Source organism: Ambystoma mexicanum, chromosome 1q (genome assembly GCF_040938575.1).
Source record: "Ambystoma mexicanum isolate Mex_15411 chromosome 1q, UKY_AmexF1_1, whole genome shotgun sequence".
NCBI lineage: Eukaryota > Metazoa > Chordata > Amphibia > Caudata > Ambystomatidae > Ambystoma > Ambystoma mexicanum.
The window spans coordinates 786,486,362-786,630,540 of record NC_090922.1 but is presented as its reverse complement, the minus strand read 5'-3'; positions in this window follow the sequence as shown (position 1 = coordinate 786,630,540).

Sequence of the window (144,179 nt, the reverse complement as noted above, 5' to 3'; positions counted from 1 at the left end):
GCCATTCCAGGGAACTTCTCTTCAGTTTTCTTTAAATGCTTAGGTGGGTTAATCTGAAAGTGAATAAAGCTGTGGTTGGACTATGGACATGGCGAGATACTCCCACTACAGTGGTGGTACATCAATCAATTATTCATTAACTTTTCCTACATTTCGTGAATATTTAGCATTGTTGATTGTTGAGAGATCAACTGAAAATTGACAATGACATTCAAGCGTGTTGTCACTGAGTCTGAGACACAGACTATGTACTCAATATCAGTCTTGTGCAGGACTCTCTAAGACAATGGTCTTCAAACTGTGGAGTTCATAACCCTGGCTCACCCCGTGGTGCCTAGCATCACCGCTGTCAAGGGAGCTGGTGCAGATCCCACAACTTCAAATACAGTTCACAGCCACTCAGCTAGAATTGCAGCAAAGAAACCCCTTTACTCTGAGCCATAGCACACCCATGCATACATTGTAAGCAAGCAGGTCGGGGCACTGCTTAATCAAATGCAATGTAGCCTATTAGTAAATCCACTTCTTTGTTTTTACTTGAGTCAAGTCCGTAACAGACTCTCCTATTAGAGAGGTGAGTATCTGTGTCTTTTCCTCCCTACGGCTAAGCGAGAAAAGGTGAATGTGCTTGGCACGCCTGTGAGAAAGAGATGGGACTAATGTAGGGGGAATAGAGAACAATCAGGACGTAAGGAGTCGAAGCAGAATGTGAGGTAAAGAGAGAAGAGGGCAATTCCTGGAGGAATAAGAAAAGAAGGAAAGGGTGAGAAAAGGAGAAGAGGGAGAGAAAAAAGGCAAAGGAGAGAAGAAGCAGCAACGGGAAGGGAAGAGACAGTAAAGGAAAGAGATTAAAATAAGACACAGAAGTAGGGGACATGAGAAAAGAGAAAGGCAATAGCAAGAGCAAGAAAGAGAGAGAGAAAGAGAGAGAGACACACAAAGATAAGAAACTGAATGGAATGGTATCAGGGGTACAGGAACGAAATGGACAGTTGGAATAATATAGAGGAGAGTGGAGAGGCAGAATGAGGGAGAAAGAAAGGAGACCAAAGAGACGTTGTGAGTGAGAGTAAGAGAGGAGAGACAGAACAGAAGAGAGAGAAGAGAGAATGAATTTTGATGAGAAGAGCATGAGGCACAGTTGAGAATTTGAGAATAGGAGAGGGAGAGAGAGACGGGGAATGGGAATAAGAGAAAAGTGAGAACTACAGAAGAGGTCAAAAAGAGAGAATGGTAATAGGAGAGGAGAGAGACAGAACCGAAGTCAGGAAGAGCATGAGAAAGTTGAAAATAAAGATACAAAACTTAATGAGGAGAGGAAATATAGAGTTCCAGAAGGAAATGCGTGGGATTAGGAGAGAGAACACGAGTGTGTGATTTAATAGGATTAATCAGAGGAAACAGGACTTGTGAGGATGGAAGAGAGAATACGGGGACAGACCATGAGCAGGAGAGTGCTTACAGGTTGTGTGATAGAAATATGTTTGTTTTCTTAAAGTAATCACAATCTATATTTTGCGTGGATTCCCATTTTATAGCTGCCAAGAATTGTATGAGAGAAACATTCAAGGTTACATCAGACCGTGCATTAGGCAGCCAGCAAATAAATGTGTAACTGAAGCTTATTATTAGAAAAGCTATTTAATGTGTGTAAGCTCTTTAATGAAATGCATGTTATCCATGTTTAAATATAGGTCTCTGTAAAGGAATACACAGTGCTTTAAGTGGGGTAAGAAAGTGAGGGGGGGCCCTCGTTTGGGGGCGTGGCTTTCATTGTGGGCGTGGCCTAAAAGTGCACAAATCATAGTAAGGTGCGCAAACAAATATATAAATGTATGTGAGCATTTATATGTTTGTATGCGTACTACTATGGTGTGTGTACTTTTCAAGCCATATTTTATAAACATAGCAATGTTACATATTTCTATGTTTATAAAAGGTGGCTTGAAAAGTGCACAAACCATAGTAAGTTACGCACACTTGTGTGCTTACCTTACTATGGTTTGTGTACTTTTCAAGCCACCTTTTATAAACATAGATATTTGTAACATGTTTCTATGTTTCTAAAAGATGGCTTGACACGTAAACAATTCAAGGCATCTTTTATGAAGCGTTGATGACGGATAAAACAAACCGCAAGGTGGCTTTGTCCGTCGACAAAGCTTTATAAAAGATGCCTTGAATTGTGCACGTTTCAAGCCGTCTTTTATAAACATAGAAATATTTCTACCTTTATAAAAGATGGCTTGAAACGTACACAGTTCAAGGCATCTTTTATAAAGCTTTGCCGACGGAGAAAGCACCTCGGGCTCTGTGATCTATCTGCTCAGATAACATAGATCACTGAGCCCGAGGCGTCTTTCACCCTCTGCAAACCCGCTGGCTCCGTGATTTAATCTGCATATTAGATCACGGAGCCCGCAGGGGTCAGTGACCTGGGGAGGGAAAACAAAGGGACAGTAACTTCCTCTGATGACCCCTCATCAGGGTCATCAGAGGGAGTTACACTAACTGACAGAAGTGCCGCCAGCCTCAGAGTCGCTCTGGCTGGCTGGCACTTCTGTCAGCTTGGCCGACATAATGACGGGCGCATCTCCCGTCGCGGCTGCGGCCGCGGCGGGATAATGCATCCCGCCAATGTTGTGTGGGACGGGGGCCCCGGCTGGGCCCCGGCTCAGCCCCACTTTCTGGAGACTGCCGGGGCCCAGCCCCGGCAGGCCCCGGCCCACTTAAAGCACTGGGAATACAACAGTATACAATTGTTTGGTCACTTTCTGAATTTTAATATTTTATAAAGCCATGAAAGAGAAAAATGCAGTTTGATCACTTTCTGAATTTTAACATTTTAAAAAAGCCATAAAAGAGAAAACATGAATTGGACTAGCATTTTATTATGTGTCCAAATTATTGTTAACACATATACTGAGGTCCAACAGGTAGAAAGCCTATTTTACTGCCGGCGGGAATTCACATTTCACCACATGTGGCAAATCATAAGGTAAATTACTCATGGGAGTTGAGCCTTTCAGAGGTGCTAGGTGTGTGTGTGTAGTTGCAATGAATTGCTTTACTCAGAGAGAGGCTGACTGAATGTGTTGTATTTCAATTACATGCTTTACATTTGTTGGAACACAGCCAAACGGACATCATTGTGATGTTGTAAATAAATCATCACAGTAGAGCATGAGCCATTTATTCAGTGTATTAAGTGCAGTATTTGTTTGTTGTTAGTGACCCTAGTGAAATATTATTAGGCATTATTCTGAAATTAGTATCACCACTATAAAATTATCACCATAGCAAAATACCACAAATACCACCATAGCAAAATACCACAATAGAATACCACAGAGTACTAGGTATAAGCCCAATATATATCTTATAGCAGGGCCCTGACAAACAAAAGAATGTGGGAGCAGTACTGATGGCCTCAAATGGACTTTGAGACTGAGAGTCACTGACCAATTGCACAGTATGCAGAGAAGTTGACAAAAGGTTGAAGAGCAAACCAGCGCCACTAGCAAATGTGGAGTGACAAGCGGAAGTGTGGACTCAAGTCGGAGTTGACTGCATAGGGTCACTGCAACACATGCCAGATGATCAAAGATATGCCACACTAATGATAGACTACATGTCAAAATGGACAAGGGTGCAAGTCATGCAAACGATTTCAAGTCTACATAAAAATGGTTAGAAGACGTAGTAAGAAGGGAAGGCTGTCCTGGGTATTTAGTTACAGACACTAGGGTTAACTTTACCACAGAAGAAATTAGGAGATTCCTTAGAATAAACAAAACCAAGCGCAAGAAATTCACACTGTATTCTCTCCAGGGCAATGGACAAGTTAAAAGAATGAGCAGATATAGAATGATTGCATGGTGGAGGGTCTCCTGGGAGACCCTGTGCGATGAGCAGCTCCCTCTCAATGTTGATCTCACCCAGCTCCAGTACTTGGTCTGCCAAGGGGACGAGTGATATCTGAGTGGCAGTGGGTGTGATAGCAGGAGATTTGAAGGGGTGATAGCGGGCATGAGAATAAGGAAAACAAGTTCTCCTTGTCCTTTAGAGGGTTATCATTAGGACCTTGTAGGGTTTGATCCTGATCTTGCACATGACCTTGTGGTTCAGTGGAATAGCAGTGAAGGTGTAGATGAATAGTTGTGTCCAGGGAGTACTCAGGATTTCTAGGACCCTAGCTTTTACCGGTTCAGAACCTTGAGATGAAGAGGGGTGGCTGAGTGTTCTCTCAGAAGGCAAATAGGTCTATCTCTAGCATCACAAAATTTGTGATCTTTGTTAAGTTGTTTGGAGTAGAGTTAGGCTCTGGAAAAATGGAAGGTTCCAGTACAGAGAGTTCACAAAGGAGTTGTCCCCTCAGCGTCCCCTTATTATGCTGTCACAAATGGCTTAAAGAGCCGAAAGTGTAAATACAAAATCTAAAGAAAAAATGTCTCCTGATGTGTACTGTTGAGATGGACACCCAGGGCTCAATGCAAAGTTGATTCTCTCTGGCGGTGAGGATCTGGTCCTAACCTGTTAGTTGATGTAGGCCAGGGAGGTTGTATCATCTGCTCATACAAGCACTGGATTGGGGAGAGACGAATGTAAGGGCCCTGCAAATGACCTCTAGTTCATTGCAATTCAAAGTTATAGTTCTTTCTTGGGCTGACCACAAACCATGCAAGGTTGATTCCCCCATGAAGGCACCAAACCTTCAGTATCTGATATCTGTTGTCAGAATCATCAGAGGCAAAGTCTTTAGGGGAAACCACTTTAGAAGGGACAGCCACCACTGTAGATGCTGTCTGAGCACTGGTCCTATGGTGCTGAAGATTTGTAGTTCAGAGATGACAATGACCATTGCTAGAATAGGTAAACTAAGAGTGGGTGGAGATTAAGCAGGGTCCAGTGGCTCCTGAACACAAAGGCTGCCATTAGACCTTTGACACTGGGCAGTTGTCTGGCAGATTCTCATCACAATTGCAAGGTGTTTACACTTTCTGTTTTATTGACGTGCTCTTGTCCAAGGGAAGGCAGCCTCGTCCTATTGAGCCAAGAAGAGTGAGCCTTTGAACTGTAATTCCTGGGCAGGAGTCTAATGAGATTTGTCCATTTGTGTTCCAGAAGCTCCCAGCAAGAAGTATAATGCACAAAAATAATGTCATGTTACACTTTTTCCTGCCAGCTATAGGGCTTCTGAGGACAGGTAAGTGTGGTGGGTGACGGGAAGCGGTTGAAAGTGTGGGGCCGTAGAGTGGGTTGAGTGGCAGAGCAAGGTCATGCATTGGAACAGGGGTGACCCCCCAAGAAAGATAGGGGAAAAGGGGAGATCAACCTTGCAGAATGGCATTTAGCATTGGCCAGATTACAGGAGGAATCCATGCCCTGTTAATATTTTGCAAGTTTTCAACAAAAGCAGATTCTGCATTCTCTCTGGAGGGCTGTGGACGAGTGAGTCATAAATATGAGAACATAGGAATGCCTTCCTGGTATAAGGGCCACACCAGGGAGACCAAGTACTTGGTCCATATCTACAGGGCAGAGTGCAATCCAAACTGGAGGGAAATACACTGGAAATGAAGGTCCTGGATTTCAAACTGCAGGAACCTGTGGCACTCTGGGCAAATGGGTATGTAGAGGTAAGCGTCCAAAGAGGTTCACTAAAGCTAGCCAGCCTCCTCCGAGGTTAGGGGAATGATTCTCTGAAAGATTCGATTTTGAACTTCGGATTTGGAATGAATAGATTGACATTCTTGATGTCCAAAACCATCCCAAAAACCCCTCATGACTTGGGGATCAAGAGGTCAGTGGAATATCATTCCTTTTCCTTCTGTACCAGAGGTGCCCGGGAAATAACTGCCTTCCTGAGCAGGCCCCAGATCTCTTTCAAAAGGGCTGACCACTTCTTCACATTCCTCGGACAGAGTGTCTTGATGTTTCCTGGGCTTCGAAGGCAAGAACACGAACTTGATGGCACTCTTGTCCGATGAATTCTATCACCCAGAGGTCTATTTCTGATTCAGGCTATTTGTTGCTGAAGAAGCACATGCACATCTATAGATATATTTATGAAAGTGTGTTTGTATGTCCAGCCCCATAACAGTTGGCAGGCTGAAATGCTGGTCCACGGTCGGCATACCAGTCTGGGCTGTACTGGTGATAGTGAAATTTCACCAACCCCACCCATTCAACATGCACAGGTCAGGGTCCCGGCCCTGTGCTATCAGTATAGGCGATTTTGGGTGATTGCCGATTTGGCAATTGTTGGCTCCAGCCCCACAACAGTTGATGAGCTGAAATTTTGGCCCGAGGTTGGCAGACCAGTCTGGGGTGTACTAGTGATATTAAAGTAAAGAGTGGCAATATTATCATCTCCGAAGGCATACCATCTTTGAATCCTCCTTATCTTTTTTTTTTATTCTCTTTTCTTTTTTTTAGTACACCGGTACAATTTCCATTTACAGATTTCATTTTTTTATTGTGCTGTGTTTTTACATGAAAACCTTTCACAAGTATGAACATCTTCCTTAAAATCAATACAGTACAAAGAATTGTTCTTGGACTGTGACTTTATTCACTTGTGAAAACGGTATATTGAAATAAAAAAAGCAAAAAGTTGAATGAACGAAAGAAACACAAAAATCATGATTTCGTCAACAACTCTCAGGAGGATCATTTTGTTTGTTAAACTCTTAGGCCCATTTTATCTCTCTTGTCTGAAAGAGCTTTTATAAATTTCGCAGCGACTATTGGTTCCAGCAAACACCCTCTTCCACAAAACATCAGGGTTGAAACATGTGACGTTAATAACAAATGATCTGAGGTAAAGTCTACATAATTCCCTTACTCCTTTACATTCCACAAAAATGTGTTTCCAAGTTTCTTTTGTTCAAGACTTGTCGTAATTACAGGCATCTTCTGAGTTCTTTAACCCTTTCTTGATATTGATGATCTCACCAATCGCGTATTCAGTCTAAATCCCAGGATTGTATCTCTAAGCCCCGCACTAGGAATCTGCACCAAATATCTTGGGCACATGATACAACTTAGTTTGATTGACGCTAGCTCCCGGTAATTAAAGTTGTATGTCTCAGTTGTTGTTTATACCCAGTCCCATTCACAAAGGTTGTACTTGGACCTGGATGGGTGTGTTGCAAAGTCCCCTTTTAACATTCCACTTTGAGTCTGGGTGTTATTACATTCTAGGATGAAGTTGTGAAATTCCTTGTAAGCACCGTTCCTTGTTTGTGTATTTTAGGCCACGAAGATTGTGTTATTAGGCAGGGAAATCATATTATGATATAACGAGAATGCATTCCATTTCACAGTTGTGTTAAGGGAAGTAAGTCCCAACTCATACTTGATAGCAGTGATTGAAAGCTTGTTTGGATGAGATAATGCTTGTCTGCATAATAAGCTTTCCAAAATGTTAAGTTTACGCCAATATCCTAAATTCCAGATTTCCAAACCATAGATCAAGCCAGGTATTACCTTCCCCTTGTAAAATGTTAACAGATGAATTAAGGAGAATTGGCAATATTTTTGCTTTATTCGCTTCATTTGTGCAGCATAATATGCAAATTTGGAATTCAAAATGGCAAATAAAGTGGCCAAGTTAGGTCTGTTGAAGAGTTAAAATCCCAAATATAAGAGTTGATGGACTACTTTCAGTTTCTCTTCCCCTATGAACCCGCTGTACTTTGGCTTCTGAGAAGATCCGGTGAGCTGAATTATTTTGGTTTTATTTGCATTTATTTCCAGTTCATTATCTAATTTATCCGTGACAAGGCCTTTCAAAGGTGCTGAGGTCCCACTGTGACTCGATCCATGAAAAAACCTTTTCCGCTTATGCCAGCCATCTTAAGTCTAAACTACCACGTGTGGGAGGAAAATAGTGGACGGTTGCCAAGTCTGAGGCCAGATCTGATATATATATATATATATATATATATATATATATATATATATATATATATAAATTAAATCGGCAGGGTGCAAGTACGCAACCCTATCTCAGTCCTCGGTTGATCTTGATTTTCTCAGACAAGGTGCCATCAACGTTTAAACAAACTATTATGTAGGTCTCTGAGTGTAGATATATTAGTATGCTCAGTAGGCCTGAAGGTAATCCCACCATATTGAGCTTCCCCCACAAGTTGGACCGATTAATGAAATTGAACTTGGCTGGGAGATCTCTGCTGGCTATGTAAATGGCATTGTATTTTTCCTTCATGATTTTGTTTCGGAGGGCTACTAGAACAAGACGATTTAACTGTGTGCCTACATGTCATCTGAAGCCTATCTGGTATTTTGTGATTCTATTATTCTGTTGAGCCGAAACCTCTAATTGTCCAAGTACAACTGAAGAAAATACATAGCTTACTCCTGGTATCAAGAAGGGTAATAGGTATATAATTTCCAGAATTTAGTCAGTTGCCCTTCTTGAATATCTGAACCACATGGCTGATGGACCAACAGGATGGCATTGTCCTACTCTTAATAATTTCGCTGAATACTACTGACAATGCGAGAGCCCATGGGCCTCATTACAAGTCCGTCGGTAACCTGCTGTTGCTACTGGTGGGTAGCCGCTGGACTCGTAACACAGTTTCTGCTGCCTGAGATCCCAGTGCCACCAGGACATTACAAGTCCCGGCTGCCCGGGATATTAGGCGGCAAAAAGTGTAAGTCCCCATTTCCAGGACTCAATGGGAATGGGGCCATTGAAGCACTGGCACTGTTGCTAGCGGTGCCGGTGCGTCTGTGAAAACTCTGCGGGCAGGTGCCATTACCGCTGGCAGGTCAGACCTGTCGGGCGCAACATCCCCCGCCCACAGAGTTGTGGTGTCGCTGTCCGGATAGGGTGCCGGTACAGTGTGACCGGCACCCTTATTTCTCTGGAGAGTGTTTCAAAATGCAGAGGAAGAGAGTGAAGGTGGGAAGTGATGTCTGTTCCACCTTGTAGATGTTTTGGTTATGTAGGAAAGTTCAACTGTTTTGGGATGGAGTTTTCTAAAGCATGGACTTATTATTGGGTTTCTCTCTACCCCGGGTTCCGCTGGTTGTCGTGCTGGGTTTATTTCCTTTATTTCTGTCGGTAAGCTCTTCTGGGCTTACAGAGCTCTCTTGCTTGTTCCATCTTCCATGCATTTTTCTACAAGACGGAGTGACTAAAATCACAGTCAGTTTGAATTGAATTGAATTGAATTGATGTTTTATTATATTGCGCTCGTACACAAGTGTTTCACAGCGCAACAAGGCAATGGAGGGGAACATGGGAGAACAAAAACATCGATCTTACTAGACCCAGTGACATTGAGAATGCGCAAGTGCATGGGATAGGGAAATAGGGGGAAAGTGCATGGAAGGGGGGAGAAATGGAAAGTGCAGAGGAGAAAAACAGATAAGTAAGAATAAATAAAATAAATAAATAAATATAGACAATCAACAGTAGTAGTGCAGCCAGCAAGTGGCAGGTGCTGGGTTAAGCAGACGTGTCTGATAAGTGCAGGAGAAGGCGGGGGCTGTAGTGGGGACTGTATGGGTATGCAGAGGGACTTCAACTTGATCCTTGCTGCCAGAGAGATGCTTCCCCTGTGTTTGAGGCCAAGAATAAGTCTTGCGGTTCTGTTCTGGATAAGGTGAAGAGGCCGGAGAGAAGAAGGAGTAATAAACAACACCTGCAGCAAGGCCTCTAGTATGAACACCAAGTCCCGTTAACTCAGGAAGCGAGAATAGAATTTCAGTGGTGGATGCAGCACATGGAGGCCTGGAACGGGAAGGGCATTTTTTGTTGCCTCCAATACCAGATTATAGAATTGGATGCCAGCCGCAGGGGCTGGGGAACCCGCTGTGAGGCGATCTCAAGCAGGGGGGGGTTGGCCACCCTTGGAGACCAAGCTGCACATCAATTGTTTGGAGCTGTTGGCAGACTCATTTGCAATTGGGAGCCTGAGGCAGGACTTGGTACAATGTTGTATTTTATTGAAGATGGAAAAGGTCTCAGCCGTGCGGTACATCAACTGGCTGGGCTGCACGAAGTGCAAGATGCTAGCAGTGATAGAGTTCTGGCACATCTGCCTAGTCAGGAAAATCAGTGCGATGACAGAATACATGCCCGCTTTAGCAAACCAGGTTGCAGACAGGAACTCCCGGTACCACATGGACTCCAGCCATTGGCAGCTGGATAAGACAGTTTTTTGCAATCTGATTCATATAAAAGTACCCTGTAAGATGGATCCTTTCGCTTCTAAGCTCAATCACCAATTGATTCATTTTTTCAGTTGAAGGCCAGTCCCGTAGGCAGTCGCCATGGTTGCATTCCTTCAAGAATGGGGGCTGAGTCTACTCTATGCCTTTCTGCCTATTGCAATCATAGCAAGGACCCTAGCAGGTGCGAGGAAGCAGAAGTCGAGGCTGGTCCTCATCATGCCAACTTGGAAGAGTCAAACGTGGCTCCCCGACCTTCTGGATCTGTCATGCGATGATCCAGTATTGTTACCCAGTTGACCTGGGATTCCTGGGATCTGACGGGCTCCCACACCCGTTAGTACTCGTGGGAACCCTCCGATTGGTAGCCTGGGTGATTTCAGTGGTACCTGGAGAAAGCTAGGCCTCTCGGGAGAGGCTAACCAGCTAATTGGAGAATCCTGGGAATCCGAGATAGCCAAGTGTTACAGAGCAGCCTGGGTGAAATAGCTTGATTGGTGTCTGGTTAGGAAGGGTGTAAAGGCCTCCCATGTTTGTGGGACATGGATGCCATATTGAAGTTTTTACAGAGATTGCCAGATAAACAAGAGCTGACCAGGAAAGAGCTCTCTGCCAAGTTGGCCATGCGTCTTTGTCCAGTAGCATGCAGGAGAGTATTGGACCTAGGAGCATTAAAAGTGGATAACAAGTCTTTTTCTCTGGATGGAGTGACGTATCACATGAGGAAAAGGACAAACACTGCAATCACCTCTGTATCATTCCCAAGCTTCCCAGGTCATTCTAAGTTGTGACCCGTCAGAAGCCTCAAGGAGTATGAAACAAGAACAAACTCACTCAGACCTCCCGGAAAGAGCAGCTTGTTTAGCGCCCTGCATAAGCCTTTTAAAGCAGTGTCTGTAGCCACCTTGACCCGCTGGGTCAAGTGGATCATGCTCCAAACAGGGATAGACATAGAAAGCTTTCGTGAGTGGAGCCCGGCTGCAAGACTTAATGAATGCCACTGATTGGTCAAATGAATCGACCTTCAAGACCTTTTATTTTAAGCCCGTGTGTCAGTCTAGAAAAATGGATACCTCTCATGATTGACGACAAACGTATTTTGGTGGCCGAAGGCCAACCGTCTCATGTACGAAACGATAGAAATACAGGTTTCCGAGTTTTACCAATGAACAGCCATTTTGATGTAACAAGGATCGCCATTTTGTTTTCTTACAAATTGCTCATTGCTTTCTGTTCACATTGCTTCGCAGCACATTTTCTGCTTACACTGCTCGACTGTTAATATTGTTGTCTGAACGTGAAAGGACAAGGCCGCAGGGGCGCGAGGCTAATAAAAGTTCGTTGAAACACAACATAGGCAGCTCCGGGAAGGAATGCCCGGCTCCCTCCCGAATGTAGCTTTGAAGCAGAGCCACAGGGCATTTAATCATTTCACAGCTGCCAGCCAGACTCGTTATATGGTAGAATATATTAGAATAAAGCCGCTAAAGGCTTGAATTATGCTCTTCTTACGGCCCCCCTTTTCCGAGCCCTGAAGAGCGTGTCGGCTCCCAGGACACGAATGGGACCTCATAGATAGCAAGGTCTGGAATGTGACTCTTCCCCCGTATGTAGCTCGCTTACAAGAACAGAAGCACTGTGTTCTGTTCAACAAAGTAAAGATGTCTCCGCACTTGCAAGGTTGCATATTGTTACTAGAATAGATATTTGAAGGTGTCATATTCGTCGAAAGTGTCCATCATCAAACCAAGTTCAAAGAAACCCAATAAAGGGGGGTGTTAAACATGTCACAGCTGATTGTATGATATGCATTTTGTATATGTGTAACTGATGTACCTAATTTCCGCTCTTGCGTCCCTCGAGGTCTAGAGATACACGTTGCGGGGCGTGAGACCGAGTTGGCCAACTGAGACTATTTGCTTTGCAATAAACCCTAGCTTTGGGAATACAACCTTGTGGCTGGCGTATCTATCGTGTGTGGTGACTTGCCTCGTTTCCATAACGCGAGGGACCCCTAGGGGCCCCTTTCAAGATGGCGCCCGAATAGGGACCCTCCCCCACTTGTTCCATCGTGTATGTTGTAATTGAGTAAAGGCGGAGAACGACGAGGACGGGACGATCGAGCCGGGATCAAGAGGTTTTGGGGCGCCCTGTAGAAGTGATGAGAGATTCCTTTGCAGATCTGCACACATCTGATCCCTGATCGACGTATCTGGCTAGAGAACAAGGAGGCGAGGGTCCCGAAATGAGGCAGACACCAAGAAACGCAGACACGACATCATTGGTTGCGTCAGTATCCAGACGAATTGTGTCCTGGAGGACAAATTGATTTATCAGGTGAGTCATACCCCGATTCAAAGTAATCCTGATATTGGTTGAGAGTTGACTTTGCAAAATCAAATGCCCAGGTAAGGTTGATTAACCAGGGGGAAGGTTGAAACATGCCTGGGGTATTGTCCACTCTAGCGGGGTTTTTCCGCTGTGGTAGACAATCTTTGGAAGATGGCCAAATTGCACCACCTGGCAGAACACCGGCGTATGAGATGTATGTGAAGTATGGTGTGGGAGCGATAATATTCTGTGAGACTTGGCATAGGCAAACAAGAAAGCAACAAGACCATCAGTGGCCGATAAATGGTAGTTTTGAGATAGCGAGAATAGATCATTTGGAAAGAGTATTGATAAGAAAGAAAGCGCGTCCCGCAGCATTTGATATTGTTAAGGACTGGAGAAGGGAAGCAATGCTCCGATTTAGAAGTAGAGCGAAGCATGCACGCAGGCATAAATCAAAAGGGAAAGTAGCGGAAGAAAAGGAGGAGGAGGAGTGGACTGAGAGTCTAAGAAGGTCAGGTAGACATGACCAGTTAAATATAGAAACAATATACCCACAACGAGAATTGAACATAGCAGATGAAGTGATGGAAAACATATTGATCCATACAAAAAAAGACCCAAGATCAGAAGCGAGGCCAAGCACGTCAGTAACTATTGCTCAAGCCCCTTCCGTAGCTCAAACTCTCCCTTCCGCAGCTCAAGCCCTCCCACAGCCACAGACAGCGCACGTAACAATTCCTATTAGCCAACCAGGCCCACAGCAGACACTCCTCGTTCCCATTGACCCATCCGCACCTCCCGCCTTAGATACAGACTCGGTCCCGTCCGTTCCTCCAGGGGTTGAAGTTGAAACCGCAGGGTTGAGAGGCGGGACTGAACAAAGTAGATGCACGAGGGTAACTCGCAGTGCGATCAGCAAAGAAAGGAAGGTGGAATTGCAGCAACAGGCAGAAATGTATATAGACGGGAATGATGGGACGGCAGCATTGGATTAGATGTATGACTTCCAAAGAAGCAACGGAAGACAGGTAGTGTTGGAATGCATGGGTGAATATTTGGTGGAGAGATGGAAACAGTTAATTGGGAAATTACCACTGCAGCGATTGTTAGACTTAAATGCATTAGCACGCTGTAGACAAAGAGATGAAGAAGTGAGGGAACATGTGTATGGACTTTTTGAGCTTAAAAATGAATTGGATAATGAATATGCTGAAATGTTTACTGCACCTGGGTACAGGGGTAAGGATATCGGGAGAAATAGAAAGGAAGCGGTAGAGCCATATTTACAGCAACGACATTCGATGTCGTCAGTACAGAGGGGCGATAAATTGAAAGTATGTATACGAGAAGCGTTCAGATGGATGTCGGATCCCAGTATTCCCAAAATGGAGATACATGAGATATTTGATGAATATTCCATGCCCATGAAAAGAAAAGCACTGCAGTCGATGGCTGAACATTTACTAGACAAAGATATAAAAAACGACAAGGCCAGCCCACCCAAAATAATGGCAGTATATAAGAGAGCACTAGAGCGAGGGACAGGAGAGACAGCCCTATTGCTTGATCTGGGAATATTATTACACATGAGAAAAGGGGGAGGGACAGTAAGTGGGGCATTCCCTATGAGGGAGGTCCCACCTACCTTTGTGCCTAAAACAGAGGTTCCTGCAACGGGCACCCTAGCGGCGCAGGTAACGTCAGCCCATTATACTGCCCAGTACGTGCATGTCCCCTTTCCCAGACAGGAGGTGAACAACATAAAGCAGACAATTCCGGAAGAAAGACAATTAAGAAAGAATCCTGCAGGATTTTACAAGGAAATAGAGTCCTGCCTGCAATCATCCGTGCTTACCATGGGTGACATAGACCTAATATTCCCAGTGATCCTGCCAACATACATATGGAATCAAATATGAAAGGTGGATGACGTAACGGCCTATGGCGCCACGTGGGCGGACTTGGTAATAGAAGAAAGGAATAAAGTGGTTGGAGGGACACCGGGAGCGAACATGGTAGCATTACCAGCACGCATAATACAGAAATTAAAAGAAATTGTCCCAGAGAAGAGAATTCAATGGGACAAGTTGACTGCATGTGTGCAAGGCAAGGATGAGTTAGCAACAGATTATTTTAATAGATTCGAAGAAGTATTCGCAGACTTCAATGGGCAGGATATGAACTCGGAAGCGGGGAAGAGGCTATTTGTTGACAAATATGTGAGGAGGTTGAGACTTCCAATTCAGAACCTAATAATGACATCAGAAAGTGCATGGCAAGCAAAAACGCTGGGTGAAGTATTGCACATGGCCCAATATTATAAGACGAGAGTGAATGCGGGAAAGGACCAGGAGGAAAGAGATAGAGTAAATTTGAAAACAAGGGTGTTACTGTAGCAAGTAACAGGACATAATAGAGGAAGAGGGAACTCACAAGGGAGGAGTAATTTGAATATGCATGGGGGGCCATTGGGACCAAATCAGTGTGCACACTGTAAGGAGGAAGGACGCTGGCGAGCGCAATGTCCACATTTACAGAATAGAAATGGACCCGGTCAGAGAAGACAGCACAGAGGGCACCAAGGAGCGAATGGACCAAATAGGAATAGTATGCAGCAGTACCACAATAATGAAGGTAATCAAAACCAAGCCCAAAACCAAAGTGCTCCTAACCAGAATCAGGGTCAGCAAAACCAACAGTATGGGAATCAGAGTGGGGGAAATTGAGAAAAGAATGGGAACATTTTCAATACGCAGCCAAATACGTATTACAGTAATAGTAGTGACTACACATCGGAGGATGTGTTATTTCCCCAATAGAACAGCCCAGGGCAGGGGTCGGAGCCAGTGTCTATTCCCGTGAATCAGAGAGGACCCTACGTAGAAATGGGAGTCGGGAATAAGGACCACTGCTTCCTTGTAGATACAGGGGCGCAAAAGTGTTCAATAGACCATCACTTGGTTCCGGATATACCACTGTCAGGGCAAAAGAATGTTTCCGTAGGGTTCGCAGGTACAACAGTCATAAACCCAGTGTCCCAACCAGTCCCAGTTACTATAGGACCATTCACTGAACATTGTCCCTTTCTCCTAGCAGAAAATTGTGGGGAGAACTTGTTGGGATTGAATTTGTTGAAAAAGCTAGGTGCGACTATACATTGTACGTCAGACGGGGTGTTTCTAACGATTTGGCCACAAGATGCCCCTGTGTCAGAATTCATGTCAGAAACCTTGCCAGGAGAGTTAAGAGAAGTGCCAACCTGTATATGGGCGATGCATGACAACGATGTAGGATGATTGAAGATAGAGCCAGTGAGGATCATTTTGAAAGAAGGAGTTACACTGCCAAGAATTCCCCAGTATAAAATTTCGGCTAACGGAGAGAAAGGATTGAAAAGTATTCTTTCAGATTTGGTGAAATTAGGGGTAATTGAAGAAATTACAGGCATTATATGTAACAGACCGATTCTTCCAGTGTTTAAGAAAGGAGGCAATGAAGTACCATATCGTTTCATAATTGATTTGCGTGCGCTAAACAAAGTAGTAGATCCACAATTTCCTTTGGGCCCAGACGTCACTACAATGTTGACAATGATACCTGCCTCAGCAGAATACTTTAGCGTAATTGATCTAAAAAACGCTTTCTTTAGTATTCCGGTGGACAAGGACAGTAGATATTTGTTCGCGTTCACATTAGGTTACATGGAAAGTCCGAGTATTTACAGCAGAGCGTTAAAAGAGCAGCTAGACATGCTAGAATTACCAGTGGGGTGTGTAATATTGCAATATATAGATGATCTGTTGATCACTGCTGATACAGAGGAGATTTGTAAAAAGAGCACCATATTACTACTGACACACCTAGCAGCACATGGGCATAAAGATAGTTTGAAGAAGTTTCATTATAATCGAAAGGAGGTAGCTTATTTGGGCTACCTACTTTCGAAAGAAGGGAGAAGGCTAATGCCAGAACGCGTTGAAAGTATTTCTTGTATGCCTATTCCAAAGACACAGAAAGGAGTCAGACCCATAATAGGCATGGCTTCTTATTGCCGGCTGTGGATCGGTAATTTTGCGTTAATTGTGAAGCCAATGGTGCCATTAACTAAGAAGGATGCGGTAATGCCTTTGCAGTGGAATGAAGAATGTCAGAGAGCGTTTGATCAATTAAAAACTGCATTATGTTCTGCTCCAGTTTTGGACACGCTGAATTATGAAAAAGTTTTTAGATTATTTGTATGCGAGAATGAACGATGTGCATTAGCTGTTTTGACACAGGAACAAGGTGGAAGAAATAGGCCATGCGGCTATTTTTCTTCTGCGCTGGACCCTGTAGCGCGCGCACTACCACGATGTTTGCGATCTGTAACGGCGGCTGCTGCATCGGTGAAACAAACGGAGGGGATGGTATTGGGGCATACTTTAATTCTGATGGTGCCACATGCCATAGATGTCCTATTAAATAGGACACAGACGCAACACCTCACCTCCACTAGACTGACAAGATATGAGATTATCTTGTTCGTGCCCCATATCCAAATTATGAGGTGTAGCGCTTTGAATCCTGCAGAATTAATGCCACTGCCCATAAAATAAATTGGTGACAACGAATCACCACCCCATGATTGCTTAATGGTCACTGAGGAAGAAACGAAGGGGAGAGTTGATTTAAGTGACATCCCACAAAAGGAGCCAGATGGAGAGTTATTTTGTGACGGCTCTTGTTTTAAACTACCTGATGGCACGACAACTGCCACTTATGCTATCACTACCCTAGGGAGCGTTGTAGAAAGCAAAAGAATTCCCTACAACTCGGCACAAGCCGCAGAAATAATAGCATTGACCAGAGCCTGTGAGATTTCTGAAAATGTGAACGTGAATATCTATACTGATAGTCAGTATGCTTTTGGGGTGGTTCATAACTTTGGTCGACTCTGGATTGAGAGGGGTTTCTTGACATCACATGGGGCCAGAATTCAACATGGCCCTTTGATTGTATGATTGCTCACGTTTGCACTCACGTTTCCAAAGCACCTAGCAATAGTGAAATGCGAAGCACATAAAAAGGTAACATGCAAAGTGGGAGAGGGAAACGCATTTGCAGACAGAATTGCGAAACAAACTGCCACTGATTTGAATAATAAAATTATGACAGTCCAGACTGAGGAAGTACTCTGTATGATAGAAGATGGAATTGCCACTGTGAAAGAGATGCAGGCCGAAGCCACGGCCGATGAGATACAAGGGTGGGCAGAGGGCTCTAATGAGTTAGATTTAGAGGGTTGTTGGGTGGACAAGGGAACTAAAAACTGGATGTTGCCAAATTCTTATGTGACTGCAGTGGTCACAATGGCTCACAGCCCTACTCACATCTGTGTGAAATAAATAATACATAAAAATAATAAACATAAAGAAGAATGCAGAGAGGTTGGTAAAGAACTGTATCACGTGTTTACAACACAAAGTAGGAAAGGGAACAGTGACTCCAATAGGCAGTTTTGGCCCACCCTCTAGGCCTTTTGAGGTAATCCATTTTGATTTCATAGAGATGGAGAGGTGCCAAAACTTGAAATATGTCTTAGTGGTGATCTGTGCATTCAGCAAGTGGGTGGAGGCATATCCCTTAAAAGACTGCACAGCAATGAGTACGGCAAAAGTAATGCTTAAAGAATACTTTTCCCGTTTTGGCTTGCCCCTTGTCATATGGTCAGATAATGGTCCACATTTTGTGGGCGCAGTGGTGTCACAGATATGTGCAGGTCTTCAGATTGATAAGAGATTTCATAGTTCGAGGCATCCGAGTTCGGCCGGTCTTGTTGAGAGGCACAACGGAATCTTCAAGTAAAAAATTAGCAAGATATGTGCAGGGAGCAAGTTGAGTTGGGTGGATGCATTATCGAAAGCGCTATTGTGCATGCGTACGTCTGTACAGGCTAGAACTGGACTCTCCCCGTATGAGATTGTGATGGGGAGGCCGGCGAATGTTTGGTGCGCACCTCAGATAAAGCGACTGAGTGAAGTGGAACATCATGTACTTAGCACTTATTGTGGCCTTTTAATGCAGAAATTGCGTTTGATTCATCAGCAGGTGCAGGAGGCTCTACCCAAAAGATATACTGGTCCGGGACACGGGCTGGAGCCAGGCGACTGGGTGCTGCTTAAGAACTTTGAGAGAAAATCGTCCTTAGCACCCAGGTGGCGCGGCCCCTCTCAAGTGCTTCTGGCAACGCAGATGGCAATACGGGTGGATAGGAGGAAGTCGTGGATCCATGCCACCCATGCCAAAAGGTCCCATCTTCACTGAAAGACTTGCCCAATCCGGACGACCAGAAAGAGACAGCGGTCCCAGAAACAAAAGAAACTGCTGCCAGTCCACTGCCGCTAAATCTGTCCGAGCAGGAAGTGAAACTCGAAATAAAGCCTGAAAAGATTGCCAAAAAGGGGGAAGGGCAAAGAGTGCCCCAACGCTGCCCAGAAGAACCTACATCACTGTTGGCCGACACGAAATCTGCATTGCAAACAATGTCAGATACTAAACGTGTACCCCTTTGGCGCCCACCAGCACTTGCCATTGCGCCAGAGCCAAAGACCGAATCCGCATCACTGTCACGGCGCACACCAGCATCTGCCATTGCGCCGCAGGCTGATCTAAGCCTGGATCTGGAAGTGCACTGGCACTGTTCACGGATCGCACAATAGCAGGAGTGAGGCGATATGATTTGTGGCCTCGAAAGACAAAGTGATCCACAGTTCTTTGGTGATTATGCTAACCTCTGGTTCCGCTCATGGACGGAGAAGGAACTAGAGGTGTAGAGGAGAGAAGCGTGAGAATTGTGCAAATCGGACAATTCAAGACTTGCGGCTCCTCGGTGCGATCATATAAAGTACATATGTCCTGAACCAGAGCGGACAAGCTGGGCGCACATGGTACAAAGGCAATAGAGAACTGTTCAGAAGTCCTCTGAGCAGTACGAGAGAGGATAAGTGATCTTGCCTAGAACGAATAAGCAAATCAGGCTGCAAAGGGCTGGTAGACTAAACTGTTGACAATTCCTTTGAACTTATTGACATCCGGACAAGTGCAACGAAGAGAGATATCCACGACGAACTTTGTCAGGAAGAAGAAGGACGGTGAGAAAAATGTCGGGACCGGTTTCAGCCTCCTCCTGCACCACTGCTGAGAATGAGTTAGTTATAAAGACTGTAAACTTAGGGAAAACGCATGGTAAAAGAAATTGTATGCTGGCTTTGACAATAATCACATGCTTCATGAGTGTGGTAGCACCAATAACGACAGCCTTGGTGTTATGGTATGTGGAGTCTATACACCCATTGGGAATGTTTTTACCAATAGTTAATATATCCACTACTGAAAGCCCGATTCAGGTGATTACTTATACCTTGTCCCCAATGGAAGAGAGACACAGAGAAGGGTATGGGAACAATGCGCTATTACTCATCATGAATATGACGCCTGCAATTCTAAAGAAAAATAATTGTTGGGTATGAGCCCATTTACCACAGCATGCGGGGAAAGTAATAGGGTGGTATGTACAACCATTACCATTAAGTTCTGCATGCAGTGCATCTTTAAGTGCAATGTTTTAGGGGAAGTGGAACAAGAGTATTACGGGTCAATTAGACAAAACAAACATGAATGAAGTTGAGGAAATAATTATGAGGCCTGTGGGTTGTTCCATATTCCACAAAGCACGAGTGATGATCCCAGAACCTACGCCAAAAGGTATGTGAAAAATAACACGACAAAATAGACAAGATAGATTGTCCCCACCAGTTAAAACATCTGTGATGACATTTCGTGTAAGAACCGATGGGAATAAAGATGCAATTCCCCCTTACACAGTGAATTATAACCCAAGAACTGTCCCTTTTTGTCTAAAAAAGAAAAGCTCCTATTTAGTAGGAACATTTACTGGATGCATGAATACAGCGGTACTAAAATAGGAAATAGAACCAGTATATGTGGGAGATCCAGTCTATTTTATATGTGGAGAGAAAGCATATCCTTGGTTGCCCAGAAACTGGGGAGGTACATGTTACCTAGGTCTACTGTTCCCGGGAGTGTTCCTCTTAGAAACAGCAGACATGGCCAGGTTATCCAGATCTAGAACCAAAAGGAGTAGCGAAGGTGTTTTGATAGCAACGGACGTAGCAAAATCCTTCATTCCATTCTTGTCCCAGATAGTGAACACCTACAACATAAGGCAGCTGGCCAGAATAGTAAAAGATACCATAAGCACAAATACAGATATACTATTTAACATGACGTTGGAAGAAAACGGAATTAGGTTAATGACCTTGCAAAATAGAATGGCTCTCGATGTAATCCTGGTTGATCGTGGGGGAATTTGCAAGATTGTGGGATCAGCGTGCAGCGTATTCGTAGATGACTATTCCCCTACGATTTTTGAAGCAATAAAGAAAATGCATGTCCTAAGCTCCGAACTCCCTACTGGAGGGAGGGGCTGGGGAATAGAGTCCTGGTTTTGGGGGATACTGCGTTCTTGGGGATGGAAGTTGATTGCGATATTAGTAGTGGTGTTTGGAATATTCATAGCGTGCTGTTGTTGCATACACTGCCTGCCGTTAGTTTGCACTGTGGTAACTGAGGGATGTACTAAGGGATGTATGCATATGATAACAAAAAGAGAACAAACTTATGGCCGGGATGACAGAGACACAAATTAAATGAAAACAGTGAAAGCATTAATGGCTATAGATATTAATGAAGACGATGATGCTTATAGCAGCATGCAAAATTCTGACATAAGTGCTTCAGACTTATCGTCATCAGAGGAGGATACAATAAATTATTGAGACGTTTGGCATACGGCCAAAGGAGGGTTTGTCAGTCTAGAAAAGTGGATACCTCTCATGATTGACAACAAATGTATTTTGGTGGCCGAAGGCCAACCATCTCATGTACGAAACGATAGAAATACAGGTTTCCAAGTTTTACCAATGAACAGCCATTTTGATGTAACAAGGATGGCCATTTTGTTTTCTAACAAATTGCTCATTGCTTTCTGTTCACATTGCTTCACAGCACATTTTCTGCTTACACTGCTCGACTGTTAACATTGTTGTCTGAATGTAAAAGGACAAGGCCGCAGGGACGCGAGGCTAATAAGAGTTCGTTGAAACACAACGTAGGCAGCTCCGGGAAGGAATGCCCGGCTCCCTCCCAAATGTAGCCTTGAAGCAGAGCCGCAGGGCATTGAATCATTTCACAGCTGCGAGCCAGTCTCGTTATATGGTAGAATATGTTAGAATAAAGCAGCTAAAGGCTTGAATTATGCTCTTCTTACGGCCCCCCTTTTCCGAGCCCTGAAGAACGTGTCGTCTCCCAGGACACGAATGGCACCTCATAGATAGCAAGGTCTGGAATGTGACCCTTCCCCGTATGTAGCTCGCTTACAAGAACAGAAGCACTGTGTTCTGTTCAACAAAGAAAAGATGTCTCTGCACTTGCAAGGTTGCATATTGTTACTAGAATAGATATTTGAAGGTGTCATATTCGTCGAAAGTGTGCATCATCAAACCGAGGTCAAAGAAACCCAATAAAGGGGGGTGTTAAAAATGTCACAGCTGATTGTATGATATGCATTTTGTATATATGTAACTGATGTACGTAATTCGCGCTCTTGCGTCCCTCGAGGTCTAGAGATACACGTTGCGGGGCGTGAGACCGAGTTGGCCAACTGAGACTATTTGCTTTGCAATAAACCCTAGCTTTGGGAATACAACCTTGTGTCTGGCGTATCTATCGTGTGTGGTGACTTGCCTTGTTTCCATAACGCAAGGGACCCCTAGGGGCCCCTTTCAAGATGGCACCCGAATAGGGACCCTCCCCCACTTGTTCCATCGTGTATGTTGTAATTGAGTAAAGGCGGAGAACGATGAGGATGGGACGATCGAGCCGGGATCAAGAGGTGTTTGGGGCGCCCTGTAGAAGTGATGAGAGATTCCTTTGCAGATCTGCACACATCTGATCCCTGATCGACGTATCTGGCTAGAGAACAAGGAGGCAAGGCTCCCGAAATGAGGCAGACACCAAGAAACGCAGACACGACATCATTGGTTGCGTCAGTATCCAGATGAATTGTGTCCTGGAGGACAAATTGATTTATCAGGTGAGTCATACCCCGATTCAAAGTAATCCTGATATTGGTTCAGAGTTGACTTTGCAAAATCAAATGCCCAGGTAAGGTTGATTAACCAGGGGGAAGGTTGAAACATGCCTGGGGTATTGTCCACTCTAGCGGGGTTTTTCCGCTGTGGTAGACAATCTTTGGAAGATGGCCAAATTGCACCACCTGGCAGAACGCCGGCATATGAGATGAAGGGGGGTGTTAAAAATGTCACAGCTGATTGTATGATATGCATTTTGTATATATGTAACTGATGTACGTAATTCGCGCTCTTGCGTCCCTCGAGGTCTAGAGATACACGTTGCGGGGCGTGAGACTGAGTTGGCCAACTGAGACTATTTGCTTTGCAATAAACCCTAGCTTTGGGAATACAACCTCGTGTCTGGCGTATCTATCGTGTGTGGTGACTTGCCTTGTTTCCATAACGCGAGGGACCCCTAGGGGCCCCTTTCACGTGGATTGGGTGGCCTCGGTGGTGGTAAGTAAGCTTTGAACAAGCATAATATGTACCTCTGTGTCTTGATGTAGAACTCAGATTTTCTAAAATTCTATGAAAGACATGGAAGCATAGTATAATCCCACACTTGCAATCACTGAGCGGCTAGAGTGCACAATAGGCGCATGCCGAGCGATGCGTAAGAGGAGCGCAAGCAACAAGGCCAATGAATGGGGATGGGAAGTAGCGTAAGGGCATGCGATTGCCCATTCCCCATGACAGACATCAGTGTCTATAACATGTTTACTCTTCTAGGGACGGAGGTTAAGCCAACAGGCTCTTGAAGAGGCGAGCAGGATCCAGCTCAGAGCGTAAACCAGTTGAGGGAGTTGCCCCGTATTGGGCACCATCGGTTCATCTTGTTTGGACCTGGCAAGCTTCAGTTACAGAGCTCAATGCAGTGGCAGAAAGAGGAAGAAAATGCAGTGTCACAGGCATTTACGTGGGAAGACATGCCCAGATTGATGGGCGAAATCACATGGAAGGCGTTGGAGCATTTGAGTTTGAATGTTTGAAGACTGTCGTTTTTTAGAAGGAAGTGCTTACTGTTAATGTTTACATTTGTTGGGTTTGCTGCTCGAGTGGGAATTTAATAAAGCAAGCTTCTGCGTCTTTAATAGAATTATGACATTCCTGCATGCAAGTCTGGAAAATCTGAATTCTGCTGGAATGTGTTGCTCAGGACTTTCCCGCGCAGCAAATGCACTGGCTGTCCAACACCTGCCCCACCCAACCTAGAGGCAATGAGAGGCAATGTAAATCAGGGGACCACCCCTCGGCGGGGACATGATATGATATTTTATATGATATGGCATTTATAACGCGCCTACACAAGTGTTTCAAGGCGCGACCAGGCAAGGGAGGAGACCAAGGGGGCCATACAGCGATCATACAAGGCCAGGTGTCATTCAGATTGCGCAAGTGCATGGGAAGGGAGGAATGAAAGTGCAGTACATGGCAATAGATAATAACAATAAGTGAAAAAGCGGCCAGCATGTGGCAAGTGCATAGGTAAGTGCGGACATCATCTATCGTGGTCTGGTGGGGGACTGTAGGAATACAGAACAGTCCCCAAGTGCGGAGGTTGCCAGACGGGCAGTGCACATGTGTGACGCTGGCGGGAGAGGGTCCTGGGCCTGGGATCAGAGGGTGTCCAGGAAGCTAGAGCAGTGCTGGTATAAGGCAGGAGGTCAGAAGAGAGAGGAGGAGAGAAAGCAGAAGCAAAGAGAAAGGTTTTGAGGTATTTCCGGAACCGGAGATGGTTGAGATGACTGAGGGTCCTGGATATCCACTACCATAGACATGTAGGTTCTGAAGGGAGACCAATAGTCCAATGGTCTTTTCGTGATGGTAAGTTTGCTGCATACTGTCTTTCCCTCCTTTCACACATATTCATATAGGCCAGCCATTCTAGAAATGTTGGTGCTTTGCTTTTCTCCCATGATTTGGCGATTATAGTCCTGGCGACAGCTGATGCCATTCCAGCTAGTTTTCTTTCAGTTCTAGAGCCAGAATCCATTGCCACCAACATCCAAAATTCTGTATGATATTGCCAGGTGTTACCCAGCATAGTAGTCAAGACGGTTTCAATCACTGCCCAAAATGGCCATACCTTAGGGCATGACCACGCTATATGTAAAAAATCAGCCATACCTTGGGTGCATTTGTTACAGTTAGACGACATGTAGGGATAAAATCTATGAAGATTTGCAGGGGACTAGTCCAGCTGGTATGGGAATTTGTCATGAATTAACCGTAAACAGTAGTTCAAGGAGAGAGACTTTGTTGGCAGGCCCCTTTCACTGGGCGTCTGTCAGTTTGCAGCCTAGAGCGGATTCCCACTTAATTCGAGATGAGTTTATATGAGGAACTCTGTGCTTTCATGCCCCTGTATATAGTAGAGACCAATGATATAGGGGATGTGGTAACAAATTGTAACAACGGGGAGGTCGCTGGGGCCAGCAGGAATTCAGGACATATAGACTTGAGAACTTCCCGCAGACGGAAAAACAAAAACATTGTCACTGTGTTCCATTCCCCTCTAGATTTCAGAACATCCCAAGTGATCAATCTACAATCTAACACCAAGTCTCCCAATGACTGTATCCATAAGTTAGCAAAGTGTACCTGGAGTTTCTTTTCATGTGTGAGTGGTACACCCCTGACCCTAAATATTGCAAACGTCGGGGAATATAGAACATTTTCACTGAGAATGTCAGCTAGTTTCCTCCATGCTTGAGATGGGACCTCAATGGGTTGTACCACCACCCAATTACCTGCCCTGGATCCCAACCATAACAACCGTTTAAAATCTTCAGGCAGCGTGACCGCCTTTTCTAGAGAAACATGTGGGAGGTCTGCTGAGGGGGACCACCACCAGATGGAGTACTTGAGTTGTGACGCTATAAAGTAGAGATATAACTGGATATTCCAGGTCACCTTGTTCATAGAGTATCGTTAGTACGTTGTATGCTATCCTGGGTTGTTTACCTGCCCAAAGGAAAAGTCGTCTTAAGTTGTTCTACCAGGTCGGGCATATATGGAAGTAGGTGATCCGCTAGGATTTTACCCAATATTTTATTGTCCATAATGACTACGGAAAGAGGCATGTATGATGAGTACTTAAAGGGATGGGCTACTAAAAATGTTTATTTAAAAAATAGATAGGCCACATAAGGCCGTGGGGAGCCTGAGAGCCCCAAATGGAAAAGCAGATTCAGGCAGACACAACGCGGTTGTGTTGGAAAACGCTGCAGTTTTTCTTTCCGAGTTTCTCAGGCTCCTCCGAGCCGGAGGAGCCTGAGAAACTTGGAAAGAAAAAACGCAGCGTTTTCCAACACAATAACGTTGTATTTATGTTTGCGGTCGCTTCAAAAGCGACCGCAAACATAAATACAACGTTTTTAAAGCTGCGGTTTTATTTCTAAGTTTTCCGGGCTCCTCCAGCCCGGAAAACTTAGAAAAAAAACCGCAGCTAGTGCTTATTTTTTGTAAAAAAAATAAATAGCACTTACCGAGATTCAGCTGCAGCTTTCCTGCTCTGGTCTCCGGTCCGCGTCCTCCGAGTCCCGGCACTAATGAAGGGAAAGCCACCCAGCGGTAGACTTTGTTTATTACAGCTGGCTGGCTTTTCCTTCATTAGTGCCGCAAAAGCAAAAGCCAGCACAGGAGGGCCTCCATTTCACAAAATGGCTGCGCCCTTGTGCTTGCTTTTTCGAATTTTGAGCTTGAATAGCTCAAAATTTTACATAGGAAGTTTTAAAACGGAGGATGCTAGTATTTTTTTTTATGTGGCCTATCTATTTTTTAAATAACATTTTTTACTAGACTATCCCTTTAAAAGGATATTTATCTGGTTTTAGCAGTATCATTACTATGGCCGTTCGAGTCGACTTAGGTAGAATCGCTGAGGCAAAGGCCTCCACATACATACAGCAGAGATGCGGGACTATCAGGTCTGCATATTCCTTATATAACTCTGTCGTAATGCTGTCTAGACTACGCAATTTACCGCAGGTGGCTGGGGACAGGAATGTTTTACTCCTACTTCAGATGGAGGTACGTTCAAGCTTTCCCCTTGTGTCGTGTGAAGCCATCCCAGGACCACCTGATCCAAGTATGATGTGACAGAGTCATGCCCCACCTGTAATTATGAAGTATACAGCTGTTCCTAATGCTCTCTGACTATTTCATTGATCACCAGGGGTCCCTGCTGGTGGTCCCATCTGGTTGTTCAATCTCAACGATATTGTGTGGCCGACACTTAAGCTTAATGGCCAACGACAGTTTACGACTGGGACGGGGCCCCAGCCCATATGTTGGAGCTCTGATGGGGTCACCAGGAATCTCTCTTCCCTTTCTATAAGGAGGCGCAATTCCTCCCGATGTGTCCTCAGGACCTCACGCATCAGAGAGGTATCATGGGACCCCTGTTTTGTCTCGCGGTCCTTCATTTCCTGTTCTTTGCTAGAAATCGACCTATGGATTGCCTTTAGCACCCCACCATCCCTAGACATGCAACAGCCCCTAAAGAACACTTTGAAGGATCCACACACTATTCTGTTATCTGGGACAGACTCCACATTTATTTCAAAAAAGGTTTGTATATCTTGCCTAATATTCTCCCAAAAGAGGGTGTCCTCCAGAGCACGGGCTCTGAAGCACAGCGCAAATGCCGTGGCAGTTGTGGGGGGCATGACAAAAGAATCTTCACTGGGGAATTATCTGAAAGGGAGCGTGGCAGAACTGAGCATCCGTGATGACATGGAGCAGGTTTGATGTAACCATGACGTAGTCGATCCTAAACGAACTACCATGAACCCCTGAATACATGGTGTATTTCCTGGAGGTAGGATGCAGAACTCTCCAAGCATCACATAGCTGGTGATATTCAGCAAGATCATGCCATTTCATCGCCGCCTTGGGTAGTATGGATTGCTGTGTCATAGATCTGTCTAAATTCAGTAACAAGGCTACGTTGAAATCGCCAGCCGGCACTGGCGTAACAGGGGCCCCCGCAGGCCCTGTGGTGCGGGGGCCCCGCCAGCATGTGTGGGGGCCCCTCCCAGGACTTGTAGAAAAAAAAATTTTTTTTTTTGCAAAAAATATCTTTGTTTTTTCTTTTTGAATTCACTCCGCATTTATAAACAAATTATTTCTGTAACAGAAATAATTTCTTTATGAAGTCAGAGTGACTTCAAAAAGAAACGATAGGCTTCATTGCGGGTTTGGCGGCAACCGTGACATTGCTACCTGCAGGTTGCTGCCGGACCCGTAATGATTTACCGGCGCCCAACTTCCTGGTAACACCGAGGGATTACAACCCCGGCGGTCTTGGGAAGTCAGGCTCCGGCAAATGGTAAGTCCCCATTTCCATAAAGTCCTATCAGACTCTATGGGAATGGGGACCACAGAAGCACCGGCCCCGTTAATAACAGTGCCAGTGCTTCATGAAAACTATGCGGGTGGGTGCCGTTCTGCCCGGCAGGTCTGACCTGCAGGGCAGGACGGCAACCGCCCGGAGAGCTGTAATATGGCGGCCCGGAAACAACAGTGCCGGTAAGCTTACCAGCACCGTTGTTTACAGTCCGGCATAGTTGTAATGAGGCCCAATTTCTTTTTTAAGTGTTAGGGCTCCCCTCAACCCCCTGATGTGTGCATGTGTGAGTGTATGTTGAAAGGGCGCACACTTTAATATATGGGTGGCTGCCTGCGTGTGCCTGTATGGTGAAAGGGTGCACACGTAAATGTATGGGTGGCTGCCCAGGTGTGAGTGTATGGTGAAAAGGTGCACACTTAAATGTATGGATGGCTACCTGGATGTGCCAGTATGGTGAAAGAATTCACACTTAAATGTATGGATGGCTGGGTGTGCGTGTCTGTATATGGTGAATGGTGTGTGTGCTTGCGTTCAGGGGCGCAACAAAACCTACATTTCGGGGGCTAACCCTTCAAATGTTGGGAGGGGTGCCAACTTCATGGGCGGTGGAGGAGGGGCAAATTTATTTGTTTGGGGCATCTAATTTCTTTATGCATTTTTTATGAGACTATTCTAGTGCAGCTACAATGTTACAAGCAGTTAACTCTCGCCTTTAAGGTTTTAAGCACCCACTTATGGACTTCCGTGAGAATGAGTGGTCTCCTGTTCCCTCTCTACGATTTCAATTGCCTAAAAAAAAAATGGAATTTAAATGCAGGCACTAACAGTGAATTGCTTTATGTTAGTAATTTGTGCGTTCTTGTTAACAGAGAAACCCATGTGCTGTTTAACATATTGTCCTTTTCTGTCTGGCAACTGCTCTGAAGGTCAGCCAGTTCTAGTCAGCATAGCCCAACATTTCAGGGGACTGGGGGGAGTGCTGATTCCCAGTCAACACAATGGTGTTGCACCAATACTTGTGTTTAATGCCTGGATTACTTATTGGTAATCTTCATTACTCCTAGCCATATTCTTCCTTGTCCCAGTGTGTATGAGACAGTACTTGTGTATAAGGCACTCTGCCTCATACACAAGTACTGGGATGAGGTAGAGGTACATGGAGGTAATGCTTGATTTAGCTACCTGTAATCTTCATTGCTCCTAGTCCCACTCTTCCTCATCCCAATACTTACCTATGAGGCAAGGAGCCTCAACCGTACGCTCTGGGGCAAGGAAGAGGGACATGGAGGTAATTATGGGCCAAGGAGCTGATTTTGGAGGTTGGGGTGGGAGGGAGAGGGGATGTGTGGGGGGCAGGATTGTACGAAAAATTATAATGGCTGTCCATGTCCAGGCTAAGCAGGCATGATATGTGGTATTAGTGGCTAGAGAGGCATTTTGGTGCAGCCAGGCTAGTCATTCCTCAGTTTGGAATGATGTTTTTAATGGGGCATTCATGATAAAGCAGTCCTGCTAAGTGAATTACCTGGCTAGACTGCCATTTGGGTGCTGCCAGTCTAGCCGTTTCTTACTGCGGCATTGTATATTTTTCTGGGCATCTGTGATCAAATGATATGATATAAGTCATTTATAACGCACCTGCACACAAGTGTTTCTAGGCGTGACAAGACAAGGGATGGGAGATAGAGGGAGGACAAGACAAACAATCTTACTAGGCCTTGTGTTATTGTTATTGTTATTTTGCACTTATATAGCGCCTTATATACCATTGGTATGGTCTGAAGGCGCTGGTAGGTTGAACGCCCTTGGGAACCAAAGTTCATATCAGTAGAGAGAGTAGAGAGAGTCAAAAAGGTGCGTGTGAGCACCGGGTATGTGTACAGCTCGTGCGGTATCGGTGTAATAGCTGCTTTCTAGCGGTAGGTGTGGTGGTTGAGAGGTCAGGAGTATGTGTTCGTTCTGGCAGGATTCATCCAGATCGGATGTGGCTGCGTTAGGCCTGAGGAGAACGCCTCGCTGGGGGGTGCGTAACCAGCAGTGATTACTTAGAGTGATGTGGGGTGAGCAGCAAATGTTGATATGAGAACAGCTATACCGAATGGTGTCATAGTATCTCTGTGTTCTATTTGAGTGGTGATGTAAGGAGAGAGTAAGCGTGTTTGGTGAGATATGATGGGTTACATGCCCTTTCAGAGACTTCTAAATTCACAGAGAGGTTATTGGGTACACTTCTATATTCAACTTTCCACGGGAGGCTATTGGGCGTACTTCTAAATTCACAGAGAGGCTACAGGGCACACTTCTAAATTCAGGGGGGCTGTTGGGCACATTTCTAGAATCACAGAGAGGCTATTGGACATGCTAACTTTCACAATTCCATCTAAGGGTGGACATGCTAACTTTCACAATTCCATCTAAGAGTGGACATGCTAACTTTCACAGTTCTAACTAAGTGGGGACATGATAATATTCACAATTCCATCTAAGAGTGGACATGCTAACTTTCACAGTTCTAACTAAGTGTGGGCATGATAATATTCACAGTCCATCTAAGTGTGGGCATGATAACATTCACAATTCCATCTAAGAGTGGACATGCTAACTTTCACAGTTCTAACTAAGTGGGGACATGATAATATTCACAATTCCATCTAAGAGTGGACATGCTAACTTTCACAATTCCATCTAAGAGTGGACATGCTAACTTTCACAGTTCTAACTAAGTGGGGACATGATAATATTCACAATTCCATCTAAGAGTGGACATGCTAACTTTCACAATTCCATCTAAGAGTGGACATGCTAACTTTCACAGTTCTAACTAAGTGGGGACATGATAATATTCACAATTCCATCTAAGTGTGGGCATGATAACATTCACAATTCCATCTAAGAGTGGACATGCTAACTTTCACAGTTCTAACTAAGTGTGGACATGCTAACTTTCACAATTCCATCTAAGAGTGGACATGCTAACTTTCACAGTTCTAACTAAGTGGGGACATGATAATATTCACAATTCCATCTAAGAGTGGACATGCTAACTTTCACAATTCCATCTAAGAGTGGACATGCTAACTTTCACAGTTCTAACTAAGTGGGGACATGATAATATTCACAATTCCATCTAAGAGTGGACATGCTAACTTTCACAATTCCATCTAAGAGTGGACATGCTAACTTTCACAGTTCTAACTAAGTGGGGACATGATAATATTCACAATTCCATCTAAGAGTGGACATGCTAACTTTCACAGTTCTAACTAAGTGTGGGCATGCTAACATTATGGCAGTATATCTTATTAGGATGTAAGATAGAGTGGCAATGGCTTTCAGGAGGGGAGTGATTGCTCTACTCCTCACCCACACCACACTCACGGTTTTTTGGTGGTGTCTGTTAGTTGCTGGCTTTATTGGCTTCCCCTGCGGACACCTGCAGACACATCTTGGAGCCGTCTCTGTTGGAGCTGCCCTTGGCCTTGGGGCCCTTAGCCGCTGGGGGCTGCCGGGCAGAGGGCTGCCCTGGGAGGACCAGTGATAAAGATCAAGGGGCCTATCAGAGGAGGGGTGGGCGGGAGGGATGGGATCAGGAAGAGGTTTAAGAGGAGGGGAAGTGGGGGCTGACTCACTTGCTCCTAGGATGGGAAGTAGGTGCAGGAAGCGGGTCGGAGCACCGACGCTGCCTCGCCGCAACAACCATTCAGGGGCGGGGGGCGGGATGGGAGGCGGGAGGAAGGGGAGAGACCAGGAAATGGTGGCTGGGCCACGAGAGGCACACGGGGAATCTAAACACTTTTACAGTGTTTTCTTTAGAAAAAAAGGGATCGCGCGCTGCTGCTCCACTCACCTTCCTTCTAGATAAGGAAATGAAGTGGGCTGCAGCGCTCGAAACGCTAGGCCCAGGAGCTGCTAGCTGTGCAGCCAATCACTTGCTAGTGGGCGGGATGGGAGGCGGGAGGAAGGGGAGAGACCAGGAAATGGTGGCTGGGCCACGAGAGGCACACGGGGAATCTAAACACTTTTACAGTGTTTTCTTTAGAAAAAAAGGGATCGCGCGCTGCTGCTCCACTCACCTTCCTTCTAGATAAGGAAATGAAGTGGGCTGCAGCGCTCGAAACGCTAGGCCCAGGAGCTGCTAGCTGTGCAGCCAATCACTTGCTAGTGGGTGGGATGGGAGGCGGAAGGAAGGGGAGAGACCAGGAAATGGTGGCTGGGCCACGAGAGGCACACGGGGAATCTAAACACTTTTACAGTGTTTTCTTTAGAAAAAAAAGGGATCGCGCGCTGCTGCTCCACTCACCTTCCTTCTAGATAAGGAAAAAAAATGTGTCATTCAGATCGTGGAAGTGCGATAACGAGAAGCGCAAGGGGAATGGGAAAGGGGAAGTGCAAGGGAGACGGGAGGGGAAAAACAGGGCAGCAAGGCTGAGTAAGTGCTGTCAGGGCAGCACAGCTCTGGGTAGTGCAAGGAGAACAAGCGACTGTAGGGTTACAGTTACAGCCCCTAAGTGCATGGTAGGAGCAGAGGCAGTGCAAGGGTGACTGATCAAAAAAGAGTCTCGACTCAGTGAGACTCTTAGAGAGTTGTAGGTAGCTGAGCGAAGGGCTCGAGAAGGAAGATATTTTGGAAGAGAAAGCCTTGTGGACAATTCAAAGGGTCTTGAACTTGATACTTGCAGCAACTGGGAGCCAGTGGAAATATTTCAGGGCTGGAGAGATACGATCCCAGTGCTTGAGGGCAAGGATAAGTCTTGCAGTCCTGTTTTGGATTAGTTGCAGGGGCTGGATAGTAGAGGAAGGCAGACAGTGAGCTTCTGGGGGAAAGTGAGAAAGGGAAGAGTCCCTTTGAGGAGGAGCAGCTGGTAGTGGGACTTCTTGGCGATGTCCGAGATGTGAGGAGAGAAAGAGAGAGTGGGGTCAAAGATGACACCAGTGTTGTTTGCCTCACAAGAAGGCGAAGGAAGAGGGCCCAATGCGGGCAGCCAGAGTTAGAGAGGGAATGCAGGGGCAGGAGTCCAAATGAGAATGATCTCCATCTTACTGACATTAAGGCAGAGATTGTTGGAGGCACACCAATCCTGAATCGCGGATAGACAGTCGCGAATGAGCGAAGGATGAGAGGAGTATGAGGGGAGCCTGAAGGAAAGCGGAGTGTCATTCGCATAACACTGAAAGTTAGAGGAGAATGTAGAGATCAGGTAGGTCAAAGAGGCCACATAGAGGTTGAAAATCCAGAGTGAGAGGATGGAGCGGAGAGAAAGGGACCAAGTTGGACCTGGGAGAGGCAGTCCAAGAGGAAGAAGGTCAGCCACTCAAGGGCCTGATCCGTGATGCCCAGGTTCTCATGGAGTCGATTGATCAGGATTGATCAGGGTGGCATGGTTGACCGTGTCGAAAGCACAGGAAAGATCAAGGAGGATGAGGACAGAAGGAATGCTGGACTCAAGGTTAGAGATGCTGGAATCAATGCTGGAATCACAGGTGTTCAGGAGAGCAGTTTACATGACTCTGGCAGCTCTGAAGCCAGACTGATGGTCATGGAGACAACCAACAGATTCCGTGTGGAGAGTAAGCTGGGAGATTGCCAGCTTTTCCAACAGTTTGCCCAGGAAAGGGGTGATGGAGATTGGGCGATAGTTTGCCGGGCAGGCAGGATCAGCAGAAAGCTTCTTGAGGAGTGGGTGCATAAGGGAGTGCTTAACGGGAGAGGGGAAAGAGTGATTACAGAAATCGGTCAAGGCTGGAGCGAGGGTGTCAATATGGTTCTTGATGGTTCTGGGGGAGCAGGAGAGCACCTGTTTGGATGACAATTTCATAGATCGGACTTGTCTAGAAACCTCGTCAGGTGTTGTCAGAGAGAAAGAGGAGAAAGGAGGAAGAGAGGTAGAGATGGCCAAAGGGGGTGGCCGAGAGAGGAAGAGGGATAGGAAGAGGAGATCGAGGACAGGATGTTCTGAGTTTTAGCGTAGAAGTGAGATGACAGAGCCATACAGAGGGCCTGGGAGGGAACATGAGATGTAAAGACTGCAACAGGATTGACCAGTTCTTTTCAGATTTTAAAGAGTTTGGCCGTGTTGTTAGAGTCTTGAATGTGTGTTCTATTCTTGATGAGTGTTATTGCTTCGATTGCCATTTTGGTGCAACCAGTCTAGATATGTCTAAATGTGGCCTGGCAAGCTTTACTATATTGTTATTACATGTCTACACTGGTCTTCATTGTGCAGCCAGTTGGACATGTTTTCATTGTGGCATGGAATTTTTAATAGCAAAGAATTAATGTTCCTGTGCACTGTTGGTGACTTGCATCTATTGGATTGGTGTTACCCTACAAAACAAATGCAAACACTCTGGCTTTTTAGCCAATTTTTCTCAGACAGTGTGCTGAATGTTATATTAAAATACATATTTATATCTTTCTCCTAGTGCAGTGTGCGGCATATCCGTTCAGCAGCACGTTTGTACGTATTGTGCAAGTGTGATAATCTAGGCCGGCCCAGAGTGTGGCGCGACCCTTGATTCGTTGCTTAGTTGGGGGGCCCCTCAGCATGGCTCGCAGGGGGGCCCCCACATCTTGTGTTACGCCACTGCCAGCTGGTATCGTTTCATATTCAGAGAATCTGTGCAGGAGGTTGGCACAGTTCTGGAAAAACTCTGGAGAATCAGTATTCGGGGCGTAAATATGTATTATGAGAATGCGAAACCCAGCGCCTCCCCTGCTAAAAGTAAGAAACAACCCTCTCCATCACTGATCTGTTCATGCAGTTTGAATGCTAAGGAACCATATATATATATGTAGCAACCCCTCTTGAATGTGCTGTAAATGAGGAGCCATATCTGTGTACGCCCCACCCCGGCATATTGGAGAGCCCACTATTCAGTGCCAAGCGTGTTTCCTGTAAGCACGTTATATTTATCCAATGATTCTTGGTGTAATTGGCAATTAATGGAGTTTTTGTATGGTTTGTGATCCTCGTACATTCCATAACAGTAATGAGATATGGGGCCTCATTACGAGTCTGCCGGTAACCCTGCCGGTGCTAGTTGCTGCCGGACCCGTAATATTTTACTGGCGCCTGACTTACCGGTGCTACCGGCTTTTATTTTATATTTTAAATTATAAGTCCCCATTCCCATAGTGGGAACTGGGGACACTGAAGCACCGGCACCGTTAGAAATGGTGCCGATGCTTCCGTGGACAGTTTGCCTACCGTGGCCGCAGCGCCCAGCAGGGCCAGTCAGACCTGTCGGGCACAGCGGCGACGGCAGGCAGACTCAAATTTTGCCGATCTGGAAACAAGGGTGCAGGTGAGCCTACCGGAACCCTTGTTTCTGGACCGGCAAACTCGTAATGAAGCCTCTCATGTTCACCGCTTGTGCAGACATTGCCCCCTATCAGCTAACCAACTAGTCCATCCATTGCACCACCAGAGGACTTGATCACTCATTAAACATTTAACAGGTATTTGCAGTTTCAAGATTGTGATAACGCAATCTGTTGCATCAAAATAACCATTCCCAACCCATACCCACCCCTTGAACTTCCCCACCTTTACCACCCACGCCAGAAACCAAAACATACTGGCAGTATCCCCCAAAACCATTTCAACTCTATAACAACAATAACACACAACACCCGCAGTGCCTGCAGGGAACGGGACGACAAGGGCGGCAACACACTGCATAAGGCAACAGGCCCACACCACAAAATGTTTACCCTTCTTGTGGGGAGACACAACCCTTGATGTAAAGAACACATGGCCCCCGTCAGGGGCATAGGGAATCAGGTGGAGTTTCTCACACTACAGGGTACATTTTTTCACGCAGCAAGCTGGTACTACAGAGTCCGGAAGTCCATTGCAAAAATGTTCTGCAACTTCAGCAGCAGTGAAGAAAATTGCTTTACCCTTGTGAGTCACTCGAAGTTTTGCAGGGTACAGCATTGCATACTTGATGCCCTTTCCTCTCATAGCACTCTTAACTGATTGAAAGGATTCCCTTTGTTCTTGGACTTGGGGGCTGAAGTCCAGAAATAGACAAATTGTTGCTGAGCCCCAACGTAGCTTGCCCTTCTCTCTGGCCATTCTGAGTAGCACATCTCTGTCACGGTAGTTAAAAATATGTGCTGTTATAGGATGTTCAGGTACACCGGGTGGAGGTTTAGGAGCAAGGGAGCGGTGTGCTCCGTTCGACCAGCAACATCTTTGATAATGGGGGGTCCCCAAGGATCTCCAGTAGCAATTTGTCAATGAACTGTTCCATGTGATTGCTGGAGGTGGACTCAGGTACCCCGATGATGCGTACGCTATTGCACCTACATCCCCCTTTGAGGTCATCCTTTTTAGACGAGATTTTAATTGAGGGTTGCCACAACGAGCTGGGAGGAGGCTGGCTCTGCAGGTGGAGACGGCGTCGCGGCATCTGTTCTTGAGTACTGGTCCATCTTGGTGTGTTTCTTGGGATTCCCCATGTTAAACCCCAGCAGGGGGAATCAGCGCTTCGATGTGCAGTAACCCGCCGGGGGTTCAGTCTGTGTCCAGTACACAAGGGAAACATCTTTGAAGAGTTGATGCTGCACTGCGCAAGCCACGAGGGCTATGCAATTTGAGAGAGTCTCTTCACCCCTTCACCACACTAGTCAGTATGGACTCTGTGCAGGATCTATATTGTCTACACACAAGGTGATTGCCCCTCCTGTAGCAACCCCCGCCCGCTTATATTAACAACATTACAGCTTCCGCATCCTCGCGGCGGCTTTGAAGTTCTAGGCAACGCTAAGCAGGTAAGCTTGAAGATGATAGCCCCAGATGCAAGTCTTGCTAACTCGTATTGGGAAACAATTTTGAATGAGGGAATGACACAGAATTATTTGCATTTATATTTAGCACAGCGACTACACATGTTTCCAGGGAACACGGATTAGGTAAGCGTTACGCATTTAGCGGTTTAATGGATTATGGTTAGATTACACTTGCAAACTATTTAGTATCACCAAACTCATTTGTTTTTATATTTAGCACATAGATGACATACACATGTCATTGTAAGGAACGTCAGTCAATGGAATATAGCACTTTTTTTAGCTAAGGCAATTTTAACAGCTATTCACTAGATATGAAAGCACAGCTATTCCTTGGTTCAATACTAGCTATAATATCTACAAACTCCCACTTATAGGTAGAATTTACTTACAGCAGAATTCATGACAAGGTTAGTCTGAAGAACAATTTAACTGGAACATGTTTCTTTTTCTTCTTTTTTCGAGTACCCAGTCAGACCATATAGCTAAGAATTATGTTTTATTTCTCTCTTCTCTCTTCCTACCAATAACATACCACACAACACAACGTACATATGAACTACCAAACAATTCTACAAAATCTGATGCAAATATTATAATTGCTATATGTATAAACTTGCTATGCTCTCTGATTGCAACTTATACTGACCATACTGTACATGTGTTTAATGATGCTTGAGTGGATTACACAAATTCATTTTGACCGTGTACTGTTAATGAATTTGGATGTTTAGATCTAACTAAAGGATCATACTGGCCCTGACGAAGGACAAATACAGTCTGAAATGCATCAGCCCTGATATGCATTTGCCAATTACAATTGAATACTGAATTTCATCCTAAAACAATACAATAATTGTGAAACCAAACATATTTTTGAACACATTGAATGAAGTTCTTCTCAGAGAATTGTTAATAAGATTATTAACCACAACGTAGTATATGGGAGTGCAGCCCACACTGCTGGCTTTGTAGCCAAGGTCTTTTCTTTTTTAACCTTCTCCATATTGCCACTCTCAACTCTCGCTCAGCTGTCAAACACTCCTCTGACATCTGTCGCCTCCTGGAAGAACTTGGTCTCAATGTCCTCGGTCTCACCGAGACATGGTTCACGGCCGGCTTTGTCACGAGCTTTGACACTCTCCTCCCTGATGGCTACAATATCCTCTCCGCACCAAGATCCAACCAGTCCGGAGGGGGTGTAGCCTTGATCTTCCCAGAGTGGATTTGTGCCTCTGTCATTCAAATGCAGGCCTACTCCTCTTTCTGCAGGCTCTCTCTCTCTCCTGGCCACTCTCTTACCTTGGCTACTATCTATCGGCCACCTGGTCAGATCACCTCCTTCCTCTCAGAGTAGGAGGACCTCTCCTCCTCCCTCCTGGCTCGACCACTCAACTCCTCCTTCTTGGAGACTTTAAAATCCAACTGGATGCTTCCTGTCCCTCCTCTGGACTCTTTTGCGACCTCTGCAACTCTCTCTTTTTCTATTCTCCCCTCTGGCCCGACTCACTCTGCAGGTCACATTCTGTATGTTCTGATCTCCTCAGACCTCCCCCTCTCTAGCCCCTCACCACTCCTCTCTCCTGGAGTGATCACGTTCTCCTTTCCTCCCATCTCTCCCTCTCTACCCCTCAGGCCAAGCCAACTCCAGCACTGCCACCTACCTTCTCGGTCATCCGACCCATAAAACGTGTGTCAGTTGAGGCTTTTGCCGCCACTTTCTCTCCCCCTCCTCCTGCTCTGGCTGACTCACATCCTGACACAGCCCCTTCCATGCTCCACTCTTCTATCACTGATACTCTTGATGTCCTTGCCCCTGTCATGAGGATCTGCTTGAAACCCAAAGCCAAGTGCAACTCCTGTTATGACTCTGACCTCATCACGCTTAAACGCAAGTACAGGGTGACTGAGAGGAAATGGCCACCTTCCTGCGCATCCTCTGACAAACTCCCCTGCCGCCTGCTCCAAAGGCAATACCGGCTCTATGTCCACACTAAGAAGAGAGCCCACATCCAAGCCTGCGTCTCTGCGGCATCTAACAACTCGGCCAAACTCTTTAAAATCTTCAAGGAGCTGGCAAATCTTGCTGCAGTCTATACCTCTCCTGTCCCCTCCCAGGCCCTCTGCACAGCCCTGGCTTCTCATTTCATCTCTAAAACCCAGGACATCCTGTCCACCCTCTCATCCTCTCCTCCTCCTCCCTCTACTCTCTCCTCTCCCTCCGGCCCCCCTGTGGCCACCTCTCTTCCCACTTTCTCTTCCTTTCCTCTGTTCTACCCTGACAAGGTTTCTAGACAAGTCTGATCTATGAAACTCTCATTAAAACAGGTTCTTCCCTGTTCTTCCAAAACCATCAAGGACCGCATAGACACCCTTGTTCCTGCCATGGCTGACTTCTGCAACCACTTCTTCACCACTGGAGCCTTCGCTTGCCCCCCGAAGCACTCTATTGTGCACCCTCTTCTCAAGAAACCCTCAGCCGACCCCTCCTGCCTGGCTAACTATTGCCCGATCGCCATCACTCCTTTCCTGGGCAATCTCCTGGAAAAGCTGGCCATCTCCCAGCTTAATCTTCACACTGAATCTGTTGGTTGTCTCCATGACCATAAGTCTTGCTTTAGCACAGCCAGAAGCCTGGAAACTGATCTCCTGAACATCCGTGAAAACCTCCTCTCTAACCTTGATTCTAATCTCCCCTTTGCCCTCATCTTACTCAATCTCTCTTCTGCTTTTGACACGGTCAACCATGCCATCCTGCTCAATCGTCTAAATGATGACCTGGGTATCACTGATCAAGCCATGGCCTGGCTGACCTGGTTCCTGTCTGATCTACCTCCCCAGGTCCAACTTGGGTCCTCCCTTTCCTCTTCTCATTCTATAGCTGTGGTGTTCCCCAGGGGTCTACCCTCTCTCCCTGGCTGTTTAACTAATACCTGGCACCTCTCGCCCATCACATTGCTGCTCTCTGCTCCAACTTTCAGTCCTATATGGATGACACTCAGCTCATTTTCAGGCTCCATTCTGCCACCTCTTCTCCTTCTCTCATCTTTAACTCTCTGTTTGATATCCAGGAGTGGTGTGCTGCCAACTACTTCTGCCTTAATGTCAGTAAGACAGAGATTCTCCCCATCGGTACACCTGCACCCACCTTTCCTGTCACTCTCTGGCCTGGCCTCCCTTGGCCTTCTTCCTGCTTCCACCTATGAGGCTAAGAACTTCGGGGTCATCTTCGACTCCACACTCTCCTTGTCTCCTCAATTCTGTGATGTCTCTAAGAAGTCAAACTACCAACTGCACCTACTCAGAGGTACTCTTCCTTTCCTCTCCTTCCCCCAGAAGCCTACTGTCTCTAGAGCTCTGGTTCTTTCTAGGCTGGACTACTGCAACAGCCTTTTTCTAAATCTGCCTGCTTCTTCTCTTTGCCCTCTGAAGCTCATCCAGAACATGACTGCCAGATTTGTCCTTGGCCTCAAGCCCAGGGATCGTATCTCTCCAGCACTGAAATCTCTGAATTGGCTCCCAGTGGCTGCAAGGATTAGGTTCAAGACCCTCTGCATTAGTCCTTCTGGGGCCTGGGTCCTCAATACCTCCAACTCTCTCTTCATAACTACCTTCCTACTCGAGCTCTTCGCTCCTCCATCTCCAACTCCCTCAGTGTCAGTCGCTTCTCCAAACAACGAGTTGGTGGTAGATCTCTTTCTTCGGCTGGGGCTTCCCTCTGGAACAGCCTCCCTGCCTCTCTGAAACTCGAGGAGGACCGTCTGCTTCTGCCTTCTCTCTTCCTCTCAACTGCTGATTTCCTGTGTGATACTGCACCGGTCACCTGGCTACCCTTTGATTTCAGGCCCAGGTCCCTACCCACCCAGTTGCGCCACCGCACTGCCTCCCGGTAGCCCCTGCACTTGAGTCTGTATCTGTAACCCTACAGTCCCCCTACCTGCACTTTTGGACACCTGCTGTCTGCACTTACCCTTGAACCTGCCACCTGCTGGCCGCACTTCTTGTTATTGTTTTGATCCAATGTACAGCACTGCCCCCTCCCCTTTCTCCTGGCACTTTACCCCTACCCCTCCCCTGCACTTGTGCAATGTCAATGTCACTTGGCCTACTAAGATCGTTGTCTCTGTCCTCCCTCTGTGCCCCTTTCCTTGCCGCGCCTTGAAACACTTGTGGATAGGCGCGTTGCAAATGCCATATCATATCATATAAAGTCTCCCGCCGCCATCCCTGCTTCCAACTCTTCCTCGGCACCCCTCTCCAGCAAACACACTTCCCACCTCTCCCCGCCTGCCTCCCAACATGCAGTCAGATGTCTAAACTTAGCAGCACTGCTTTTGCATCACGATAAAGACTCACTACACAATACAAAGGCATTGTGGTAAAGACACGTGTCGCAAAGCAGCATGGGTAAGACACGTCACGGTAAATAGAATAGAAAAGGTATTATCATCTTTAACAAAAATCGGTACTTACAAGAATGCTCTTGTAATTATGGGTTGTCCCTTTAATAAAACATCCAGTCTTCCGAATAAGTTAAGGATGCATTTACCTTAAACGTGCATGCCAAGAAACAGTATACTTTTCTAAGATGGCTGCCAAAAATGCTTGCATTATATCCAAGGTGGTGTTCATGTAAAGCTGTTGGTGCTTGTCCTTCTTCCCGTTGAAATGGTCCTACTGCACCAGCTGGTGACTGTCAGCAGCTTTCAGTGAAGGTAAGAATAACGACCACGAAACATACATTTCATATTACGAGACAGTTTGTAATGAAAGAAATGAAACATTTGTAAATGCATTTACAACAAATCGAGGAAAGTCTGCACATTATTGAGAAGGGCATCGTTTTGGGCATGTTGGTAGATGCTACGTCCCTCCCTTACTTGTTTTGATTGGGGAAGGAGGCTTACCTCTTACGTATATGAACGTAGTTCACTTTTGGCAAGAGAGAAGTTTTCCTTCCGCAGGAACAGTTTTGGGAGAGGTTTTCCAGGTTCCTAAGCCATTGCCAACTGGCCTTCACCTGGCTGTTTGGACGGTAAGGGTGACAGTGAGTGGCGGAGAAAGGTAGAAATAACTTGGACAATATGGCCAACGCCCAAATGCAAGAACTAAAGGCTTGTTCATGTATTCCGTCTCACTGTGCAGCTGATAGACACTATCACCCTCTAATACGTACCAACAAGCGCTCTGGCAGAGAACTAAAGTTTTCCCTTGGTGCACCTTATAATCAGTGTTTTCTCAACCGGTTGTGAGGCAGCTGACATTTTTTTGCGCTAGACGATTGGCTGATAAGAGGTCTCAGACCGTTTCATGAAAAAAAAGAAACATGCGCCATAGAGATAAGGATCTAAATTGAACACAGGTGCATAATTCCTGGCAATTCTACTTAGACAGCGAGGGAGATTTTAACAGTGGAAGGATCTAGAACGTGACCCTGGGGCAGGAGCAAGAGTCAACCACGGAAGTTAAAAACATAATGTACGTGAATGAAAAGGACCACATTTTAAGCAACATTTTTAACGATAATGGTAGAGATTTAAAAAAAAAAATACCTGTTAAGCCAGCCAATCAACCTTTTGAAGTTATGCATTGCTTTTTACTTGAAATAAAAAAGTATAATCGCTTAAAGGCAGTATAGTTTTTCACATGTTTGAATTGCACGTAAACGCTAATGAAGTAACAAAGCAATAAACTATTACGTTGATCAAATTCATATGTATGTATTTGATAACCATTCATAAGCATAACAGAGTAGCGGAGTTTCACGTTCCATACTACGTGCTTAAACCCTCTGAGCTACCGTACCAGTTTCGTCCAAATGTAAAGGTAGATTTTTCTAATATTTTAAACGTGCTTCCCTTACCGCCTTTCACTTGGCGAGCATACATGGGGTGGCAAGACGGGAAGACACGCTGTCTAGTGCCCCAGAGCTTTCAAAGAATAGACCCCTCTCTTCTTTCTTTCCTGATGTTCAGCTGTTTGTTAAGTGTTCGTGTTTTTCACTTTTCAGGTCATCTAATGGAGGTACCCTTCCCTCTTTACCCTGAGAGGAGCTGAAATCCTCCGAAATAGATGAGAAAGCAAATGAGCGTTAAGGGTGACTCCTGGTGGGGGGAACCTGTACTCTACCCCATGTAACAGAAAAGCAGGCGAGCAGTTCTCCAAAATGCCAGCGGCAATAGACATGACATACCAGTCCTAATGACTTTAAAGGAAGCAGCATCACATGAGCTTTGATATAGATGCCATCACAGGAACTGATGTCACGGAAGTAAAATAAAAATCTACATTATGTGTAAGATGAATGACTGCTTAAATAAAGGTTCATGTATTTGCCAAAGACATATTAACAAACAAGCCGTTGTTTTGGATAGCCATACACCCAACAGAGCCACAAGACGGAAGGACATTGAGGGTCATTCCGAGTTTGTTGGCGCAGTAAAAAATGTGGTGCATAGTAATGGAATTACTGCCATTTTTACCGCTCCACCAAATCCCTAGTTTGGCGTTGAAGTGGAGGATTTACCTCCAGCATGGTGCCGCAGCTGTAATTTCACCAAAATCCCCATGGAGTCCTATGGGTTCCAGAAATGTGGACTAACACCACCCTACCACCACTTGTAACTCTGTGGTGAACCCACGGGCCCAAGTGGCTGTAATAGTACCCTATGTTGGTGGTAATTCAGTGGATCGCTCACCAGATTACCAGCAAACTCGGAATGACCTCCATTGTCTTCCTATGCAATGCAGCCTCAGACTATATGACCAGCTACTGGCATTTTATGTTAAGTCATGTTTACTTTTGTAGCTTTCCCACCACTTATTTAAATGGCACCCCAGGCACATCTGTCTATGTTTTGGGATCCTGGCTAACGTTTGAGTCTTTTTAGCTTCACTTAGCTGCTCAATTCATTTACCCTGGGTGAACTGGGAAGCGTCTATGGCTGCCAGTGCATGGAGAGTGTTTCTCCCATTTATGTTGTCCTGTGTTTTCATGTTGTAACATACACCACTTTAAGTAGTCTTGTGTAGTGGTATTTGGTTTAGGGCTTTGTGATGTGCCTAGGAAGGGCTGATGGCAGTGGATCAATGCCAGTAACATGGAGGTACTATTCATTGAGACACATGTTCCCTCATTTCCTCCTACCCTCTGGCCACCCTCTTTGGGCCTTCTAGCCACACCCTCTAGTGAGGCCAAAAAACTCTTCGACTCCGCTCTCTTTTTCACCCCTCACACCATGAACCTTACCAAGAAGTTCCACTTCCAGTTCCACCTCCTCAGAGGCAGTCTTCGTTTTCTCACCTTCCACCAGAAGCTCCAAAACTCTGATCCTCTCCAGGCTGGACTACTACAATAGCCTCTTTCTTAATATCCCTCTTTCCTTCCTTCACCCCCTCCAGCTAATCCAAAATAGGGCTGCAAGACTTATCTTGGCTTCAAGCCCAGGGACCATATCTCTCCAGCCCGAAAATCTTTCCACTGGTTCCCGGTCGCTGCAAGGATCAAATTCAAGAGTCTCTGCATCACCCACAAGGCCTCCAACTTTCCCTCCCTAAATACTCCCCTGCTCGAAGCCTATGCTCCACTAACTCCAACTCTCTGACAGCCAAACGCTTCTCGAAGCAGAGAGAGGGGGGGCAGATCTCTCTCCTTGGCTGGTTCCTCCCTCTGGAACAACCTCTCTGCCCCTCTCAGACTTGAGCCAGATCTTCTTAAATTCCAGAAACTGCTCAAAACACTGCTTTTCTCTACCTCTTTCCTTCTTTCCGTTTCCTGCTAATCACCCCACTGCCACAGTGTTCGGTGGCCTTCTCCTTATGAATCTCACTGGATCGCGGTCACTTTCCTAAAGTCAGTACCAGCACCCCCCACCCCTCAACTGCACTGCCCTGTGGGCCCCTGCTTGGTGGCATCATAAAATCACCATTCAGAGCCACATGTACTAGCACTTAGCCTGAGGTTCTCCTTGGCTCCCCGTACCACTTCCATCGTGGTCCCTCCTCAAGCACTTCTCCACCCCTCTGCTCCTCCATCCATCCCCATCCCCTGCAGTTCTACCAATGCACTCGCACGGCCAAATGCCAAAAGGCCTAGTAGGACCTGAACTATATATTACTGTTTTTGCCATTGTTATTATTCCCCATGTTCCCTTCCCATTTAGCCTTGTGGCTTACAAACACAATTTTGTTGTATAAAGTGCCTTACAAATGCGCAATAAAGCAAATAAATAAATAAAATCATGTGTACTGTGTACCCTCCATTTTTACAGCAATCATATTATTTTGAATACCATAAACTCAAAATTACTGCTTCTCATGGTTCAAGATCAGTCCTTTGGGCATCTTGCTTTTTGGCCATTTTTCTGCTTTCTCATGGTGGAAACCTCCATATAAGTGCATTCGCTTTGTGGAGTCCTGCTCAGCTTTCCCGGGCAGGTTTTGGCTGACTGAATAATTTAAAACATGAATTATGACTGTCTGGTTCCAATCCACTTTTCTGTCAAGGATATCTGTTGCTAGGCAGATGTGGAGTAGCTGGCTGTCCGTTACTTGATGGCCACCAGTTTGCATGGCATGGTGCCGATCCTTCTCATTGGTGGGCTGGATTTTGGGTAAGAGAAGAGAGACTGGAGCCCACTGCCACTCGGGACACGAATTAAAAGACATGAAGACTGCATTCCAGAACTGGAGGACATCTGCTGAAGTGAACCAGCATTGCCCAATCTATCTACATGTGAATCTCTGCTGACTGAAGTGACGAGAAAATATCTTTGTTGATGCTTTCCTCACCTTTACTGGTGGAATCATTTAGTCTCCTGGGCCCTAACATTGGGGGAATTCTGAAGTGTCTTGGGACCCTCCTGTGGCCTGGCCATTTACAGACATCATCCTGAGTTGGAGCTTGTGACAAACTAGTTCTTCAGGTGGTCGCCCACAAACATTGTGACCTTTATCTGCTCTAAGTATCCTGAAGAGAGGCCAGCCTGAAGCCTGTTTTCTGCTGCCACCTTGTGCTGAGTCTGCTGACTCCGGATTGGTGGGTCTTCACTAATTCACTCAGTCTCCTGTGACCTGGGGTCCAGCCTCATCATGGGAGTAATTGTGGTTTCTATTCCTGGTTGTCTAGCCCATACTGATGCAAGTTTTCTGGAACCGTGCATGACACGCTGCCGAGCAGGCCCAACCCCCAACATCAATTTCAACCACTGTACCCACAACCTCTGGACCTCCACCACCAGGACCAATGACAGAAGTAGCCCCAGCAGTTCTAAGCACCCAAGGGGTGGTTACTTTGGAAATCAAAGTTTGGGAAGTAAGTGTACATGGCACTTTCTCTGCCCCATCACCCCTTAGGGATTTCATACCTGCATAGTCCACTGGCACTCACTACTATTTCCTGGCTGAGCGTGGTTGGGTAATATCTTAGGATTCCCCCTGGGTCACCAATAGTGTTGGGGAATTGGAGGTTTCCACCTAATTTGAATCTAAACCCGTTTTCTTTACAATTTTTCTTTTAAAAGGCATTTTACGTTGTAGACAAAACCTGTGCTGGGGAATTTTGAGACTTCTACAGATACCTTGACTTGAACTCTTTGGAATCTTGCATACCTGCTAGGGAAGGACTGTTCAAGTAAGTTGCCTGCCTTATAATTATAGGGCAGGCTGTATTATATCTGCTTAAAGGAACAGGAGGTAAGAACCGACAACCCCTCCCTTATTGCACCGCCTTCTCCACAACATGGATAGGGGACAACTTGCACAACTTAATTATAAATGCATAGGTCCAAGCACTGATGTCATATCATCAATCAACATTTAATTCTGTTTGTATTCAAATACATAAATATTCAAGCCTTATCCAGATTGTGTGGTAGTTGTTCAGTTTCTACCCTTATGAACAACATGAGCAGCATTCAACTAAATCCCATCCTTTGGGAGCTAAAGGAGTTTACTAATTGCAAAACCATGTGGGCCATTTATGGCATCAAATGCCCCTGTAATATGATTTATATAGAGAAGACGAAGAGAGAGACGAGACAAAGAATATGTGAACATCGCTCATGTCTCAACAATAAAGTTCCTGACAAACAAATGGTGGAACATTTTACACAAAAACAGCATAAACACACAGACTTCATTGGGTTTATTATACAAACTATAAAAGCGCACCCCAGAGAAGTAGACAGAGACAAGCGACTAAGACCGATGGAGCAAAAATGGATACAAAAACTGGACACTGTCCATTATGGCCTGAACACCAGCATTGAGTGGGCTCTTTTTCTGTAAGCCTCTCTTAATATCCTGGTTCCCCATAGGGTTTATTGCAACAATTAAGTTGTGCATGTTGTGCCCTGCCCATGTTGTGAACAAGATCGTGCAATAAGCGGGGGCAAGTTGGTTCTTACCTCCCATTTCTATCAGTTGTCTGCTCCCCATCTCTGCAGAACTGGCCTAAACAAAAAGCAGGGATGATCCATTGTGTAATACAAATTATATCTGCTTAAGCACTTTTTATCCCAATTGACCTGGTGTTTGCTTTGTTATTGTTGAACTGCTGTTTACTGTTTGTAGCGTAAATCTTCCTTAGAGATGACTTATTGTGTCGCTCTACATGTACCTAAGTGTGATTTGTAGTGTATGATATTCTTACGTTTTACCTGCGTGTGTGTTAAGGCTTAATAAATTATATATTTTTATACTTCTGTGTAGAACTCTATTATTTGACTGTCTCTACCAATTACTGATGTTAACGGTTCTAATCCACCAGCCCATGATCTCTTAGGTCTGCCTGCCTACTCAGTTTAAGCAACATGAGTGCATTTGGTAACACCGCAAAGTCCTTGCTCATCACCAACGCTGGCCTCACAGAACCCTCCAACAGGACTAGTTCTGACAATCCCTTTTAACAGTCATACACTAACATCGTCCAACATGGAGGGCAAATTGAAGCCTGTCTCCATGGCCTTTCACCACAGCCCCAAACCTCTAGGTGCCAAGAAATGGCCAAACTCTTTATAAAATGAGTAGGTCATCCATTCAACACATGGCCCTCTGTGATTGCCAGGTCCCCAATGAGATATACCATTAATGCTTCCTCTAAACCCTCAGCTGTACCACTCATAAAGGACCTGAGCCCAATTTGACTGGAGGATCGACTATATCCTTTTTAGACTGGAAGAGAGTTCCAGAGAAGGGGTGCTTCAACACTGAAACTAGTAGCACCAAAATGCACCAGTTTAAATCTTAATTGAGTGAGTGTGGGTGCTGAAGATGACCACAGATTTCTGGTGGATCTCTTACACTTGGTACGATCAGATAAGTATGTAGGACATGACAAGGACAAGCATTTATGGGCCAATGTTTGGATTTTCTGTGAGATCCTTTGTTTCACAGGAAGCCAATGTAGGGTGTACCTAAAAGAGGAAACATAAGTACGACGAGAAAGATCAAAAGTTGCACATACTGCATTATTCTGCGTAACTTTAGGGGCTTGAGTGTTCAGAGCCATGGTGCCGGCCAACAGACTGTTGCAGTAATCAAGCCTGGAATTGATTAAGGCAGTGGAAAGCAGAGCGCAATTTTCAGTGGTAATGAAGGGACAAATATAATGTATGCGCTTGGTTATAAAGCCTCATGTAGACCGTATGTAAGATACATGGGGCCTCATACATAGTTCATCATCCAGGACTACTCCTAAGGTTTTAACCTTCTTGGAGACTGGGATAATGTGATTCGCAATAGAGAAACTTCAGTAAACAGATGTAAGCCTGTGTCGACCAGCTTTGTTGGCTACGATCATCAGTTCAGTCTTCTTACAATTGAGGGCCAGAGAGTTACAGGCCATCCATTTCTGTACTGCATTATAGATGGTATTAAGGGCCCATAGGTCCTGTTTGTAATGCCCGCTGAACTGTAGAACAACCTGGGTATCATCAGCATAGTTGGTATGTTGGACACCCAGGTTGTTCAGCAAGTCAAGCAAAGGCTGAATGTAGATATTGAACAGGAGAAGAGACAAAAAGGAGCCCTCGGGACACCCCAGGTTTGTGAGATGGAAGAGGAATGCTCATTCCCTACGCAAACTCATACAGTATGAGGTCCCAAGAATGAGGCGATCCAGTTAGATGCTAAGGTGGAACAATTAGCGACCTCTCCGAGCCTAGCCACTAATAGTGCATGATCAACAAGATCGAAGGCTGCAGAGAGGTCTAAAAGCATCAGAAGTGCAGGATGGCCTTTGTCTGCCATGCCAGCCAAAGTGGACTTCAGTTCAAGCATGGCCGTTTCTGTGCCATGCTGTGCTCGGTAGCCAGACTGTCGTGTACCTAGGATGTTATGTTCTTCAACATGTGCCTGGAGTTGAAAATATGCCAGTTTATCTGGGATTTTGAGGATAAAAGGCCTGTTATTTATAGGTCTGTAATTATCTGTGATTAATGGGTCTAAGTTGCCCTTTTCCAACAATGGCATTACAGAATCAGCTTTTAGGGAGGATGGAACAACACCCTCATCAAAAGATAAGATAATGAGCTTGGTGAGCCAGGGAACGAGTAAATCAAGAGAGTCTTTAAAAATATTAGTGGGACAGTCATCCCCTGGGCATGAAGTGGCTTTCAGGTCAAGAACAACTTTGTGCACTTGTTCCTAAGTGTCTAAAGGAAAAAGATAGAGTGTTGGTAACATTATTAGTTTATATGTGTTCTGAAAGAACAGGAACGCAATAGTTAAGAGTGTTCTTGATGTTTTCCTTATGAGCTGCTATTTTAGACATGAAGCCACTTTCAACTTCTTGACACCAAGCCGCGTTCTTGATGAGATCACTATTGGTGGGTGGGGAGTCTTGGAATTCTGCTAGAATTCTAAAAAGTTCACCAACATTCGACTGAGCGTTGATTACTCTTTTGTTGTAATAGGTAACTTTAGCCGATATAATTAGTGCCTTAAATTTCAACACAGACTGCTTATATGCTAAGAGGCTATGTTCATTAGGATTCTTACGCCAGGTTCTTTCAAGTGCCCTTTTGCCTTGTCTGGCAGCAATTATATCATCCGAGAACCAGGTGTTCTGGTTAGTTTCTGGATTGATCAATTTCATTTTCATAGAAGCAAGGTCATCAATAACTTCCTTAATAGAGGTGGTTAGATGTTCTACCAATGAGGAAGACTCAGAAAAACTGGCAAGAGGCTGCAGATTAGAGGACAGTAGGACAGAGAGGTTAGCAGCAGTGATATTCTTGAGAGTCCTAGTAAATTTGTGAATACGAGGCAAAAAAAATAGTTTGGGTCGAGGGTCAGGTAACGTTATCTTTGCTTGGATGAGGGTATGATCAGACCATAGACATGGCACTGTTGTCAACTGAGATAAATTAAGATTTTGCAAAATGAGCCAGTCCAAGATGTGACCACTTTTTTTGAGTGGGTGTAGTAATTCATTGTTTAAGCCCAGTAGATGTAAGAGAATCTAGCACTATGGAGCCTTGCTTGTCAAGTGAGTCATTTGCCCAGAAGTTGTAATCCCCCAATATTATGAGTGGGCTTTTGGATTTGGAAATATGAGCAATAAGATGAAACAGTTGCTCATCAAAAAGGGGCATTACTTTTGGAGGACAGTAGAGTGTTAGCACATTAAATGAAGTGTTGGGCGATGTTTTTATTTTCATCCAGAGAGTTTCACATTGATCAGATGAAATATGGGGCACAAAATGACAAACTAGGTTTGTCTTACATATGAGGGAGAGTGCGATCCGCCCTGAAAAGAGTATAATCATTAGGCGTTGAGAGCGTGGCTGTATTAGGTAAATTAGGATTAAGCCAGATCCAGTAACTCCAAATATATCGGGATTATTTTCAATGACATAATCTTCTACTTCCACACCATGTTTAATCAAAGAGTGTGTGTGGAGTAAAGAGAGTAAAAGAATTAATAAAGGTGCAATTCTTTTGAGTTTAGCACTCTGCAATCGCAATGTGCCTCCCAAACACATGATGACAAAACTGCTAAATTAAGCAAGATATGAGCCGTAAGAATGTTAGGTAGTAAGCAGCAAAAGTGACTGTACCAGGTGCCGACAGGACAAGTAAGCAGCAGTAGCACTCGTTACCAGAGGAAGTGCAGAAAGAAGTTAGGGTGAGTTCAGCAAACCGGCGAGCTGCGGCAATGACCGGCGAAGACCGGCACGACTCAGAGGTGTCGGCGCTGAAGTGCCTGAAAGATTTTTAAGTACCCAAGAGGATCTTGGGAAGTGTAGTTACAAAGGACTACACATGGGACAGCAGGCAAACAGACAGTGCTTTATCTCTCAGCCACATGCACGCAGTTCAATACACACAAGTAAGCCTCCAAAAGCACAAGTGTACGAGAACTAACACATGGCCAGCCAATATGACAGTATAAATACTGAAACAGCCTACTAACACTGCCGAGATGGATGACAGCAGAAAAGTACAGCTGAGGAGCCATAAAACAGCGAAAAGCTAGCAAGCCGAAACTGTTTTCTCCCAAACTGGCAGCAATAGCTGTGAAGAAAAGATGAGGTGCAGGATGTTGCAGCTGGAATATATATGCTTCGCAGTGTGACTGGCAAAGACCGGCACGATGCAGAAGCGCTGGCGCTGAAGCACCTGAAAGTATTTTAAGTACCAAAGAGGATCTTGAGAAATGTAGTTACAAAGGACTACACACGGGACAGCAGGCAAACAGAGAGTGCTTTATCTCTCAGCCACGTGCACGCAGTTCAATACACACAAGTAAGCCTCCAAAAGCACAAATGTGCGAGAACTAACACATGCAGAGCCAATATGACAGTATAAATACTGAATCAGCCTACTGACGCTGCTGAGATGCATGACAGCAGAAAAGTACAGCTGAGGAGCCATAAAACAGCGAAAAGCTAGCAAGCTAAAATTGTTTTCTCCCAAACTAGCAGCAATACCTGTGAAGAAAAGATGAGGTGCAGGATTTTACAACTGGAATATATACGCTTCGTGGCGTGACCGGCGAAGACCAGCATGACGCAGAAGCGCCGGCGCTGAAGTGCCTGAAAGATGTTTAAGTACCCAAGAGGATCTTGGGAAGTGTAGTTACAAAGGACTGCACACAGGACAGCAGGCAAACAGACAGTGCTGTATCTCTCAGCCACGCGCATGCAGTTCAATACACACAAGTAAGCTTCCAAAAGCACAAGTGTGTGAGAACTAACACATGCACAGCCAATATGTGCAGTTGGTGAAAAAGTTCAAGTGGATCTAGTTTGTGTGGCCAAGGCCTTACTCATCTTCTTAGCCCTGCCTCTTTCTTCATTTTCTTAACTCTTATATCTAAGGCATCTCTCGCCCGGGCACCCAAAGTGAAGGGCAGATGAAGAAAAGGGCAATTCCTGTTTGGACCTGTTCAGACCAGGACCAGAACCCCTGCCCCTATAACACCATGTAAGCTCCTGGAATATGCTTTCCACCCCTCTCTCCCAACAGCCCATTCCTACCATCACCACTCATTGGCAACTATGCCGCTCGCCACCAACATCATGTCCCAGCATTGGAGCAACCTCACCCATGTCACCATACACCCCATCACCACTTCCTTATCCACCATTACATGAAAATTGAAAATTGATGCTTGCCAATGTCCGCCCAGCAATCAATAATGCAGCTGACATTGCCGACCTCATCACCACACATGACTTGGATGCCATATTCATTACTGAGACCTGGATGACATCCACCTCAACCCACATCCTAGATGTCCTCACCCCCAATGGCTACAGAATTCTCCAAAGATACTGTCCAAACAAGATCAGCGGAGGTCTCAACATCATTTACATAGCATCATGGCCATGTACCCAACTGGACGCTGCCACCATTGGTTCTTTCAAAACCCTATCCTGTCACTTCCTGCTCTCCCCAACAGACACAGTCACTTTTCATCTCTTTAACAGACCACTCAAGCCCAACACCTCCTTCATCAAAGACTTCATGGACATCGTCACAACCATGTCTCTCACGCATGCCATCAACATATGCCTCAGCGACTTCAAAATCCCTAGAAGCCCAGAAATCAAGTCAATGAAGCAAAATCTCCACTGCCTACTTGACACACTGAACCTCACACAGCACACAAAAGAACCAACTCACAGGAATGGTAGTATCCTTGTCCTCATCATTACCACAATTTACCAAGCTGTGAGTGATCTTATGCAATCCGCCCTAATACCTACGGGTCTGGTGCGCAACACAAGTAATAAAACAAACAAACAAACTGCCACCCTCCATCACAGCTCTCTAATTTCCACTCCACTGGTCGGACCATCTGGCAATCTCCTTTCATATTAGTTATACCACAGCTCTCAAGCAAACCCCATGTGAACCAAGGAATCAAGCCTTCATATTGTTCAAGAACTTCCCAGTGGAGGCTCCCATCAAAGACATCACCAAACGCCACCTCACATGGGCTGATTTACCTCTTATGACCCAGGACTGCAGCTCACTTCTCCAAGAACTCAACACCACCCTCACAAACAACATCAACCACCATGCCACAGGAAAATGGCACTCCCTCAAGCCTAAACCTTCTGCACCCTGGTACACTCAATAACACAATGGTAACAAACAAACCATCAGAAAACAAGAAAATATCCTGCAGTGTTTCCAACCTCCACTGCTCAAGGCACTCTGTGCTACACACAGGCGATTGATCAACACTGCCAAGGACAACTACTACCAAAATACCATAGCCCAGTCCAACAATGAAAGCAGAGCCTTCTTTAAAGCCATCAAGCACCACATCAACCACCTCCCCAACCCATCTGTAGCACACTCCATTGAAAAATCCACGACCATCAACTTCACTGTCACCTTAGCAGCCCTCAAGGCCACATCATATGCATACAACATCCTCCCTACATCCATACTCAACACCCTTCTGACTGAAGCACTCCTCCCTTACCTGACAATCATTAACAGTTCCCTAGCTCAAGGCACCTTCCCCGATCCTCAAGACTGGACAAATCCTCCCACTTCTTAAGAAATCACCACTGGACCCTGATGATCTCAGCAACTACCACCCCACCAGCCATCTTCCTTTCCTAGGTAAGATCCTTGAGAAGGCAGTAGCTAGGCAACTCCTCAAACACATCGAAGCAATAACCTCCTTCAGTCCTACCAGTTTGTCTTCAGACCCAGATGCAGCCCAGAAATAGCTACCATCAAGGTGATTGACAATGCCCATCAAATCCTCAATGATGGCCATCCTTGCCTCCTAGTTCTCCTTGATCTCTCTGCAGCATATGACAAAGTAGACCACCAGACACTCACAAACAATCTACATCACCACACAGGGATCAGCAAGATCGTACTCAGCTGGTTTAAATCCTACCTGCCAAATCGGCCACCGTTCATACTTATGGATTCTTCTAGATCACCAAATCTACCCATCACCTGTGGAGTCCTGCAAGGATCAATCCTGTCCCCTGTGATCTTCAATCTTTACATGGAACCACTCAGAAACTCTCCTCTCTCCACACAACATCCACATTCACCAATATGCAGATGACGCGGAGATATAGCTCAAGATATTGTGATGAATCTGATGGACTCATCACCGTTTTCCCGGCGGCGATCTCCTCCCATGTGGCATGGGGACGACAGCTGCTTCCTGATCCTGACCCTGGTGACAGCCATATGAGGAAAGATCACATGGGAGGTGTCAGTGTTCCCACCGTCCTCATGAGGAAGACCCTCTAATGCCCAACTTCTTAATGGTCTATTGTGATTTTAGCCAGGTCCCCACCTTTTACCCCAATACCCACACCTCACACATAATACCTTTTGATTATGATGTGCCTTTGTGTGAAATCCACGAGAAAACCCATCCAAGAGTTAAAAGCCGAAAGAAAGTTATGGACTTCAACTCCCACAACCACTCAGGTACTGAGTCAAGGAGGAGGACAAGGGCGTTCATACAAAGTGACAGAAGCTCAAAGTACATCATGCAGACTAGTTGTTTTTCCAAACCTTCAATGAGGGGAACATTTAAAGATGACAACTGCACCATGGAGACGAGCAGTGCAGGAGGAGACGTTGCCATCTGCACTAAGGCTCCTGAATGCGAGGCAAACTGACAGAGCTGGTGAAAGCAGAGAAGGCTGCCAGGATATGGAGAGAGATGCTGCGTGCGAGCAAGTAGGGCCATGGAGACATCAGGAGCAGTACAGGAGCTCCTGGAGGTCAGGCAACTCGACGAGACAGCAGTCGTCACCCCGGGCCACTAAGGAAAGCAGGCGTGTGACCGCAGAGCCGTGCTGGATGCTGGGCGATCGTCCACACACTCCAAACTGGAAAGCTGATGAAGAAACCACACCGCAGAAGCACAAGCAGCATCAGAAACACTGGAAGAGATCCGTGAGTCTGCCTAAATCTGCTGGAGGCCCGGGTGAGATACGACAAGCATGCCAACAAGTAATTGAATGGTACAATATTGCTAATGCAGAAAATATAATAATTATTATAATTTTATAATTATTAATGGTTTTTTTATAATGTGCTTAATACCAAAGAGGTTTCTAAGCATGGACCCTGCATGTGAACATGTGTTGCTTTGTGTCGTCTTGCTTCCAAGATGAGCGCGTTGCCACTGAGCTGTACTACCCGTATAACACAGGTTATATAAAAAAGCTACATTTGTTTGAATACAGTTAAGGCAAAATACAAAGGCAAGATTCAATAAGAAGAATGTTTGAATGCAGACAAGGCAAACTATAAAGGCAAACTCCAATCAAGTATAGATGTATAAGATGTCAATGTGGGGGAGAAGGTTTTAGCAAATACATTTGAGCAAATATTACCAATGAGAGATATACCAAGCAACAAATGGCATATGCTATTTTGGTATCAAAGAACTATGAAATGCAGAGGAGCCCTGTCAGGTGAATACCCAGGCAATTGAAGTTGTATCAAGGAACTGTGAAATGCAATGCATAAGAAGTCCTGGCAGGCGAGTATACCAATGCAGTTGAAGTTGAGCATATATTTCTGGCAGGAGAGTACACCAGGTGATCTGAAACCCTAAAGAGAGGTCCTGGCAGGTGACTACATCAGGCAGCTGAAAGTTGTATAAGGATTCCTGGCAGGGGAGTATACCAGGTTATCTACAAAGTTACAAGAACCTCTATAGAAAAACTGTTATGTAACTTTTTGCTTGAACAAGTAAGTTGCGAGTCCAGTGAAGACACAAAACAATTGTTAGCTAGGAGACATTTTTGTCATTCTGTTTAAGAATCTAGGGGAAGGGGGCACCTTCTGGATCCAAGGGTCTTTACCTTGGATAACATTTTCATTGTAGTTATTCTTATACTTCTGGTTTTGAACACTTTTTTCTAACATCAAGTTAAAGACATTTTATGGCAGCTTTTGTTGTTTGTTTATAGGTGTGAGGGTCAGGATAGTTTTTTTTGGAAACAAAGACAGCTTTTCAGTTACTGACATCCTGACACAGACAAATCCTTAGTTTTAGTTTCTAGGTAGGGACATTCCCCTTTAGAATTGGGCTAGAGGGGTGTTTTCCCACTGCATTTTTATTTAACAACAACCTTATGTCTGTCTCTCATGTCTGATCCCTCACAATATCCTCCATCAAAGACATCCAAAAGCTCAAAGGCTGCCTCACATTGATCCAGTCCTTAATGTCTAATGCTTACCTTAAGCTCAACCCCACCAAGGCAGAATCCCTATTGCTGATCAACAACACCAAACACCCTGACATCCAGACCTGGCTCTCTGCTATGAACCCTGAGGAATTCACACCACAGCTGGCCACCCGTACCAAGTCCCTTGGGTTCAACATCGACAGACAGCTCACGTTCAAACAGCACACAGCAAGGAAGACAGAAACGGACTGTTACCAACTTTCTCTCATGCTGAAAAAGAAGCCCTTTGTACCAGAAAACAACTTCAGATAAGCTGTCCAAACCTTGTTCCTCTCCCACCTTGATGGTGACAATGCCCTTTGGGAAGGGCTTCCAGCGGCTACCCTGGCAGCCCTGAAATGTGTCCTGCTGCTACAGTGAGACTCATTAAAGGACTCAGCAAATTTGGCCAGATCACCCCATATAGAACTGCACTGGCCCGTATCTTGTTCAAATCCTGTTTCAACATTTACAAAGCTGCCATCCTGAAGACCCCAAGCTATCTCACTGACAAAAACTCAGCATCTCCAGAGGCCTGCAATCCACCAGAAGTAAGGAAATGAGCAGACTTGATGCAGGAAGGAAAGAACTAGAAGACAGGCCTTCTCCGTCTATGCTCCAAGACTCTGGAACCTCCTCAACATCAGACTTGCCCTATCACTTCTACAGTTCAGGAAAAGGTTCAAGACCTTCCTCTTCAAGGAGCAGCTCCTCCTTTACCCCTAGGTCCACACACTCTGCACTACCGACTCTACCTGAGACTCAGTGATCTGCTCCCCACTGTCTACCCCCCATGGTTGCTTGTAGATCCCTTGCTGCCAATTGCCCACCCTCACCCTCCCTGGTTAGCCACCCACTCCTTTTTTTTCTCTCTGCTTCCCTCACTGTATTCTTCCCTCTATGATTGTAAAGCGCTCTGTTGCTTCCCAAAGCTAGGTCCATGCACAATTAATACCTTAATAATACATTATTAATATTAATAATAATGGTAATTTAGCAGCAGTACATACATTCCCACCTACTTCTCAAACTGCTAGAACATGGGACAAAGGGTGATCAAATGACATTTCAGAGAGTTCACCCAACCCATATCACTGTGCTATTGCTGGTCTATGAAGGTACTTGCCTTTCCTCTCAGATGCTATACGGTATTCATCAGGTTCTGTGTTAATAGGATGTAGCAGTGCTTGGCCATCATTTGTTGCATATTCAGCCTCACTTATAAAAGCAATGGAAGAGAGGGTCATTGATTTAAACCTCCAAGGAGGACATTCAACGCTCATCCTCATTGCTCTGAGCTCAAGATTGACCAGTCATTGATCATAATATGTTTGGCACAATATTGTCTGTTCTCTGAATGGGTGATCATGAATGGAAGACTAAAAGGAGAACTCACATTGTTAAAATGTAAAAGACACTATGGGCCTCATTACGAGGCTTGCATTCCCATTATGAAGGGTGCCGGTACGGGACCGGCATCGTTCATTACGGGATGCGCAATTACGAGGTTCTTTTGCGGGACCCGGAACAGACGTCTGGTAAAACCAGACATCCTTTCTGGGTCCTGCGAGGGGACCCGCGAGGGCCCATTTCCCATTTGAGCCCTATGGGGCCTCAAATGGGAATGGGGATCAGTTCCGTCAGGGAGGAATTACCGGGTCCTCCAATGTTGGAATGACCCAGATATTCCTCATTGAAGGAACCAGGTATTGGAGCCCGGTATGGAGACAGCCATGCCCTTATTAAGGACATGGCTACCTCCATACTCGTAATGAAGCCCCTTGTATCAAAGGACATTATGGGGAGCCCATCTTGGTTCAGTGTCGTATGTGATCTCCTTACAGTGGCCCAATCCAGCACATGCCGCAATAATAGAATTTTAACATATTATTTCGCCACATATCTCTCTTTTTCTGAAACTAAGATTATTTCTACTCTCATATTCCCTTGGCTTGATTATCGCTCTTCTCTTGCCATTGGTCTTCCCTCCTACCACCTTGCTACCTTGCATTCTGTCTTCAACTCTGCCATTCACACTCTCTGCCTGGTCTCTCCCCGATCCTCGGTTTCATCTTCCCTCTGCTCTCGCTCTTGGTTCTCTTTTGATAATCGAATACTGTTTCACTGTCTTACTATTGTTTATAAAAGGACCAATGGTCTTTCTCCTCCTTATCTCCTTCTCTATGTGCCTCTGAGGCCTGTCCATTCTGTTAATCAGTTCTTGCTCTCCTCTCCCAAGCCACCCTGCCTGCAATCCTGTTTCCGCTCCTTTTTTTGCGGGATCCTAAGCTTTGAAACTCTCTTCCCCTGGATGTTAGATCTTCTCCTTGCATCTCTTTCTCACTCAAATTATACTCTTTTGCTTAACTGTGATATCTAATTCTGACTCTGTGCCCCATTATTTGTGTTTTTTATAGTAAGGGTACCGGGTGAGCCTCGATCCTTCAGGTTTACAATAAAGTGTATAAAGTACAAATGATCAAGGGTTTTATGTCACACCCAAATAACTTCAGTATATTTCTTTTTTAATATTTAGCTTTTCACTTTGTTTTACAAAATATATTTGTATTCATATAAAAAACCTCTTATCTTTAAAAACAATTCATATATACTCATTCTGTCACCCATTTTTGAGGCCACATACAAATTTTTATAACAAACAATAGCATATAATTTCATTCTCAGACAGAAAAAAACCTGGTTGTGCAAAGTTGAGAACTATGAACAACATAGATCTCTTCTCTCAGTGCACATGGATCTCTCCTCTAAGTGCAATTTGTAGAAAACCCTAACACAGTCCTGGATAACTTTAAATTCTTGCTTTTGTTAGAACTGCCCTTTGTTTGCAGTGTCGATTGTTGCTGTATTTAAAGTCGACACAGTGTGTTTCGGTCATCTCATGAACCAAAACTGTGGATCCCCAGATGTGCGGCCTTCTGTTACGCTCACCTGGTCTCTGCGGGGGCTTTGGGGTACGGTAGGAGCCCTCCCTGGAGCTGACTCCCTCAGGCAGCTTCTTTTCCCTCAACGGCTGCCTTTTCGTCGGCCTGGAAGGCTGGACCTGTTCCGGCGAGAGGATGAGAGACAATGAGGCTAGCGTGGTGGAGTTGCGGTTCACTTCCGCTCTTTCGTGCCAGTATGTGGTGCGCAGAAGTTTACCCATGCTGGCTCACCTGATAATATGTAAGGGTAAGCTCTCTGTCCTGGTTTCCTTCAGCAGGGGCACTGCGGATGGACCTAGTTACGTCACTGGTCCTGATTGCGGTGGTCCAGGCCTGCTGCGACCATTCTGTCTTGAAGGTAAGTGTTCATGACTTTCTTATTGTCCGTGTTCTTGTAATGATACTGTCCCAAGGGATATTGTTCGTAATGGTATATTGTTCTTTCTCCCGTGTAGCAATGAAGATGGTGATCCAGGAGTGCGTGATGACAAGGAAGCAGCTCCGGGAGTTTCCACCAATAGTAGGTAAGCGGGTGGTTTCTGAAATTGCACCAAGTTCGTAAATGATGTCGCTTTAGCGAGTTAAGGGCCCTCATTACAACCCAGGCGGTAAGTGTTTAACGGCGCCGTGAAGAGCGTCGGCGCCCTTAGACACTTACCGCCTGATTACAAGTTCCCTTAGCGGGATGGTGACTTTAACGCCTGCTTTTTGCAGGCATTAAAAACCAACCCGCTAAGGGACCTTGGCGATAATTACGGCAACCGTAATTTACGGTGCCGTAATTATCGCCTTCCCCATTCCCATTATGCCCTATGGGGCAAAAATGGGAATGGGGAAGGGGCCATTGGTGAATGGGGAATTACCGCCCCACTCACCTTGTAATGGGGCGGTAATTCCACCATCCACCATGGCGGAATCGTAACATTAGCGGCATGGACCATGGTGCTAATAGCACCATGGTCCTCCGCCAAGGTTGTAATGAGGGCCAAGGTCTGTGCGATCGCTCACCTTGTATCTCTTACTCTCTTTGCAGGTGCGGCAGGTCGGCGATGGTTGGAGAACAGTATCCGACTCCTGATGGCAGTTGGAGATGAAGGCCCGCGTGGAAGCAGCACCCGAAGAAGGTCCTGGGTAGATAGAATTCGGAACAGGTAAGGTTGCTGGGCTGTACCTGTCGAGGACTCCGGGAAGGTGAGTATGACTGCGGTCGAGTTGGGAGCAGATGGCGATGCTTCCGGCGACAAAGCGATCACAGGTAAGGCTTGTGCGGTGACTGCAGAGTGAAAGCAGATGACTGTGCTTCCGACGATGGTGTGATCTCAGGTAAGGCGTGCGCTGTGACTGTAGAGGGGCAAGCGAGTGACAATGCTTCCGACAATTATGCGTTCCAGATGAGATGTTTGAGCTGGCTGAAGATGCGCGTGCTGAACCAGGTAGGTGGCAAAAGGTTCCAGAGGCTGGAAGCGCACGTGTTGGATCAGGTAAGAGTCAGCGGTAAGCGTTACGTTGCTGTCAGCAAACTTACGCGAAGCGCCAGTATTCGGGTGGTGCCGACTTATAAACCCTGGCCCCAGCCACTACCTGCAGGCTCTGCCTTGTGGCCCCACCTAGCTCCTTCTTCTGCCTTCTGCACGTGCCTTCCTGAGATATTCGGGCCCCGCCTGGCCTTGCTGCACGTGCCCCTGGTTTTCTGTGTGCTGAGCACACTTTGAAATGAGCTTGGTGCCATAGGCGCCAAGACTGGGTCCATTGTGACCCTGTATGTAGTGGAGGGCTGGGCTCCTGCCTAGTGACCATGACACCTTCATCAGGAGGTGTTCAATTTCTAGTACACAAATGTGTATTTTGTGTCTACAAAAAATGACAAATATATATGTGTACATTAATAGCGAGTGGAGTTTGACATGTAATTCATATAGGACGACTTAGTGCATCAGCGGTCATTCATGTGTATCAACAAATGGGCTAAAGGGCAATCTACCTTTGTGTATTGATTTTATAGTCCAGCGTATCCTGTAAAGGTACCCAGATTAAGAGAGAAAGGACAGACATCCAAATCACTCTATCCTTACTGCAAGTAGCTAAGTGCCGGCACAAAAGGAACACAGCGCTGACCCTGTGGTGAACTATTAATTAAAGTGCTGTGTGCAGATAAAAGTCCCTTCAAAGTCTGAGAGACATGCCGATTACATGCCAACTCACCTATGTCCCTCCGACGAGTTACTCCAGGGTCTGCCAGTCATGAAATGAGCACCCGCGGACTGTAAAAGTGGGTTGCTAAGTAACCAGCCTCAATGACAGGAGCTGCTGGAAACATGGAAGACCAGGGAGGCCATCTTGGAACAAACTATTTCCTTAGTCAACCTGAAAGGGAAATATGCCCAATCCCGTAGGATATGTGATGGCATGTTTCACAGGCCACCAGTGCAGAGTATCTAAACCCTATATCGATGTGTATTGGTATTCCTGCACTTTATTTAAATGTTATCTTCATTTCAGTGTTATTATAGTTTAGTATTAATATTGTGTTTCTAGATGGGTATTAGAACAAAAGTACCTGGACCCATCACCACACGCACGATTTACAGTAACAAGTGACGACATTGAGCGTTAAAGAGATTTCTTACATAGTGCCACTATTCCTATGTCGGTACCATGTTCACACAATAAAGTATGTTGCAAACATCAAATATTCTGCCTCTCTCTAGCTATGTGTTTTCCATTTGTTATTAATTGGAACAGGAATATCCCAGATCAGGTCACAAATCTATCAAATTGGGAAAACATATAGCCCTGTAGTTGCACTACCCCGGTCACACTGTAGCCCTGTTTCTTCACATATGCAGTCTTAATTCTGTACAGTAAAATATATACAGTTTAGTGCATACTGACAGTTCGGACACCCAAGTTGCAGTTTTCCTATATATTAAAATTAACACCGGGATTACAGCAACTACAGAAAGTCATGGCCGAACCCCTGTCTGTATTGTACAAAGATGCCCCTGCTGTGTGCTAGCACCAAGAGGGGTGGAGAGGGAGGAAGGGGAGTTTAGGGAAAACCCATACTCAGCAGAATATGAGATTGTTCCATTCGATCGAGATACTAAGGCCATCTTTCACCATGCTCACCTTGTATATCCAGCGTTGTTCAAGCTTGTAGAATTCGCTGCCAAATCATCTCCTCTCATGTGTGGTTTGAGTATTTGTAAAACAAACCAGATAAAATCCTGGTCTGTGTGTCCCAAGCATACATAATGGTCAACTAAGGGTTTGTCAGGCACACGATTCCTTACACAGGAATGGTGCTCTGAGATCCTATGTCTCACCTGCCAGATGGTTTTACCCACGTACAGCAACTTGCATGGGCACTGAATAATGTAGATAACAAATTTACTTTTGCAGTTAGTATGAGCCCTCAGTTCCCATCTGATTGTGCCGTGTTCAAACCATATTTTGGTGTTAGTAAAATTACAGGCTATGCAGCCTCTGCATTTATGGTGTCCCTTCACTGGGGGTAGACACCACACTGGCTTTCTTGTGGTATTTTGTACGTTTGTACCAATCTCTGTCTTAAGTTTGCAAAAAGTGGTTTTCTGATGACGGTACCTGAATGTTTCACCAGATGCCAGTTCTTCTGTATAATTATTTTTATCTGATTACTCGCCGGGCTAAATGTGGTCACACAGACCAACCTTTCTTGCTTATCTTTGCTTTGTTTCACCAGTGCCAGCTCCCTGATTGTATTGCCAGCTCTCTTTAAGTTGTATTTTATCACTTTTCTCTGGTATTCTCTCTTGATAAATCTCTTCTTAAGGAGTTCAGCATGTGTGACAAAATAATTTCTTTCGCTGCAGTTCCTACAGATTATGAGGAATGGGCTGTAAGGAATATTAAGCTTCAAACCAGCGGGGTGAAAACTTGTAAAGTGCAAAGGTCCATATCTGTCAAATGGTTTTCTATATAATGTAGTAGAGTAACTCTCATTACTTTTATAGATTTTCAAATCCAGGAAACTCATACTATACTGGTCGGACTCCATGGTAAATTTTAGATGAGCATCGCATCTGTTTAGCCATTCAAAAATACGATTTACCAGACCTTCCTACCAGAGTCTCTCTACACTCGTTGCTGTTTTTTTTGTGGGTGGACCCATAAAACCTCTTGCTAGCCGCGGAGTTGGCTGCAGAGTTGCAGTCTGTGGCAGTCCGTGAGCAGGAGTGACTGGTAGACTCCTTTCTGCCTGCATGGAGGCCGGAAGGGGTGAAACAACCCAGTCATCACCTCTGGGAGGTGAAGAAGAGGACATGCAATGGCTGAGGAGCTCAAACCAAAGACCTTCATCTACTAGATTTGACCTCCCTCGCCCACCCTCAAGAAAAAGACATCCTACCAACTTGGGGCCCCAAACCGCTACCCCCCTACTACACTCTCAACATGAGTCAGTTTTGGAAAAAACCAATCAGGGCCTAAATAAAGCCCCAGCGCCATCCCCAAGAAAGGACGCCGCCAGTGTGGAAACACTTCAAACTAGCCTCAATGCGGCAATCGTGTCCCGCGAGGTCCATGAGTGGCTGCGGGCGCCTGAGTTGAAGAAGCCCCATGCGGTCAGGTTCCCAGTGCAGCCGACCGAAGGGTGGGCGGTGAGGGAACCGCATGCGGCTTCGCCACTCGTTGCGCTCGTTGCAGCCCAGGAGGGCTTTCAAAAACCTCTTACCGGAGTTCGGGTCTCGGAGGTTCTTCGGTCGCCTGGAGCCCTGGGTTTGACCGGCACAGCGTGCAATGGCGCGGAGGGCTGGGGCAGGGGCGGCCTCTGTTGAGGAGGTGGGGAGCCGCAGGGGCCCGCTCTCCCATCTGCTGCCACGCCAGCACTCGTCCTGGATGTTCCGGAGGTGCCGACAGCGTCATTGGAGAAGAGGGTGGGGCGTGCTTATATTCATGCGCCCGAAAAGGAGGGTCCACTTCCTCAAGGGGGTGGAGCCAAAGACCAACAAACTGAGGTAGACACGCCTACTGTAGAGCTTCAAACTGTAAAGCCTCTAAATACTCTGAATTCAGAGGGCGAAACCCCTTCCATTGACTCATTGCTTCCACACACTTTCCCAAACAAAAGTATGAAAAACAAAGAGTTCTCAAAGAAAAAAAGAACCCAAAGCAAACAAAGAAAGAAAAAGGGTCCGGCTGGTCGAGCACCACAGTATAAAAAACCCTCGGACCAGCTCGTAACGAACGCAGCGATCTGCAATTCTTTCAAAGCATTCTTCGTCAGTCAAGGAAAACGAAAATGTGACGTCCTCCTAGAACTGACGGACGCTGAAATATTGGACGCAACGGATGATCTCGCTGGGGGCCCTAAAGCATGCAAGTTTCCTTATGCACCGAAAGAATGTTTACCGCTGTCTGTTGAAAACGATAACACCTGTGAAGTTTTTCCTCTCCTGGAAAGCCCAAGAGCCGATTTGCTTGCAACATCGGGCAGTCCAAAAACTGCTCTGTTCAACCTCCCTTCAACGAGCCCATCTGCCTCGCTTGCTGAATTTTCTCAGATGAATAGCCCAAAGGGTCCTCTGAGCCCTCAACCTGCCTCTCAGCGTATTGAGAACAGGGAATTTGATTCTCCACCCAAAAATCAACATCAACAGGAACCAACCTCAGCAGTCCCGGACATAGGACTGCACTCTCCTAAGGCTAAATCACAGCCTCTTTCTTCACCCCGCTGCCATAATATTTCACCTCGAAGGAAAAGTGCTGGTGGAACCCAATCGGAGGGAGCCCCCAATGAAACACCGCTGAAAAAACGAGACCTGACCACACTGATGTCAGCTTTGAAGATTGCACTCGCTCCTTTTGGGAAATTATATGAAGCCATAAATGATACATTAAAGGACCAAACTACCTTGATTGCAATGACTCACACGAAAATGACATACCTTGAAGGGTATATAACTGCAAAGGAAAAAGTTGACAGCGTTATATATGACAAAATCATTGGTGTCCCTTCACAAAAAAAACCTGAAAAGTCGACTCAATCAGTCCATTCAATCTTAATTAAAGAAACAAGAGATTCTGCATCACAGACCGATCAAATGGCAGAAAAAGGAAGAGAACCGGGGTCGAAGATCCAACAAATTGGAAAACAGGTTCCAAGCTAAATCTGCTTTGACTTTGGGAAAGAGCTCAGAAAAAACCAAAAAGGAAAAGAAAATATTGAACCTCTCAGAAAATTCCTATTTGAAGGAGTCAAAAAAAGGCCCAGCTAAGCCATGCCTAAAAGAGTCAACTGTAGCTCCTAAACAATCATGCCTACAACCTGGGGTGAGTTCAGGCAAAGTTCAAACAAAAGATAAACCATCCCAGCTTACTAATTCGAATGGAAATAAAAAAAAACATCCTACAAGAAGTGGTGACAGCTCCTGTTTTGGATCCCTCAGCTGGCAAAGCTTCGGAAAAAGGTTTGACCCATCGACAGAAAACCAATGATCTGTCAGTGAATGAAATAAAGCTCTGTGCCACTCCTCATTCCCCGATACAGGTCTGCCATTACGTTAGAAGTCCCTCTCAGTCTCCGCTGTCACATTCGCCAATTACTGTTGAAGACTTCCTGAGAGATGAAGCTCTAATGAACATCACTCTCCACTCATCCCCAGAGAGCTGCAGTCAAAGCCACATTGAAAACCACCATCACGAAAGATCACAACCGATCAATGACTGTATAAAAAATTCACCATTAAAAAAACGAAAGCCCGACACTGATAACAAAAGGGTCTGGCTAGACATTGATGAAAGACAACCACGTGGCCCGTATTCCTTGAGGGAGAAACCAGCGTCACAAAAAAGAAACCACGCTGAACTGGAATCTTATACTGATACTACCAAAACCCAGAGAGTCGAACCAAATTTGCATAAAGGATCTAATGACCGTACCGAACTGAAGGAAAAAAAGAAACATTCTTGGGACAGAAGCTCAAATCAAAAAATAGCCTTAAATTTAAGGCTTGCAGCTGCAACAATTTTAAAGCTGGAACAGATTCCGGCAAATTTTGAGAAGACAACTCTAAACAGGGGAACAGTACTGAAGATTTTAAAACACACAAGAGACTTAAAAGATCTGACAACAGAGGATCTGGTACTTGCTGAACCATACCACAAGGATCAAAAAGCAAAGGCGTACTTGTACGTAAGTGCAGAAGAAAAAGGCAGCTGGTCTAAAAAAGGTGAAGCAGACCTCCTGAAAAAGGGCTACTTCATTACAGAGGTAAAACGCTCTTTAAACGAAGAAATACTGCAAGAAAAGAAAATTGTATACCCGTCTGGGAACATCCATTACAGGTCAAGAACGGAGTCGAATAAGCTGAACACGTCGCAGCTCCCAAGGCGGGACTCAGCCCAATTACTAGAGTCTATTGGAAAGAGCAAAAAGCATCTCCCTTCAAATGGGGAACTTGCTGAAAGAAACTCGCGAAGACCAAGTGGAAGCCGGGAAGGGAGACCCCCGGCTAGAGGTAGGTGACAGTCCTATACTGAAACTAAGACAGACCAAAAATCTTCCGACAGAAACCAGAAGTCCACGAGACCTTCGGACCACGTGGCTGCCAAAGAAAACTTGTCAACATTTGCACCGATCAGACAGCTTTTGGCATGGCTTCCGAAAACTTCCTCGAAACACCAAAAGCAATAGCCACAAATTCCACCCGTTAAGCGGGGGAAAGCTTTAAAAGATGGATCAAGTAAAAAAACGCCAATAAGTGATCAAATACTTAAAATGATCTCTTGGAATACAAGAGGTTTCATCCATCTCACAAAACCTGGGCGAGTTAACCTAGGGGACTTTGACATTATTACCCTCCAAGAAACATGGCTACTTGATTCCCCAACAATAGATGGCTTCTCAGTTGCTACTTCTCCAGCAAAAAAAGGCTGCTTGGGCCATCCATCAGCCGGCCTTCTAGTGGCAGTCCGATTGGGCTCGGGGCTTTCGATCCAGAAGACGATTGCCGCAACTCAATCTCACTTGGTAGTACAACTAAAGTGGGACCGACTGGCTGAAAACAGTCGATCGTTGATTTCCTCTCCGATTAAGATAATCACTACTTACTGGAATCCTCAAGTTATTTCAGATAAAATTTTCTTAGCGACTATTGAAAAAGAGATTGATGGGATCATGACCACCTAGGAAAAACCATTTATAATTCTAAGTGGCGACCTTAATGCTAAATGCCCTACGGGTCAACCAAGAGGTCTTGAGCCGCGCCAAGCAACCCAGGTTGAGTCACGGGGAAAACAATGGCAATCGCTTATGGACTCTAGAAATGTTTTTAACATCGCCCACTCTCTCCCCCAGGCTGTTCCCATTCCAACCTGGGAAAGAGGTTCGCAAGAAGGAACGATTGACTACATATTTGTATCAGAGGAGATGTTAAATCGAATTACATCATTTGAGGTTGTAAGGATGGAAGCAAGTGATCATAATATTCTGAAAATCTCTTGGCCGACAACAGTTAGAAAAAGAACCCAAATGATGGAGAAAACTGAATCCACCAATCAAGGAAACCGTCTTAGGCTTACATTAGAGAGAATCAAGGAACTGTCCAAAAACTACTCAATGCATTGCTCTCTGGGAAACAGGGAGAAATTTAACTCCACTGACTACCAGCCTCTTTTGGTTCCGTACCTGATACCAAGGAAACTTAATCATAAAGCAACTCAAAAACCTTTACACATCTATGACACTGAGTTGGTTCTGAAACGGCATACCTTGCGAAAGCTGAAAAAGCAGGCGGCAATTTCTGAGTTAGCGGGTCCAAGAGACCACTACTTAAAATATCACAAGTCATATAAATCCTGTCTCAGACAACAAAGAATCCTCTTGTACCAGCGCGATTCTGAAGAAATGCTCCGAAAGTTGGCCTCTAAGAACTCTGGTGCTTTCTGGCAGCTAATAAAGAACACAGAAGACGGAGCAAGTGAAAAAGGATCAAATAATATCTCAGAAGAAGCGTGGAAATCACACTTTTCCACGATTTTCCAACCCCCAAGGAACCAAGCACCGGCTGCGGCGCAGGAATTAATATCATCCACCTGGGAAGACTTCTCAAACGAGGAATACATAGTTTTGGCCATGAGGCGCCTTAAATCTTCTAGGGCACCGGGCCCTGACGGAATCACAAACATAGATTTAAAGAATCACCCGGTGGAGTGGGCTAATTTCATTGGGCAAGTATTCAAGAAATGCAGCATCACAAGATCGATTCCGTATTCATGGCGCACAGCAGTGATTGCACCTATCTATAAAAAAGGAGACAAAACCGAGCCTGGAAATTACCGTCCTATTGCCCTTTTGGACACCATTGGAAAAATCTACGGGTCATTTCTCCTAAAAAGTTTCCAATCCTGGGCCAAATCAGCTCCGTGCCGAGACCCCTTTCAAACAGGGTTCATGAAAAACTCAGGGACCACAGCCAACATTATGCTGCTAAGTCTCATAAAGGCTGCATTCTCATCTAAGCCCGGGATGGTATATCTGGCATTTATCGATCTGAGTCAAGCTTTTGACCAAATAGACAGATCTTTGCTGTGGTCCAAGTTAGAAAAATGGAATTGCCCAAACAAAATCCTTGATCCAATTAAGGCTTTCCATGACAAGACATCATTCAGGATCAAACTGGACCAAGCCGGAAACTTGTGTGAAGAAATCCAGACGCTTAGAGGGGTGAAGCAGGGCTGCCCAAAATCCTGATCCTCGGAAAGCTGCAGAAAAAGAACCCAAAAAACTTCAGATGGAGAATTGAAGACTCAACAATTGAAGTGGTGAAGTCCTACAAATATCTGGGAATGATGATGGACAATTCAAAATCAGAAACTGTGATGCAAAACTACCTATGGGACAAAATCCACAAATTGACCACTCAGGCTAAAATAATTGACCGAAAATATGGACAATTCTCGCTCCTACCGGCCATAAAATTTTACAAGAGCAAAGTGGTCCCGAGTTTGGGATATGGTTGTGAGGCAATGGCTGCGATTACCTCTGCTATCTGGCCAAAATTGGAAGCCTACTTCTGGCGGAAAGTTCTCCTGCTCCCAAATTCGACTCCAATCTCGATCATCAGAAGAGAATTGGGAACTCTTTCCTTGAAAGCGGTCATCGAGGCAGCGAAATGGCTCTTTTCAGGAAAATAATAATGCAAGACTCTCCACCTGTTTATAAGATAATCAATGAAGAAATGATGGAAGATAAGAGCAAACTTCTTTCCTCTTGGGCGAACAAACAGCGCACTCACCTGGTCATCAGTGGATGTTCTGAAGACGACTTGATGCAAAATCCCATGAAAGTTAAACGGAAAATGGCGCTGCTGGATTGGATAGAAACTCTCACATTGGCAGGCAACAACAAACTCCTCACCCATTTGAACTTTCACCCCAAAAAACTACACTCTACCTCGGAAGTCCTGAAAAGATTCCCGGACAAGGGTTTAAGAGCTATCTTCTTGAGAAGTCGCCTGAATCTGCTTCCAACAAACGAAATCAGGGCCATTAGAGGGCAATCACAAACCAACTTTTGCCGTCTCTGTGAAACCGACTCAGAGCCGGAAACGATAAAACACCTTTTGATGCACTGCCCCAAAACTGAAAAATGGAGAAGAGCATATCTGAGTCCTCTGATAAATTCAAACCTCTTGACTGAAGAAGACATCTGGTGGAATCGACTTTTGAGTGGTTCCAGAACGACATGGTCTATTGCAACTGCAAACATTTTAAAAGCAGCTTTAGAGGCATGTTCCCTTAGATCTAAAGAATCCGATCAACCAGGTTCTTGATAAACAAGGTTTGAATCTGACCTGAACGTCAACATCGAACTGTCAAAGGGAACTCTCTATAAACTTTTAATTCTTTTTCTTTCTTCAACTTTTTCTTTTTCTTTCTTTCCTTCTTTTTTGTAAAATCATTGATTTGATAAAAGCGAAATAAAAAAAAAATACGATTTAGATTCCTTTTCACTTCCAGACCAAATGCAAGAAATGTCGTGAATGTAGCCTTTCCATGTTGCTATATCGTTGGCGTATGGGTTATAGATGGAAAAATTATATAGCATTTCAAAATGCGCCATGCATACATTTGCTACGTCTGGAGCGAAAGTCGCCCCCATGCTCACCCCTTTCTTTTGCTGATAGAAGTGCTTCTTATATAAAAATTAATTTTGGGTCATGGCCAATCTAGTGCACTCGACCATGAAGGCGCTGGGAGGTTTTAGGGGACGTCTCCATGTTTCTAGGATCACTGCCAGGATTTCCAAGCCTTCCACCTGCGGAATGGAGGTGTATAAGAACTCCACGTCTAAGGTGGCGAGAATGTCATTGTTGCCTCTTGGTATCATGATGAGTATGTCAATCATATTAGCGGAGTCCTTTACATAGTACGTCATATCCATAACGAATGGCTTCAAGAGGAATTCCGTATACACAGACAGTGGCTCTTGAATGAAGTCGATAGCCAGGACAATCGGCCTCCAGGGAGGATGCCTCATGTCCTTATGTACCTTAGGGAGGATATAAAAAGCTGGGAATTTTGGATGTTCTTTTTCTAGAAAGTGTTTTTCTTCATCATAAATCCATTCCAAGTTGAGGGCATGTGCGAGCAAGCTCTCAATTTCTTCTCGTATCAGTTGAGTGGGATCCCCTGGGAGTGTCACATATGAGGATACATCAGCTAGCAGCCTTTTGCATTCAGCCTCATAATGGATGGTTTCTGGTAGAACTATCGCCCACCCTTGTCTGCAGGTTTTATGGTGGTATGAGCATTATTACACAGTGCTGTGAGACTTTGACGTTCTTCCCTGTTCAGATTGTCTGGCTGGTGGTTGTCCTTGTTTAGTACATCAAGTGATTGCCAGATAATAATGTTTTCAAATGCCATTATCTCTGCCCTGCATGTATGGTTGGGAGGGATAAACTTGGACTTTCCCCTTCAGGCCTGTCGTATTCTCGTCTCTGTGGTGCTAATGCTTCTGTGAAAACACTTAGGTCAGGCCTGCCAGGAGTACCATGCCCCTGCTGGCAGACTTGTAGTTTGGTGGCCTGAAAGCATAGAAACTTGAAACTATGAAGCGTAGAAAGTTGTAGAACTTATGATTACTACACTACTGCATATATTTGTATTTGCATTTAATAGTTAGTGCCATATAGCATTAATAAATAAGTAACTGAATTATAAGGACACTTGTTAAATAATAAGTGTACCTAATACATGGTTATATTGCGTACTCAGCTGCTGAAGCTATGAAGCATGTGAAGCATATAAAGTCATTGAATAAATAAAAAGTATGCTACTGAGTAGAGTTGTATTTGCAGTTAATATTTATTGCTGTATAGCATTATTTAATATGTAACTAAAAGGGTAGGTTTATATTTTTTAACAATGTGGTAAATGTAGATTTTATAATGACTATTTTATTAATCTGGCTCCGTTCAAGCATCCAAATAAGGGCTTGGCATTTTGAAATTTGCTGAAATAAAAAAAGCATAATGTCATTTTTTTAAAATACCACATTAGAAAATATACACGTTTAACATTATTTATAATACTGGTAGAGATTTGTATTTACATTTTGCAAATGTTTGTAAACGGTACTTACTTTGCATATGCACTGATCACTTTCTGCAATTGAAGTATTTAATATTGTTAATAGCTGTGGTTTAAAAGGTTCCTCATTTGGGCCTGGTTAAAAGCATAAACGGCAGGTGACTTTGTTGTAAAATAGGTTTGGCAGAGTGTTTCTAGATGGTCATTGGCGATTAAGCTAGCAAGATAGAAATAATTTACATTAAGCATGCACAGTTGTGAATTTGCAGAGATAAAGCAAATCTGTGGCAAACCTCACAAGAGCTATTTGTGACAAGGCTAGTAGTGTCAGTTTTGCTTTCGCTGGTCAATCCTTCTATTTGTGTCTGCCCAATTGTGTATAACTGAGATAAAAAAGAATAGGGCTCAAATCCTGTGCCAGTACGTATACATCTTTGCATGGGTTGTGTGGCTGTTCAAAAGATTTTTTTTAGATTGACACATTTTGTTGTCAAAAATATTCCTTTAATAGTATAGTGTTAAGATAGTTGTTTTCGATAGTCTAATTGATTGTCCAGTTAAGGCTAGCTTTGTAATTACAGTTCATTTAGTGTTTCTTCAAAGTTGTGTCGCATTAGATTGAATAACAAGTTTATCTTGAATATTATCGCAATCCTACCCACAATTCAGGCACAACATCATCCACTGGATCAAGGAAAACGACTGCTAACATTTTCTGTTGTACATAAACATATATATATATAACTGCACAGTAATGTAAACAAAGCTGAAAATCTTCTTGTTGCTTCCTGCGCCCTGATACCCTCGGGTCTGGCGTGCATTATAAATAATAAAACAAACACACAAAAAAACATTTGGTCTCTTGTGTTCTTAAAGTACATAGAGGTATCCTTTAAAATAATAATCTCTTGTCCTCTCTTGGAATGGTGATTACTATCCCTCTACACGTGTTTCACCACTCTGTTTGAGTGGCTCATCAGGAGGGATTTGAGCAATCTTTATTGCTCAAGAATCCACAGGAGTTCCAAATGGAGTTAAGGATGGGTTGCGCCTTCTAAGGTGGTCAATCCTGCTTCAAACTAGGTGGCTTAGTGCAATTGCTGAGCTGCCAGAAGAGAAGGTACTGCTGATTCTGGTGCACTGTTAGTAATTGTTGGCACGTGCATATGTGAAGTAGTTTTTGAAAGTAGTTGACATTGCAGTTTCTGTAAAATTGAACAACTGGTAAGCATACAAGCATACAAGCAAATTTGGTGTCTATGTATTATTTGTAGTCACATACATGTTGCATACATATTTTATTTCTTAATTTGCATTATATTTTAAAAGTTATTTAAGTAAATAAATATATGCATCCACAACATGAGTGTATTTTGCATTACACATGCGTGCGTAGGAGTATTGGTGCATCGTGATTACAGTCAAGTGTGCATGAGTATTGGTGCAGCGTTTTTACAGTATACGTGTTCACAATGTATAGCAAATTATGCATACTTTATGTTTAGCATGCCCTTGCGAATAGTGTTTTGTACCAAATGTGCAAACTGAATGTATAGCAAATCATGCTTATATTACATTTGGCATGTGCTGGTAATTATTGTTTTCCACGTGGATATGGTGATTATGCAGCCGCTTGCAATTATTGTTTTCCATTTGTATATGGTTATTAATAAGTGCTCCTGTTAAAGAAGTTGCTGTTGCAGTTTAATGCTTTATTTATTATTTTTATTTATTTATTTATTTATTTGTATAGCGCCGACCGCCCGCAGGCATTGGGGTGCTTACAAGTAGACATGTACAAAGCTCAAGATGGAGCCTGAAAGAGGCGACGGGACAAATACATACAAATACCGATTAACTGATTCAGTGGGGCCTAGACAGGGGGTTACTTGAAAAGCTCTGTTTTGAGGTTTTTGCGGAAGACCAAAAGATTGGGCTCCAATCTAAGGTGCTTCGGCAGTTTGTTCCAATTAGAGGCTGCTCGGTTAGGGAAGGCTCTGCCCATGTTCCTTCTTATGTTTCAGGGGCGTTATGAGCCGGTTTGCTTCTGATTTTAATGCCCTGGGCGGGTGGTAAAAAGTGAGTTTGGACTTCAAATAGGCTGGTGCCTTGCCATATAAACACTTGTGAGTTAGGCACATAGGCCCTCATTACGACCCAGGCGGTAAGTTACCGCCTGGGTCGTACCCTTACCACCACGGCGTAAACTACGTTTACGCCGTGGTGGTTGGCAGATTTACCGCCCCATTCCAAGGTGAGTGGGGCGGTAAATCACCATTTCCCATTTTACCCTTCCCCATTCCCATTTTCGCCCCATAGGGCATAATGGGAATGGGGAAAGGCGATAATTACGGCACCGTAAATTACGGTGCCGTAAGTATCGCCAAGGTCCCTTTGCGGCATGGATTTTAACGGCTGCAAAAAAGCAGCCGTTAAAAGCCATCCCGCATAGGGAACCTTGTAATCAGGCGTTAAGGGTCGGCGCCGTTTTAATGTCTCTAGCAACGAGCGTGATTAGAACAGACATTGGAGTGATAACTGGTGTAGGTGGTTTTAGGTGCAGCCAATAATACAGGCATTGTAGTAATTGAAACTTCTGTCTGTTCTGATCGCCTCTTACGAGAAAGCAAAGACGACCCGTGGCGAGTAAGAAAGCTCTGCAGAATTAACAGAAATTGAAGGAAAATAATTATGATCCAACAAACAAGAGTACAAGCAATAAGCAGGCTAAGAAAAGAGCTACCCGTGCAAGGAAACGTATATCTTGCCAAGCTGGACGTTAACAAGCTGGCTTATTGAAGATGAGAATGGCAGTGTGAAGCTCGCTTTAATCCAGCCTTACTATCAAACTAGGACTGGAAGTGAGTAGAGCGAGCGAATCAGGATCGGACTTGGACCTCTCAGCCATTTCCTTAGGGGTTAGGACTACTACACCCAAGTAAGTCGAGGAATTCCTATTAATATCTCACCTGGTGTAACTATGAATGACACTAAGGTGCTTAATATTAAAAGACTACATCAGAGAAATCGCAGATGCTGGGTTAATCGTTTGGTGTGGTTACCACACTTAATAAAATCCCACAACTTAGAATGTTGATATAGAGGATTTTGACTTCATAGAACCATTGAAGTGTAGAACTGCAAATGTCTCAAATATTCATTGTAAAAATATGGGCACGGTCCTGTTGATCCGGAAGTTTAAATTATTGTTGCTGGCCATGGGTATTGCCTTAGATGTTGACTTGAATTGTGAAGACCGAGATTTACCTCTGGAAGTTAGGAATGATAATGGGACAACTCAGAGGGAATTGGCACCGCATTGAGGCAGGGTACACTCCCATGCAAGGCGGAGGACATGCAGAAGATCTTTAAATGGATGGTTGATGCACTAGGAACAGGTGCGTTGGTTAGCCAATGATTGCCGGTGCTTTCCTCCTGGAACACTCAGGGTGCAGTCATCTATTTGGAGTAAGAAAATCATGGAGTACCTTGGTGGAAGGTAACATCTTTGTTTTACACAAAACTTGGCTTAGCGCAGACTTTATTGCAGGTGGGTTTATGATTCACCAACAGATGGCTAAAAGAGGAGTGAATGGAAGACCATATGGGGGGCTTGTAATTGGTGTAAGCCATCTCTTCCAATCGAAAGGATACAGTGTAAGGAGTGTGACGAATTCCTAATGGCGTTATAGGTGAAGGGCGGTGAGAGAGATTATTTTAGTAAATATCTGCAATTCTCCCGGTGGAAGCTGGGGTGAGGATATCAGAGAGGCACTAGGAGAACTCCTTACAAGCTGGGCAAAAGGTAATGAGGGTGAATATATTGTGGTAGTGGGCGATCTGAACTGCCACCGTGTATCCCCAGACCATCCCTATTTTTCTGACAACATCTATGAGAAATGTGTTATGAAACAGAATGACATGAATCAAGAGGGAAGACAGTGGATGAGCTACCTGCAGAGCTGGGAGTTAACAATGTTAAATGGCAGGACACAAAATGATTGCCCAGAAAATTATTCTTGGCATTTAGGTAAAAAGAGAGCTACTCTAGATTATGCATTTGTAAACTCTGCATTACTCCGGCAGTGCAGTTTGGATATTAGATTTAATGCATATAGTGATCAAGCAGTAGTGAAATTGTTTGCAAACGAAATATGTGAGGAGTGCAAATTCTGTAAGATGGGTGCAATAAATGTTAATCGTGCAACAAACCGAATCTGGGGGATGCAAAGAAACATTGAGAGAGCAGGCAGGTTACTGCAAAAGGTGGATCCCCTACTGTCTTGGGAGCTAGCAGCCTCAAATGTTAATGACATTGAAGAATGGCATTCTTGGTGAGGGACTGTTTGTGATGACACCTGCTGCAGTACCTACGCGCCCCGTTAAATTAAAAGGGTTTGTCCATGAGAGTTGAGGTGATGTTAAAGATCTTGCGTCACACCAGGTTTAGCTACTACGGAGACTTAGAGTCCCTCCACTCCGTTTGTGACAATATATAATGGTTGTGTTGAGCTATCCCTTGATAGTGCGCCGAAAAATAATGGAATGGCAAGTAGTGATGATTAATAAATTCCTTTTATTATTGTGATGTTAGAGCCTTTGTGGATGACACGTGTCCAGGACACTCGTACATACGGAGGACTTCTTTGTATCAGGAGGGATTCATCCCTGTGAACTTCAGCACTTTTATGCATTATGCAGTGACTTATGAGCTATCTATATAGCCTGGATTCGATAAAGGCAGCTCTGCCGAAACACGTGTCATCCACAAAGGCTCTAACATCACAAAAATAAACAGGAATTGATTAATCATCACTACTTGCCATTCCATTATTTTTCGGCGCACTATCAAGGGATAGCTCAACACAACCATTAGACATTGAAGAATGGATTCAGAGTTTCTCTAATCTAAGTACTTACACAGCATATAAACCTAGCCTAACTGTAGGTAAAAAGGCCCCCTCTTATGATAAGAAAATCAGAGACAGTAAAAGGAAAATGAGGTGGGAGATCCGTTGGGCGAAAAGAAACCTAGATGTAAACAATGGTCTCTTAAAGGTCATAAAGGCAATTAAGAGTGAATATGTAAATTGGGTTCAGCAACACAAATATGCAGATAGATTGTCCTGATGGCAGAAATTGGTGACAACCATAAGCACTAGAGATTCCATATCTATCTGCAAAGTGTTGGCCTTGGTGAAAGGGAATAAGAAAAGTGAAAATCTGAATCCGATATTCGAGACTGTATGGAAAGGTAGAAGAAAAAATGCTCCACACTGGCCAGAGGAAAGGAGATTGAGTACAAGCCGTGGGGGGATTTAACCCATGACTTTCTGTTCTACTGAATTGAAGACTTTTGATTTGGAATATAGTTTTTATCACCAGCCCTAATTTGAAAAAGACACTGGTGTGTCGAAACACGTGTTATCCAAAAGAGCATTATAATCAATAAATTTCAGTTTCCACAAATATACGTTGTGGCGCAGTTCTTCGAGTGTGGAGCATTTTTTCTTCAACCTTTTCCTCAAGGGGTAGGGGTCAAATGCCCCTTTGTTGCCCCACATCAACTGCAACATTTTTCTGAATTGTAATACTTAACCAGGCACATGGAAACGTTTTCGTAGTTGGTACAAAGTAAAACCCCACCAGTGTGGCATATTAATAAAGTATGTGGAGAGGGTTCCACAGGTGCGGTATTGACTGACTTGCAATGGGATTCTGTATCAGCAATAAATATTGATGAGGAAGAGATACTGAAATGTATCAAGAAATTAAAATCATCACGAGTCATGGGTACTAATTTCCTCAGTAAGAACGATTTTACTGCATCTGTAAATGAACTACCAAACTTGAGACGGCTTAACATGTCTTGACGGAATGCATGGTCTTGCGAGATGTTTATATAAAAGATTTGGTTGTTCTGATCCAGAAGGGAAACACAATTAAAAGCTACTGATTTTGGCTACAATGTTTGTGTTTGAATGCTACTGGTATTGTGAACTATCTTGCATTGTGTAGGGTATGGCTAGTGGTCCAGAATTGTATAAAATGAAGGGTGCCTCCAATGATAATAACTGTGGCTGATATCGCTCTATGGAGAGTATTATTATTCTTATTTTATTTTCTCTATTATGAAAGTGCTAGAAATGAGTGGTTTCTATGTATTATGTTTTATATAAACTATGAATTTGTGTAGGTGACCTATTGATGAAAATGGAATGTGGAAAGTTTTATGTGGGTTGTTATATATATGTTATTGTAGTTTTATGTATGTTTTATGGATTTTACGTAATTGTTATGATATATATATATATAAGTATTACACTAAATCACATTAAATATTAAATTAAATGTATAGTCCGGTAGTTGTTTCGTACACACGCCGCAGCCAAGTCCACACCAAAAGGGCAGAAGAGCACAATAATTATTTCTGAAAAAACACACTGGACTTCATCAAGAGTTTGGCGTACTAGCTCTGGAAATACTGTCATACGCACTGCAATGAGAATACTCGTTGTAGCAAGTGAGGCCATGTTTTCTGATGAGGGTGATTAGGGGTGTCATGCAAATGTTAAAGAGTAACGATGATAGTGATGAGCCCTGTGGGACTCCACATGTTGTTTTCCAAGGGGTTGATTTGACTGGCACTAGCCATGTTGTATGTGTTCCTTCTGTCAGGACTGATTTAAGCCAAAGGAGGGCTGTGTTACCGATCCCTGTGTCTTCTAGTCTTTTGATGAGAGTGTTGTGACTGTGTCGGATGCTGCAGAGAGATCGAGTAGTATTAAAGGTGACATTGTGTTTGAGTCTGCGTTACTCTTTAGATTGTCCCAGATAGATAGTAGTGCAGTTTCCGTTCCTCTCATGGTTCTCAAAGCCTGTTTGTGCCTGATCTAGCAGCTGGTTGTTTTCAACGCATTCCAAGATTTGTTTCTAGTAAATTGGTCGGTAGTCGGTTAGTTCTTCCAAGTTTCCGGAAGTATCTTTTAAGGAATGATTTGATGAAGGCTGATATGCAGGTTCTTGGCACTGTTCCTGTTGCTAGTGAGAGGTTGAAGAGGTTGAGGTAATAATCTGCCGTTGTTCTCTGTGCCATGATGGTTTTGTAGATGTTCGGTGGGTGGGGATCTGCTGAAGAGCCTGCTCCATTACTTTTACTTTTAAGCTATTGAACATATCTGTTGAGATTTGGAGAAGGAGGTTCAGTCTGGTCAGTGGTTCTGTTGTTGGTTGGTTGAGGTGGCCAGTGGGGATACTGATGATGTTGAACATTTCTTTATAAATATTGCCTGCTTTTGTGTTCTGTTCATTGTTGTATTTCTTTTTTGCTTTGAGTATTTCAGCTTTGTATAGTCTAATGTCTCTTTGATATTTGTTTTTTTGTGTTGGTCACAGTTTTTCCTCAATTCTTGTTCTAGTTTCCAGTTTGCTTTTTTCAGTGCTTTGAAATGGGGTGTGAACCATTTTGCCATTGTTTTCTTTAGTGAAGGGTTGAAAGGTTTTTCTGGTGCAATGTAATCTATTGTTTTCATAAGGCATTTTAGGATTGTGTCTGTTCTTTCTTCTATGCGTTTTCCCTCTAGGGTGGTGAGTGATGGTTTTGTGGCTTCCAGTTTCATGTTAAGGTTCACACAGTTGATGGTTTACCAGTTTCTTTTCTGGGTTGGATGGTTATTAGGGAGGTTGTTGTGTATTCTTGATGATGCTTGGAACACGTCGGGTATAACGAGGTGGTCACTCCAGAGTATGTGTATTGGGGTACCGTAGTGACCAAATTTTGTTGGCGAAGATTCCATCTAGAGTGTGGCCTGCTGTGTGCCTCGCTCCTTTCACCATTTGTCGTAGTTGCATTGTCACCAGTTGGTTGGTTTGTGTTTTGGGTGAGTTGGTGTTATCTTCCTCGAACCAGATGTTGAAGTCACTCAGAATTATCATGTGGCCGTGTTTAATGGCTATGTTGGTGATAGCTTCTACGAAGGTGTCTACGAATGTAGCGTCATAGGTTGATGGCCTGTAGACAAGTAAAAACATTAGATTGGTTTGGGGGTAGGTGCATGATGAGTGATTCACAGTTTGGGATGTTAAGTGGTTGAGCTGTTATTTTTAGATGGTCCTTGTATGCCATGGCGAGTACTACTCCTCTTTTTCCTTCTCTGTTGGCCTGCTTTGAAGTTGTTGGGCAGACAGCTGTGCACTATGACTTTGTAGCTTTAGGTTAGCCAGGTTTCGGTGGAGAATAGGATGTATATCCCTCCGTCGCATAGATTATAGATCGTTGTGTGCTTGGACATCGATCTGGCATTGACTCGGTTGCCGTGGATCTTTTTGCTTATTGTGGTCTGTTTGGTCTGCGGATTTGCCTTTTGCTGGTCATGTTGGTGTTTTTCATTATTACCATTGGTTTGCTTGTTTCGGGCTGTGGAGTCCATTTCTTCATTGAGTAGTTCTGTTAGGTTCCGTATTGGATTGATATCTACTTCATGATCATTTCCCTGTGGAGCATGATGGGGCCTTCATTTGTGTCAGTTTCTTGTGATGAATGGTGTGGTGGTGTTGTTTCCTTCGGTTCTGTTTCTGTGAATTTCTCAAGTTTCCTCTAGGTGTCCTATTATCCTACTAATGTGCTTAACCTTCTTGAGTGCCTTTGGCTGTCCGGGTAGGTGGTGGGTTGACAAGTAGGGTGTTAGGTAGAGCGATTTAGGCCTAGTTCTCGCAAATGGGCTTATTTCTGTTCAGCATGCGGGTGTGTTGTCCCATGATGTATGTCTATTTCCTGGAGTGGTATTCCGAGATTTTCCATTGCGTTTGATATGCACATGATACAAAAGTAGGTCAGGCATAAACCTTTTTCAGTAGAGAAATTTAACTTTGCTGTAGTTGATTTGCAGTTGGAGTAACAAAACTATATTTGGGTTTCTCCACACATAAACTCAAGGGGAGATTTCTTGTGTGTCCTGTAAAATCATAAGGGTGCCATAACACATTTTTTGCCCAAGGCCTCACTACACCTTATGACAGCCCTGCATACACATTATGAGAAGTTGCACATCTCTGCTGCTAATGTTACCCTGGATCAATGCGCCGTTCTAAACTCTGCTTTCTTGTTACCTACACCGCAGAATGGGAAGCCCCACGACTGTCAGGTTGTTGTAGAAACACTTTTGTCGCCCTGTGTGGACTTGTCAGATGTACCCTTGCTTAATGCTGAGCTGATTTTGTTCATGGACGGCTTGTGTATTTCGGTGCCGGAAACGGGGAATTGGTTTCAGGATATTCTGTATGTACCCCCCGTGGTGTACTAGAAGCATACCGACTACCGTTGGCAAAGTCAGCTCAAGTGCCGGACCTCGTGGCCATCACCTGCACGTGTACTCTGGCATGGGAGAGATCATCCACGATCTACAATGATTCCAGGTATACCCACAGAATGGTCCACGACTTCGGAATTTTGTGGAAGCAGTGGTACATTTAATGTCCACTGGTACCCCAATCCTAAATGGAAAATATGTGTCTGCATTATTAGGGGCACTGTTACTCCCTGCAGCAGTATCCATTGTGAAGAGTAAAGGGCATGATCCTTCAGTCATTTACGGCTCATGAAAATGATTTGGCCAATGGTGCAGCTCGTTAAGCAGCCTTGAGAGGGCCCCTGCCTTCTAATGAATGTCTTGTTTGTGTTGTAGTTTCACGGCCACCTATACTTCCCCTGGCCAGTCTGGCAATACTCCAAGATCAAGCTCCTGAAGATGAAAAGGTGCCCTTGATGCAACTTAAGTGTATACTGGGAGGAGATTCCCTGTGGCATTCCCCAGATGGCCGCCTGGTTGTACCCAAGGTTCTTCTCCCCTACTTAGTACAGGAAGCTCACGACATGGCCCATTCAGGTAATAATGCTATGACTGCACAGTTACACCAAGACTGCATGACTCCTGGGTTAGCCACTAATGCTCAGCACTATTGTGAGAACTGTATCATATGTCTAACCTACAATGTCGGGAGAGCGGTACCTACAAAGCTATCTGCAGGGCCTCTACTAGTGGGTCAATTTTTACACGTGCAGACAGACTTCATACAGCTCCCCAGGTGAATGTCATATCTGTATTGTCTGGTCATAGTGGATGTGTTTTCTGGGTGGGTGGAGCCCTACCCTTGTAGGAAAGCAGATGCAGTCATTGTGGCCAAGAAACTGTTAAAGCATTTAAACCTCAATTTGGATTGCCCTTTTGTATAGACAGTGACCAAGGTACCCACTTTACGGGTCAGGTTTCCAGGGAGGTGTGCATGGTATTAGGGATAAGATAACAATTCCATTGTGCTTATCATCCTCATTCTAGAGTACATGTAGAACGCTAAAATGGTGACCTCAAGTCAAGGCTGTCTAAAGTGTGTAAGGAAACTGGGTTGAAATTGCCCCATGCGCTGGCCCTGGTTTTGCTTGGTATGAAAAACAGTGGCCAGTGTAAACATAGGTTGTTGGCCCACGTGATTCTTACTGGTCGCCCTAAGAGAATGGGAACTGCACCTCCCGCCGGCTCCTGTTTGCAGAGTCTATCACTGGGGAGATGAGACCTTGATGAAATATTGTAGCACATTAATTAAAACTATGTAATCTCTTCATGCTCAGGTTTGCGAAGCTCTGCATGAACCAGCTACAGGACCCTGACACCCTCTGGGCCCAGGACACTGGGTTCTGGTTAAAGTCCATCAGCGAATGTCCACACTTCAGCCGAGGTGGCGTGGTCCCTATAAGGTTTTATTAACCACCAACTCAGCAGTGAAGTGCACAAGGTCATCGCCCCAGCTGATAACATCACCTCACCAGCCACGATCTTCTGCGGACTGGCTCCAGCTCCTCCACGACCACCAACACCACCGCCAGTGATTCTGCCAAGTGTGTGTCATATTTCCAGGTTTCCTGGAACAGAGTGATCATTATCAGAGAGCGAGGGCACAGCTCTTTGATAAAAAAAAGACAATTTTAATTAATTATAATATGCTTACATACTGAACAGGGATCTGCAGTTGCTGAATCTGTTTTACACAGTAAGGTCTCAGAGGGAGCAGTTGATATGGCTCCTTTGACATGCAATCGAGGTCCAGAAAGGGACAATGCCAAGCCGGTTTCCTCTGTTGGTGTACCATCTCGAGAGGCTGCTTCTGCTGGACCTCATCATGCAACCATTCAGAGGTATGCACTGCGATGCCGCAGGAGGATATCCAAGAGTCAGTAGCTCTGTTCAAAGGGACAAAGAGCCAAGTCACTGACTTCTGGATTTGTCTCCCCAATGACGATGTGTCCCTCTGAGGAGGTGGTGCATTGACAGAGAGTAAACGCTACTGTTGCTAAATCCCCAGTGCCTGCAAGTTACGGACCTTGCTGCTATCACATATTGGTAGTGCTCATCGTTACTATGACTCTGATATTTGTGTGGCTCTGGTACTATCAGTATCTGTAGTTTGGACTGGTAGGAAGATCTGTCAACCATAAAACTGTTAACCGTGGATTTCGCTGCTGGACATTTGACAAGCAAGGTTGAACGTTGAAACATTGAGACTTGTGCTACAGAATGTAAGGATTTTTGACAGGACTGGACTAGTCCAGAGAACAGGCTCAGCCTGTGTGTTGTACCTTACCTACTTCAACAAACTAGTAAAGGGACTTTCTCTGCCACCCATGAACTACTGTCCCGAGGATGTGACTCAAAGCCAGAAGAGGACCATCGACGAGTAGCACCAGGGTCAAGATGGTGTACTATATCTCTGCCAGTATAAATGTTGGAATGTTGATAAATATGCATTGTATGGTTACTGAGGCTTTACGAACAACATGTCACGAGATGGATGGGTCTACAGCCCAGCCCTGTGTGCACAGTGAAAACACATATTTGCACCTCTCCTGGCAGTATGTTTGTATCTTTAATGTAACCAACTGCTGGGTATGTGCCCGCCTGCCCCAGTTCTTGCCATCCTGTTTCCCTATTGCAGCGATACCCTTTCAGTAGGGGGATTCCCGGTTTGGATCTCAAGTTGATCTCCCAGTCACAAGGCCGAAAACCCTGTAGGGTTGACCAGTCCCTGTTGGGACTCACAGGGCCTCCAAATTTCCCTGAGATGAACCTGTTAAACCGAAAACCTGCTGCTCTCCACCAATTATCCCCGGTGGTGGGCCTCTTGGGTTATACTAAACAAGGGTATGTGTTCACGGGAACCAGCAGATGCCAGTATTCGCTGTCCACTAACAACAGTGTGGTGATGAATAATGTTACATTTGCTTTTGATCAGAATTTCACACTTTCACAGGCTGGGTATGCCACTGATACTGGAACGTATTTCCTCTGTGGAGATAAGGCATACCCGTGGTGACCCATTCATTAGGGAGGGAGTTGCTACATGCAATATTTTCTGCCAGCAGTGCGTCACACCCCTACATTCCCCGCACCGGCTCGCCCTAAGTGAAGCTTTTCATGGGAGGACGGTGTCACATGCCAGGGTTGCCTGGTCCCAGCACAGGGTTTTAAGATAAACCGTCGGGTAACAAAGCTCTCACTGTTGGTGGAGGATATTGCCAATGCTACAGCCTTCTCCTTGTCTATGCTGTCCCAGGAATGTGTAGCCCTCCGTACTATGGTTTTTTAGAAACTGCATGGCATTAGACATGGTTCTGGCCTCCCAGAGAGACGTCTGTGCAGTCATAAAGAGTGAGGGCTGCACTTTTCTACCAGATTACGCAAGCAATATCTCTGACATCATTACTCACATTCGGCACACAGTAAGCCTCCTGCACACCAGGCCAGAGGCATCCTGGTCCTTCAGGAAGTGGATCGAGTGGCAACTGGGGGCCTCCATCGGACAGATCCTGCTCGTAGTCAATGTCATAATCTCGGGGCTGTCTTGTCTGTCAAGGATGGGGAAATGCCTTTACTATCGGTTATGTAACACCCGTTCTGAAGTGTCACAACCTGTCCAAGTGCCTTACTGTCATGTTGAAAAAGATATAAAGTGTTATGACCTGACAGAATGCAATGTTTGTTCCCTTAGAGATGGTTGTAATGACACTGGAATGAAGATATTTCAGAAGAGGGCTGTGGAGGAAAATTGGGAAATGAAAATTGTATGTACTCCCAGTGCCTGGCACTGCAATATTATAGTGACTGGGCACTGTACCCTGTCATGTTGAAACAGTGTTTCAAGCTTATTAGAAAAGGACACTGTAGGATGTACTGCACATGTATTTGCAATGAAGGTCTCTCACCTAGCTTGTTGGAATGTTAGCTTTCTCATCTCTCACTTCTGACATGTTTCCCTATTGGCATATGCATGCGGGATCTAAGCTCTCGCTTTCTTAAGAAAAGCGGCACAGGGGAGCGGAAATCGTCATATTGCTAATGCGCTTGCTTGCCCCAAAGTGTATGCGAATCTTTAAGGAGTGTGGGCACCTTCCCTGAGTTACGACAGTGTGACCTCACTGATAACACTGGCTTACATGAAAGACCGCAGCTGGTGATAAAGGCTGATATAATGAGGCTTTGTTCTTTGCTAGCAGGATACATTTATTGTGCAACCATGACCTGTTGGGACCACACCTTACATTGAAAAGCATTTGCTCTGGTGGGTATAAAGGCAGGGGGGCTTGGAGTGAAGGAATGCTTTGAACTTTGTGTCTCGTGTTGCTGTTGGGTTTATGCTTTCACTAATTACTAATAAAGTGTTCACCAATCCATCAGAGTCATGAGCGATCCTTTTTTGCTCATCACTGATTACAGAAAAGGTCCAACCGAATTGCAGCAGGTTGGCCCAGGCTCCACAGGACAGCAGCCACAATAAAGTGTACCCCAAGACATGGCAGATGAAGCTCAGCAGTGAAGAAACCCTGATCAGGAATCGGCAGGCTCGGTTCAGAGCAAGGCACAGGCTCACATTCAAGCCTCTCTTTGTGCAGGTGAGCAGCAGCAGCATCAGGCAACAATGTCCTTATGTCACAGGTCAAGGATCTGCAGAGCCCAAGGCTTCAGTTTGGGACATGACCATAGCAGCAGAGAGGTCAGTGGATGTGCAACCCACAGGATGGTGGAAGTCACAAGGCACTTCCTTCGTCACAAGGCACTTAACATAGTAAGAAAAAGAATAATAAGATTATACGAACATTCGGACAGAGAATAGTTAGGAAGAGGAAAATAGAAGTACAAGGACAGCCTTGAGGCGAGAGCGGAAAATGTGAAGCGAGAAGGGGAAGCACAGATATCAGAAGGCAGGGCATTCCAAACGGAAATGTGAAAAGGCGCATGGGGGTTTGGGAGTAGAGAGAAGATGGGGGTGATGAGAACAGAGAGTGTGGGCTGGGGTATAAGAGGAGATAAGAGAAGAGAGATGGGGAGGTGGAAGACCATGGTAACATTTATAATCACTAGTAAGAAATGGAAAATGGTGGTAGGAATCAAAAGGAAGAAGAGAAATCGAGAGAAGTGGATTTATAAGAGACGAGTCGGGAGATAATTGAAAAAGAAGGTGGATAGCTGAGTTGAAGATAGAATGAAGAGAGGCAAGGTGAGAGAGAGGAAGATCAACCAAAAGGGAAGAGCAGTAATCTAGGTGAAAAGAAATGAAAGATAAATTATAAGTGTTGTGGCTCAGAAAGAAAGTAAAGGGTGGATCTTACATAAGTTAAAGAGAGGAAAACAACAGGTGCTAACAGCTGAAGAAATATGATGGGAAAATGTAAGGCACGAGCCGAAGAGCACACCCAAGTTACGAGCCATGGGAGATAGGGGGATAAGAGAAGGCGGGAAGGAAATAGAGAAAATATGGACTGGGGAGAAAGGGATTCCAGGCAGAAGTAAAGAATTTCAGTTTTAGAGGGGCTTAAGGGGCGCTACCAAGAAGACATCCACGATTGGATTTCTGAAAGACAAGAAGAAACATGGATGGAAGGGAATCAGAGAAAGAGGAAAAAGAGTGAAAGATCTGCAAGTCATACGTGTAGAGGTGACAGAAGAGGTTAAAGGAGTCAAGGAGAGAGGCAAGAGGGATGGAGTAAATGGAAAAAATAAGGGGGCCCAAGACAGAGCCTTGAGGGTCACTGTAGGGGCGATAAAGTGTTACCTTACCAAGAAACAGAATAGGTCTGAGAAGAAAGATAAGACTGACACCATCAAGAACTGAACCAGAGAAGTCAAGAGAGGAAAGGGCAGAAATAAGAGTAGGATGATCAACTGTGTCGAAAGCTGCAGAAGGGTCTAGACGAATCAGAATGGAGGAAAGTTTATTGTGCCAAACAGAAAGAAGATAGTCAGGCACCTGTAAAAGAGCAATTTCAGTAGAATGAGCAGGTCAGAAACCAGATTGAGTAGCAGGAAGTAGATCATTTTGTTGAAGATGAGAGGAAATTAGAATGTATATGATGCGTTCCAGTAGTTTAGAGAGAAACGGCAAAAGAGATATAGGCTGGAAGTTTGATGGAGTAGAAGAGTGCAAAGAGGGTTTCTGAAGAATGGGAATAATAATTACGTTCTTGACAGCTGAAGGAAAAGTCGAAGAAGGGGAGCATTCATAAGCACAGTATAATATGTTATGAGGGACAGATAGACCTGAGAACAGGTAAGTAGGGATAGTAAGGTTGAGAGGTGAAGCAGCCGGAATAGCCTCAGAAAGAAACGTAGAGGTGTCAGAGTTGGTCAACAGGGAAAAAGAGGAGAGATGAATTCGAACAGACTGATGGTGGAGGGTGGTGGTCTTCAGTGCAGTCTTAATGTTTTTGGATTCTTGGCTCCAGTCGGAGACCTTCAGAATGGATGCAGGGATCTTCTTCTCATCCACGGTCCAGGCAGGCGGTTTTCCCAACCCACCAATGGAAAGGATCTGCATCTTACACATAGATAAGCGCTGTCCAATCATGGCAAGCCACTTTACCCACATCTGCCCACTAACACATATCCTTTGGAAGTTGATTTACGATTGGTGCCAGCCAGTCCCAAGCCCACTTTAATCCAGTTCATTCAAACAAACTTTTTGCCCAGGCGTCCAGGCCGGACCCCACAAATGGGTATGCCCTTATAAGGGAGTTTCTGATCTGAGAGGCTAAAGGGTTGGAACACGGCCAAAATGCAAGATGGCAAAAGGACAGAACATAAACCATATGGGAAAGTCATTTTGAGTATGTGGGACTCAAATCAGCATTACCCAGCAAAAAAAGATGCCATACACGGTTCACTTCCACCAGCCTGTCAGTGGCACATATTAATCACTTAGAAAATGTTGCCAGACAAAAGTGAACAGGGGATGCAAAGTATCTCTGGAAGACTCCACTTAAGGTGCTGTGTGTCACCAAACGATGACACAGGAAAACATGAATGAGAGAAATAATCCCCTGCACTGTTAGCCTTAGGGACTATAGTGCAGCAAAATAAATGGGCTGAGGAGGCAAGTGAATCTAAAAAGGCCTTACAAGGTTGGCCAGGACACAGACAAATAGGCTTGCGGGTCCCATTGAAGTCCATTTTGAGAATGGTGCCCAAGACTTACAGCCCCAGAACCTCACTGAGCCAGCAGCGAGCAACGGTAGCAACCTGGTGCACTACAAAACGTATCAATAAAAAACTCTTTTGGCAACTTCGTGCAAAACATTTCCAGAAAAGGCACACTTTTTAAACAGTGCCTCTGTGGCACGGCTATACAGCTTCTTGCAGAACCAGCTCTATTCAAGAGACATAGGACCTGATTCACAAAACCTTTCTCAATTGCGTTTTCCCGTTCAAAACCGCTTTCGTAAAATAAGTCCCATTTTATGTGCACTGATATGAGAGCTCTGAAAAAAGCTACTGGACTCCAGCAAACAGTAAAAAGTAATGCCTAATGCCTGCACAGCACATCCCCCACCCTCTCGTCCTCACCGCAACAAAATCAAACGTCCTCCTGTGTGCTGTACCTTCACACTGGAGGCAGCAGCCGGTAATAGAACCCGGATGTCCTCATGACGACGGCGGAAGAAAGGCACAATAGCTGTCTGAAGTGAACCCACGTTCCCACGCAACATGGTGCCATAGCGTAAACGCTGCGATCGCAGAACAAAGGCTCTTCCACCTTGGGGGATTCTATCGACTCCCCTGTAATAACTAGCCTAGAATAAGAAGCCTTTACTTTTTTTCTTCAATGTTAAAGATTCGCATCACAATTACGAGTAAATCAATGAAAGTCATATTTGCCATTCAGTTTCCACAATGAGGCATATTTTCGATGCCCCAGCACTCCCTGGAGCACAAGCTGTGGCGGTGAAAGTAGGCATCGCACCTTCACACATTCCTTAAAGACACTTTTGTGCTCTTATGCATTTTCGTGACTTCTGCTGTTCCCCAAAGCAACGCCTGCAAGCCACATTCTATGTCAAGACGGAGGCGAGCATTATGCTTCAACTTCTTATTTATTAGCTCTCCAGCAGTTTCAACACATCAAACAAAATGTCCATCTTTCCGATGACACAAAACATTTTTTTTTTAAATTTCCTTTCAAAACTTAATTTCCCATCAACCTAGGCCCTGTTCCCAGTCTCCTGGTCATGTCCTGATATGTCAGCAGGGGGGGAGGCAGCAGGAGTGGCGTGGGATGTGAATACATGGCGCAAACCTAGGCGACTTACAAGTTATCCTACCTCTGCCAAAGAGATACATTCAATCTGGCCTGTGCCAGGCAGGGGGAGGGCAAGGCACAGGAAGCTCACATATAAGTGCCTGTATTTCAGCACACAGAGTGTGTTTATAAGGACTCCTGTGCCTGCACCAGCGGGCGTCAGAACAGAGTGGACCCCATGAGTACAAACATTACCCCCAAACTTGTCTCATGATGGGGTTTTCCCACCTCCTTTGAGATGTTTTACAGGTGGTTTCTACACTGGTGTGCAGGCGAATCCCAGCCCATTCTTTTCTGGGTTCCCATAATGCCCCTCACTCTGATCTACTTCCTCATTCTTCTTTCTCTCGAGTAGAAGTGGGGCCTCTGGCAGCAAGGCAGGGTTGCACCGAAGACCTGGCATGCTTCTCATTCCCCACCACGGATGGGGTGGTGTGTGGACATTGGGAAAAACTGATACCTGGGGCCCAGGTGCCTCAGGGGAGAGGTGTGATACTGGCACCATGTCTGGGCCTTGGGAGGTGGCGCAGAGCAGTCTAGCGCTCTGGCGCTCCCAATGATGGCGCGCGCCAGAGATGAAGAATCTTAAGTCAGGTGAGAAGCGCTAGGGTAGGTGTACTAGTGAGAGCTCTTCTGGGGTTACTGATCTGCCTCCATTTTGTAGGCATCATGCCAAAAGATCTTGCAAGGCCCTCCATTGCGTGTCATCACGGGTATGCTCCCAGTCCCCCTCGCCAAGAGGGGGAGCACTAATTCAACATTCTCTTACCCTTCCAGAGAGACTCACGGGACAGAGAACAAGCCCTCAAGAGACAGGGGCAACAGAGGAGTAAACAGCACTCCCCAGGGCTACCAAAGTCCAAAGCCGAGCTTCAGTCCCTAATGACTGAAACACTTGTGTATAGGCCGGTTACAAATGCCATATCATATCATATCATATCAATGGATAAGGCCATTGCAGCTGCCCTGGAAAGCAGTGTGCCCCCCAAAGCAGAAGTCGATCCAGATACCAAGGGAAGGTATCCCAAGAGCACCACTGGCATTGACTTGTATTTGTGAGACCATCGGCTTTCCAGGGGCACATGAAAGTGACTTCCTGAGTCCTTATTATATGAAGGCGGCACGAGAGATCCCAATGATCAAAACTCTTATAAAACACCCATCAGCAGGTGAAACTGATGGTACCCAAGCTTACGTCATAAAGGTACCCCCTTAAAGCATGCACGTAATGGAAAAGAGGTGCTACTCAAAAAAGTGTGGTGCTGACCATGCCCTACTTGGGTCGTAGACTGTTCTGTCCGGAAGATGCCATGGTATAAAAATCTTGTGAGGACTGGAACTAATCCTCTTCTGTGCAAGGTACCCCTCAAGAGAGGGCAACCCAGAATCATCCCCAGCAGAAACTCTTCGATGCACCAGAGGTTGTCACAGAACATGTAAAGCGTTCCGTCACTGGAATGTAAACAATCAGCACTTCAAATGTGGTCAGGCATGATGTCGCCACTTTTAGGCGCTTATGAAAATCCAGCAATGTTTCTCGTAGGCAGGTGATCTGAATCCCTACATAAAGGCACCTGTGAGAACCTGCTCCAAAACAGTGGGCTTTCCCCAAGACGTGAGTAAACTTGAACTGCCTCTCTTTGAAGTTGTGTGGCAGTGGAGGACACGGCAGCCTGGTCAAGAAAACCAAAAGTCACTGAAAGCTACATCAGTAAATGTTGCAGGTGGAATGGCAGAGAACGACCTTAAGGGATGAACGACCTTAAGGATCAGAGAGAAAGGGGCAGCACGGGAAGAAGGCAGGAAGAGGAGGGGCTACTAGAGCCGAAAGGACTAGTATGATGAAGAGTAAAATAAAGGAAGGTCGCAACCTCACAGGGCTCTGTCTCGTTCATGGTCCTAGGCCCGAGCCATCCAAATGCTAAATGTGTGGCCCAGCTAGAGAAGGCCACAACAACTGACAACGAGGAGAAACCCACCCACACGTGTCCACGTGAGTCCAAGGGCAACCTGGAAAGATTTCTGCCGATCCCAGCATCCTGAAGCATAAGAAAGGGGTACGCCACCCCTCTGCCGATCCCGGCATCCTGACGTACAGAAAGGGGTTGTCTGCCCCCCACCGATCCCGCCGTGCTGTGGAGGATTCCGCTGATCCCGGCGTCCTGATATAAAAAGGAAATAAAGGGGTACTCCACCGATTGCCAGTGCCCTGCAAAGTTTTCCACCGATCCCGGCGTCCTGCATTGAACTCTGCCCGGCAGAGGAAGGAAACAACACCCACCGTCCCACAAGGCACAAAGGCGTACTACGCCAATACCGGCAGGAGAATGCACGGCAGTCAGCTGTTTCATGCTCTACAAGGCACTCTGCCATTCATGGCAGAAACAGTGTACAGCTAACTGCCAGTCTAGCAGGGGACTTTCCGGGGACAATCCGCCACCCGCACTCCATCCTCCCAAACCGGCACCTGACAGGAGCATGCCGCTCCAACGGAGTGGGGGCGAATCCAAACGCATCGCCTAAAATCCGCCACAGGGATACATACACCCGCCAACCTCGACGCACAGCACAGCAAGTCAGGCAGCAATAGCGATTCCTCATCTGCGCTCTCCGCTGTTCTCTGCCGTGGGTATAAAGAAGGAGGTAGAGGTGGCCCACCTGCCGAATGGACCATGCAAACAAAAAGGGGGTAGCAGAGGCCACACCAGTGCATATGAGAAGCTGATCACCCCAAGTCTTTTTCAATCAGCAGTAACTGGAGAGTGAGCGCAGAGGATCGGTCTTGGGGGATTTAGCGGGGCGTGGGGACACTTCATAAGCGTCCAGAGGGAGCCGTGGGAGCGATAAGGCTTTGAGTGATTTCTTTGCAGCATCTAAGCCGCTCTGAAGCTGCCAAGATCATAGGGTGCACAGCGTTGCAGACATTTAAAAATAACATTAACGCTTTAATTGCTCTTTCAGATAATATACACGTTCTTCTCTACCCTGTAGGAACATGCTGTTTTTATAATGTCAGGCCCTTTAAGAGCAATATGAAGAGGACATCTGACCCTGATATCTAGACGGACCACTGCAACAGAAGACAAATGCAAAAAGCACTCAAGCAAAAGGTGATGGTCACATGGCAAAACCCCATCACTAGATGGCTGATGCAAAGAGGGGCGGTGGGGACAACAGAACAGAGACAGAGATGGGAGAGACAGTCAGGGAAGGCTGATGCAGAGAGGGAGACTGAGGACAACAGAACAGAGCCAGAGATGGGAGAGGCAGTCAGGGAAGGCTGATGCAGAGAGGGAGACTGAGGACAACAGAACAGAGACAGAGATGGGAGAGGCAGTCAGGGAAGGCTGATGCAGAGAGGGAGACTGAGGGCAACAGAAGAGAGTCAGAGACAGAGGCGGGAGAGGCAGTCAGGGAAGGCTGATGCAGAGAGGGAGACTGAGGACAACAGAACAGAGACGGGAGAGGCAGTCAGGGAAGGCTGATGCAGAGAGGGAGACTGAGGACAACAGAACAGAGACAGAGACAGGAGAGGCAGTCAGGGAAGGCTGATGCAGAGAGGGAGACTGAGGACAACAGAACAGAGACGGGAGAGGCAGTAAGGGAAGGCTGATGCAGAGAGGGAGACTGAGGACAACAGAACAGAGACAGAGACGGGAGAGGCAGTCAGGGAAGGCTGATGCAGAAAGGGAGACTGAGGGCAACAGAACAGAGACAGAGACGGGAGAGGCTGTCAGGGAAGGCTGATGCAGAGAGGGAGACTGAGAACAACAGAACAGAGACAGAGACGGGAGAGGCAGTCAGGGAAGGCTGATGCAGAGAGGGAGACTGAGGACAACAGAACAGAGACAGAGACGGGAGAGGCAGTCAGGGAAGGCTGATGCAGAGAGGGAGACTGAGGACAACAGAACAGAGACAGAGACGGGAGAGGCAGTCAGGGAAGGCTGATGCAGAGAGGGAGACTGAGGACAACAGAACAGAGACAAAGACGGGAGAGGCAGTCAGGGAAGACTGATGCAGAGAGGGAGACTGAGGACAACAGAACAGAGACAGAGACGGGAGAGGCAGTCAGGGAAGGCTGATGCAGAGAGGGAGACTGAGGACAACAGAACAGAGACAGAGACGGGAGAGGCAGTCAGGGAAGGCTGATGCAGAGAGGGAGACTGAGGACAACAGAACAGAGACGGAAGAGGCAGTCAGGGAAGGCTGATGCAGAGAGGGAGACTGAGGACAACAGAACAGAGACAGAGACGGGAGAGGCAGTCAGGGAAGGCTGATGCCGAAAGGGAGACTGAGGGCAACAGAACAGAGACAGAGACGGGAGAGGCAGTCAGGGAAGGCTGATGCAGAGAGGGAGACTGAGGACAACAGAACAGAGACAGAGATGGGAGAGGCAGTCAGGGAAGGCTGATGCAGAGAGGGAGACTGAGGACAACCGAACAGAGACAGAGACAGAGACGGGAGAGGCAGTCAGGCAAGGCTGATGCAGAGAGGGAGACTGAGGACAACAGAACAGAGACAGAGACGGGAGAGGCAGTCAGGGAAGGCTGATGCAGAGAGGGAGACTGAGGACAACAGAACAGAGACAGAGACGGGAGAGGCAGTCAGGGAAGACTGATGCAGAGAGGGAGACTGAGGGCAACAGAACAGAGACAGAGACGGGAGGGGCAGTCAGGGAAGGCTGATGCAAAGAGGGAGACTGAGGACAACAGAACAGAGACAGAGAAGGGAGAGGCAGTCAGGGAAGGCTGATGCAGAGAGGGTGACTCAGGACAACAGAACAGAGACAGAGACGGGAGAGGCAGTCAGGGAAGACTGATGCAGAGAGGGAGACTGAAGGCAACAGAACAGAGACAGAGACGGGAGAGGCAGTCAGGGAAGGATGATGCAAAGAGGGAGACTGAGGACAACAGAACAGAGACAGAGACGGGAGAGGCAGTCAGGGAAGGCTGATGCAGAGAGGGGGACTGAGGACAACAGAACAGAGACAGAGACGGGAGAGGCAGTTAGGGAAGGCTGATGCAGAGAGGGAGACTGAGGAGAACAGAGACAGAGACGGGAGAGGCAGGCAGGGAAGGCTGATGCAGAGAGGGGGACTGAGGGCAACAGAACAGAGACAGAGACGGGAGAGGCAGTCAGGGAAGGCTGATGCAGAGAGGGAGACTGAGGACAACAGAACAGAGAAATAGACAGAGACGGGAGAGGCAGTCAGGGAAGGCTGATGCAGAGAGGGAGACTGAGGGCAACAGAACAGAGACGGGAGAGGCAGTCAGGGAAGGCTGATGCAGAGAGGGAGACTGAGGGCAACATAACAGAGACAGAGACGGGAGAGACAGTCAGGGAAGGCTGATGCAAAGAGGGGGAGAGGGGACAACAGAAAAGAGACAGAGACGGGAGAGGCAGTCAGGGAAGGCTGATGCAAAGAGGGGGAGTGGGGACAACAGAAAAGAGACAGAGACAGGAGAGGCAGTCAGGGAAGGCTGATGCAGAGAGGGACACTGAGGGCAAAAGAACAGAGTCAGAGACAGATGTGGGAGAGGCAGTCAGGGAAGGCTGGTGCAGAGAGGGGAGTGAGGACAACAGAACAGAGACAGAGATGGGAGAGGCATTCAGAGAAGGCTGATGCAAAGAGGGAGACTGAGGGCAACAGAACAGAGACAGAGACGGGAGAGGCAGTCAGGGAAGGCTGATGCAGAGAGGGCGACTGCGGGCAACAGAACAGAGATGGGAGAGGCAGTCAGGGAAGGCTGATGCAGAGAGAGAGACTGAGGGCAACAGAGACAGAGACGAGAGAGGCAGTCAGGGAAGGCTGATGCAGAGAGGGAGACTGAGGGCAACAGAACAGCGACAGAGAGGGGAGAGGCAGCCAGGGAAGGCTGATGCAGAGAGGGAGACTGAGGGCAACAGAATAGAGACAGAGATTGGAGAGGTAACCAGGGAAGGCTGATGCTGAGAGGGATACTGAGGGCAACAGAGACAGAGACGGGAGAGGCAGTCAGGGTAGGCTGATGCAGAGAGGGAGACTGAGGGCAACAGAGACAGAGACGGGAGAGGCTGTCAGGGTAGGCTGATGCAGAGAGGGAGATTGAGGGCAACAGAGCAGAGTCGGGAGAGGCTGTCAGGGTAGGCTGATGCAGAGAGGGAGATTGAGGGCAACAGAGCAGAGTCGGGAGAGGCAGTCACGGAAGGCTGATGCAGAGAGGGAGACTGAGGGCAACAGAATAGAGGCAGAGATTGGAGAGGTAACCAGGGAAGGCTGATGCTGAGAGGGATACTGAGGGCAACAGAGACAGAGACGGGAGAGGCAGTCAGGGTAGGCTGATGCAGAGAGGGAGACTGAGGGCAACAGAGACAGAGACGGGAGAGGCTGTCAGGGTAGGCTGATGCAGAGAGGGAGATTGAGGGCAACAGAGCAGAGTCGGGAGAGGCAGTCACGGAAGGCTGATGCAGAGAGGGAGACTGAGGGCAACAGAACAGAGACAGAGATGGGAGAGGCAGTCAGGGAAGGCTGATGCAGAGAGGGAGAGTGAGGACAACAGAACAGAGACAGAGACGGGAGAGGCAGTCAGGGAAGGCTGATGCAGAGGGGGAGACTGAGGGCAACAGAACAGAGACAGAGATGGGAGAGGCAGTCAGGGAAGGCTGATGCAGAGAGGGAGACTGAGGGCAACAGAGACAGAGACGGGAGAGGCAGTCAGGTTAGGCTGATGCAGAGAGGGGGATTGAGGGCAACAGAGCAGAGACGATAGAGGCAGTCAGCGAAGGCTGATGCAGAGAGGGAGACTGAGGGCAACAGAACAGAGACAGAGAGGCGAGAGGCAGTCAGGGGAGGCTTATGCAGAGAGGGAGACTGAGGGCAACAGAGACAGAGACGGGAGAGGCAGTCAGGGTAGGCTGATGCAGAGAGGGAGACTGAGGGCAACAGAACAGAGACAGAGACGGGAGAGGCAGTCAGGGAAGGCTGATGCAGAGAGGTAGATTGAGGGCAACAGAACAGAGACAGAGATGGGAGAGGCAGTCAGGGAAGGTTGATGTAGGGAGGGGCAGGGAGTTTAACAGAACATAGACAGAGATTGAAGGGGCAGTCAGGCACGGTTGAAGTAGGGAGGGGCAGGGGACTAACACAACAGAGGCAGAGATGGGAGCGGCAGTCAGGGAAGGCTGGTGTATGGAGTGATAGTGAGGGCAACAGAGCAGAATCCGAGGTGTTAGAGGTGAAATTGTAGATGTAGAAATGGAAGAGGCTGAACGCCGGACATCAGGAGAGAAGCACAGAAGTTATTTGTGTCTTCCATTTTATTTGCTATGGTAGAAAATGTGTTCTGGAGAAATACAAAGCAGAGCAGAGAATGATGGTTACGATCCAATTTCTTGGTGTCTAACATTTGGAAGAAACCAAAGATATATTGTTGATGACTTATGACAGTTCAAGACTAACATGGGAATTGATAAAGTATAACTAGCCTAGATGAAGGGGGGAGTGAAGGGCCCCTCAGAACTAGCTCAGGGAGGAGTGGGAAGGGTGGGGGGTCCAGTGACACCCTAAACCAGCCCAAGGTAAAGAGGGGAATACCCAAAGCAGTCCAGAGTAGGAGTGGGGAGGACATAGAGGAAGTGGGGGCAGTGAGTACCAACCTATTTGGGTACTACGAGTACGAGCCAGCCCAGGTGAGGAGAGGGGAGAACGAGGGGTTCCCCCAGAAAAGACATGGGAAGAAGGGGGGGGACGCCTAAATCCAGACGAGGTGAGGCCTGGGGAGGTGGCGGGCACCACATCCAAAACCAGGCCAGGTAAAGAGGTGAAGTAACAGTGACAGGAAGGGAAAGGGAGAGCGAGCGAGACAGATCATTTAGAGAAACAGGTAATACAGGGATAGGCAGGGAGGGTCGGAGGAGGAGGCGGCTCATTCAGCACAAATGCGGTCGGATGTGTAAAGAGGAAGCTCCTGGGAGGGGTCAAAAGAGAGAGCCTGCGTCCAAGGCACTGCTCTTGCGCTCTCTGCGGATATCTGCAAGACCCATGCACTCCATGAGTGCCCAGCCGTGGCTCTGCAGCCGGGGTGCACTGATTCACTGGAAATGAAGTGAACATGCCATGGCGGAGAGCGTACGGTTGCCACATGTCAGGAAGCCATTATGATTCACTCCGGAAAATCACTTGTTTTTGCATGTGTTCCTCTGAATCACCAACAACAAATATGCTAAACTCAGCCAAGGCGCCAGGCCCTGGTGAATGTTGTGTCGACATTTCACTCTGAATAGCCTCGCAAGGGAATATATTATGATAGGAAACATTATCAACCAGGTATGGATAACAACATTAGCATTCCTCAAATGATAAGCAACCTTGGCATTATCAATGTTTGTCCTGAATTTCATTCTTGGAGTAAGCAGAAAGAGTACTTTTTCTAAATTCACAACTTCTTCGAAATACCTACACTGGAGATGGCACAGCCCACGTTAGCTTGGTTGGGTGTTCTGTATAGCGCTTACCTTTCAGCTTCCACCTGCTTTCTGCTCTTGAGCGGGTTAAGTGACTGCAGCAGGAAGCAATGTCAGAAAAAGGCAATGTTCAAGCAGTCACAGAAAGTAAAAAGGGGGCATCAGTGCAGCAGTGGCGTAACACAATATGTGGGGGTCCCCTGTAAGCCCTACCTAGGCCCCCCCACCACCAAGCTTCTCAAAGAAGCCAAGGGCATGCCACCATGGGCCCCCCACACCGCGAGGGCTGGGGGGCCATGTTATGCCAGTGCAGTGCAGCCAGGGTCTGTGCTGGGGCCTCTAGCCCTGAGCAGCAGAGAGGGCCCAGAACCGTCTACCACAATATACTATGGTGAGAGCAGGTTGGTCACTGGTTGGTGCCCCAACGGAACACTCAAGTAAGAATGGGATTCAATGTGTCAGTCCCCACCTGAGTGCCAGTGGCATAACACAAAATGTGGCGGCCCCCCTGCAAGGCCTGCTAAGGTCCCCCCTCACCGCCAAGCTTGCCACACTGGCCCCCCATTACACCATGTCCGAGTGCAGTGACCTGTGTGGACAGCTGCCCAAGTAGCTGTCCCATTCTGCCAGACCCCTTTAGGGGTTCCAGTGATGCAGTGAAGACAATTCCACTCCTAATCCAGTGCACTGGCCATACTTTCCTAACCTCACTCCCTGGGCTGCAGCTGCCTCCTTGCATTATGAGGCAGGGAGGGGCAGTAGGGTGGACTATGACTATAAGAGACTGAAGCAGAATTGCTGGGAGTGCAGCCTGAAGGACAGAGGAGCGCCCAGGTCTGATGACGGCAGAGAGGGGCCTACTTCTGCTGTTCTTACCCTTTCCGACAATGAATTTCACTGCAGAAAATCAGTGGATTCCCTGAACATGGCAGATTTCCTCCTCCCACGTCATGCCTGACTCCTAAACCCTAAAACTGGTTACCCAGGTCCCATCTGGATAACCCAGGAACAAGAGTGTTCCTGCCATTGGAGGGAGATAGCTAGCATAACGACTCTCAGAGGGCACAGGCTAAGGTTTGTATTGGCTTCTCTCTCAGAGTGTGCTTTGAGGCAGGGAACTAATCCTGATGAACAGTGGGCGGTTAATTACAATCTTGTAAGAGTATGCCACCCAGCCTCCGCCCCCAAATCCCCCCACCCCAATTAGTGGCCAATTGAAAGTTATACAGAGGTTGAGCAAGGGATGGTTTCAGGAGGTTGGAGGAAGTTAATAAGCATATGTAAACATGCTGAAGGGGTTCCCTCAGGTTCACAGGATCATAGCCACACCCTGTGGATAGAAGACGAGCAGAGATATCCCATAGTCATCAGTGGTGGAGGGATGTAGCCAACAGATGGCGATTCATCGGGGTGGCCCCAAATAGCTGAACACTCATAAAGCTGTGGAACTTTGTTCCATATAAGGCAGGAGTCACTGAGACCCTTTACACATGCCAAGAGTCTGTGTCTGCCGAACTCCAACAATGAAGTCTTTGAAATCCAAATCCTCCTCAATTAAGGACCTGCTTCCATTTAGCAACAGGTGACCATCAGGTTGTGATGCGCAACCCAGATCAGAACCCCTTGCAAAAACGAACTCTCTGACAGCGTTCAAAGGTGAAATTGCTAGAACACTGCAGGAGTGGAAACATATTAACTCATGCAAACAGAAACTGCATGATTCTGTTGAGATGGTTGTAAAGAGGCTTAGAGCTAGAATAACCTTCCGTGAGCAGAGCTGAAGCCACTCACAAACGGACCAGTGAATCCTTGTATTGGAGGAGCATAATCTGTCCAAAGAGGTATCAAATAGCTGGGAGATATCAAAAATCACTCCACAAAAAACATCTGTCTCAAGGTGATCCTCGCTGAAATGTCCAATAATGATCTGGAAAGCTACGTTCCAGCTTTCTTCATTTCAAGAGTGACCCCAGAATCTGACGCTGGGCGGGATACATAGAATTCTTTTTTTAAACTTCCAACAGCTTAACCACAGATGTCCTCAAGGTAAAACAAGCAATTCTCCTAGGATGCTAGACTTCAAGATAACATACATTTTTGAGGAGTGACAATCAATCAAACTCTTTCAACATCTGACCCCAGGAGCAGCCTCTAAATGTCGATAGATGAAGCCACTTGCCTCCTTGCTGCAGCAGAAGTAAACATCATATCCAAGAGGCAAGATTCTGTGGATGCAACCCTTCATGAATTCTCCACTTTAGAAGTAGCACTAAAGTTCCTGGGCATCCCATTAGACATGCTCAAATCAGCAGAACTGCTCCCACAAAGGATCCACAATCAGATTCGTCTCAGCAATCATCCAGGAAAAGCTGAAAACTCCACAGACAGGCCGAGCGGAGTGGGGACTCCACAGCCCTAGGGGAAGATGGAACCAAACATAGTGAGAATGATGGTGTGTCCCTTCAGCCCCCACCCTGCCAGACATCTGATGGTTTGTGTCTCTTGAAGTGTAATTGGTTTGCATTTGATAAAAGCTTAACAGGTTTTGGATTACTGCAGATGCACCAGGGAGCGCACGCTCCAGTACAGGCAGGTTTGCATATTCCAATCAAGGGATTTTCATGCTACATTGCAAGCAGTAGCATCTGCATTCAAAGTAGAGCATGATATTCAGGGAAGTTGCGCATTTTGAAATTGATTGGTAAAGCTTTTGAATTTAAAACGCGTAAATTATTTCTCTTTTCATTGGAGTCGAAAGTCATTATGTGTCTTAGAAGGTTCCTAAACACTTCATTCACTTTGACCCCCCCCCCCTACTGCGTCATACCCCATTTTTAATTATACGGCCGCGGCCGTATGGGGCTAAAACTCAGTGTGGGAGGACCCGGAACAGATATAGTAATGGCTAATCCAAAATAGTGTCCTTGAATTTACAAGGACATAGTTAACCAGCAAAAAGGAAAAGTATTTTAACTAAACGTTTAGTATTAGAAGCCACCTTCCTCCAGAAGGACTAGTGCCATTTGAAATCAAAGTTATATCCATACCTTAGCAAATGAGAAGAAGTGAGGCCTAGCAATATATAGGTCTAATGTGGCATTTAGGACCGAAAATATTCACTACTTCCTTCATGTAAGGTCCAAGTGAGAAACAGAAAGCCAGCTTTCTGAAAATAGTCTCAAATATCACCCAATTCCACAAAAGAGAATTTAGTGTTGCTGGAGATTTCAATGCAATTTTAGATCCCCTTTTAGATAGATGCCACATAGACATCATTTGGAGAACAATTCCCTCAGTGGTCCTGCCTGATGCCATTTCTGATCTGGATTTATTAGATATTTGGAGCCACTTTAATCTTAACACCAAAAGTTGTATTCAAGTACATCAGGAATTTTCCATAATTGATTTGTTTTTCACATCTGACTCGCCTTAATCCTCAACCCAAACAACATCTATGGAACCTAGAACAGCCTCTGAACATTTACCAATAATGATAATGCTAAATTCTAATTGGGGACACTCCGTAAAATATATACATTGGCAACTAAATGACTCACTTCTGCGTGATCCAAAGATATGCGCCATCTTGGCCATCAAAATAGTCCAATAGTTTGAGATGAATGTGACACAGAAATCCTCTGCAAACTCCACCCGGGATACATTCAAGCTTTCCTTAAGTGGTGAGATTACCAGCCTAGCTTCTAATGGAAGGTAATCCATGATAGTCAGAAGGGTTAAGGCTGAAGAGCGTGCATTGGATCTGGAAAGTATCTTTAGATCATGCACCTCTTCTATGGTTTGCTGGTAGTTGCAGATAGCTCAACAGGAATTTAAGGCCCTTTGAGGGGCCAAAATTGCCTTTAATCTTCTGAAAGGCAAGACATTTTATTTTGATAATTCCATGAATGTAAATAAGCTTCTTGCATACAAATTAAAACCCCAACTATCCCTAAACACAATTTCCAGGCTACAAGGCGTGAATGGGTAAATCAAAATGGCCTCTGTAGAGAAAATACATATACTTAGGGAATTTTACACAAAATTATTTTCTCATGATTGAAAATAAATGAACAGGAACAAAGGGTTTTCCCAAATTAACGGAAGAGGAGAAGCCAACTAGAGAGTACTCATTTCTAAAGAAGACATTGGCCCAGTGATTAATAACCTAACTACAAATAAAACACCAGGCCTGGTTGGCTTCTCCACCTTTTCTTTAAGAAACATGCTACATTACTCTCATGACAATTGGCTTCATAACAGTTTACAAAAAACCGCAGCGATTACCCCTTCCATGGAAGAATCCCTTCTTACTCCTTTAGCTAAACCAGGTAGGGATGCCTTCCATTGTGAATGCTATTGTTCGATAGCAATTAAGAACTTTGGTGCTTGAATTTACTCTAAGGTGGTTGCCAATTGATTAGCCTACATCCTAGCACACATACTTCATCCAGATTATTTTAGGTCGTCACTCCCATGACAATATCCGAAGGGCAATAAAAGCTATTAAACTAAGCAGACGCAATAAGATTCCTGCAGCTCCCCTTTCAGTCTATGAGGTTAAAGCATTTCATCAAATAAACTGGTAAAGAGAGGCATTAATACAGTTCTTATTTGGCCCTCAATTTATCACCTACAAATTTGCTCAAAACACCTATCCAACTACAATAACAATCTATCGAGCCACACTTCTATTCCCACAGGCACTAGGCATGGGTGTCGCCTTTAAACCATGCCTATCAGTGGAGCCATTGGCTAAATTGGTCCGACTAACAGAACAATTCCTAGGAATTTTCAACTAATAATTCTAAACACAAAGTAGTGCAATTTTCTGACAATATCCTATTTTTCATCCTGAACTCCTCCACACTGCTGCACATATTGTTCAAGAAATGTTGTCAAATTTCCGGATTGAAGATTAAATATGAAAAATAAAATATATTTAGCATCTCTGAATCCAAAATGACTGTTACCTCACTACGAAATATATTTCATTTTAGACAGGAATGAAATAGGCTAAAATATCTAGGGATTCTATTGTTATTTATTTATTTATTTATTGTATTTATATAGAACATTTATCCTAAGTAACTATAAGCATACAATAAAAGTGGTTACCATTTTCAATTATTTGGAATCATGAAGCAAACATAATCAGACTAAAGCAGACAATAGTTGTTAACAAAGGGTACATTCAAAAGATATTGTTTCAGGCTTTTCTTAATCAAAATCAGAGCGGTACAAGAACAAATATTTAAAGGTAGTAATCATTCCTCAATTTTTAGGGGCCAATAATTGTAGAGAACAAAGCCAAGAAGGGGACAAGAGAGGAACGTAATTATCTGAATGATTGTTATTGTGGCGATGTGCCTTGAAACGGCGGGCAGACCCTGTCAGAAACGGCCCACTGCCGAGGAGCATACCGCCATTAGCACCCATGTAGTAACCTACACGGGTCCTAATGGTGTCTTTTTGATGCACAAAAAAAGAAACTTAACTTTACTGTGCAAACCAATGCCACTCAGTGCTGTCATCCGTAAAGTGACCTAGCATTTCGGGCTGGACTGCCCCTTTTGGGGTGGAGGGATGCCCAGAGCTATGCCAGAGGTTAAGATTTATTCTAAACCTTCCAGCCATCACTTCTTCTGTTTTGCTATCGTCACGCCAAGTGGGACGGGTATGCCCAGATGTGGGTACCGATCATGCTGGGTCTAGATACCCAAGCTATTCCTCAGTGATGAGGCCCAACAAGGCTGAAACATGCCTGGCCATACTCGCGGTCTGTGCAGAAGGGATGTGACCTAGCAGTTTGGGCTGGACTGCCCCTTTGGGGGTGAAACGAAGCTTGATTTGCATATGGTCTTTCACCTTCTGTAATAGGCTAGCAGGCTAAGAACAATGGTCTGGATGGTTGCCCAGAGCAATGGCAGAGATTAAGCTTTTTCTAAACCTTCCAGCCATCACCTCTTTTGTTTTGCTATAGTCACCCTGAGTGGGACTGGTATGCCCAGACATGGGTCTCGTGCCTGCTGTGACTAGAGACCCAGGCTATTCCTCCCAGATGCATCCCAACAAGGCTACAACATGTCTGGGGATGGTTGTTGTCTTGTGCAGAAGGGATGTGACCTAGCAGTTCGGGCTGGACTGCCCCTTTGGGACTGGGACCAAGCCTGATTTTCATATGGTCTTTCCCATTCTCTAATGGCTTAGCAGGTGAAGAATGGTGGTCTGGAGGGTTGCCCAGAGAAATGCCAGAGGTTAGGATTCGTTCTAAGCCTTCCAGCCATCACATCTTGTGTTTTGCCGTTTTCAATGTTGATGACTGATGTCATATTGAAAAAGGACTTCAGGGCACTGCAACAAAGGTATGTTTATTATTATTTTTTTTAAACAGTCTTAGCTGCCACATAGGAAACTATGCAGGCGCTAAGAGGTGAGGGGTTTGTGGCAGCGCGTAAGGGGAACAGGGCGCTGGCTCTGGCTATCCAGGTTGCATGGAACGCAGGCGAATAAAAAAAGTCAGCGGATGTCAAAACATTGAAATTGACAAGTATGAGTGAAAAATAAAATTTGATCCTGAAAAGAAAGAGAAGATTCAGAAATGAAACCTACATTTCCAGCTAAAATACAAGGAACTAAAGGAAGAGATCGGAATAAAATGAAATGAGGAGTAGCAACTAAAGATGATGCTAGAAAAAGTATCTTTTGCAGACATATCAATTGTTGTTTCACCATAATGTTCCTGAATTCCTTAGAGCCATAAAAATAAGCTTCTCAAAATGGGCTAACAGAATTAACTTTGCTTAACAGAATTCAAGTTTCTAAAATGCCCCTAATGCCAAGGTTGCTATACTTATTCCAGGCCCTTGCCATTGGCTGGGATCAGTGGTGTGTTGTGATGAATCCAATGGAGTCATCACTCTGAATCCAATGGAGTGACCTCTTCCCAGGTGGCCAGGGGACAGCAGCCGTTACCTGATCCTAAAACTGGGAGCGCTATATGAGGGAGGATCACATGGGAGAAGACAACCTCCAGGAATATGTCAAGGCTTCATTGAATGAGGTATGGTATCCTCTGTTTACCCTTGATGATAATCCTCTCATACCCAGTACCCTCATGGCCTATTGCCATACCCCTACTCCCCCCCTTGGAAGAATGGAAAAGAATCTTCACCAAAACATTCAAACCAAACTCCCAACTAGTAAGAATGCCGTTATCAGTTCTGTCAAATCATCACCCAAAACTGCTTTAGCATCCAGGCATGTTGAAAGTGATTCTCCGAACTTTTTTGATCAAACATCAATAATGGACTCCTTGTCCCAGAATCCTCTGAATACTGGGACGAGGAAGAGGAGAAGAGCAGTGCAGAGTGGAAGAGGTTTTCAGCCCAACAAGCATTCTAGCTGTTGGCCGAAAACACCTATGCCTGGGAAATGTAAACCCCAGTAGCCCAGTGTCAAAGGCTGCTGTTGTTGGAGAGACAATGGTTTACCTTTCCGAGAGACTCAAGGTCCAGACGCCGGTGTGACCGAGCCATGTGGCTCAAGGCAGAAGAAGAAGGGAATACTGCGAGAAGGGGGGGTGCTGCAGAGATGCCGGGAGAACGGGAAGAGACTCCTGGGCGTTTGCCGACCTCCAAAAGCACACCCTTACCTGCGAGAGCCCAATCTGAAACCGGCATGCTGAAGGGAAATGTAAAGATGCAGAGAAAACAGCTGTGAAGGGAAACAGAAAGAGTAGCTTCAATGAGTGACCGTGTACGAGCCCCAGAACACCTACAAGAGGTGGTGAGTCAATGCAAGGATAGTGGGGACTCTGGGGCATATCGGCAGGCACAGCAAATGCAAACAATAGTAAAACAGACTAAAGAACAATAGAAAACAGAGAGACTATTAATACAAATTGAAAGTTAACTAAACCCAAAGCCCTTACCTGTTTGTGAGGGCATGGAATGCAAGTATATGGAAGCACAGAAGCGAATGGTATATCAAAAGGATATATTGTTCAGCAAAATGGATACACAATTGAGAAAGTGGATGATTACAAAATGTCCTGGCATACAAGTATACCAGGTGATGGCAGGAGAGTATACTGGGCAATTTACAAATGTGTGGAACCAAGAGGTCGTAAGCAAGGATGTTATGACTCTGAGGGCCAGACAAGACAAACAGGAGCACGATCCTGCTCACAGAACCTTGAAGTGAATGAAACTTTAAGACAAACAGGAGCAAGATCCTGGGCACAGAACTACTTTGAAGTGAATGACACTTTAGAATTGTAACCGGGCCATTGTGGGCCCAACAAAATACAAGGAATGGTCATATAAACAACTGTTTGTGATAAATAGAAATCCAGGGGAAGGGAGTCTCCTGCAGGTACAAGACTTATCTATCCCTGAAGACCTTTTTGAGTTGAATGTACTTATTTTTGTTTCGCAAACACTTTTACACCGAAGTACCAGAATTGATTATACTAAAGGCCATTCCAGGGGAAGAGAGACTCTTTATCTCTGAAGAACATTTGAGTTGGAACTACTTATATTTTCTTTATGAACACTTTTTTTTCAAAAGGCATCAAAGATTAAAGACATTAACCATTTTACTGTTTAGTTTATAGTGTGAGGGTCAGAGTACAACTTTTGATTTTTACATCCTTACACAGACTGATCCTTAGTGTTGGTTTAGTAGGTATAATCGTCTTAGGTCAGGGTCAGAGAGGCCTTTTCCCAACCCTTTCTTTTGTTTAATAAAAGTATTTACCCAGAAACAACACCAACATGTGTCCGAGTTTCATTCGGTGTCAGTGCTGGCATTCGGATCCAGTTGACAGAAACTGGGTAACCAATTTGCATTCCTTGTTAGTACCCCTTGTGTCCTAAATGGGAATCACCATCCAACAATTAGAAGAAGAGGACTTTACATTGAAGTAGCTTCACATGACACTATCTTGAGTATTAAACAAAGAATATTAACTAGGTTTGCTTTTCCTCATTGGACACCTGCAACTCCTTTTTCAGGGTCTCCCGTTGTTAGACACTTTTAGATTATCGGACTACAATGTAAAACCGAATAGTATGTTGAAGCTAATAGTCAAGGCCGATATAGATCTTCTCCCAGTACCTGTTTCTGGTATAACACTTCCTCTGGGCCCTATTGAAAATAAAGAACTAGGAGAGTTTCATTCCTGACTCCTCACCTAGTCCAGACTCTTTTCACTGGGGTGGCCCAAGTGGGGCACTGACGTTTGCAGGGGTGGCATGCATTACGAGCGTATCACACACACATGCATGCACAAACACCTGAATAGCATCAATGTACTATTCACTACCCATATCTACTTTAATTACTAACAGAAGTGTCTTACATTCAAGTGTTTAAAGTTTAATGATCATAGTTTAGGATAATGGGGTGCCTCCTGGAGTGGCCAAACAGATTCCAAAGGTAACACGCTCCAAACCAGGCCACTCTCTGGACACGCCTAGAGCTGGGTTTCCCACATGTGGAAAGCTACCTCTTAACAGTCCAACCTGTGTGGGTTCTGGATTGGAGATCAACTTGACAAGAGAAAAGGTGTTTATGCTTGGAAAAACTATTATTGGTGTGGCCTCTAAATAGATAGTGCTTGCACTCCCCTAAAATGTGCAAGAACTGCACTGTCCCAAGGATACCCTTGGCTACTGGGATAAGGAGTATACAATATATGATGAAAGTCTTCCCCAGACCACCTACACAGCTATTGGATGAGTTGGGTTTTTCCTCAGGACTCTACCCTGGTTTATCCACTGGATAGATGGCGGGCTTGGAAGGCAGGGCGAATAATTTAAGGCCAATGTTCCTCTAGAGTCTGAGAGTTGTAAGCACATTTGTTCAATCCCAGAATTTGTCCGCTATCCATATCCCCAAACATTAGATTTCCAATCCTAAAATTAGGCTAAAAGGCACCAGAGACACAAGCAGGTTTTGAGCTTTCCTGGGGGAACCACAACTGTGTTAAATCACTTTCAGATACAGCATTTTTAATTTCACCCGATTTAAAACGCTCTCATCATTACAGAACCTCAGCATTCAATTTGACGATCAAGCACTGTACAACATATGGTCCAGAGGTGCAAAATAATCGGCTTGTATCCAAACACTGGAGAATAGCTACAAATTATTCATCCACTGGTATTTCACACCATCGAGGCTGACTAAAATATTCTCAAATGTTTTTTCTTTTTGTTGCATATGATCCCTACTCCAGGGAGCATTATTGTGGAACTCCCCTTTGACCCACATGGTACTCATTAAGAATGTGGCCCCATGCAGCAGTTATGATCTGTTTGACTCAATTAATAATCCACCTGCTGATTGTAGCTGGTATTACTAAAGCCCATCAGCAAAATAGTCACAGCATCCCAGAGATACAAGGATGGTGGACAAGGATGTGGTTGATGACTGCTATGGATCCCATTTCTGGCCATATCGAGGAATGAAGCACACTATCTCCATATTTGGAAAACCTTTATGTGGTACGGGCCAATGATTTCCAGCGCATCCATTATAAAGCACATCTATTAAATCCATTGTCAATGCATTGATAGTGCCCAAGGCTCATTTTCAATGATAATTTGTTCTGTACTTCCCTCTTCCCCTTACTGAAAGATGCTAAGTATCTGTAACATCTCATCTGCATGATTCGGAGCTGTGACACTGCTGCAATAGTAATTGCTGCTGTTATTTCAGTTGCAATAACACACTCCAACAATGCTCATTATACAGCTGGAAAAATCAAAGAGGATATGGCTGGAAGGTTTAGAATGAATCTTAACCACTGGCAATGCTCCGGGTAACCCTCCAAACCACTGTTCTTCGCCTGCCAAGCCATTACAGAAGGGGAAAGACCAAATGCAAATCAGGCTTAGCCCCACCCCAAAAGGGGCAGTCCAGCCCGAACTGCTAGGCCACATCCCTTCTGCACGAGACCACAAGCATCCCCAAACATGTTTTGCCCTTCTTGGGGCTCATCAGTGAGGAGTAGCTTGGGTCTCTAGGCCCAGCAGGCACGGGACCCACGTCTGGGCATACCCGTCCCACTCGGGGTGACAAAGAAAAATCAAAGAGGATATGGCTGGAAGGTTTAGAATGAATCTTAACCACTGGCAATGCTCCATGTAACCCTCCAAACCACCGTGCTTTGCCTGCCAAGCCATTACAGAAGGGGAAAGACCAAATGCAAATCAGGCTTAGCCCCGCCTCAAAAGGGGCAGTCCAGCCCGAACTGCTAGGCCACATCCCTTCTGCACGAGACCACAAGCATCCCCGAACATGTTTCGCCCTTCTTGGGGCTCATCAGTGAGGAGTAGCTTGGGTCTCTAGGCCCAGCAGGAACGGGACCCACGTCTGGGCATACCCGTCCCACTCGGGGTGACAAAGAAAAATCAAAGAGGATATGGCTGGAAGGTTTAGAATGAATCTTAACCACTGGCAATGCTCCGGGTAACCCTCCAAGCCACCGTTCTTCGCCTGCCAAGCCATTACAGAAGGGGAAAGACCAAATGCAAATCAGGCTTAGCCCCACCCCAAAAGGGGCAGTCCAGCCTGAACTGCTAGGCCACATCCCTTCTGCACGAGACCACAAGCATCCCCAAACATGTTTCGCCCTTCTTGGGGCTCATCAGTGAGGAGTAGCTTGGGTCTCTAGGCCCAGCAGGCACAGGACCCACGTCTGGGCATACCCGTCCCACTCGGGGTGACAAAGAAAAATCAAAGAGGATATGGCTGGAAGGTTTAGAATGAATCTAAACCACTGGCAATGTTCCGGGCTAAGATTCATTCTAAACCTTCCAGCCATCACCTCTTTGTTTTTGGATTATACAGTTGGATACTATATTTTACTTTCACTTTATTGATGGATGTGTAAACAAATATGAACATGAACTAAAATACTTATTAAAACTAAAGAAAACAATAATGTATAAGAAATTAAATGGTCACTTTGTGTCACAGATAGCAAAATAGAGGTGTTTGAATGATTGTTACACCATTACAGAATTTCTGATGATACATGTACCATTAGTCGTACTATCAAACAAAGTCCAGCTTTTTATACTTTTTATTATACTAACTGAAAACATTACACTGCAATGGTAGTTCCATTAGCTTTCAAAGTCCCTGAGCCTCTTTCAAGGGATGGTGGCCACAAGATAAATGAGCAACAAAGAAAATTACACACAGAGATGGACAACGCTTTTACATAGATTGACGAAAAGAGACAAGGGATTCTCCCACGTTCAACCATGTTGGCTGCAAGAAGACATTTTGCAAGGAATTCAATCCTGCATGGCCCCTTTACGTTAAGGGCCATAAAAATAGAACAGAAGAGTCACATACGCAAACACTTAGAAGCAGTTCTCATCCCTCAGAAATTAAATTACATGCAAGGCATGATGTTCACCAAAATATTGCATGCAATGCGTAATGTGCCCAAATACATAAGCACGAGTCTAATAAGTGAAACACAGTGATGCTGTTTCAGAGAAATACCAAAATGTTAGATGAAAAAATATGCAGTTTGTGGAAGAAAGCACATGCTTTTTCACACCTTCCCTGCACAACCTAAGGTTTTTCAATGCAATGGTCTTAAGTTTCAACCAGCCTGGCGTTTTTCCAACTACAATGTGTATTAGCCTCATACTGGCAGACACGGTTCCATGTCATTTCCACAAAGTAAATTACTCTGTGGTAATTTACTTTGTGTAAATTACTTTGACAGTTTACATCGAAGTGTATTTTTTGTATGGGGACCGGCCCAAACCCCTTTACCCCTTTCTCCAACCCTTACCCACAACCCCTGCCCACCCGCCTTTTGCCCCTCAACCCACAAATAAATGAATTTCAATTTAAGCTGTCGAAGTAATTTCCATGAAGTAAATTACTACAAAGTAATTTATTTTGTGGAAACTACATCAGACCGGCAGACACAGCCAAATAATTGGTTGCTGTAATTGTAATGTCCAACCGCACTAAGGAAACCACTGTGCATCACTGTGTTGGGTACTAAAACATTGTCAGAGGTTAATGCATGTTTTTGCCTCCTCCATGTTGTGTTGGGATCACATAGTAGGTTAACCAGAGTTAATTAGGCCTACTTGTATGCATATGGCGGAACCAATGCAGAAATCGTCCCTAAGCTTCTAATTCATAAAATTATTATGCACGAGCATTTATCCTACCTGTATCACATGTATGGCAGTGCCTTACTGACTCACCTACAAAGTGGCAAATGCAAAGACACGTTACCACTGTCAGAATGGTGAAATCTTTACTATTGGCTGGGCATGTCTCTTGTTCGATAATGGCCAGCAATCATTTGTGGTGAGATATACAAAATCACCATACATGTGTCCTTATTCATTCGGGGTTCTGAAGCATTGCGTCCAGCAGTCCTATGTGAGAGGTGATAATAATAATTATAATTTTTCTTTTATAACACTCTTAATACCAGATAGTGTTTTCTAAGTGTGGGATCGGGATTCAAACTTGTGTTGCGCTCCGTTGTCTTGCTTCCAAGACATACAGATTGCCCCTGAGCTATCCTTCCTCCCAATAATAGCACGTCATCTTCTGGTAATGTTGATGTAGTTGATTGAGGGTCCCAGGCTCAAAGTAAGCCAATGAGTGACATAAATCCTGTGTCTATGTTAAGGTCAGCATTTGTTAGGTTGAGAATCTTCAAGTACTTAAGCTCCCATGTTCTTCTTTGTGTTGTATTCATGAGGCCACCTTTCAGTACCGTCACTCCATGTGTGCCCATCCCTTGTAAAGTATTGACCAACTGGTGTTTCCATTTTGCAGTTCAAGATGGCAACAAAAAATAAGATGGTGTGTCTATGCAGGTTCATTCTTTCATGTATCTCTTTGCAAGTCTCACCAACATTCTTTCCTTGTGGACATTTCCTTCATTCGATGAGGTATACAACATTGAATGATTTGCAATTGTGTGCCCCTTGCATCTGATATGTGAGTTCCGTGGCATTGTTATAGCTGATTTGGTTCTGATGTGTTGGCAGTTTTAGATCCTAAGATTGCATGGATATTTTCCCTATATTATTTGTCCTCGACCTGGTAGAAATGTGCTTCTGGTGAATAACCATGCTAATTTTTCACTTGTTTGTATGGAACGTAAGGGTGCAGAAGGAGGAGGCTGTCACAAAGGTGTAATGTTTGGAGCTAAAGACTTTTATTATTAAATAAGAAAGAAAGAAATCCTATCTATCCCTCTTCCTAAAATGGGTTTCCCTGACTTAACCAAACATATAAGGTGGCTGTCAGGATGTCTGTCAACTTACAAGTGTCCACCATCCAGTCTCAAGAAAACCTTACTTCTGTCCCTCACTCTAGAAACTAAAGAATAATGCAATACTGTTCTGGTCCCAAGAGAATGACTCCCCTCTCCTGTGTTATGGTTCCTGGCGTGTTGAAAGAATTCTAAAGTCTTTTAATAGTCTCGTGCCTTATACGTTGTTAGGAGGAATGGCTCCCTTCCCCTGATGGTAAAGTTCCAAACAATACTTTCTCTTACGTTATGAGGGTGAATGGCTCCCTCCCCCTGAAGGTAGAGTTCCAAACAATACTTGTGTGCCTCATTTGTCTTTCTACGTGCATGCAAAGCTAATATGTATCACTAATTAACATATCCCATTCACATTTAACTATACTGGATACATATGGAATTGCTACATCGCGCCCAGTTTGCTGTACCCGCAGTAACAAATATGGCATGTGCAACAAAAAAACCCTCTTGATTGTGGGGACCTTTCCTGATTACCCCACCACTGGCCCATCTGGGTCATTTCCCTGCAAAGGACTGCCACAAGGAAAATGACTTGTATCTCTTTCTTGCTTTGGGTCCCAGACCCTGGTTTCACCTCTTCTTTGTACTGGCCCACTTGATTCACTTCCTTAACAAGTACTGCCAAGAGGATGATGACTCATATCTCTTTCTTGCTTTGGGTCTCAGACCCTGGTTTCGTCTTTTCTTTGAAATGGCCTACTTGGTTCACTTCCCTGCCAAGTACTGCCACAAGGAAGATAACTTTGATAATTATTCTTGTGCAGCGTATAGCTCTCCCATACTTGTAAGCCCCTACCGGTCCCTGTGTGAGGCCCATTGTCTGGATTAGCTCCAGGAGGCTCGGACGGACCTTCCTGGGTGCTTGCTTCTCTCCATCAGACTGTACAGGTGTTTCGGGTTGCTTCTGCTTTTGTCCTGCTTGCCTTCTTCCAGGCCTCTGGCTCGACGGTGTGGGTGCCATTACAGGCCTGCACAGTCCACCTCTCTGAGGTTGCATCACTGCCTTTCAATTTCTCGCTCTGCATCGGACTTGTTCCACGACACTGGGTCAAGGATTTCCATCTCCAACCTCTAGACTGTGGGAGCAGACTCCTCTCTGGTTTTTCGCCATCTTCTCTGCACCTTCCTTGAGCTTCCCGTGCTGGATTGTTCCTCGCGCTGGTTGGCTGTTCCATTTCTTGAAGTTATTTGTCTCTCAAGACCCTGCCTCCGCAGAATTCTATACCATTCCTGTTTGTCCTAGGGGTCATTTTTCATGGCTTCTGCGAGCCACCTCTTCCCAGCACTAGGCTTTTTATTATTCGTAGGGTTTTGGATTATCCTTTTCGTACCAGTACTTGAGTAAATCATCCTAATGGCAGTGTTACCAATTTTCTACTTATCAATAGAAGTAACAGGTAAAACATCACAATAACAAATAGAAGTGCTAACAAGGGGTGATTGGTGGAGAGATGGTAATGGGTTTGGGAGAGTTAGATTCAGGGTGCAGTGCCGACTTAAACCCAAGTGGTCGTCCTTATTCCCAGGAGGTGAGTCCCTCCCCATGAGGTCCTCCCGCATTAAAATACCCATAGGGGGAATAACGGGTAGCGACCTCACCTCCGTAGCCTCATGGGAAAGGTCTTCTGACTAGGGAGAAGTGACCACACCTAGTCAATCGTCACAGCATTTAAAGGTGTTTCCATGAAAATGTCCTTCAACTCCTCATCTCTGTTAAATATTGATTGTAAGTCCTTAACAATTCTACTCAGTTGTGTTAGTGCTGGATGATACGTAATGATCAAGGTTATTCTTTCTATCAGTTTTGCTATCTTTGTATTGAAGTAGGTAATTTCACAATACCCAATAATATTTCCTGTCATTTTGTCTGTCTAAGTGGCCCTTTGCAAGAAGGATGTATTAAGTGTAGCAAGTTAGTTGTCCCTTTTTTTCCTGTTGGAGCTTATACATTGGTATCGAATGGCCTGGCTGTAGATAATAGAGCATTTTGTGTGGCTTCGATGGAAACTTGTACTGTAAAGGTATTTGCTACTGTCTGTTGGATTCCTGTATACAGCTGTTTCTGGGTGACTGTTCTGTCCAACAGAAAGGGTGGTATCCAGGAAATGTATTCTCACGTTGGAGTATTCCATGGTGAACCTAATGCAGTGCTGGAAGCTATTTAAGGATTCATAGAATTGGTTCTGGGAATTATTGCCTTCTGTCCGAATCAAGAAAATGTAATTGATGTAGTGCATGTATGTTCGTCGTTTGTTTCTGGGATTGCTGTTGAAAAACAGCTGCTCAAGTTCTGCCATGAAAAGGTTTGCATACTAGGTGCCATTTTAGTGCCCATGGTCATTCCAGTCTTTTGAAAGAAATGTCTTCCATTGAAGCAGAAATTGCTGTGTCGAAGTATGAACCACATGAGATATGTTATGGCTCTGATTGGGATACAGCTAGTCCATCTTCATGTGAAAAGTTGGAAAGGGAGGTGACATCTAATGTGCCCAGTAGTGCATCCAGTGGTACACCTTCTACTGAATCTTCCTCAGCTGGTTCTGACCATCACCAGAGGTTTTAGGATGAATTCAATGTATCCAGACATGGATTTGGTTAATGTGTTGACGCCACAGTTGTTGGGGTGGGCCAAAATTCCTGGTCTGTGAATCTTTGGAAGCATACAGCATGGACTTGATGATTTGTTTCAACTTTTTTTGTACTTCATTTTAGGGTTATCACATGTTTCATGGTAATACATTGGGTACTATGGATGGTAACATTAAAAGCTCAACAGTTGTCATGGTCCTTATCCCAGGCCAACGTTATCCCATCACCTTCACACAAAATCAAGCATCCTGCAGGCATCACGCCCCAGGACAGCAGGGACCTAGGAGGCCAGTCTTTCTCTTAGGTGCAGGTAGGGGTGAATGAAGCACCAGGGTCCATTTATATAAGTAGGGTCCACAACCTATTACCATCTACACACATGCTAGGGCAGGCAACAACACTTCCCCCGAAAGCCAGCAGTCTGCCGAAGTGGGAAATCCAGCATTGCAGCAAGATCTTGCGAGATGTCCAAATCGTGGAAGAAAAGCTCTGTTTAGGATGGAGCTATCCTACATAAGGCCCCATCCTAAATCAATCTGTGCCAGTCGATCTGCATGCACAAGCACCTACCTGGCTCCATGTGTCTTGAAGATCACCGAAACCGAGCACCTGCAACGGGAAAAGCAGAAGGGTGATTAGGATATACATCTAATTCAGAATTTTACTCACCCACAGGAGAATCATCATCCTCAATAGTTTTGGTCTGCACTCCTACCTGGAGGGCTCCTTCACCTGCAGAAAAAGAAGACAGGCTGGTCAACAAATATAATGCTTAGACTCCTGAGGCTGATAACAGCATTCTGATTTCAACTCTAAAACTGTACTGATCAAAGACTTTGAAAACCAGAAATAAACAAAAGTCTTTGTCACTTGTGGCCCAGTGGACTGCTGGATGATTCTTGATTTGCGGAGTGGTGCCAACAGCCACTTATCACGTAGCAGACCAGGAGTCAGAGGGCCTCATTACAAGTTTGCCGGTCCGGAAGCTTGCTTGTACCATTGTTTCCGGACCAGAAAACTACGAGTTCTGCAAGCCGGTGCCTTTCAGCCCGCCAGGTCTGACCTGGCCGGTGGAACAGCACCCGCTCGCAGACATTGACGGATGCACCGGTACCATTCATGAATGGTACCAGTGCATCTGCCCTCCCCATTCCCATTGAGTCCAATGGGACTCAATGGGAATGGGGAGTCATATTTTCCCGACCCGGGAATGGGCAATTACCGGGTCCACCAGTGCTGTGATGACTTGGTAATTGCCCATTCCCAGGCACTGGAAAATTCATGACACAGGCAGCAGCCGTGCCGGTATTTACCGGCACGGCTACTGCCAAAGTCATAATGACCCCCAGAGTCTTTCCAGCCACTCCCAGCTTATGCACGCCACCCTGCGGGAGCAACAACACCTAGAGGTATGTATCGTTATTGGCTCTCTGGAATCTGTGGTGGAGGAGACACCATAGAACAAGCACTCCTTTCCTTCTCATAAGCACCAGCCCTATATCAGCTATAGCCTGCTGTGTGTCTGTGTAGGGTTAGAAATGTCCTCTCCTTCACTACCCCCTTGTCGATCATCATACTCCCATTCTTCAGGTCACCCAAATGCTCTGATTCATCCTGAGTTAGAGAGTCCAGCTAAACAAAACTAACCCTGCGTCATAAGCTACTGTGGGGCTCTGTTTTTAAGTTTGTCTAGAACAAGAACAAAACCGAGCCCCTGTTGAGCCAAAAAACATTCATCTTCAGTCCTTGGTAATGGGCAAGTTTCAATCAGTCGGGTCAGTATATGGTCCGGTACACAAGTCAAAGTTCAGTAGATCTAGTCTTCCTATGTCCAACCATCCTAAATTCACACCCAGGGTATCAATGACCAATGAAAACCCTATCTCTCTCTAGTTGGGCTCCAACTAGAGTTCCAGGTCGAAGAATTATATTCTCACAATTTCCTGGACCATATTCGAGTGCAGAGCATGGGATTTTTAACTTCAAGCCATGGCGTGGGCAACACCCACCTAGTACATATGTCAGTTTCGGAGAGTGCGTGCCTGCTCTAGTCCATGGCATTTGCACTCTGTGTGTCCACCTAGTAGTTTCCCTAGACAGACCTCTGCCAACACTGCTTTCCGCATAGCTGTCTTCAGTCAGCCAAGTCTTGCGGCCAGGGACAGCAGCCAGTATTTCTTCGATCACATCCAGAGGACGCACATACCATGTCTTTTATCCTCCCTTTCATGGGGTGGAGTAACACAATTCATTCCTATCCAAACTCATACCCAGGGGGAATGTATTCTAATGGAAGCTTCACCCTCATAATGTTTTGGAAATTAAACTGCCCAGTGACAAAGTTTATAAACAGTACCCCCTAGTGCGTGTCTATATCAGACCCAAAAACAGTACCGCTAGTGCATGTCTATATCAGACCCAAGAACCGTATGCCCCTAATGCATGCCATAGCTAACATATAAACAGCATTTGTGGTCTAGATGCCGCGGACCGAGGCATAGTAAGGTCACTCACAAAAGCACAGCATGCAGGTGTCTGGCTTCCGGGGCTGTAGTATCTAGAGCGCCAATGGTGAAGGAAGGAGGCAACCGGGGGCAAGAGCCCGCAGCAGGTAGGTGGGCGAGGGGGTGGGAGCAGGTGGAGGGGGCCGGTTCCAAATGGCTGCAGCTGCGGAATACAGCCTTTTGTGCAAGAATCTGGAGGTACGGCGGAACTGGCCTTTAGAGATATAACCGTCTGCAGTGCAACTATAAGGACCATTTTTGTCCCACCAGATAATGACAAGCACAAGCCTTTAAACGACTCAGATGCTATATCTTCGTTGGATGAGAAAGTGAGGTCAGCAATAGACATTAAGTGAAGCCTAGAAATTCCTATTTTAAGGTTTAGGTTTTTTTCCAGGAGTGGAGAAATCGCAACTTGAGGTATCTCCAAAAGTGTCAAGATATCAGAGAAACCGAAAATGATCTTTAGCGCAGCTGTCATGCTATTAGCAAAAATGACGTCAAACATCTCTGTCAATTGCTCTGGAACGCCCTCCCCTCTGCACTGAGAGGTGAACCTTCCTTCTTCCAATTCCGGAAACAGCTGAAGATTATCTGTTGGCCTAGCCTCCCCTGGACAATTCTTGCACATTCTCCTCCCTGCCTTAACTTGCTCTGCCTGTAACTAGCGCCTAGACACCCCTGGATTGAGTGCGCCCCTACACACGTATAATGCATAAATCAAATAAATAAATAACATGGTGTACATGATCTTTCAATTTACATCATATGTTGAGGATGACCCACCTTATTCTGAAGGTGCAATAACATGTTTACTCTTTCTTCTTCCCACCTACTGCCTACGAATCTTGTGCTAGCAATTAATGCCATCAGCATGTTCACATTACAATAAGTTAAATTATAAGATGTACATTTTACATCGCAATATGTGGCGCCCACATTTCTCTTTTATTGGCCCAATTGATTAAAAGGTGTTTTCTTTTTTTTTCTTTTCTTCTTCACCAAAACCTCTGCAATGCTTCTACCATCCCTACTTAACAAACTCCCTCATCCCTCAACCACCCGATAAACGTCTCAAACTGTTACACGGATTATAATTAAAAGATCACATACAGAAAGGATTTACATGCGTTTGCTAATAACTTTACAGCTATGGTAAAGAGAACTTTCGCTTTCTCTGATACCTTGACACTTTTGGAGTACCCATCCAAACCGAAAAGAGGGGTAGAGAACAAAAAAAGAGGAAACTAAGGTGAAGAAAACCCCTCATAAAATGGTGTGCGCCTCCAGTGCTACTGGAATAAGCAGTCACCTCAGAGCACCGCACTCAGTTTGTATCACGACACACAGCACAGGAAGTGGGATGTGGCTTTCTCACCAGCTGCCCCTCTTAATCTCTCCTGGTCTCATGCCCTCCTTAGCTGATAACTCACCCGGACAACATATTATATCACGTTCTGAAGAATAAACATTTTTTCCAATGGAAATGTTCATAAAGTGCCTTTGCTTTCTGCCAGCGGCCATGGAGCTCAGCTCTAGCTGTGACTGTTAGGGTTCTAGGGACCAGTGAGCCTGTGTAACCTTGCAGCAACCTGTAATCAGTTATTGGAAATGGCTACATGACTGATAGTGGTGGGAGAAAGCCTCCTTCAGCGTTTGGAATGTAGTTGTTTACATTTTTAGTGGAACAGATTCCAGAACTGACCTTTCCCTGTCACTGCATCTCTCCTTGCATAAAGCAAAACACCGTGGGATGAAAACACAGCGTCCAGAACATGACCTTCCTTCATCAAAACCAAGCCACCATTAAGAAAAACATGAGAGGGCTGTTCCAAAATGGCTGCTTTCCTCCTGATCGCGGCCATCCGACAAAGTGATGCCTTTATTTCTGAGTCACCATTTCTAAAATGCTCTTGCTTTAATTCGCAATGGTGACTTTTTCAAACCCCTTTCTTGCTCAGTCTGACAGCAAGCATGGAATGGGGGGAACAGAGGAAAAGACTCAGCAGGTGGAAAAAATGCAACTGCGAAAACATCGCACAGATCAAGAGGTGAACATGACCCAGATGCAAACCTCAAACAGCAAACCTGGAGTAATCAGGTGCCTTAGTATCCCAAATCACCACCTACACATTGAATCAGACAGACAAATTAAACACGTTGATGAAAAGACAGGACAACAAGATCGAAATTCTCCTTTTGAACTCAAACAAGATCAACATTCTCTTTTTATCTTAAGATGAGAGAGAGTAAGAGAGGGTGAGGTATTCTTAGAGTCATCATGCTCGACTTTATTAGAGCTGAAAAGAGCCAGAAGAGTTGCAAACCTTCAACAGCAATGCAGAAGGAGCAAGCAAGTGGAGGAACACAAGTAAATTAACAGTGCATGTATGGTTATGTGGACCTGATTACAAGCTTAGCCGTATTGCGTCTGGTAATGCTGCCAAATCCGTTAGCGCATGCGGTAGGCATGCAGTAGGCATGCAGTAAGCATGCAGTAACTTGAAGGGTTCATATGATATAGAGTTACGCCAACCGTTCAGTTATCTCTCATTGTGGAGTCCCATACAGCTTCATGGGGATTGCATATTACGGCACGTGGTGTTCATGGCATGATGTAATGCTTTGTGTGAAGGTAATTTGAGGTATCTTCCCTGGTCTCATAGGTAAGTAACCACGAAGCAGGAACCACTCCAGACGAGGTAGGTAGACAAGGAATTCTTCTTATTATTTCTCAGTTACAGCTCAGGTTAGATGCTGAGAGAGGTAACTGAGCATCCTGTGGGTTACTGTAGCTCTCATCACACCATCATTCCACATGCATCATACAATTCCAACATTCCATGCAGTCTCTCAGCTGACATAATACAAACATACTAATTCAGAATACTACATTATTACCTCTACACAAAATAGGCCGATTTGAAAACTTTCACATCTTAAACTTGGAATATGGCAGTGATAAAACATCTGGCATAATAAAATACCAAATGTGTTACCGCTACCACCAAATTTATGATCAGGCCGTCTGTGTTTTAAATAAGGCTAAGAAGGATGAGGCTTTCATGTCCGCTCAGGAGGGCGGACTTGGCCGGCAATGGCCAGGCAGCTCGAGCTAAGGCAGGACCTCATTCAGCCCAAACTGTAGGATGTTACAGGCCATGTCTACCCTCCTGAGCGGGCATGAAAGTCATTTACACCCCGGGGTTCATACAAGGTGCGAATGGCTTATTTTTCATCTGGATATTTGTGCTGCTTGCACAGCCGATCTCCAGAGGGAAACAGAAAAAAAAGAAAAAAACAGATGACCGCCGTAATATGGGAAAGGCACTGAGTCCCTTTTCCATGTCTATGGGGGCAGCCGGGAGATGTGCTGAGCGCCTGCGACCGGAGCTCAGAGCTCTGGTCCTGCAGGTAAGTAATGAAGGAGGGAGGGGTGGGAAAGGGGATCGGGAATTTTGAGGAGAGGCTCCATATTGCCTTCCCACATTAACAAAACAAAGAAAAATGGCACCACCCAGTGAAGGACCTCAGGTGGCTGGGACAGCGGGTGGAGTATGTCTATTCTCGCACACTGTTCCTGCCACCTAATTGGCTGAGCGCCCCTCCCCAGGGTACGAATCTACCTGATTGTTAAATTGTGACATCACTCAACCATCAGAACCACACAGGACACTCAGTAAGCACTCCTAACCACACATAAACTCTTATATTTGGCAGTCCTAAACCATTTGGTGAAGTACGAAGGCACAATCTGTGTCAATTCCCTGACAGAGAAGCTTGATGTGGAGAGAATGCTGTTACTAGCCTGACGGACATGAATGCATTGATTAGGGGCTGAACAGTTTGGCAAAGTCCCATTTTTGGAACCATCTGGGGAGGATTGGGGGACTCTTGGGCTGGGGCTGTCCACTAGCACTGTCAAGAGTAGTCCAAAGGTGGTATAGGGAGGATACCCCAGGGTCTCTCTCCTCTTCCTGACCTCCTCTACCAGACAACTTCCCAAGGTCCGGGATTCGGTGACAGCTTACTACCTGGTTAAAAAAAAAAAAAACTTGCTAAGGGCAAACACCCATCCTTTTCTGTTTAGTGCTAATGAGCACTTCTACACACCTGACATGAAGATCTGCTTGCTGCAGCATGAAAGGAGCATGCAGCGGGGTTCGGACTACTGCTATTGTAGAGGTGATCCATCCACACACCAATTGTTATGACAGGGGGACCCCGAAACCCTCCAACACTTTTTATTTCATGTGTTCATGCTACATGCAATTACTCACTGGCAAGTCTAGAGCCGGGCCCTGACGCGGGAGGTGGGATGCAGAGACGTGCGCAGCTACGCGCGCTTCATCCTGAATTCAAAATGGTGGACTGAGACATTGGCATAGACAGTATGTGGCCTGAGTGGCAAGACCTGCCATCTTTTCCTGAGGGCCCAGTTTACACATTTGCATGCAGAGAAGGAGAGCAAAGTGGGGGAGGCAGCTGCTGCTGTTCATGTGTTATCCTGCTCACAGCGTGCAGCCAAATGAACATACTGAAAGGGGACAATGTTGCAGGGATAGGAAGACTGTACAGAAGGGACATAAACCCCCAAAGGACCATCGCCCAGGGCTCTCTCTGCAGCTCAGTTTCCTCTATTACATTAAATAAAATGTTCTCCCCGATTTCTGGGACTTTCATGGATAACGATGAAGCCCCAACATGGGATTAAAAGCACGTCTTGTTGGTGTGTAGGTCCTTTCTGATTCCAGGATGTTAGTTGCTCATTCTACAAAGTACGCATTTACAGAAAAGCTGAACATCCAATCAAGAGCTCTTTCACAGATGGGGCACTGATCCATACATGAAGTAACTGGCAGCATCTGCTGCTAAAAACAAATACATTGATAGCTGAATATTCCCAGCACAGATTCATGCACGAGTCTGCAAATGCTGCACATTGGAAATTGATATTCCCATTATTTATTTATTTATTGGGTTTTTATAACGCACCTATGCACAATGTGTTCCATTGTAACAAGGCACATGTAAGTGTCAAGCAGTGACTAGAAGCAGGTGACTACTATGCAGGCTTTTCTGAAGTGTGTTTAAGTCCAAAAGTAGTACAACACATGCCATACATTGCAGAGTTCTCAAGTTATGCTATGTCAGGCATGGAGTTATAAAGCGGCCAATGGTTTAATGCCCATGTCACATTGTATTCTGGTGCATGCAGTCTTGCATTCATAATGTGTACAGGATTGCAAATGATGATGCATAAAGAAAACCAGGGCTTAAGGCACATTATTTGAGACCTCCATCTCAGTACATTGTTTTAGAAACAAGAGTGTGCATGACGTAGCTAGCTATCTTAGGTCAGAGAAGTAGACAGTGCTTGTTCACATAGGTTTTAGAAGTCTAACAAGATGCTCATATTCAGTAGTAACTTTTTATGCAGATTGTTTTGCAGCAGATGAGTAAACATGTACTTTAGCCAATCAATGGGTTCATGTACATGAAGCGCTCCAAAGTACGTCACACACCATGCACTCATACATGTTAGAATTCTGACAGGCCATCTCTTTGGATCATCTTTCCACAGTCCAGCAAATGAATACTAATCAGTTGGGTAACATCGACCTCTATTATGTGTAAAGCTATTGGCACTGCCTTGCAGTGTAGTTTACTGCCTGTGATAGCAAGCTCTTTTCTGTGGTAGTTTTGCCTTAAATGAGGTTGGGAGCACATGTGGATGGCAGGGTGTAAAACACAGATTCCCATTGAGAACAGGTGGGCTACATTGTGTCCCTTCACTTCTACCATGCTAGCCTCCCCCATGAAAGCGAGCACTTATGGGACCCCAGCTCAATGGGGAGATGCCAGAATGAGTGGAGCATTGTGACAATTTAGTAGACGAGCATTTGTACGGTTTTTGTTGGTTTTAGTAAGGAAAGGTGGGGCTGGTCTTGTCTCATCAGAAAGTACCAGTAGATTCATGAATTCCAAGGTGGCACTCTGTTGTGCGTGGAGTGTAGCATTGATGACATCATCATGATGGCCTCCAACAAAGTTATTTATGGACAGAGTTTCATTTGCAATGTCGTATTTGATATGTTCAGACCTTGGCATGTTGCCCTGGCAACATTTATTCTGTAGTCATTGTTGTCTCAAAACTTACCATATTTATATTATGAAAACTCAGTTGCACTTTTAAGTGGATGTGCTGCAGGAACTTGATACTATGAATATGAAATCTGACCAATTGGAATTTTATTGTAAATAATACTGGGCTGAACTGTTGAAATGACTACCTTGAGCTAGCATAATTAATTTAGTAGAAATAAACTTGTGTGGATTCGAACAAAATATGCTATGCTCACTCCTTAATTATATGTGCAAATCAGGTTGTTGGATTCAGTCAAACAGGCAGCGTGATCCCTAAACCCTCCAACTCATCCACCAAGAGCTGGAAAATTGTAACAAGAAGAAGAATGATGGGTAGGGACTACGCACTCATGCCAACATAGATTACTGATTCCAAATATCTAAAATTCACAAGTTGCGCAGAAACATATATAGGCTTGTGAAACTCGATTTTATTCAAGGATTGGACCGCCGACACGTGTTTCGACCTTTCAGGTCATTCTCAAGGCCAAGCAGGTAATATCAATCCCAATATATATCTGCATGACTCAAATGAGTCCCTCACTTGGTGCAATCAATTCAAAGAGCTGTGTTGCCAAATGTTTATATGACCCTCAAAAAGGGTGCACTACAAATCCATAGATCAGTATGTCAAATTATCCCATAAATTAAATCCCCGCCTTCATATCCGCAACAAACGGACCATATAAACATTTGGCAACACAGCTCTTTGAATTTATTGCACCAAGTGAGGGACTATTCCTCCATCTTTCGCATTCCATCCCGGTCCCATGGGAGGTGGAATTGTTGGCTGAGATTTATCCTCTTGGTTCCAGGTTGTGACCTGGTAGTTGACACTCTTCATTGCAGGTACGAAAGCATTTCTTTTAGGCACTAACCTTTCCCAGCTCATCTGTTTCTTAGAATTCCAACTCTTGCACAACCCTGAAAGTTCAGTTATACTGACTCTGTACTGATATGTTGTTTAAGCATTAAGCCCCAAGTCGCGGTGGCATTACCAAGTCAGGTAATGCCCCGGGGCCCATAGTTATAGGCCTGAGCTAAGCAAGGGCCTTAACGAAGGCCCCGGGGCATTACCTGACTCAGTAATGCCCCCGCGGCGATGGGTTTATTGCTATTAGTACTCCGGCCGCATGACCGGGTACTAATATCAACAGAAAAAACAAAAATGTCAATAAATGGCTGTAGGCGAAGGGCAAACGGAGTCCGTTTTCCCTTTCCATGGCAGCCATCAGGAGCGGACGCACTGGGGACAGAATTGTTCCCAGTGCATCCGCTCCCGGAAAAGGAGAAATAAGAAGGTAAGTGGGGTGGGGATGTCGGGGAGGGGATTCTTTGCAAGGGAGGGGGGAAGAAGAAGAAGGAAAACATACCAGAATCCACAGTGGGGGAGGATGGCAGCCTCCAGCCGTGTGCGGGCCCGGAGCAGAGATTGCCCTGTTTTGAGCCGCCTCACTGGCCGAGGGGCTACCACGGCCCCCGCCGAGAACAAATGAAAGGAAGATGTTTGTTACATTCTGATTGACCCTCGCCGGGTACTAATACCAAATAAAGACTTCAGGTTCATCCAGCATGTGTTCAGGAATTGCTTCATGAGTTCCTAGAGATGTAAGTGTCGAAAGGGAATCTTTAGTTGACGCAGTCCATGATTTCCAGAATGAAATGTTAGCTTCCCCTGAAAAGGTAACTGCGGATGCAGATCCAGACAAAGGAGTCTAGTGGCAGGAATATCTCTGTGATTAAAATAAAGTAAGAATCAGAGAGAGGTTTTGGAGAAGTATGTGTAGCAAGAATAAAAACCTCTCTGTACTGTTAAATATGTCACAGATTGTAGCTCATCTTTCTATGGCATTGATGGCATGAAAAATGATTGTGACTGCCTCTTCTTATGAACTCTATATAGTCCAAACACAATGTGAGGTGGCCACTTCTGTATGCCATGCCGCTGAAAAGGCTTTCTTGGCCATTGTGCATGCTGCAGCATTTTATGAGCATGGTAAGCAACTAATTCATCTCTTCTATTAATGTGTGAAAGTAGCTTCTTCGTGGTAACATTAGTCATGCTTGTGCTGTCCATGATTTTGTAGTGGATTGGCACAAAATCTGGGCTCAAGTGCTACAAGCTGTGCCCTGGCTGCCCCTGATCCTCAGGTAAACCTTGCTGCTAGCAAAATGCCTGCCCTCAGCCTGCCGCCCGTTGTAACCAGCAATTGGCTACTTTCATCCAGTCAAGGCCACTGCCGCCGACAAAGGCCACAGACCAAGGCCGGATGCACATCCTGTTTAGCCCATTGCTGTCCTTCACCATCTGGGCTCATGTGCTACGAGCTGTGCCCTGGCGGCCCATGATCCTCAGGTAAGCCCCGCTGGCCGGCCTATCAACATATGGAGCCTGCGCTCCATTCTATAATGGCCGCCGCCTTTGCTGCTACCAAGATGCCTGCCCTCATTAGTGATGTCTCATTATTCCCACCTTTTGCATGTTTCTGCCTTTGTGATTTGTTGCAATGTGAACATTCTTTTTTCTTTCACGGAGACAAAGTGTCTGCTGCCAAACGATTGCCTGTGGCTTGACAGAACAATGCCTGTTTTTCTCAATTGTTTTCATTTGAAGTGAGTGAATGCTTTGTGTTAAGACCTTTGGGATTGCCATACCATGTAATGGTGTGAACTTTATTGATTTGGTATGAATAGTCATGGTAGGAATTTTATTTCTGTTTTTTATGTTTTCCTGAATATCTGAGAATGGTATCCTGATGCATCATTCAAAGTTCATTGGGCAGGATCTGCTCAAGTTATTCGGTAACTCAGTGTGAAGTGTAAAGCTGATTATTGTTGGAAAGATGTTATTAGTAAACCTTCTACATTATTAGTGAACCAAAAGCCCTCAATCAATAAATAGTTAAATTTTAAAGTTCATTTTACAAACGGTGACTATTCCAGCATTATATTGCATCATTGGGGCATATGAAGCTACATTCTGAATAGAATGAAAGCCTCTGCAAGGCTTTACCTTACATAGAGGGATCATGCCAGACATATGAAGGCGTTATTGGGTTTTTGCAAGGTTCCACTCAGCAGATGGGCACAGCACGTGCACATGTGGCGCTACCCCTTAACCCCTAGTGACTACATTAGCGCCATGATGGCATTGTATGAGGTCATTTGCTTTGAGGCTGCATCTGATATTTGACATCCAAAACCAATTGGTTTTTCCAGCGCACGGGGTGGAGCAAGATGCTAGAAGCAAGACAGAAGCAAAGCCAAAAGCAGGCCAGAGGTGAGGCGCAAGAGAGCCCCTAATGGGAGCTGCTGTGCAACTGTGGGGTCGCCATATTTAGGGAAGTGTTAACAACTGGGATAGACTGGGAGGAAACATGCCAGCTTCAGGTCTGCTCAGTGACTCGCTATTTCCCGCCTTGTTATGTTATTTGGTTTTGTTTAGCGTGCTGTGACCCGAGGGTATCCTGGCATTAAAAAGTTAAACAATCGAGAAGGTAGAAAATAGTTGACAAGAATTACCTAGAAAAACCAAAGGTCTTAAAAAATGCCCAGAATTGGCCGTGGTCCTCTCTCAATATCAGCCCTACGGAGAGAGAGACCCACAGGGATGGGGTGGCAATAGAAAAGGCAGTGCCACCCACAGATGTCTTTTTAAACCTAGGTACCACAAGGAGGCCAGTATTTGCGGATGGAAGAGTTCTAGCTGGGGAATAAGGAGCACTCTTCTCCTGAAGGTAGAAAGCCCCTTGTGTATGCAAGGCCTGAAGGGTCAAACAGAGAGACTTGAATTGAATTCTGCTTTCAACCGGGAGCCATTGAAGATAAGATAAAACAGGAAAGATATGTGAATATCTCGGCAATCCAACAGCTAACCGAGCTGCAGAGTTATGAAGGATTTGAAGTCTCTTGATGTGATATTTAGGCTGGGCCAATAAAGTGGAATTACAATAGTCGAGAAAGCCTAAGACCGCAGAGGCCACCGCCGGCCCCTCAAGTGAGTACAGTAAAAAAGGTACCACCTTTTCAAGGTTTTAAGTTTATAAAAGCCAGCACTGCACCTGGCACTCACCTGTAAATCAGGGCATAGGGAAGCCGCAATCTTAACTCCCAGATTTTTTGCAGAGTCAACCGGAGTGGGGAAAGTACCTAAATTAGAGGGCCACAAATCAGGGGTCCTAAGAAAACGAGCAGCAGGCAGACCAACGACCAAACCTCAGTATTATCACCATATAACTTGAGACAATTTGTTGGTTTGCTGACACCTTTATTTCTGAGGCACTACAAATGTTCCCCAGTGAAGCACCCAAAGGACCTCCACTCTGGGTACTTACTAGTTGAGTTCAGATCTACAGTTTGAGTGTCGAATCTGAAATCTGTGTAAGGCCGCTTTAATGCCCAACTTTATCTTTCAATAAGGCATTACGCTTTTGCTCCATCATCAAGAAGGGTTCCATGATACTAGGCGGGACATTTGATGTACCATTTTGCCCATTTGTTCCACTCAAACTCAGTGTTTCAATTTGTGGAGCAGCTCTACCTGCCACCTCCTGTGCTATGGCGGTGTCCATATGTGCCACACCACACCCCCTCATCATTGGAGCCTTTGTGGCGTGTGGTGCCCGTTCGTTCTGCTCAGGTTGCATTGGCCCAATTAGCCTGGTCATTTCACCTTCCGGAGCTTGATCCTTTCCAAGAAGTGTGAGATAGATTCAGGAGGCGTTTGATTGAGGCCGATGGGGGCACCTCTCCATCCGAAATCCCCCCCCCCCCCGTTGGACATCAGTCAGAGAACTTCCTGGCAAGCCTTTAATGCCCACACCCTTCACCGACTGTGTACTCTTCAGACTTTGCTCCGGGGAGCTTTGGAGGGATGGATGCCTCATGAATTTTATCGCTCTGTTCAATCTCTTTTTTTTGCCTGGGGGCTCATTTTTTGACTTCTTTGATATGTGGGATTTAGGGTGTCTTGACATCTGCTTTTTTGGCTTTTTCCTTCCAAATATAGGGTATTCTTCATGGGAAGGATCAACCGCTTCCTCCCCAAGGTCGTTTGATGTCTCCAAATCTTCGATAGTATTACATAGGACTGGCCCCTCGGCTGTGTGTGAGGCGGGTGGTCTAGTCAATCACAACAACCCTTTAACGGCCCCCCAGACCTTTGGACCTCCGTTGATGTTCCAATAGCCAAGCCCTGAGATATCATAGTTGCCACCTCCTCACTCAGGCACACTGCATGGCTCGTTTCCTCCCCAGTCAGGGGTTTGAAATGACCAGACTCAGGGCCCTCCACCCTTACCACCTGGGCTTGAGGAAGGGTACCCCTTTGCCCATACTCCTGCCTTGGTGGTTTCCTCCTATAGCGTTCCTCGATCAGGGATTCCAAGGTCGATTTTAGGGAATTGGCATTGGCCTCCAGACCTTTTTCATATGCGGCTTGGCCGACATCACAAAACCTTCCAAGAAGATTAACTTGGGCCAACATTGTAGAGTCATCCTTTAAGTTGTCATCCAGTGCCTCACATAGTTTTAAGAACATGCCAGTGAGATGTTCAATAGTGACATCATCACGGGGTCCAGACAACCACCCGCCATTTCATCTCTTTGACTTAACTTTACATGATTGCAGTTAAACGTCCTTTTTTTCCTTCTGCGTTCAGCTGCCATCGAGGTGATGTAACCTTCTGTGGGTCCTGAACTTTCTGAATATGTGGACGAAGAGGACAGCTGTTGCGATGGCTTTGAACTTTGAGTCCTCTCATCTGTCGGTCTTCCCAATGGCCATCTGCAGATCCGATTATCTGCCAACACTGCCCCCCTGGAGACTTGGAAATTGGAATATTAGAGGCCCTTCAGAGGGAGAACCCTAATTTCTGCCGCCTTCAAGGGGCTGCCCCCTACCTCACGTGGGTCAGTCCACGTGGATTGCGGATTCCGAGACCTTGCTGTCGTTGATGGTTGCAGAGAGAAGATCTGGTGACTTGTTCAAAGGGAGGGAGAGCTCCTCTGGCACCGCACTCACATTAGTAGATTAAGAGTGTTCCTTCAAAGCTTTTCCGCCATCCCGACACCACTCACTTCTAACATCAGAGGGTAGGGGCACCTGCTGGGCTAACACCTAATCCGTCATCACGTCTTCATGATTGTTCCTATATTTGTGCCATTTAGAGCCTCCTGGACATTGGTCATCCCTCACTGCGCAGATGAGACTTAGGTCACAGTTAGGCGGCAGTGGGTACACCTTATTTGAATTGGGATGCATTTCCATAATACCTCCCGTCTCCGGGTCCTGCACCTCCAGTGCATGATGCAAATCCCGCTCAACCATTGCCAATGACTACAGGAGGACCCAGCCGGCTATCCAGCTGCCCACGGACTACTCCCTATTCCCCAAAAGTTTCCTGAAAAATAAATGTTTCCTCTTCATCGAGTCACTATCACCCTCCAGTTATCTGGAAATGCACTCTGGTTCACCAGGGTGACAGTTTGTGAGTTTGTGTGTGATGACGTCTCCTCCAAACCCTTAGGGGGTGAGGCTACCTACGAGTTACATCTCGAGGCAAGCTTTTGGGCTAGCATTTCAGGCGTGGCCTACCTTATATCTATAGACCTTCAATCCTGGTCAGCCACTGATCTCTCCTGAAGTAAATCAGAAGACTGCAGTGCCACAGTGGGAGCCCTCCCTGTGATACCACTCACCAGCCCCACTCCGCTTTTACCTTCCATATGCAGGGCCTGCAGTGCGGAACTGGGTATTGATGGTAGGGGCATAATTAATGTTAATGGTACTTTATGGAAGGCCTCAGCCCTTACCTCCATGTGGTATGGCATGGTCATGTTTATTTGTAAAGCGCCTATACACAAGGCAAGTGTTTCAAAGCGCTCAAGGAGGGAGGGAACAAGGGGAAAAAAAGTAACAGTCATCCAGAGCCCTTGAATTTCTGATGGAACGATACAAGTCTGCACAGAGTAAGTGCATATAATACAATTAACAGTGTAGATAACAGCAAATAGGTCTGACGATGATTCTGCAGTTTTTCCAAGTGCATTGAGGTGCCACCATGCAAGGAGGGAAGACAGGGAAGATAGGTTGACGATCATCAAGGCATGGTACGTTCAGATTGTGCAAGTGCAGAGATGGTACAGGAGAGTGGGGGCGGCAACTATAGGGGGGAGTCCAAGTGCGCCCAGTCAGTCAGAAACTGGGGTAAGCGCTGAGAGATGCCACTCTCATGGGTTATTGACCAAGTGCAGTAATGATGAGTCAGTGCAGGCCTGCAGGCAAGTGCGAGAGGACTGGCGAGGGTGCCAGGGATCTGGGAGACTCTGAGGTACATCCGGCAGCCAGTCAGCAAGCTGTGTGGAAATGGAGGGAGAGAGAGAGGTTAGCAGGGTAGAGGGAGAGAGAAGGAAGAGGAGAAGAGGAATGTCTTAAGGAGTTTCCAGAAATTAAGGAGATCAGTCAGGCTCAAGACGGAGGGCGGCAGGGAGGCTATTCCAGAGGGAGGCCCCTACTGAGGATAAAGATCTCCATCCAAATTTCTGCTTGGAGAACCGGCTCACTCGCAAAAGGTTGGAGGTAGATGAGCAGAGCGCTCGGGAAGGACAGTACTTAGGTAGGCATTGTTCAAGATAGGTAGGTCCCAGGACCCAGAAAACCTTGTGGACAATGCAGAGAGTCTTGAACTTGATCATTGCAGCCATCGGTAGCCAGTGGAGGGATTTCAGTGACGGAGAGATGAGGTGCCTGGGCTTGAGGCCAAGGATAAGTATTGTGGTTCTGTTCTGGATGAGTTGCAGAGGACGCAAAGCCAAGGCAGGGAAAGTGAGAAAAGGAAGAGTACGTCTGAGGAGGTGCAGCTGGTAGTTGGACTTTTTAGAAATGTCCGAAATGTGAGTGGAGAAAGAGAGAGTTGAGTCAAAGATGACCCCAAGGTTTTTTGCCTCACAGGTGGGTGCAGGCGCAGGGCCAAGGGAGGCAGGCCAGAGTGAGTGTGGGAAAGCAGGAGCAGGAGTCTGTAGAATGCTAACGATCTCAGTCTTTCTGGCATTGAGGCAGAGGTCGTTTGCAGCACACCATGACTGAATTACGGACAGACAGTCAGATATGAACGAGGTAGAGGAGGTGGCTGATGGTAGCCTGAAGGAGAGTTGCGTGTCATCTGCATAACACTGGAAGTTAGAGATGAAAGTGGCAATCACATGTGCCAGGGCAGCCATGTAGACATTGAAAAACCAGAAGGATAGGTTAGAACCCTGGGGATTGCCACAGGTCGAAAGAGTGAGGAGGCACAACTGTGCCTTTTGTCTTCTCTCCCTCCAAGTTTCTTTGGGAGTGCCTATTCCCCCAAGAGGCTCTACAACCGCAGACCACCTTGGACACACATTTTCGAAGCATCAGCGTTGCTGTAGCTGAGTGCTGCACTCGCTCTGAGGTGCTAATCAACAATGTCTTGGCAGAGTATGAGTCATACACGCTTTGCAGGTTACCGCCACTGCGACACCACCAGCCTGCACCAGCACAACTTCGATATAAATGTATCAACTTGCTGGGGCGTGATTGCACAGCACCATACAGTCTGCTGTTGAGAAAATCCAGCAGACCCACATGCTGTGCCAGGAAGCTTGAACAACACAGTGCAACACAGGGCCAGCCACGAGCCAAAGTTCGATCAATATTACCTGGTCCTGGAGCAAACCGATCCTAAGTTGGACCTCTGGACACCTCGCCTAGAGCCTTCACGTTCAGGCCAGGACCTCACGGGAACTGAAATATGTTCAAATGAAATAAGAACTAGTGTGACCCTCACAGCGTGAGTCACACGTGGGCTGCTTCAAATTAAAAACGCGGCATTTCTTTTCCTTCTAACTATTCCAGAGCTCTGCAGCTTAGCACACGTAGATGCAAAGGAAGGACGCCTTCCCCCTGCCATCAGTTTAACAAAGTGTACTGTGACAGGAGAAGCAGTCATGCAACAAAGGAAGGACGCCTTCCCCCTGCCGTCAGTTTAACAAAGTGAACTGTGACAGGTGAAGCAGTCATGTAACAAAGGAAGGACGCCTTCCCCCTGGCGTCAGTTTAACAAAGTGAACTGTGACGGGAGAAGCAGTCATGTAACAAAGGAAGGGCGCCTTCCCCCTGCCGTCAGTTTAACAAAGTGTACTGTGACGGGAGAAGCAGTCATGTAACCAAGGAAGGACGCCTTCCCCCTGCCGTCAGTTTAACAAAGTGTACTGTGACGGGAGAAGCAGTCATGTAACCAAGGAAGGACGCCTTCCCCCTGCCGTCAGTTTAACAAAGTGTACTGTGACGGGAGAAGCAGTCATGTAACAAAGGAAGGACGCCTTCCCCCTGCCGTCAGTTTAACACAGTGAACTGTGACGGGAGAAGCAGTCATGTAACAAAGGAAGGACGCCTTCCCCCTGCCGTCAGTTTAACAAAGTGTACTGTGATGGGAGAAGCAGTCATGTAACAGAGGTGGCTTTGAACCCCCATAATGAGCAGCTGTAAGAGGCCTTCTGGATGGGCAACTACAGGAAAGAGATGGCTATCAAGAGAGAGGGGCAGACAGAGGGATGAAAAAGAGGGAGATGAACCAAAGAAAGTACGGTTGGTGTATTCGGTTGTCCGACTCCTACATCCTTTTTGCCTCTCTCTAATAAATGTGTATTTTTTATATGCAAGGAACAGCACAGAGAGGCGCAGAATCAACGAAGTCAGAAGACCAAAAAGAATGCACGCACACACACATTTTAGTTGTGTCTATGTGTATAAAAAAATCTGTGTGTTTGATTTTGAGGGCCAGCACTACTTGAAGGCGTTCACAAATATCTCAGCCAATGTCCTCTGTGTCATTTGCATCAGAGACGACATGATCAGCACTTTGGAGGTAGACCCATTGTAAGGGAGGCATGTTTCTGAACTTAAGAACGAAGAATCACTGCTTTTCAAATTGTTCACATGGTTTAAGCAGCAGAACAGCTCTCATTTGCAGCTACTTCTTGCATGAAAAGACTTGTCTGGGGCTGCCTTGGCGTACTGACATCAGAATTGAAAGCTCATTAACTAATAGGTGTGATGAAGGTGCAGGTATCAGAGCTGTGAAAATGCAAGGCTATTGTAAAACGAGCTGTATTGAATGAAATCATTATTTCAGGTTTTCATACTTTCTCTATGGGTTGACTATTTGTTCCATGAATTGGATGTGTGCACCTTAAGCAACCTTCCTCGTTCACCTGGGTTCCTTTTGGCCCCCTTCCTTAGTTCTGTGTGACACTGATAATCATCAGCTCCAAACATAAACCGCTAATGTGAATCAGAAAAAAAGCTGTGAGCACAAATGTGTTTTTAAAGCATTGAGAATGAAGACGTGCTCTTTCCCATACTCTCTTTGGACCCCTCAATCGCCATCTCCCCATGTACTCCGTTTTTACTGTCAGGAGCTGAAGGTTAAATGGAAAATGTTCACTCGTGTGCTTTATTATATTTGTTCATAGACTGGCTTACCTTCACCCATTCTAGACTGTTTCTCTCCAGTCTGTTTTTAAATGTTTTTTTAGACATTTCAGCACTTAACATGTTAAGGTTTGAATTCCTGAAAGTGAGGTCAGTAGGATAACACACGTATTGTAACAGAGTTAATGATTTATGGATCACAACATGCCAGAGACAGTCTAGACCATATGTACAAATATTTTCAGATTGAAGATAGTCAGATAAAAGTGGTACTCAAAGTAAAAACGCTTGGAGCTTACATGGAGGCAAGTTTCAATGCAGGGGCCCATGTTGAAGCCACCGGAAAGAGTACCAACTATGAATTAAAAGTGTTAAGGCAGGTGGCTCCTTTAGTCTCTAAAGATAATCAGACTAAATTGGTCAGGGTTGTAATACTCCCAAGTCTGGACTATTGCAATGCCTTATTGAGTGGGACCAATAAAGAAAATAGCAAAGAAATTACAGAAAGTCCAAAATGCTGCAGTCCGAGTAGTTCATCAAATGGGTCGGAATGAACCTACATCTGCAGCTCCAAGGGAGCTGCACTGGCTCCCAGCTGCCGCAAGGATTTCTTTTAAAGTGTTGACAATATGTCACAAATGCATTTTTGGACTGGCCCCTCAATACATTAGAGAAAAGGTAGTTAGTTATTCATCATCCAAATAGAAATCTTCACTCTGTATAGGCCTGATGCCTTGGGGTTGATCGCAAAAAAAGGGCTCGGGCAATGGTCGTGCTTTTCCGTTTCAAGCGGCAAGGACTTGGAACGAACTGCCGGAGAGTCTCCGCAAGGAGGAGGATCACCTAGCTTTTAGAAAATTGTTGAAAATGATATTGTTCAAGTGATAACACATACCATTACTTCTTGTGTTAATGTTTTCTCTGTGACAGTGCCTGGATGCCTTCGGGCTTTGGCGCTCTAGAAATGACATAACATAACATTGTAGGCATCTGTTTGTAACTTTCAGCTATCTCTCCCACCACCTCTCTCACTTTTCCCCATTTCACCTAACCTTCTCCCTGCTGCCTCCCTTTCTCCCACTGCCTCTTTCATGCACCCTCCTTGCCTCTCACTCATACTACTTAAAAGCAGGAATCATAGCTAGTGTGGGGAAGAACATGAATGTTTTTTCTCACATGCATTCTCTGCTGTGGATATTTTGCACCCATATTTGTAGGAGCAGGATGTACATTGGTTGAGGAACTGGGTGTTGTAGTCCTCTGGATGAAGAAAGCCTTTCAGGGTCTAACCCTGCATTACAGTAATGCTCAACATTTCTTTTACCACATAGTAGCTGTACGTGCCATGCGTGTTCCCAGAGTAAGATTGCCCTATGTTAGTTTTTGGCCACTTTCAGCGGAACATGTTCTGCACGGCAATGCTGACATGTTTTGTTACGACAGGCAATGTGATTTTTCTTTGAGATCGGCCAGCACGTGTGTATGTTTTATTGCTTTTTTCAGCTGGTCTATTTTTAATGTGTCTACTGCATTGGAGTACAGCTAGGATGGGGATGGAAATGATGAAAGACATACAGCTTTTGGGTGTTCTGTGGTTATTTATCCACCCATTGACTGCCCCTCACCATGCTAAACTCTATGGCCATTCCCACCCACTACCACCCCTTCCCTGCCCAAAACACATTCTCCTATCATCTCCTTGATCTAGCTCTGTCAAGCAGTAACATCGGACTCTGGCCAGCCAGTGTTCTTTCTTTTTTTTTTTAACTTTTCTTTATTGGCAAGAAGCAACAGCAGGCACAAAACACAGCACATCAGCAAACAGCCGTTCATAATTCAATTGAACAATGCACGAAACGTGAAGGGGCGTATTGATGAGGGGGTGGGTTGAGTCGAGCGGGTCTATATAGAGCCCAGGTTAAGTTTCCGCCTGCTCCGCCGGCGAAGGTGAGGATAACAGTTCTAAGTCCAGTTTATTGTTCAAATAGCTACAGAACTCAGTCCACACATTCTTTGGGCGAGAGTTCATAGGTAGGGAGTTAATGTAGTCCCCCTCACACATTTGGGTCCAAGTGAGGGCCTTTAACCACATTTCTAATGAGGGGGGGGAGCGGCGCTTCGAGCACTGTAAGATACATCTTTTGGCCACCATTGCCACAACGTTTAAAAACCTGGCTACTTTCTTAGCTCCAGGCCCCTCCGAGAGCCCAAACAGCACAGCTAGGGGATTAGGACCAATCTGGAACCCTACAATCTCCGAGAGGGCCTCCAACACTGCCTCCCAGAACGGGGCCAATGCCCTACAGGACCAGAACATATGGGTATGGTCGGCTTCTTCAGATCTGCACCTCGGGCATGCGTGGGGTTGGTTATGTGCAAATTTCCCCACCCTGCGGGGGGTGTAGTACAAGCGGTTGAGAAGCTTATATTGCATGCATCTGAATCTAGAGTTGAGGGAGACCTTACGTGAATGTGAGCACATCTTGACCCACATGGCATCAGTGATTGCTAATCCCAGTGCACTGCTCCATTTGTCCTGCTGTTTGAGGGGTGGGTCTGACGATTTCGCCATCAGCATTTTGTATAAGGTGGATGTTATGCCCTTACCTCCGGCGGAGTTGGTTATATAGCAGATCTCGGGAGAGTCAGGGGGTTCGTCTGGGTATGAGGGCCACAAGGCCCGAACTGCCGCCCTTAGTCTAAAATATTGTAGTAGCTCCAGGGTTGATCCCGAGTGTCCTGGTCGCCATGTCTGCGGGGTAATAAATGTCCCTTCTGGGAAGAGGTCAGAGAGCGCCCGATACCCTAAATCTAGCCAGTGTCGCATGAGGAGTTTGTCCTGTGTGGGGGCGAGGCCCGGAAATAGCCAAATGGGCAACCACTTGTATAACGGGTGGCATTCAGGGTGGGATTGTAGGATTAGTTTCCATGCCATGATCGTGGTGGCTACAGGATCAGCTGGGGCATCAGTCTGGTATGAGTGATAAAGGATCAGGGACATAATATTCACCTCCTCACTTGCAAGGATCTCCAGCTTTACGTGGCGGGGAGGGTCTTGGTGTTTATACCAGTGTGTAGCATGCTGGGCTTGAGCAGCGATCCAATAATGGGAGAGGTCCGGGGCATTGAAGTCCCCTTTCTCGTAGGGTAAAGTCATGTGTTGCCACTTCTTGCGAACAGCACCAGAGTGCCACAAGAATTGAGCGCACACAGAGTGTAGGTTTGTGAAGTACTGCTTCCCGGGCCAGATCGGGACATTTGCAAATATGTATAGGAGCTTAGGGACTATTATCATCTTGATTAGAGACAGCCTGCCCGATAAAGATAACGGGAGGTTGCGCCATCTAGACATCTTGGACTCCGCATATTGCGCGGTAGCAGTGTAGTTGTCAGCCAGTAGTGAGATTCTTAATAGGGATACCTGGACCCTGAGGTATTTGATGCCTCCTGGAGACCAGCGAAGTGGGAATTCGCAAACTGCTTGGGGGTTGTAACAGTAAGGGAAATATCTCAGACTTGGGGTAGTTTATGGTAAAGCCCGAAAATGTGCCAATTTTAGTTATATCATGGATGGTCGGGTCCAGATGAATGAAAGGGTCCCTGATGTATAGGAGTACATCAGCCGCGTATAGGGATATTATTTCGGGTGTGTCACGGAGCCGTATCCCTTTGTGGGAATGTTTGTCCCTCACACTGTCTGCCATGGGCTCAATAGCTAACGCAAATAATATGGGGGAGAATGGGCAGCCCTGGTGCGTTCCCCTGTGGAGCATGAAGGGAGACGACTTTAGGGAATTAATTAGGACTCTAGCCACGGGGTTTGTATACAACAGTTTGATGTAGGATAACATGTGTGGAACGATTTCCATTTTGTGCTTAACCGCCCACATATATTGCCAGGAGACCATGTCAAATGCTTTTTGGGCATCTAGTGTGACTGCGACCGCGTTAACTTTAGGATCGATTCTGGACATGACGTTAAACAACCATCGGATATTAAGGGCTGTAGAGCGGGCGGGGACGAAGCCACTTTGGTCTGGGTGTACCAGGTTTAACATTATGGGGAGGAATCTGTTCGAATATATCCTTGGCAAATATTTTGGTGTCTGTGTTTATCAGTGACAAGGGTCTATAGGAGCCACATTCGTCCGGGGGTTTGCCCGGTTTAGGGGGCCTCTCGTAGAGATTGGGGCAGGGTGGCTAGGCGGAGCGATTCAGTCCAGACTTCATGTAGGCGCGGGGTCAATAGGGCGACATGTTCCTGATAAAATTCGGAGATGAGGCCGTCCGGGCCGGGGGCCTTGCCCTTCAGTAGGGCTGAGATAACTTCAGCTATATCCTCGGGGGTGATAGGGGCATCCAGCTGCTCCCTAGTGGCACGGGAGATATAAGTCATGGGAATTCGGTCAAGCAGGAGGTTCAGGTCGTGGGGGTTGTTCTCGCGCTGTGGACCATAAAGGGCTTCATAGAATTTCGTGAATGTCTCCAGGATGAGCTGGTCAGACCAGTGTTGGATACCTCCCTCGTCCCTGATGCTGTCGATTCGTGTTCTGCCCCCCTCACCTCGGGCCAGCATGGCCAGAGTGCGGCCTAGTCTTTCCCCCTCGCCGTATTTCCGCGCCGCTATGGGATGGGCGTAGTATTGTACCTCCCTAAGGGCATGCGAATTGAAAGATTCCAGTTCTGACCTTATCTGTGCCAGTTTGGTTGGAGAGGGGGCGGAGATGTATTCCCATTCTAGTTTCTTGAGTGTAGTCTCGGAACGTTGTAGGGAGTTCTTTATATCTTTTAGGACCCCAGCTTCCCTAGAGATGCACATACCTCTGATGAAAACCTTGAATGCCTCCCACCGGACCCCATCAGATGTGTCATGGCGCTTGTTGCATTCAAATAATGTGTTAATATCTGCCAGGATGTCAGCCTTGAAGACAATGTCATGTAGTGCCTCAGATTTGAAACGCCAGGAGGAGTGGTGGGGAAGGACGGCTCGCAGTCTGATCGCCAGCGTCACTGGAGAATGGTCCGAGAGCGTGCATGCTAGTATCTGTGTGTCCGAAGTTTTCCCCACTAGCCCGGCTGATATGAGAAGTAGGTAAATTCTGGAATGGCTATCATGTACGGAGGAGTAAAATGTGTAGTCGCTAGTGAGAGGGTGGAGTGTTCTCCAGGCATCGCGCAAGCCAAGTGTGGCCATGTGTGTATGTAGCCGATGGGCAGCTCGGGACGTGGCTCTGCTAGCGGTGCCCGATCTGTCCAGGTCGTTATCTAGGATCAAGTTCATGCCCCCCCCCCACATGATTGGAACCCAGATGTATCTCATGAGTAGGATGGTTACTTTGTCAAAAAATTCAGGGGCGTCTATATTTGGGGCATATGTATTCACCAGTAAACTAGCGCTCTCATCATCCTGAAAGTAAGACTAGTTATCAACTATTTCAGCGCTTCCGAATGCTATGCTTATTCCCACGAGCTTGCTACTTATTATAGCTATATAAGTTGTCCGCTCTGTGCCTACTGCCCTACAAACATTTATCTTGCCTGTTGAACTAGCTGACATACTATCTATCCTGATGTTGATAATGCGTTTCCTATGCTAATATAATCACATACGCCACTTGACGAGCTGTAGCAACGTAGCAACGTGCTCCATGCACACCTCTGTACTAAGTCTGCACATCTATTATGAGCGTCCTGACTTTAATCAACCGAGCCGACTGCATATTTGAGCCCCTAGTCGCTACCTATTCGCGGTTGCTTACCAGCAAGTGATCGCACCATTTCAGTGCCTTATTTGCTTGCATAGCCTATGTCTGTTCTCATTGCCGCCCAGCCCATACCTTCCCAGTGCATGACCACGGCACCGCTTTCATTTGCATCTTTGTTCGCCTGTGCTTGCCTTGAAATTACTATGCTGCCAACCCCATGCTCGCTTTTGAAATGATTGAGCTCTTGCTCAGAACCGCAACGTGCACCCACTTGTTAGCTCCATCATATATGCTACTCTGCCTGCCTGATACGCTCATTGTGTATTCCCTAATTTGCTGCGCCACACCTTCATCTATGCCTGCATATGTTGCACCGCTCCACATAAGACATGTCCACATGATCTAAGCTAACTCCAGGGTACCTGCCTTACTCTGCCCTGCCTTTCAACTTGACATTTACCTGATCTGCCAATACTTGCTGCCAACACTAGACTATCTTCTCTGCCTGAATTGTTGCACCGTTACAATTAGATCACGCTTCTTGCATTCTGCATTGTTCCCTGCCTAACATGCTAATGTATATGCAAGCTTTGGTATTTGCTTTGCCTGTCTACCCTGATCTGATGCACCCCCATTGCTTGACTCTGAATAAGTAGACTTAACCTGTCTTGAACTCATTAGCCTGCATTGCTCGTACAGAGCACGCACTGCCTAGCCAAATAGTGCCTGTAACGCTTACCTATAACTGCCTCACAGACCCGGCGGCCCTTCCTCTCTAATCTCGGTAACATGCTACCACGCTGGTCCTCCCTAAGGTCACTGCTCTCCTCATTACAAGTACTACTCTCAGTGTGGTCAATTACCAGGTCGTCACACCTACCACCTCCCAATTTAGCTGCACCTAGCTCCTTGCACACCTCATCCGTGGCCACCTCTCACAGATCTTCTGATACCAACCTAAGTACTGCACCTCAATACCGCAACATCTACCTCAATGATCCGGCCCTATGGCTCGACCATTTCGCCAAAAAAACCTCACCCAACCAACCATGTCCTATCACTCTTAGAAACCTAAGATTAGGATCTAGACTTATGTGTAAGAAGGGACACCCCATGTACCTGAGCCCATACCTCAAAACTCATACGCACAGCCCGCCTCCACAAACGGCCACCTCACCCACGCCCCATCACCCTCAAACCATCACAGCTTCATCAAGCAACGTTGGTTTAATTAAAGCTGCCCTGATTAACGCAAGATCCCTAGCTGCGCATGCTCTGGACATTGCTGATCTTATCAAAACTCAGGAACTCAACTTCATCGCCATCTCCGAGACCTGGCTGCATGCGGCTTCCGGCCCGGCACTCTCATTGGCCATCCCCACTGATTACTCCATCATCAGATGTGATTGCACCTCGAGAGGTGGAGGAATTGCTTTCATTGCTAGAAACTCATTAGGACTTAGAACCATCCCAAGCACTAAGGTGGAAACTGCAGAGTTACTCTCTGTCAAGCTCGGACTCTCAGCTAACCAAACGGCTACCATCCATCTAATATCTAATATCTAATGGTCCACCCACATCCTTTGTGGATGATATCTCTACGTTAGTACTCAACAATGCTAAATCCAACTCCCAAACCATCATTCTTGGCGACCTCAATCTAGGACACCAAGACCCTAATGATCCTGCGGCCCTCGACCTAGCTAATACCTTAACAGATTTAGGTTTCACTCACCACATACAGGAACCCACCCATATTAAAGGGCGGTCCCTTGACTGGCTTAGTGACACCAATTGCAATATTAGCGTAATCTCCAACGCCCCTTGCTTGTGGTCTGACCACCATGTCATCACTTTCAGCATCGAAGCAGCCCCACCACCCAGGCCTTTGGTCGCCCCAGCCACCCTCACTAAAAATAAAAAGAACATTACGAAAAACTACTCCCCCTTATCCTTCCCACACTAAATAACGCTCCTTACACTTGCTCAGACCCCACCAACCTAGCTGACATGTATAACCAGTCACTGCTTGCAGCCATCAACTCTATTGCCCCGCTCAAACTGAGGAAACCCAAACAACGAGCACACCTTAACTCGTGGTTTACTCCCCAGCTTAGAGTGTTACGCAAAGAGAAACGCACAGCAGAGTCACGCTGGAGAAGTCACCACTCCGATGCCTACAAGGACAGTCTTCTGATAGCCACCCTTAACTATAAAGAAGCTGTACTCCAGGCAAAAAAAGATTCTTATAATAACCGCATTATGTCAGCCCAGTCCAATACTAAGGAACTCTTTAATATCCTTAAGGAACTCGAGACACCTGCAGCCCCCCCCTGACTGTTGCTCCAAAGACAACACTTGGTGCACCAATATTCAGTCAGCACTCCTGGGTAAAATTGCTACCCTCCAATCTAAAATCAGGGACAAACAGAAATCCCTACAGCTTGACCAACCACCGACCACACCTACACTTAATACACATTTAACCTATCCACATAAACCTTTCTGCTTCTCCCCACTCACTACTCTCGAAGTAGAAAACATCATAAACAATTTAAAACCTTCCAATTGCCAAGGCGACCCCTGCCCAGCACCTATTATCAAGGAAGCATCTCATGAGCTAGCCCCGTTCATTACAGCATTCATAAATGCTTCTTTCAAGACGGGTATTGTCCCCAACAACCTAAAGGATGCATGGGTTATCCCACTCCTCAAACAACACTCCCTTGACCCTAATATCCCAACTAACTTCAGACCTATCACTACAGTCCCATTCCTGCTCAAGATCCTGGAGCGCGCAGCCTACTTGCAGATTCAGGATTACCTCAAACTAAACAATCTCCTGGGCTTAAGACAATCAGGGTTCTGCCCTAAACATGGCACGGAGTCAGCTCTGATCGACTTGAAAACTCAGATGGAGTCACTGTAGGACAATGGGAAGCTAGCTCTTCTCCTTCTCCTCGATCTCTCCGCGGCTTTTGATCTGGTCAACCACCAAATACTCTGCCAGCATCTCAAATCCACAGCCCACTTCTCTGACTCTGCCAATACCTGGATCCACTCATTCCTGAGCAATAGATCCATGAGGGTCTTCTCACCGCTGGCATCAGTGAATCCCTCCCCTATTCACTGTGGCGTTCCTCAAGGCTCATGTGTATCCCCTACTTTGTATAACGTATTCACCAAGCCCCTCTTCGATGTGCTTGACTATCTGGGTGTCTCCTACACTAACTACGCGGACGACACCCAGATACTCATCCCTATCACAGGAGACTACACAGCTGACACCAAAACCCTTAACGATGTTTACTCGGACATCCAGGCCTGGATGGCACAGCACAAACTTTGCCTTAACGATGATAAGACTGAGCTCTTACTTTTAGGATCAAATCATCGGCTCAACAAACTAGACCAAAACTACAAGTCCTTCATTATTTACGGCAATGACATTAAAGTCTCCAAAGATACTAAGACGGTAGGGGTCTATCTTGACTCCTCGCTTTCTCTGAACAGACAAATAAATGCAGTTAGGTCAGCTTCGGCCTATACCTGCAAACTTATCACTGCCTGTAGACCCTTCCTAAATTCCACCAACTGTATCACACTCGCCAGAACTCTTGTTATGGCCAAAATCGACTACTGTAGTGCTCTCTACCTAGGGACCAGTCAGTCTAACCTTAATAAATTGCAAACTGTACAAAATAATGCCTTAAGGGCAGCCTTAAACATCCCGAGACGCTCTCATATCTCCTCCGTCATATCGGACGTACGCTGGCTCCCGGTAAAACAGAGAATTGCCCTGAAAACCCTAGCTTTGACTCACAAATGTCTGAGCAACAACGCCCCACCTTACCTGTCTGCTCGCTTCTCATGCCACACCTCCACTCGACCTACCAGAGCAGTCCAAACTCACAGCCTCATCGTGCCTAGATGCAAACTCCAAAAAGCTGGTGGGGTGAGCTTCCCCGTCCTGGCCTCCAAACTCTGGAACACCTTGCCCACACCTATCAGAATTGAACCATCATTCCACTCCTTCAAGAACAATGCTAAAACATGGCTGCTCTCCCAAGACTCATGAGACCTTGACACAGTCCAGACTCCATGTGGGGTACAGGACTGAATATACAGTTTCTCTCTGCTCTGTCCCTGTATTATACGCTGTTAATGGTACCCTTCGTTACATGTGTATATGCTGTATATTTTTGTAACTCACTGTAACTACTGCTTTTTGTAACATGTTTAAGATGTGGGCAAGGGCGTGCGTTTCTTGTAGGAGAAGTACCTTAACCCCGTGCCTCTGAG